This window comes from Girardinichthys multiradiatus, chromosome 3, assembly GCF_021462225.1.
Source record: "Girardinichthys multiradiatus isolate DD_20200921_A chromosome 3, DD_fGirMul_XY1, whole genome shotgun sequence".
Lineage (NCBI taxonomy): Eukaryota > Metazoa > Chordata > Actinopteri > Cyprinodontiformes > Goodeidae > Girardinichthys > Girardinichthys multiradiatus.
The window spans coordinates 40966494-41110672 of NC_061796.1; the positions used below are offsets into that span (position 1 = coordinate 40966494).

The 144179-nt window shown below is 39.3% G+C and overlaps 2 protein-coding genes across 2 annotated transcripts; both read right to left on the reverse strand.

Annotated features, from left to right (window-relative positions):
* Positions 1-225: 225 nt before the first annotated feature.
* Positions 226-80297, reverse strand: agmo (alkylglycerol monooxygenase). The gene is made up of 13 exons (XM_047360043.1): positions 79881-80297; positions 68037-68167; positions 67129-67280; positions 44053-44156; positions 42243-42338; positions 35970-36036; positions 35803-35868; positions 35259-35338; positions 34737-34871; positions 32071-32187; positions 27635-27717; positions 25397-25502; positions 226-817 (listed from the first exon to the last, which is right to left on the reverse strand). The coding sequence occupies exons 1-13, from the start codon at positions 79998-80000 to the stop codon at positions 737-739; spliced, it is 1338 nt and encodes a 445-aa protein (XP_047215999.1). The 5' UTR covers positions 80001-80297; the 3' UTR covers positions 226-736.
* Positions 80298-91819: 11522 nt separating this feature from the next.
* On the reverse strand, positions 91820-103386 carry meox2a (mesenchyme homeobox 2a). The gene is made up of 3 exons (XM_047362081.1): positions 102433-103386; positions 98743-98915; positions 91820-93677 (listed from the first exon to the last, which is right to left on the reverse strand). The coding sequence occupies exons 1-3, from the start codon at positions 102977-102979 to the stop codon at positions 93459-93461; spliced, it is 939 nt and encodes a 312-aa protein (XP_047218037.1). The 5' UTR covers positions 102980-103386; the 3' UTR covers positions 91820-93458.
* Between the last annotated feature and the right edge of the window lie 40793 nt (positions 103387-144179).

The following is a 144179-nucleotide window of genomic DNA, read 5'->3' on the forward strand; positions in this document are numbered from 1 at the left end:
TAAGAGACTAATGATGGGTGATAACAGCACCATCTGCTGTGGACCATTTGTTACTCCCACACAAGATCTGAGGGCTGTGAGGAATAATTCATCTGCTGTTTTGAAAACTAAACAAAGTTGACGAGCTGTAGACATGAAAAAATATAAAACAAAATTAAGTGTTGCATCAGTGTTCATATAATCTTCTTTATATGTAATTTAAGGAAATAAAAACAGGCGCAAACAAAGAATTTAAGCTATTTATTGCAATGAGCAATGGAAAACAGACTGTACATTGTTAAGCAATAATTCTGTTATAGCTTTGAAATTAACAGGCTTCAGTATGAACAGCACTTGTTTTATAGGAGGTATGTGGTTGTGTAGTGGAAACACTGTGAAGGGTCCTTCACTTTGGACTGCAACACCTCTGATGGCAGTGACATTTTAAACATGATACTTTTAAAACGAAAAAAAAAAACAGCATAAAGTAATGGTTTGGAAAAATTGTCACATTAATACATTTTTGTTAATGGCTCATTTACATATTAAAGTTTTAGTTATAAACATGCTTGAAGCAGCTGCGCATTAAGGGTTAAAATCAAGCAGAAGCTGAACCCATTCCATTTCTCCTTTCTAATAATAAAAACTACAAATTCAAAGTTTTCTTTTATAGATAATTTTAAAGGAGATCCAAACATGTTAGCATGAAATTATTTAAATTCAAATGTCTTCATTCTCCACGGATCTCGGTGGTGTCTCAGTCAACTTTCTTCTTGATGCAGAGCAGCTGGGAGAAGCTCTGCAGAGCCCAGTACAGCAGCGAGAGGGAGACAAAGGCCTAGACAAGAACAACACACAGGGTTAGAACTGCAGGCTTAATGCTTGGGCTGTTTTAAATGAACACATGACTGCGAGGCACTGAAATGAGAAGAATATCAAACTGTGGGAGAGGATGACTCATAACGGGTTGGACATCTGCTCAAATCAGGGAGTCAATCTGTGGAGGCGTTAAGGTGGGGATTTAAATCAATGAAAAGTCACAAGTTAGGAGACAAATTACAAATGAGGAGAAAAAATACAGGAGGATCATGGGAAAAAGGAATAATGTTCAGTTATAGTAGTTCTTTGTTTTTTCTCATCTTGTTTAATTTTTAATTATAAGAGTCTTTTATTTTATTACTCATGATTTTACAAAAAAGTTAAAAATTAACGTTTCTGTAATTAAGGACAACTGCCTTTTTTATTATCACATAATTTTTTTTAAATCACAGTATTTTTTCTTTTGACAATATTACAAGGGTTGTATTCAACTGAAATTAATTTGGGTTTTAATTTATTATTGTTTAAATAAACAATATTTTTGAAAGGCATGTAATTAAATAACTATGTATGTATATTCCATAATAGCACTAATATAATCTATTTTTGTTAAAATGTAAAATAAATATGTGCTTTTAATAATACTGATATGTGTCCAGTTTTCAGACTTAACATGTTCAAACTAAATAATTTAGTTTGCTATTGCTTAAGAAAAACAAATGAAGACATCACATTTAATAAACATTACAATTTTTATTAAATGGTAAACGGTTTATCAATACAATGTTGAAAGTGTAGGAGGATGGAAACAAAAGTGCAGAATGAAAACTAGCTAAATTTATCTGTAGAAGTAAACTTACTCATTGTATATCAGTTGTTTTCAGTTGTTTTCCTTTTGTGTATGTACCTATTTAATTTGGGGAAGCTGGTAGGCTGATAGCCATATCATCTCCACATGCAGATAGCTAGCCTGTATTAGGTGGTTTATTTTGCTAGTACACACGGCCAGGCCCGCTGACAGGTTTGCCAGGGCCTGGGACGGCAAAGTCTTTCAGCTCAGGTGAGGGGAATGGGTGCTACCTTGTATTCCATATGACGAGAGAAAACTCCATTGACTTTCTCAGTTTGTCCAAAATTGAAATTTATTTCTGTTTCAGCAAAAATATGACGTAACATATTAAATACGTTTTTTCAAATTAAGTTGCCTTAATGGCTTCTAAAATGAAAATTGACTCAAAACTGATAAACGTCATTTGAAAACACATGCTCAGGTTATTGAACACCAGGAGGTGGTGCTTACTACGAGGCCACATCAGTTGTTAAGCAGAACCAAGTTGTAGAGTTGACAGAGTGAGAATGTTCTGAATGTGGTGTGATTGAAGATGAAGGCTGGACAGCCTGGGCTGATGTGCAGGAAACAACTACACCACTGTGTTTTTCAGAAAATGTAATCCGAATAACGGGCTGGATTATTTTCAACTGCAAGTACACCATAGGTAAGAGACTGCTGTGTTTTTGTTTTTGACCTGCTCCATAGAGATGCCTCTGAATCCAGCTGAATGTATAACCGGTCAGCGGTGGGTTTTTTCCTAAACTTATATCCTGATGTTGTGATAAAGATCTGAGCTAAAGCCTGGAGCAGTGATGGAAGTAGTGGAGACTATAGTCAACCATCAGTCAGTACAATTGTTGATTGATTGATTGATTGATTGATCGCTGAACAAAGAGTCACAGAGATTTCTTTAGCATGTCACCCTACTGCTTGTAGATGTCAAGGAATGTGACGAGTTCTGCTCTCCTCTAAGTGGTATTTGATCTCTTACATATATTGGAAGAAAAAGTTGAAAACAGTTTCAGTAGTTATATACACTATTTTGCCAAAAAGAAGCAGAACAAGCAGTACTAGGCATGCAGAGTGCTTCTGCAAACATTTGTGGATAAGTCGCTCTCAGGAGCTCGGTGACATCCAGCATGGAACCGCAATAGGATGTCTCCTGTGCAATAAGTCCAGTCGTAAAATTTCCTTGCTACTAAATATTTAACAGCAACAGGGTCTATTCCCAACTTTGTATAGAGTCGATAGATAAAGACCTTCACACTTCATGTCTTCAGATTAGTGTTGCGTTTTTAAAAAACTGTCGTCTGGCTCACATAAACAAATGCACAAACTACTGCTCTGCATTGAGGACTTAATGGAAGCTTAGGGTTTGCTAGCACAATCACCCTTCTTTGTTCAACCCACTGTACACGCTAGTGCATACGTGATATCCCAAAGAGATAGAGTTTACCTCCTAAACCAGTATACATCTTGCTGCAGGTATTTATACACCCTCTACAAGTTTTTCCAATTTAGCATTTTCTAAAGAACAGTGCACCGAGACCTACATGGAGTTAGTTTATCTCTGGTTCCTAGAGTTTCTAACAGCAGCAATAGAGGCAGATCTTGTTATACTGTGAGGCAGACACCCTGTCTACTGTTAGGACATAAAACTTTCCTTTTCATTAAGCTTATAATTAGCTCAGGAAGGCCTTAAGCCACTCTATCTTTGTAGTTATGCTGCATTATCTACAGTGATTGCATTACTTTATTCTCTGTTTTTTTCTCTTCATAGAAGTTGCATCTGGCCCTGAGTTCTGTTTAGCTGTGATACCTGCATGAAGGGAGCCATCAGCTGACCTAATCCTAAAAATAACTTCATTTTCTCTTCCTATAGATGATACACTTCACTCTCTCTTTCTGTATTTAACATTCTTTCTCTCCTAGACAAGCAACTGAAAGTTTTCCTGTGACTAACTCTGTTATGTACTCCATCTTTTATGGCATACTACTACTACTACAGCTACTGGCTTAGAGCTCATATGTTTAGCTGTGTTTCTTTCCTAAATGAAGCCACTAAAAGAGCTACTGCTGCCTTTGACTCTTCTGCCTTTGACTTTTTTGTAACACAAAGTGTATTTTTGTGTGCTCTGTCTTCTCAAACCACCAGATGATCAGATGATCGCTCACACTGAGCCATGATCTGCTGGAGGTTTCGTCCTGTTAAAGGGAGTTTAACTGCATTTGCCACATTCATGCTTAGTATGAGGAACTGCTGCAGAGTTAACAACACAATGCAATCAATTTGTAAGATGTCTTGTAATGACATCTGCTGTGATTTGGCACGTATACATAAAGTGAACTGAATTAGATTCAAATTTAGGTCTAAAAAACTTTATTACAAATGCTATAATCAATATTTTAGCATCATTAGAAATCACTGCTGCTGTTTATGGTTTAAATAAAAGCAATTAGATCATGTAGGTTAGGTCAATTAAATTTAAAAAGGAGCTAAATAAAAATGCTCAGGGTTTATCCAACATGTGTGACTGGGCATCTGTTACTTAAACAAAACAGTGAGACTTGTGATATGTTGCTGGTCTCAGGATAATGTTAAAAATGCAGCTCAGAGGTTAAGTAGCGGGTCCCGTCTCCTGACACTCTCACGACCGAGTCAAAGGGGTTGCAACCGTAGGGGACTATGCTATTCAAAGAAAACAGGGTGAGGGAGGGGGTCTCTTTGCCAGAAACAGCCCTCGTCTCCACATCTTGCTGAGTTCTGGCCCATAAACTGCATCCTACATCTCAACTCAAGCCAAAATCTGAACGCTGTCCATCACGGCACAAAAAATAAATAAATTAAAACTCCTGATGGGAGGGGGAAAAAAAGCTCTTTTTCCTCCTTTTCGGCACGGCAGCTGTTTTCTGTGAGAGCTTGACGTCCTTTCTCTATTTTCTGCCTCTCAATACCTGCTCTGAGATCAGCCTCCCTGCTGTAAGAAAACAGGAGCGAAGTGATCGATGAGCCAAAGAAGCAGAGGGGACTTACTCGACATGAAAACATGTCAAATTTCTCCTTTAAGTGACACTGATCCACATTCACAGAACAACTTGTAATTTTAGGATGTATATAAAACTGTTTTGCTAAGTATTTACAGATGACCTCAAGTGGACTTGCAAAAAACAAATTATTGTTTTGTTTTAATTAAAGGGATTTTTATGAAAAACAAATAGTTCTTTATTGAATCAAATTATCCTAAAAGATTTTAAAATGCTTCTTGAACATATAGAGAAAATGTTACACACATTATTATTATATTATTATTATTATTATTAGATAATGCAGAGAGGTCGAACTTTTTATTCCAGTTTCACTTTAAAATGTTGGAATGTATGTTATGTAACTTTTGCATTTTATTTTATTTGAAATGTACCAATAGATGTTTTTTAATTCTCAGAATATTTTTAAGATTTCCTTAAATAGTTTTAATTGTATTATAGTTATAATTAATTCTAATATTTTATGATACAGCTAAATTAAATAATTAAGAGAAGCACAATACAAAGAAAACTTCATTATCAGGAATTGTTCATTTTTTGTTTGACACAAAATAAATCTTTATTATTTGTATTAATATTATTAAGTGTTTAATGTATTATATTTAAATATAATATCAATTAATATTAGTATTTTGCAATACATCGAAACTAAATACATCAAAGATGACAATGAAAAACAATAAAAAAACAATGAGGAAATAGACGCACATTTTTATATTTGGTAGGTGTTTAGTATTTTATAAACATAAAAAATTATTATTAGAATAAACTTAGAAAATTATGATAGCAAGGAAAGGTGGTTTATTGACAAATTTATGAAGGTTGGGCACAAAACTAGTAAAGCAAGACCCCTATCCCATCTGGCTTCAATACAGTCATTTTTAAGCATTAAATAAATGAGCAAGAAATCAAACATAGAAATTACTAACTTCATTGAAATGTTCAACTCCTCATGTATTAATACGACGGCACTGCATGTTGGAAGAGCTTTCTTACACATGGTTTATTCTTTTGATCACACGTGTATTCAAATATGAAGGAGTAGTAAGATCTGTTGGGTAAGGTTATCAAAACAGAAACATAAAAGTATTACATTCCTGGTACAACAGAAATCAAATATGGAAAAAAACAGTTTTAAAAGACATGAAATGAAAACAAAAACTAACAAGGGATACCCTAACAGACGTTTTTTCCAGTTAAAATATTATTCATGATTAATGATTAATCCAGCAGCCATTAAGGTTCTTAGGAAGCTTTTCACTGCAATTCAGTATTTCGCTTGAGCTTGTGGTTTTGTGTGGTAGTTTACAATTGGACCAGAAAAAGCTTGAAGTTAAAGATCACTCTGCTATCATCAAAAATTAGATTTTATCCAATAAATCCAAATCAAACATGAGTGGCTAAAAGTCCAAATTCCCTGAAGTCAAAACAGATGGAAGATTTCCAGAATGACAAGCTGCACAATGGGTTTTTCTTTTTCTTGTGATTGACAACGATGGAGAGCAGAGCGAAAACTTGGCAAAACCTCACAAATAATTTTTCACTCAAACAGGAGACCAGAACATGACAGGGAGTTTCTATCAAAGCTGCATGTGGAGGGCACCTATTTTTCTTCTGTTCATCGCTCCTCATTTATCCTTCATCTGAGCTACATTTTAATACACTCTGAGGAAGTCCATGTGGGACAGATTACAAGTGAAAGGAAGCAGGTCTGATCGTCCACAAATAAGCACCATGATCTTTTCTGAAGAAAAGAGGTCAGTAGATCGACTCACACTCACTTGGTTTTGTGCAAAGGGAATTTACCAAAGAGTAGTAATGCAAAATGTCATAAGTATGTGGTTTTTGTGAGCAGCTTCTCCTAGTTTATTTAACTCGGGCTTTCTTTGCTGAAATGCAGCTCAGAGAAAAATCTAAAGAGTTTAAGGAAGGATTGATCAAGTTTTTTGAAATTCAAATCTGAGGAGCAGTTATAGAAATGTTACCTTGCGACAAGATGACCCCGGGTTCTAATAGCATGTTATCTAACATTCAAAATCTAAATACTCAAACACAAAACATAAAAAGGGGTGTTTCACTGCTGTTTTGGGTACTGGAGCACATTGGATGGGGTCTTGCTTGAAAACCGCAGTCACCTAAAAAGGGAAAGCTGGAATGGATGACACTGCACCGATAAAAAGTCTTGCTGCCTTAACCTTAAAAGACAGCTTGTGATTTGTGAAACCTTTACTGTATTGTTAAAAGCAGACAAAATATAAATTCTTGGATCCTTGTCAAACTACTGCATTTCCTTTCAATGACATAAGGAGACAATACCATAGGAAAATGTTTCAGCATCATCTTGTAAAATATTTGACACTGCAGCAATCAAAATCTGATCAGCAGACAAGTTAGGCTGCCATGGACTTTTCTTTTGTCATGACAAAAAGTTCTGCTTTAAGAGGTTCTACTCCTCTCACGTGTATACTGCCACTGCTACAAAATAAATATTGTAGCAATAACTCAATAACCCTACTTGATCTCAGGCTGTGCAGATACTTCACTAACCTCGGGATGCTGAATGCTTGAACCGTAAAGTGAAACTGATCACATGGCTTGCTTGGAAATGTTATTTCCACACTTTCAAGCTGATCGTTAACATAGCCATGACACAGCAAAACTGTGTTAATTCCACACCCTTGATCCCAATACTCATGCACTATTTTAACCAGGAGACAATCAAAGTGACAAGCATCCTTCAAAGATATGCTAGGACTTGGTAGTCCACAAAATTTGCTCAATTATCAAATTTTTAGACTCCGGTAACCAAGTGTTTTTCAATACAGGAATATGCATAAACAAGATAGGAAACAGTGTGACAGCATTTTAAGTTTTCTTTAAAACGTTGTTTAAATTTCTCTGTTTTGAACCACATGTACCATCTCTTCTCTTGAGAAAGTATCATTACACCCCTAACCTGGACATATTCCTGTCAAATTCATCAAAATAGTGAAAAGTACAAATTTATTTTTGAGTAAACATCTGTAGAATTTTTTTAAATGCATGTAAAGTAACATTTCTTGATGAAACTGTATAATTTCTCAAATATTAACCACTTATTTTGGACTGTAATATTAACAAATGTTTAGAAGCTCACTCTGGCAAAATCCCATCAATAAGGGACATTGGGTGCTGCTGATGAACACAAAGCATCACGGAGATCCAGTAAACATCCACTCCAGAATGGAAATAAACTTCCAGCCTTTAGAGAGTTAACGTTGAAGACCCTCACTTCTCTCCAACACAGCTGCACTCATGATTGAAATGAAAACAAGACAGAATGGCTGCTGTCAGACACGTGATATATGACCCGCAATGGGATGTTTCCAGAGCTCCCTCTCCATATGGCTGCATACAGTCCACCAGGCCTGAACTGTATTTGAAAATAATTCACAATGCACTGCAGAGGTGGGTGCACTGTGCTGAACTTGTGGAAATAAACCATGGAAGTATTTCTTAATAGTTCCTGACCATGCATTCTGAGACGTGATACACAAAGCTTACGAAACAGAAACTGTAAAACCACTGATGGTTTGCATTTTGTTTTGAGGATTTGGTAGAATGGGCTGAACAGCAGCTGTGTTCTTCACACAATAGGAATAGTCAACTGCAAAGAGGTGCAAGGAATAAATGTTTGAAACAACTGTTTCTTTACAATATATAAAACATTCACTAAGCTTTTCTAATTATTAACAGTTTGAATAATTGCTGGACTTATTAGTATTTTAAAAAAGGTAACAAAACATATAATTAGGGAGTTTAGGAACCTGCAACTCAAACAATGTATTTAAGTATAAGTGGGGACAAACCAAAGAGCTGTAAAAGTAAGCAAACCAAAGACGGAAAAAGAAACAGCATTTGTAACTGAAATACATAAATTCATGCTTTGATATTAGTCATTGTGTCTATGGTAATTGATATATATCTTTATATGTAGTTAATTGAGAGCTTTCATGGGTAATTCTTACTGAACAAATGATTAAAGAAAGGAGGGTATTGCTTGAAAACACGTATAAGATAATACTAATAAAATAACACTAGTATGATTCTGAGCTTTAGTGTTAGTTCAACATAACTATTCCTAACAAAATAATAAACCTACTATAAAAAGTTGCATACAAACAAATAAGCTGTATGCTCTTTCATAGCATCATTTTAAATCATCATAGACTGGACTGCCTGACCACACATTAATTTCTTGCACATTAATAAATAGATTTTCTTTTTAGTCTCCAAACAATTCTTTCCCATTGCTTCTTCCTAAAACTCCTATAGCACAGACAGATTAATCCACTGTGAAATACTGATTATGGTCAAATGTATTAATATGTGAAAGTCAGTCAGTCATTTTCTACCGCTTATTCCATAGTGGGTCGCGGGGGAGCTGGTGCCTATCTCCAGCAGTCTATGGGCGAGAGGCAGGGTACACCCTGGACACAATATGTGAAAGTAATTTTACAAATCTGTTTTCCTTTACAAATAAAGAGTTGTAAAAATATTAATAATATGTTATGTTAATGTTAACACTGAAATAATGGTGAAGGACAGAGGCTGAATTGTGTCTTCAGCTTCCTGTCTGTCTGGGTGATATGACCCACTCAGCTGAGGTCCTGTTTCCCTCACAGACAGCCATGTGTGGAAGGAAAAGCAAAGTTAAAACATTAGACCTTTAGTCCTTTTCTGCTTGATAGGCCTATTTGGTGAAAAATCCAAACGTTTTTCTGATCGGTGATTGCACAATAAATAAGGTTCCACTGACAACAGCACTCGTTAATGTGGATCCTATTTCTGAGTGAAAAGTGTTCTGGTACCATTAAAGTGTTTTTTTAAAGGAAATTCTACTTTCTTAAGTTATTGATACAGATTTATTTGGGTAGGGAGAAAGCGAGAGACTTTCAGCAAATAACAGGAAGGCTGAAGATTACTCTCATTACAGTTTTTAAAGAGTAATTAGAATCAGCCAAATTTATTTACAGGTCAATGCTTCACAAAAACCCGAAATCAGCCACAAGGCTATGATCTTCACTCAAAATGAAAGAAGTAGCAGCAGAAGACCTAAAACATGTTAAAAGAACATCAGGAAACACAAAATAATCTAAACTAAAAGATTACAGATTACAAGAAATCATGACTGCTTAGAAGCAAAATGTAAAGAAATTTGTGATGATTCAAGTGAAGTGCCATTTGAAAAAATAAGCAACTTTACTGAACTACACAGACATTAAATCAGTCATTTATTTAGGCCATTTATGTGGCCTAAAGCACAAAATCTCCACAATAGTGCAGAAGGGTTGTGATCATTAACAGTGCTATGATATCCAGCATCCCATCCAAAGTAAAGCAGACAACAAACTTTAAAATCATCTGCGAAGCTACACAGGTCATCCCCAACAGTATTTGAGGACAAAAGAGATTTAATGAAAGCTGACATAATATTTTTAAATCCAACCATAACCTGCTATAGATATTTAGTTACTTAATGTTACATTTACAAAAAGCTCAAAAAGGGAAAATGTGGAAAAATGTCTGTCAGCACTGTTCACACACGGAGTGCTTCCTGTGCGTTCATTATGAGCAGATCTATAGCCTCTGCAGAGCAGACTCAGGAAGGATATGCTGAGCAGGTTAATGTCCCACCAGAGGGTCCGTGCAGCTTTATCTGTAATGCTGCCATGAGAAATATCGCAGTTACACTCCCACGCACTCAACACAGAGAGACGGACACGAAGCAGCCAGACCAAACACATGTTAAACAGCAGTGGCTTCATGTGAAAGTGTAGCAAAACACAAAGCAGTCTGATGGCGTGCCAGTTTTTAAATGCTACAGTTGTTTAGATGTTTTTCCTTCTAACATCTGGTATTTGCAGGCATGTACTTTGTGTCTCTTAGAGGACGGCGTGCAGGGTCAACAAAAACTCATGCAGATTACTACGCCACATTGAAAACATAAGACTAAAACCCAGAGGATGTCCATTTTCATGTGTCTTGAATTCACTTTACATCTCATCATACACCAGAATGGCCAAAATAGAGGTAAAGAACATGATGGTCGGCAGAAATGCAGAAACCCACGTAGAGAGCAAAACAACAGCAGTGAAAAAGTAATTCACTCCTAATAAATGTCATCTCCTATTGCTTTAAACCACATTACATGTTTAGGATCAAACATATCTTAATATCAGACTAAGATAACCCGAGTAAATACAAAACTCTGTTTTCAAATGATGATTTCATTAAACTGAGAAAAGTTATCCAAACCAACCTGTCCCTATGTGAAAACTATTCAAGCCCCCTTGTTAAATTATGAATGAACTAGTATGATCTAGATATTTCTCATTCAGTTGCGCACACACACACAATCACGCCTAATTACTGCCAGACCTGAAGAATCAAGACATTACTTAAATAGTACCTGTCTGACAACACGAAGTAGGTTAAAACTACTCAAAAACAACACATCTACAGAAATTTGAGAATGGATGGAAAACGTATTAACATCAGTCTGAAAAGGGTTATACAGCCATTTCTATGGCTTTGGGACTGCAGTGAACCACACAGAGACCCATTGTCCACACATGAAGAAAACATGGAACAGTGAGGAACTTCTCCAGCAGGGACCCAACAAAATTGCTCCAAAAATAAATAAGTCGCTAATCCTGGCGGTCACAAAGGAACCCAGAACAACATCTAAAGCACTGAAGTCAGGCCTTCAGTGCAATAGCAAAGAGACTGGGCAAAATGTCATCAATGGGAGAACTCCAAGGCCAAAACCAATGCTCATTCAAAGAACACAAATACACAAACTCTTGTTCACAAAAACCAAACATCTTGAAGATCCCTTTGCAACCTTTGCAAAGATATTCTGTGGACTGACTAGACAAAAGTGAAAGTTCTGGGACGATGTGTATACCGTTAGATCTGACATAAAACTAGCACAGCAAAACAACAGTCAGTGATTGTGGATCTATGGTTTAGGTTCTGCTTTGCAGCTGCAGGACCTGGATGAATTTCATTTTTGATAGAACCACAAATTCTGTTCTCTAGCTGAAAATTCTGAAGGATTTAAAGATTTTCACCATCAACTTGTGAACTGAATGAAGTCCTAAACAGTGATGTAAAAGACTCATTGCCAGTTATCATAAACACTAGACCAGTAGTTATAGATGTATGTAATAAATATTTAGGTGCAACAAAAAAGCAAAGATGCAATACTTTTGAAAGGGGGCAAATACTTTTTTACAGCACTTACAATGTGTGGCGACGACATGAGGTTAAAAATCTGTTGCGAAATAAAGCTTTTTCGTATTTTAATGGACCAAAGAAAAGACTATCAAGCGCAACATGTCTCCAATGACCTGTTAGTGGCACATCTTTCCCAAACTCCTTCAGTCTGCTCGCTGATACTCAAAGAGACGCTAGCTGACTCTTTTGTAGAGTCTAGTTAAAAAGTTTGGAGCCAAATGTTCTTGAAGTCATTTTGTTTTCTTGCCACATGGGTGGGTTTCTGTGTAGTCCAATGAAGGACTAATCAACAACAATCAGCTCATCTGTCTCTGTCGGCAGGAGCCAAGGAACTGGCACAGCAACAAAATCGGTAAACAAAGATCAACTGCAAAGTTACAGTTTATTTGGATAAGATAATGACTAGAAGCCTGAAACAGGATAAGAGCTTCTATTTTAAAGCTGAAAATTAGAAAATAAAGAGATCATTCAGGAGGGCAGAGGGGGCTATCATGAAGCAGAAAATGAACAGCATGCACAAAGCAGATGAGCATCCTAACTCACTGTTTCAACAAAGGCAATAATGTCTGCTGAGAGACATGTCAGGGCATCTACGTGAACAAAATCTGTCTGGTTTTAGGATTATGTTCTGTGGGTGTGAAAATAGTCAATTCTGTTTCTGGGAAAGCATTTCTGTGCTGATTTGCCCATTTGCTTTAAGTCAATAAACAACGGAAATCCTTTCAGTTTTGTAGAAGACCCAAGATGCAAATGGCAGAAGATCTAATCAAATGTAAATTAATATTATTCAACAGAATAACATTTTTTTTAAAGTTTTAATTAAAGCTCTGCCTATAGAAATGGCCTTGTCTACACAACAAACTATGTTCTTGTTGCCATTGTCTGATTTATGAAGATCAACACATCTGCCTTTTACACATTTATCTGCTTTTCCCATTTTGAAGAGAGACCCTACGTGTCACATCACATTAATACACAAGAGAAACAAGGAGTAAATGTTAATTAATAGTTCACACTCTGATCAACTTAAAAAGTAACACAGATTAAAAGATGCTTTAGTTACATTAGTTTTTAAGCAACTGTACAAAGGTGTTGATAACTGTGGCACTGATGATTTTGTTAAAATAACTGTTTCATAACATTGGCTTTTCCCCCACTGAATAAATTGAGTTAAAATTTGGATATGTCTACATTTTTCAGTGTGAGACCAAAAGACACATTTATTTAAAAGCTTTTCAGACATTTGTACCAGGAGTGCCAAGAAGTGTTTCATGAAAGACTAAAGCAAACCCGTTCACATAATGGTTTTTCACGTTTCTCTTTAGGAAAATATATAAAGTATCTGAACTGAGAGCACTTATGATCTGTTACAACCTGGACCTCAAACTCCAGGGACAGTTTTTACACTTCTGCAGTAAAACTCATGAATAGTAGCTTTTAAGTCTATTTTCTATCTCTATTTTAATTTTGTGTTTGTCTTTATGCTCTAATTTTATTACAGGCAACTGTTTTAATTTGGATCTAATCTAATTGCATTTATTAATGCATTCAGTTTTTTTATGTTTTTAAATGTGATTACATAAATGATTTTATCTTATACAGGCTGACAGAGAGACTTGTTTTGTTTTAGTCTTCATCTAAAATGAATAACTTAAAAGTCTGCAACACAGGATCTGAAGTCCTTCAGAGTTTGAAGCCCCCACAGCCTTGCATATCCTGGCAGCAGGAAACTTTTTCCAGCTCACTTTGGGCAAGATGCCGCAGCTGGAAATACTGTGAAAAAAAGTGGCTAAAGCTGCTCTCAGCAGCGTTGTGATACATTTACAGCAAATAAATATTTGTAATATTCTTAACTGAATATTAAGAAGTCTTTTATCATTTGCTTTGTTTTTATAAGCAGCTTTTGTTTTATGTGCGTTTCAGATGAGTTTCTGTCAGGTTCAATCAGCCTGAAGCTGCAGCTCTAAAGCTGTATTGCAAACTGCATGAGTTTTGAGTGATATAAAGCACAAAAGAGGAAGACAAACTCAAATTCAAGTGTTGGCCACATTAAAACTATAAATCCACAGAAGCCAAACTAAATTAGGCTAGAAAACTCCAAATGGGCCACTTGCTGTTATATTTCCATGGCTTTACCTGGCAAACGGTGTGACAGCATAAACTCTTTGACGGGCAGGATCCCCTGCACATTGACTGATAATATTTCACACTGTGTGTATATGAAAACCACCCTGCTGTTTACTTCAACAGAACAGTCCGACCCAGCGTTCTTATTTCAAACCCCCCTCCACTCCCATTTTCTCCCTGGGAGGAGATTTCCTTTCCTTTCCATTCCTGTGAGCTCTCAAATGATGTCATGCTCACCGAGTTTCCACAGCTCCAAATAAGCCTGTTAACCTCAGCACTGCCTGTTGCTACTACTTTTTCCTGCTGGAAAATAAAAAAAAGGGATCCAGCTAACCTCTCACACCTGAGCTTTAGTGATTGAAAAAGATAGCATCAGATAACAGAAACCTCCTAATCTTTACAGTTTTATCTGCAGGGACGCTGGAAAAGAGAGGGTGGGATTTGGCATTTCTAGAGAATGATAAGGTTGAAGATAAAGTCTTTTGGTGCTGAAGGGCAGCCTTTGTTAGGTATGACTTTAATATTATTCTAACCTCTACTTTTGGCTGGGAAGCATTTATCTTTCCTTTTAAACTCTGTCAGAGATGGCTCTTGATTGGAAAAAAACATAAAGATAAAAATATGGAAAATCTAACTTGGTTTAAAAATGTTTCTATAGATAAAAACTAACATTATTTAAAAATTTCTTCTGAAGTGTTTAATTTGCATGAGCTACTATTCCACATCATACACTCTTTTATTGAAAGGAAAGATTTTAGTAAATCTCAAAACAACAAACCAGAGCCTTCATCAAGTATTCTGTTTGGGTAAATCTACAAAAGAAACACAACAAAGACAATTAAAGTAGCTCTAACTATTAAAGTTAATTTATTCATCTATTGTTGGCATAATTATGTAAGAAACACGGTCTGCCTCTCTCAACCAGAGACAGGTGTATTTTTTATGAACTCTCCTTGTAAATTGCTGTGGCTTCACTAACAGCTAGTGGTCATTTAAGAGAAAAGCTCCAGAATTACGGTTGAATACAGTGTCTGCACTCCACTCTGGAGCTCGTTTTCAAGTGCCTTCAGGCAAAACCAGGAGCCCACATGGTTCCATTATTACAACCTCCATGCCACCACATTTACAGACTATTCTCACACACACCCACTGAGAGAAAATAAAGCAACAGATTACCATCCAATAAACTACTACAGCTCTGCAAACAAATTATCATCCTGCTTACAACTGGGGTAAAAAGAAAGTACACCCTGTTTCAGTTCTACAGTTGTCCATATCAGGTCAATTTTAAAATGATCCGAGTTTTACCCGGGTTTAAAATTATTTAACTCTAACCTCAAGTGAACAACACCACACCACAGTTTCTATTATTTATTAAACAAAGAAAAACTAAAAATCTAAGTACACCCTATGGTTCTGTGGCTTGTAGGACCATCTTCAGCAGCAATAACGTTCAGGACTCACTCTGTATAGCTGTCAGTCTTTAATATAGTTTTGGACACATTTTTGCCTCTATCTTCTTTACAAGGCTGATTTATTGCTTGCATGACCCAGTTTTGGTGGATCTTTGGTGACCTCGGACAGATAGCCTCATATTTTACATTTTAAAATGTTTTAGGATTCAGGGTGATGTGAAGTGTTAGTTTTTTCACACAATATTTTTTATTTAGGCAAAAGTTTAATCTTGGTCTTATCTGACCAGAGTACCTTCATCCACACGTTTGATTTGTCTCCTACAAGACTTACGGTAAACTCCAAACAGGACCTCTTCTTCTTCCAACAATAGATTTATTCTTGCAACTCTTCCATACATGCAAGAGTTGTGCTGTGCATGAAAAATTGTTGTCCTATGGACTGATTCTCCCACCTGAGTTGTGGTTTTTTCCATATCTTATATACAGGGGTTGGACAATGAAACTGAAACACCTGTCATTTTAGTGTGGGAGGTTTCATGGCTAAATTGGACCAGCCTGGTAGCCAGTCTTCATTGATTGCACATTGCACCAGTAAGAGCAGAGTGTGAAGGTTCAATTAGCAGGGTAAGAGCACAGTTTTGCTCAAAATATTGAAATGCACACAACATTATGGGTGACATACCAGAGTTCAAAAGAGGACAAATTGTTGGTGCACGTCTTGCTGGTGCATCTGTGACCAAGACAGCAAGTCTTTGTGATGTATCAAGAGTCACGGTATCCAGGGTAATGTCAGCACACCACCAAGAAGGACGAACCACATCCAATAGGATTAACTGTGGATGCAAGAGGAAGCTGTCTGAAAGGGATGTTCAGGTGCTAACCCGGATTGTATCCAAAAAACATAAAACCACGGCTGCCCAAATCACGGCATAATTAAATTAACTCTCCTGTTTCCACCAGAACTGTCCGTCGGGAGCTCTACAGGGTCAATATACACGGCCTGGCTGCTATAGCCAAACCTTTGGTCACTCATGCCAATGCCAAACGTTGCTTTCAATGGTGCAAGGAGCGCAAATCTTGGGCTGTGGACAATGTGGAACATGTATTGTTCTCTGATGAGTCCACCTTTACTGTTTTCCCCACATCCGGGAGAGTTACGGTGTGGAGAAGCCCCAAAGAAGCGTACCACCCAGACTGTTGCATGCCCAGAGTGAAGCATGGGGGTGGATCAGTGATGGTTTGGGCTGCCATATCATGGCATTCCCTTGGCCCAATACTTGTGCTAGATGGGCGCGTCACTGCCAAGGACTACCGAACCATTCGTGAGGACCATGTGTATCCAATGGTTCAAACATTGTATCCTGAAGGCGGTGCCGTGTATCACGATGACAATGCACCAATACACACAGCAAGACTGGTGAAAGATTGGTTTGATGAACATGAAAGTGAAGTTGAACATCTCCCATGGCCTGCACAGTCACCAGATCTAAATATTATTGAGCCACTTTGGGGTGATTTGGAGGAGCGAGTCAGGAAACGTTTTCCTCCACCAGTATCAAGTAGTGACCTGGCCACTATCCTGCAAGAAGAATGGCTTAAAATCATTCTGACCACTGTGCAGGACTTGTATATGTCATTCCCAAGACGAATTGACGCTGTATTGACCGCAAAAGGAGGTCCTACACCATACTAATATATTATTGTGGTCTAAAACCAGGTGTTTCAGTTTCATTGTCCAACCCCTGTGTGTATGTATGTATATATATATATATATATATATATATATATATATATATATATATATATATATATATATATACCAGAGATGCCAATGAGTATGGAGTGCATTGTGTAAGGCATCAAGCACAGTCAGCTTACAACCTAACACACTCCAACTCTTTCACACACTCGGTCATATGAGTCGCGCAGACGGTTTTTTGGAGTGGCAAGTGGGCGGCTGGGAGCAAGAGGCAGCCTTGGTTTACAGGTCAAGCCTGCAGCTTTACAAGGGAAATCTCCAGAGCCACTATAAATACCGCTGTGAGCTTTAAGAGTGCAGTATATCACATCACTAGTTTTGAAGAACCACAAACCAACCAAGTTTTTGTAGTTTTTTTTTCCTTCCTTTCAAATGTACAGTGAGTCTGAACACAATTAAATGTGCCCCTCTCTATTTCTACAGACTTTTAATTGACTGGCCAAACATCAAAACCCTCCTCGCAACAAAGAGCTTCGGAATCATACATCTTTAGGAGCCTAAAGTTTGCGGGCGGGTTAAATACAATTTTCTTTGCTGTACTTCTAAATAAGGGGGAGGAAAGATGTCAAAAACTATTCTGAATAAATTGTGAGCATTTTCTCTGAGTTCCCACCTGCAGCCAAGACAGTTATCCAGCTAAACCTGATGTACTGCGACTTAGAATGAGCCCTAATGAATCGCTTAAAGAAACATCTGCACAGTGACACAGCCGAGCAGCATGTACAGCATAAATCAAAAGGCTTTTTTGCTCTCCATCTGGCTGATTATGCATTTCGTTTCAGCCGTCGCTTTCTAAAAAGAATCAATTCAGTTTTATTAGATTTTATGGTGAGAAAAAGAAAAGGTGGGAAAACCTCGGGTTGTCATTTGAACACCTTTGCGGCACAGATGTGAAGTCAAAGGAAATAAAAGAGGCAATGGCAAATCTCATCGGCCTGAGCTAGTTAGTGGCAGACGACACTAATTGTTTCCAGAAGTGTTGCTCTGATTCACGCCGGCCGGGACATCAAGCAGTCAGGGCTGCGCAGGGTGAAAAAGAGGCAGTTGGAGTGGGGCAAATAATGAGAGATCAGCCTCCATCTACATTCGAGCTACCAGAGCCAGAAAGGCACGCCAATTTTATGGTCAATTGGGCGACACATCTGGACCCATAGATCACAGGGTTGTGGGGCAGGACTTAGCACCCGGCTCAAACACGTTTCACTCACACAAAACAGACCACACAGCTGACACAATCAGAGACAAACAGGCTGGGGAAACACGACACCGGCCAGGAACTGTTTGAAGATGCTTGTGTTTGAAATACTAAAACATTTAGTAATCATATACAGTACAGACCAAAGGTTTGGACACAACTTCTCATTCAAAGAGTTTTCTTTATTTTTATGACTATGAATATTGTAGCTTCACACTGAAGGCATTAAAACTATGAATTAACACATGTGGAATTATATACTGAACAAAAAAGTGTGAAACAAATGAAGATACGTCTTATATTCTAGGTTCTTCAAAGTAGCCACCTTTTGCTTTGATTACTGATCCGCACACTCTTGGCATTCTGTTGATGAGCTTCAAGAGGTAGTCACCTGAAATGGTTTTCCAACACTCTTGAAGGAGTTCCCAGAGATGCTTAGCACTTGTTGGCCCTTTTGCCTTCACTCTGCAGTCCAGCTCACCCCAAACCATCTTGGTTGGGTTCAGGTCCGGTGATCGTGGAGGCCAGGTCATCTGGCGCAGCACCCCATCACTCTCCTTCTTGGTCAAATAGCCCTTACACAGCCTGGAGGTGTATTTGAGTGTGTATAAGAGTGTGCGTAGCAGTAATCAAAGCAAAGGGTGGTTACTTTGAAGAACCTAGAATATAAGACATATTTTCAGTTGTTTCCCACTTTTTTATTCAGTATATAATTCCACATGTGTTAATTCATAGTTTTGATGCCTTCAGTGTGAAGCTTCACTGTGGAGCCAAGTCGGGGCTCCACGAAGAGCTTGACCTGAGAAACATGGAACGTGGGGTGAATCCTCATAGAGTTGGGTAATCTCAGCCGTACAGCGACAGAGTTGAAGATCTTGGAAATTGGGAAAGGTCTAACAAATCGGGGTGCCAACTTCCGGGATTCTACCCTCAATGGTAGGTTCTTGGCGGAGAGCCAAACTTTCTGCCCCACCTGGTACTTAGGGGCAGGGGTCCGTCTCTGGTTGGCCGTTCTTGACTGAATCAGTGACATTCTGATCATCGACCTCCTGGCCTTTCTCCATATTCTTTGGCACCTTAGGGCATCGTTCCTGCTCCTGACCTCATTCTCTGCAGTTTTCTTACCCTTCTCCAGTTCATGAATTGTCTTTCCTGTTTCACTAATATGCTCAGTCAAATCACTTATTTCCTGTTACAGGTTCTTGTTCTCCCTCTTCAGGGTCTCCAAGTGGTCCAGAGCTTCTTCATAGGAGTTTTTCATTTTGAACATCTCTGTGTTCAAAGCACGCGCCTCCTTCAGAGCTCCTTCCAGCTCGACCTGACTCTCTTCATACTTCTGCTTCCACTCTGCAAGAACCTTGTCAAAGTTCCTCTGCTTCTTGTCCAGGTTTGCAGCCAGAGCATTAGCTCTCTCCACGTCAATCATCAAGACCTCCACTTCACCCTGTAGCCTCTGTGTGGTCTTCTCCAGAGAGGCACATTTCACATTCACGGCCTCGATGGACTCTTCAGCATCTTGAAGACGCTGGGCAAGCTTTTTCTTGGCCTCCTCGAGCTCCTCAGTGCGCTGAATGGCATCAGTTTCATACATGGTTCTCCACTGAGCCACCTCGCTGTTAGCCTTGGACAAAGCACGCTGCAGCTCAGCTTTGACCTCCTGCTCCTCCTAATACTGCTCTCTGAGCAGATCACAGTCATGACGAGCCGAATGAACAGCATGAGCCAGAGCGTTCTTGGCCTTAATCTTATTAAATACTTCCTTTAGATCATGGTATTCTTGAGGTACCTTGGATAAATCCGGATAGGTCTCCTCAACCTCATTCTCCACAATGACCTCTGTAGCAGCAGACAAAAGGCAGTCAGCGGAACATGACTCAGACCAACCCAGAACATTTTTCTCTTCCAGTCAATGTGAGGGTTGTGTTTCTGCAACCAGGAGGCCCCTAGGACAACAGGAAGTTCAGGTGAATTTATGATCATGAAGGTTACATTCTCTTGATGATTACCTCCAACTGTTAAGGTAATCTCCTCCGTCCTGAGGTGTGAATTGTTCATGCTGTGACCATCCAATGCTAGCACTTTACGTGTGTCAACTGACGGAATGAGTTTTATGCCGTTCTTATTGGCGAATGCTTCATCCATGAATTCGGTGTCTGCTCCTGAATCAATAAACATGGCCCCCTGGAGAGACATGGAAGAGGTTCGAAAATGAGCAGGAAACAAGAAGGAGGAGGCAGTTAGCTGACTTCGGCTCAGTAGAGACCTCCCTTCCCCTGCTGAGCCTGTCCTTTTTAATAGACACCTGAGTGCTAAATGTCCCTTCTCTCCACAATAAAAACAGAGCTTGAATCTTCTCCGATGATCCTTCTCTTCAGGGGTAATCTTGGTTCTGCCCAACTGCATGGGCTCACAATCCTCATTTTCCTCAATGAGAGATGACCGACTCCTTCTCTTATGCCAGAGTGCAGGACCTTGAGTTAATGAGGAGCGACCCTCCTCGTGTCGCTTCCCCCTCCCTCTCTCTGCCAGCCGAATATCAATGCGAGCAGCCAGGTCCTCGAGTTGTTTCAGGGAAGAGGGGTAGTCACGGGTTGCTAACTCATCCTTGATGTCTGCGTTTAGTCCTTGCATAAATGCATCCATCTGTGCTGCCTCATTCCAACGGCTATCTGCGGCCAACAAATGAAAGTCAATTATATAAGACGAGACAGACTTACCACCCTGTTTGAGGGACAGTAAGCCTCTTGCGGCTTCACGACTTGGAAGAACAGGGTTAAAAACTCGAATGAGTTCCTTGGAAAAAGTTTCATAGAAGTTACATTATCCAGACCTGTTCTGCCATTCAGCAGTCCCCCACTGCTTCGCCCTTCCTGCCAGCAGAGATATAACAAAAGCCACCTTAGATAGTTCAGTGGGAAAGGATGACGGCTGAAGCTCAAAATGAATTTCACACTGAGTTAGGAAAGCTCTACACTAGTCTGGGTCTCCCCTGAACATCTCAGATGGAGATAGGCGTGGCTCCTTTTGTGACAGTGGCGGCTCGGAGACAAGATTGCCAGAACGTAATGTGGAAATTATTTCCTCCAAGCCGGAACCCAACCAGGAAAGGGCCTCATCAACGTGGGTGCGCCACTGTTATGCTTTTTGGCCAGATTTTTCTGCTATGAATCAGAAAAAGGCGGACCCAAGATTCAGCCAGACACAGTACTGAAAGTATAAAAGGTTTATTCAGCCACAGGAAAACGTCACACAAGTAACACTCCTCACAGCTTCCAGGAATCACTGCTTTTGTCTTGAGTGGAACTTGAAACCCAGAGGAGAAACCTCAGTGGGCGGCAGGCAGTGATCTCCAAAGCACAGGTAAGAAGTGACTCCAGGCTGAATAATCCGAGGGCTAGGCTGGCTCAATAATCCAAGGACAGAAACAGGGTCAACGATCGGAACAAGAGGCGTCAGGCAAGGGGCAGGCAGAGGCATAAACCAGATGCAGGAAACAAGGTCGACAACCAAAATCCAAATAGTCCGACAGGGAGCAGGCAGAGGCATAAATCCAAAAGGCAAGGCAAGGTCAAGAACAATGATCAGACATGAAGGAACGCTGGATATCTACTCACACAATGGCTTTCAAAAATCTGGCAACGTCTGCTTGTCAAAGTCAGTATACATCAGGGAAGACACAGGTGCTTGGCATGCCACAGATTGCACTACACCGCAGCAGCCACCAGGTGCATCTAATCTGCTGATTGCAGCCAGGGAGACAGGGTAGAGCAGACTGCCAGAATCATAACATTAACACAATCCAACCTGATTTGCTTTGTCAGAAACTCCAGAAGACTCAGGTGGAGGCCTCGACAATCTCCTGGATCAAAGACCACCTGACAAACAGACCACAGTTTGTGAGACTGAAGGGTTGTGAGTCTAACCAGGTAGTCAGCAGCACAGGAGCACCACAGGAGACTGTACCATTCCTTTTCACTCTGTACACCTCAGACTTCCAGTAGATGGACAAGACGCTGAGTACAGGAAGGTGGTGGACCGCTTTGTGGCATGGTGTGGAAACGATCATCTAATTTTGAACGTGACTAAAACAAAGGAGATGATTGTAGATTTTAAGAGAAACAGGAATAAGTCAAAAACTATTTCCATCATGGGAGAAGAAGTGGAGGTGGTGGAGGAGTATAAATACCTCAGTGTTCACCTGGACAACAGACTGGAGTGGAGATGCAACTGTGAAGCTATCTACAAGAAGGGACAGAGCAGACTGTACTTCTTGAAGAAGCTTAGGTCCTTTGGTGTTTGCAGCAAGATGCTGCATATCTTCTATAAGTCTGTTGTGGAGGGTGTGATCTCTGGGGAAGCAGCATCAGAGCCAGGGACTAAAAAAAACTCAACAAGCTGATAAAAAAGGCTGGTTCTGTTCTGGGGACTCCTCTGGAACCTCTGGAGATCATTGTGCAAAGAAGGATTCTTCATAAAATGAAGAACATTATGGAGAACCCTGAGCATCCTCTTCATGAGATTGTCCTACAACAACAGAGTGTCTTCAGTCAGAGGCTTCTTCAGATCTGCTGTAAGACGGAGCGCTACAGGAGATCCTTCCTACCCACAGCCATAAGCATCTACAACGGCTCTTTGAGGAAACCTTCATAATGAACTACAACAACATTTCATTTCCCTTTGGGATTAATAAAGTAATTTTGAATTTGAATTGAATTTGAATCGAACTGAATACGTGGCAGCAGTTTAAGAGTAAAATGGGCCACACATAGGAATGGCATTGTGAAAAAACCTATTCTTACATGTGCTGGTGGGTGGAAACCAGGAGAGGAAAGTGAAAGAAGCGCTAAAAAAACATAAAACAAATGTAGACAGTTCCACTTTTCAAAAATATAGTGGTAAATTAACTATTCTATGTTGGCAGATACATAAATATTCAATTCCGAGTAAGAGTTTAGGACATGCTGTAAGCAGTGGACAAAAGCTTTGTATTCTTAATGTTATTACTTTATCCACTACCTCTTTACACACAGGACTCTGAAACCAGACAAGCCGTTAAACAAAAAATAAATTTCTCTCATGCACAGGAGGCGTAATATTCTGAGGGGTCAGAGGACTGAACTGTTTGACATTTAGCCAGCCTCATGAACCGTAGATGTACTTTGCTAGCATGGGTGGATGTGTTTACAGAGCAGACTGCAGCTGTACAGCTGAGGTACAATGGGAGTGCAGATATTTGAATCATAGTTTTGTTATGCATTTTATGACAGATGGAGCTTCAAGTATTGCCTAACCCCAATAATCTGTAAAGCTATGGCTTCACATGGCTAAAGGTATATAAACTATTCACAACTGTAGTTCATGGGACTAATAGTTATCAATCACATCATCGGGAAGCATTGGAAATTGGCGAATTTAAAGATTCAATGAGAAGATATTTTATAACCTGTTTAACCAGTTTCCTTTGCCCAATCAACTCAACCTACTCTGATCAGAGGGCTGTTTCACTAAGCAGCTGAGATGGGTGGACAGGAGGTGGCTACGAGCCACAGATTGTGGATGTTACATAGTGGGCATTATTGGTGTTGCGCATCCATGAAGTCATGAAAAAGAGACAGCACATGCAACCATGATCTGGAGGACCACGGTGTTAGTAGTCATTGATGTCAATATCTTTCTACCAATAGTTTTTAAACTATGTTGACAACTTGTTAAATTTGTAATACTGTAAAGAGAAAACAAAACTGCTACTGACCCATGTGTTTATTTCATCAGTCTGCCTAATTCTATCCGTAAAAATTCTAAAAACAAAATATATAGTATAATTGTTAAAATAAATAAATATATTATTTTAGCAGCAGTAAAAGCAACTGTTGCTTTTCTGTTTTAAATAAAATAAATTTGTAATTAAGATGGCCCTGTATCATAGTTTTCTGATCTGATGAAGAGCTATAGCTTGAAACTTTAATGCCACAGCATAGTGAAATAAATGAGCCAGCTTTTAGAGCCCAGCAGTGTGCGAACGGCTTCGTTCGTCTAGTTTTCTCTTCCACGGCTTTCTGGGTTTGATTTCCATTTTAAAGCATTTGAGATTATTTCAGCTGAGCAGGCTGTACATTTCTGCACTTCTTTATATGTTTTCCATTCTCCAATTACGTTTTCCATTCCATATATGTCTTAATAACATATATAAGAAGGTATATAAATAAAGTATAACGTTATTCTGAATGAAGTATGAAAAACTAATTTCAGAGATAATGTACATTTACTGTGCCATTTGGACCACATCTCCAACAATGATCTCACTAAATAAACGCCACACTGCTATTATTTTGAACATACCCCAGCCAATGAAATAACTTATGTATACATAATCAGCAGCACGCATGTCATTAATTTCGGATCTGCTAGTTTTGTGTAATCCTACTGTACCTTCTAGCAAATGATTTGCCACATGCAAATAATTTCCATATAAAGCACTGACTGATCTAGCTAGAGATGTTGGACTAAGAATACATAGGTTAGTAGTAGCTGCTAGACTATGCCACAGTCAACACTTAAAGGGAGATTTCTTAAAAATATTTCATCATAATAACTTGACAGATTTAGAGGAAAACAGCTCCACACAGAAAAAAAGCTATAATAAGAAGTATTAAGCAGGATAAATTAGGTACCTAAGTTAGAAGACAAAGAAAAACACAATGAGTTTGCTAGACCTCTGCAGCTTGAAACTTTCCGTTGCCTGAAATCAGTAAATCAAGAAAACATTTGCGGCCAGTAGCCTGACATATCAAAACCTTCAGCCAAAACAACTACGGTTGAGTTGCATTGGAGGGATTAGAGATGCCAAGCTTTGTCAAAGAAAAACATTATGTGGAATAGAAAATGCAACATGTTTAGTTATGCCTCCGTTATTTTAATCTGTAGCACCCGACAGTTTAGCTTACCTCTGTGGGGACAGAGAGTAAAGGCACGGGGGATCTCAAGTAGTTGTACCGCAGCAGTGTTACCATGATAACACAGCGAACTGTCTCCAAGAAAGCTGATGATGGCCTGAAAATAAGGACACATGAAAAAACACAACAGTAACTGAGCATGTTTTAAATGTTTGTTGTTTTTTCTTCATTTCTTTTTGTATCCAGAGCTGATTGATTTCCAACTGCATGACCAATGGTGTCAAAATCAAAACATTTTATCAAATTCCACTTGTATGCATAAATCTTCATTTCCAACCTGTTTTTTCTTGATTGTTTCAAATAATAACAGATTTTAATATCAGACAGAGATAACCTAATGATTTAATTTATTGAGGGAAAACACAAATTTGGCAAAATCAACCTGTTTCTATTTGAAAAAGTAATGTCCCCAGAAAATGAGTTACTTGCAAATGCTTGATGACAACAGCTGCTTATAAATATTTGTAATAACTGATTAACTTTGACAGGAATCTGGAGCAATCTAGGCCCACTATTCTTTGCAGAATTGTTGTAATTCAGCTACATTGCAGAGTTTTCAAACATGAACAGCATGCATATGCTCTTACCAAAGTACCTCAATTAGAAGTAAGTCCAGACTTTAACTAGGCCACTCCAAGACCTTCATTTTTTCACCATTCTATGTAGACTTGCAGGTGCGCTTTGGATAATTCTCCTGCTTGAGCTTTAGGTCACGAATAGAGCGCTCGAAGTTCAGGATTTCTGCCAGAGAGCAGAATTCATGGTTCGATAAATTAGGGTAAGTCTTCAAGGTCCTGAAGAAGCAAAGCAGCCCTTGACCACCGCAGTACCACCACCATACTTGACAGGGCTCAATTTTAGGGTCACTGTTGTTTTCGTTGTATCTATACCCTCTAGGTTCCATACTATGAAGATGTGATATTGCCGTCCATTTCTATGACAGTGATTGCTAGATCTATCTGCCCTGAAAGCAAAAGGACGGCTTTTCAATGAATGGCCCATCAGATTGCCTGGAGCATATTAAAGTTTGACTGGCCAACAATTTCCTACATTTTAATGAAAAGAAAACAGAGGTGATAGTGTTTTGACCCAGTCGATCCTGTGAGTCCAACACTGTCGATTTAGGACCCCTGATAGCATATTTTAAACCAACTATCACCAATTTGGGTTTTAGGTTAGACAGTGATTTTAAATTGACTTTTATTACTTACGGCGGTTTGCAAAAGTGAAATCTTACCTGTCCAGGCAACCTTTTGAAACAATAATCCATGTTTTTATTTTGTCCCATTTAGATTATTATAATGGTCTTTAAGTTGGAATGGATGTACTATTAACTGGTATTCCAAAAACTTACACATGACCCCTGTTCTGGTGTTACTCCACTGGTTGCCTGTGCAGTTAATTTTAAACTTATTTTGGTTTTAAAATGTTTGAATTATCTTACACAGCTGTACCTCTCTGAGCTTCTTCATATCTATTTACCTTCTGTTAGCCAAACAGCAGCTCCTTCAGGTATCAAGGTCTCTGAGAAGGCTCAGAGGGGGGCTCTACCCCTGCACATAAGAGAGGCTCTTTCACTACCTACTACTACTTTTAAAACCTGTTTTTATTCTTTGGCTTTCAACATTATCAAGACTTAGTTTTGACCTTGTTTGTTTTAATTGGTTTTCTTGTGTTTAATCTTCTACTGTTTTTATGCCATATTTATGTACGCCTTTTCTTTAATGTGTGTTAATTTAACAGTGTGTTAATAGTTTGCAGTTATGTGCTGCACTTTGTTTCAGCTGGGGCTGTTTTAAAGCGTTTTAGAAATAAAGTTGGTATGGTATGGTATACTGGGGCGTGTTGTGTTTGAGATCTTTTAGCCTACTTCATGTTGTCAGATAAGTTCTGTTTAAGTGGTTTCTCAATTCTAAAGGTCAGGCAGTATTCTGGTCTGCGTGTGGCAAGGGAAATTGAACAAAAAATGTGGTTTATTATAGTCAATGCATAAATTAATACGTAGGGCAATTACTTTCACATAGTGACAGGTTGGTTTGAGATCATTTGAAAACAGTTTTTTTTTCCCGAGCTTATCTCCATTTGATAATAAAATTAGTTTGGTAATCTGAAACAAATTAGGTTTGACAAAAAAGAAAAAAAGTATGTTGAAATACATTTACAGCACTGTAGTAAATCTCTTTCACAATGTTAGAAACTGTTATACTGAAAGCAATGAACAAACTGTACCTTTGTTCGATGATGAAGCCCAGGGAGGTGAGGGTGAGCAAAACATAGCTGGTCATCCCGAGAATAGCTAACTGGGACAGTACCTAGGACAGACATAAGATTTCCATGTGAAATATTGTGAGGACAAAACATAATAAAAATAAAAACCTTAAATCAATATCATGATTGGTGAGGTCACACAGGAGACCTTAATGGGAGAGCAGCCATCAAACACATGGCTGTTTAACTTTTTATTTGGCAATGCCAACCATAACATGTCTGACCTTCAGAGTGAGTGCACTGGCACCCATTCAACACTGTAGTTATTGGACTCAGACATGCCCAGTTTACATAGATGGTCTGGTCATCTTGGATGGGTCTTAACAGGGGACTTGACCATAGATGAAGAGACTACAGTACAAATCCCGTAAATGGAGCCAAAACAACCAACGCTGGAGCAAAGATCCCATCCAGACTCCCACTGAACATTTCCCAGCTATTTAGGACATTCACACAAACACATAAAGTCATGGAGCTAATATGTTTTCTCTAACCTAAGGCCTTGGCTGCGGGCAGCAGCTGGAAGCCGAGTGTCCCTGAGGATGCCGCGGGCTATAAGCCTGGGTTTATGTTTCTCTGACGCTCAACACAGAGACTAAAAGCCAAATCTCACTGCTCCCGTACCCAGGAGGAGACACTGTATACAGTCAGGATTAAATAAACCCATCCACCGGACGCAACCATAGAGTGTATCTTTACGCTTAGCCTAGCATGATGATTCATAAATGTATATCACCTAAGCCTTCATAAGGGAGTACATGAGAATACAATTATAGTGTCCAACAAATCAGTTGGTGGGTGTTTTGAGCTTCTGCCTAAATAAATGATTAATAGCCACCCAAAAAATGTTGCTCCAAACCCCAATAATGGAAGGACACATGGAAGGAAGGCAGAAAGGACAGAAAGAGCTGAGTTAAGACAAGAAAGGAAGGGCACAAGGAAGGGAACAAGGATACCGGGAAGGAAAAAAATGGAAAAGTAAGGAAGGACACAAAATTTAGATAATGGAATAAAGAACAAAGCCTGTAAATACAAATATTGTTCCATACACTTAATTGGTAATTTCATGTATATCCAAACCGGGGAAATACTAACATATCAAATTTCATAGTTTTACCAGCATGAACAAAAACCCTGATATCAGAGCAGGATAATGTCAGCTCAAAAGTTCAGACTCTAGTAAACATTTACCTTCAGAAACTTTACAGAAAAAAATGTAATTTTTAAATTAGGTGGTCCAGCATCCTGCTTCTGTACCAGCTGTGGTCCCCCAAAATGTTAACTCTACATCTGGTGGCAGAACTGTAAGAACTGAAATTGCTGTTATTACTCTGTCTCCTGACAAAAAGCAGATTAGCTCATTAATGAGGCTATTATTTCTTCCATTATTATAAATGTTGGAAAACGTGGTCTGTTGATCAGCTGAAACAAAAAAATACTACGGTACTTTGTTCTGAAATGTTATTTCAGTAAGTTGCACTGAAAACATGTTCTTAGTTGGCTGTTTAAGTGGCAGCAATGTCAGCTCAGATGCTGTTGCTTTGATGTAGAAAATTATTACACAGAACTGAATTTGTCATTCATTGTGTCCTAACTGTTTCAAAATAGGATAGACAAAAGAAAACAACTTATCCATACAGTCCCAGGACACAGACGTTAACTAAGAAATCTTTTGCAACTTCATATAGTTCAGTTTTATGCAACATTATTGCAGTTAAAGCACAACCCTGGTGTATAGCCCCCCAAACACTGGATGTCTAGGGATGTTACAGGGATAATCATGGCTGGAGAGTCCTTTTACCCATAAGCAAACCAGTTATGTTATAACCATAACACAATGTTTTTGCTAAGTCAGCCAATTTAATTAACCCCTAACACCGTTCAACCACAGTTAGATATCCTTCCATCCATTGTTGATTCCAGCAATGATACCAGACCCTGGACTGGTCGTCAGTCTCTATGAGCAAGAGTTTTGCCGCTCTGGAGCATAGAGTCGTATGTAAACACAATGCTAAGCTGGAAATACATCAGAGATTAGAGAAGCAATTATTTCTGCTACTAAATTCGGGAAGGGTTATAAAGCAGTTTCAAACTAATTTCAAGTCAGTCACTCTAGAGTATGAAATGCTGCTCACAAGTGGATACATTAAAGGGTAACTACAGCCTAAATCAAGTGGGCCTTAAAGGTGCTATCTTTATGTTACTGTGCATTTGTTTTTTACATTTTCAAGAAAGATTTTTTAATTCTCCTATATTTGTCCTAAAACCGTCTTAGTACTGCCCTTTTTGGGTTGCCTACTGCAATTCAGTTTTCCTATTGGTTTAAACAATACAGCTTGGTACATGTCTATGACAGCCCCCACATTCGGGTATAAAACCATCTTGCTCACACACACGACCCTGTTCTGTCCTCCACTGCCGTGGCAATGCCGGCTTTCAGGCATCACTGGGTCAGAGCCTTGAGTGAGCGGCTCAGCCAGCTGGACTCCATTAAGCCTCCCTCAACCTCCAGTGACAAGAGGGGTGAAAAATCCTCCACCTCAAAAGATCGATCTGTGCCCCTGAGTGTCTCTTGGCACTACCCACTTTGGTGGCATTTTACAAAATTTGTGTGGGGGTGGGGTTATACTTTTACATCGGGTTTAGTTCAACTTTTAACAAATGCAATACTGGATTTAAACACAGTGACTTTTCTTTAATCATTGTGGCAAACATACAGACAGACAGATAGGCCTCAAATTATTAAAGTAATCTCCAACACGTTTCTTTTGACTGCAAACAATATCAGTGTGTTTGAGTAGCCTTGAATTTAGAGAATCTGTGGAGGAAGCTAAACATTAGATTGGTGGCAATGAGGCCTTCCACATTCAAACACTTGGAGCTCATCACCAAAGATAAATAATCGAAATACCAGTGGAAAACTGCAAAAAGCTGGTCAGATATCATTAACAGGACTTGACAGTTGTAATGCCAATAAAATTTGTCCAGCTGATTATTGTGATGGGTATACATGATTTTAAACATTTGTATAACCCCAACCCCACCCTATCCCTATCCCTAACCCTTTTATTATTCTGTAATAGAAAAAAGATACTTTTTTACAAACATTTTATTCCCTTTACATCATTTTATTATCATGTGAAAGAGATGCATGTCTCTTCTTAAGAAAGAAACAAACTCTACATGCAGTTTGGACCTCAAAAACCATGAAATGGATATAAGACTTCTGCTCATTTCTCTTGCCTGCAAGACTTAATATAAACAACAAAAAATTAGTTTACAGTAAGTGTATCAGCCTTGTATTAATTTAAATATATTAACTTCATAGTACTTTTGTTTTTTACCGAACAGAGGACTCAAATTTCCTGATTTGTCAGAAATAAGAACTAACGTCACCGTCAGTTAAATCTTAGCCTGTAATAGCATCTCTTTATCAAATCTATAATAAAGCATGCATGTTGACCTAATGATGATGTAATTGAAGAGTGGCTTCACTTGTTTTTATTCTTTTATAGCTTTGAATTAACGCAGAGGCCATATACTGTCCAACAGCGTATCATCAATTGTCAGACTAAATAACCGGCCAGGAACATGTGGGTATAAATACATAACAGTGACATGATTTATTGTTCAGCCAAGGAGCTCACTTTGTTATTTTCCCCTCCAAGTCCTGATTGCTGCATCCTGAAGGCTATTTGGGTTGGGAAATGGTTGACTCGACAATTAAAGCGTTTGTGTTCACTGCTGGACCACCAGCTGGTGTTTCATTCGCCAAGAGGGAGGGGAACCCTCAAGTCAGAAGAGAAGACATGCGTGTGTGTGTGGGTGTGCATGTGTGTGTTTGTGTGTGTTTTGAAAGGGGACCACAAGTGTAAGAGCCCTGTAGAGGTAGCGATCAGAAAAGGAAAAGACAGGACCCTTTATTTTGGAGTTGTAAAGAGGATGGGTGTGACAGCACTTTTGGGCTAACCAGAACTATGCCTGTAGGGAAGGAAAAGCTTCCAAAGATAACTCCTGAGGAGACCTGTTTCCCTCTTTTTACCCCAGGCTGGATGAAGGGGGTCTCTTGGCTTGTCGAGTGGAAAATAATAGACAAAGGTTGTTTAAAAAGGGAATGCCGATCCGTCATCCTGTCATGATGTTAGGCTGAGTTAGTCTTTTACTGCCAGATAAGTACAAGATTCGACTCCACCATAAAGAAGCCACAACAAACTGCTTAATTAGCTTAAATAATGTCGGCAAACAAACACACAGAGCTCAGGCAAAATAAAGCTGAGTGTTCTAAACCACCTTTACTGGCCATCCTATTCTTTATGAGTAACATCAAAATCTAGTTTACACTAGCTAATATTTCTAACTAATGTTTTAAATGATATATCAGTGTGAGAGATACATACCATTTTGCTTTCAAACAACTCGTGGTAGGTCCAGAGCACCAGCAGAAAATGTACGCCCACGTACACTTGAAAAGACAGCGACCAGTTGGGATCATGAGGTACTTCATTTCCAGTTACCTGACCCAAAAAAATAAACAGGTTTAATTAAAGCACTAAACATTTATCATTTTAAAATGTCATGCTTTTCCAGGGTCAAATATCCAGTTTGTATTCTTTTTGAAATATAAGAACAGAATAAGAATAAGAAGGTTCAATATTATGTTACCGCATACATTTCTGCGGAGGTCAGAATTTTAATATGCAACCTGAAGAAATGACTGACTCACTGACTAATGGACCAAGAATCTCATTTGGTTCTGCACGTGTTCCTCACGTACCTTTAATGCAAAGTTGGATTAAGTCATATATGCCTGGTGTTCCTCATCTAGACTTTTGAAATCATCAACTTCAGGTTACTTTAACTTTTAGAAAATGGGAATGGGGCATAAAGTATTATTTTAATATAGATTTATTAAAAAAATTATTCCATTCTTGACCGTCATATCCATACTTATCCGTACCTGGAAAATACTTAGATCATATTCCATACTTTCCCCTGCTTAATGTAATTTCAACGTGTTACACTATATTTATTTATGTCTGCTTTTAAAGATATTTACACTGTATACTCAATTATAAGGAAGGTCACATAGGTTGAAACGTCAAGGAAGGGGCAAGAAATATCTGAAGCATGATTTTTAAAACTTTTAAGACTGATGAGATGACAGGGACTCTCAATGTACTGTAGGGAAGTGGGCTACTGTTATAAGCTATTTAGACCTTTGTGGGTTAAAGATGGAAATTAAATGAGCCCCTTTTCCACAGGTAACTACTCGACTCTACACTGTTTTTAGGGTTTTCTATTAGTTACTGGTACTTGGTCCTTCTTTTTGAATATCTGCAAGAACCACAGCGGACAGAGTGGTTCGAACTGAACGAACTGGAAGTGGTAATACCAAATGGAAGCCATTTACGGGCACCGACGGTAATAGTATATAACTTAAATCAAAACACACGGAGGCCTGTTCTGATTAACCTCTGTGTTTTTCTTTATTTCTTCTCCTCCTAACACTCTGCAGGAGCACAACAACCTAGGTGCCAGGCTGCACCTAGTGTTCGGAGTCATGGGCACAACATACATCACACCGACCGGTGAGCAGTGGGAGAGAGCTAGCCTTGACTCAGTCACTGTGTTAATGGATTCTGTTAAATCCCAAACCTGCTGTCAGTTTTAAGAAGACATTTTCTTCAAGCAGTGCTTCAGGACAACATTTGCATCTTCCATGAGTTTTATGCAGGACAATGGTCCATCACATGCATCAAAATACTCCATTTCAGGGCTAGTCATGTAAAGGCCTTAAAGATGAAAGAATGATGACATGGGCCCGTTCCTCCCCTGACCTAAACCCGTTTGAGAACTGCTGAAGAAACATACTGTTTGAGAGGCTGTGGTTGGTGCTACACAGAAAGATGGTCAACAGATGACAGATTATAAATGGAGGCTTTGTGACTGTTAATAAACAGAATGGTGGCTATAATGGTCACTGGATTTTGTGAAAAATGTTTGTCTGTAAATTTTAGGTTAATTGTTTATTGTTTTCACTTTAACAAAAGTTTAATTTAGCATTTTGTTGCATTATAATTCTGCAAACTAATATTTGCCCAATAATTTCACACAGGAGTACGAGTACGATTGAGTTAAAAACAGGCTAACAATTTTAGATGTGACCTTAAATTTTCGGCACAATCAGCTTCTTGTGTTCCATTATAAAGATTGGATTTATCATCCGCAGTTGCTTCTGCCAAACAGTGAGGAACACTCAGTCTTTCCCCTATCTGAACATTTTTCTTTTTGTTTTCTAACTCGGTCGTGTCTGAAATGATAAGTAATGAATCCGCAAGGTTTTATGATGAAACTGAAATCTTTTCAATGTAAAACATTTCGAAATGTCCTGTAATTCCAGGATTTCCCTATGATCTTGAAGAACCGAACCATCACATGTGGGTTCTCCAACATCCCAACCCAACCATGTAGGTATTCCAGCCTTCTGCTCTGCTTATTCTCAACAGCAAAACAGGCAGGCAACACTTCATCTTAAGTCAGTCTCCTCTCTGTTCTTTCTTGCACCATCAGCAAAAATCACCTTCATAAAGCCAAGATATTTCACTGAAAGTTACACTTTTCCCAAATGTAAAATCTCTTTAATGGCCTTAAAGGGATGCAAAGTCAGAGAAGGTTTTTTTTCTTGTTCGTTTGTGGGACTAAATGTGTGACACCAAAGGCGTTATTTCAAAGCAAACCACTGAACCTTTATTTTTCTCTGCTCCAACACACACACACATACACATACACACACACACAGTCACAGTTTACTACATGCGGTTTTAGTCCTGCAAACTCTGTTTAAAGACGATGAAACTGAAGTTATTGTGACGCCTTTACAGAGGCTGTGCAGCTTTTATTTTCATGTGGCCGTTTCTTGTAAAACTTGTAAAATATATGAATCCTTCAAGAAAGAATGCTCTGAGTCATTCAGGCCTGTGTTTTGTGTGTGATAAAATGATTGGTAATGAAGCCTGAGGGCTTTTTTAAATTATTTTTGTTGTTGGTCAAGATTGTTACAAACCTTGGGATTGTCGACGTGGTCACCAAGACGAGGTTTACCAGGCTTCCAGCTCGGGCCTTTGATGAAAGTTGACACTTTGTTACTGATTGTTTCGTAAGCTCTGGATTTCTTCCACAAATATACATAATAGTGCAACTGAAAGAAAATGAAACACAAGTCAGATATGAGATATAACAAAACATTTACCTGAAATGCAACCAAACAAAGAGCTGCAATAAATAATCTAGAGCTGCAGGGTTTCTGCTGTCATTAGGCAGAACATTGCTCATGCTGTGCTCTTCCAACAGTACAGGCAACAACACTAATTATAACATCCACCTGGTATTTTATTTTTTTGGCCTTTTTGACCTCAGCTGGGCAGTTTGTTTGGAATATAGTAATAATGTTATGGTCGCAAAAAGGACCCAGAGTCAGCAAAGGGAACATGACCTCAAACGTCATCTATAGAAGGTGCTCATTATCAGATTGGCTGATTGACAGACGCATGACTTACAGCAGGAACAGAAAAGATGGAGGACTAACCTGAACGTAGATGATTTCAAACTTCCTGATGGGGAACACCAGGCCATATATGACTTTATCTGACTCGGCAGCAAAGGTACCTGAGGACCCCAGGCAGAAAAAAATATGAGATTCTTGGTCCGTCCATCCATCCATCCATCCATCCATCCATCCATGATGGATGACATTTTAGAGTGAAGCACACTAGAAATCTTTCTCGTAACCCATTTTCTGCAAATCTGCAGCCAACCCTTCGTCTTATATATAGCTTCCTCTCATCAATCAAGTAATGAGTAATACATAAACTTATAGTTTCCATTAAGGATCATGTGGCAGACCGAGACTGAAGCCAGTACTACAGATACACACATCAGAACTGATTCTGAAGACAAAGACAGACAATCAATAAGCTGTAGCAAAGCTTTAAATTTGTGTTTGAAGTATTACTTTGAGCTAAAACTGTTATAAAAACTAAAATGACAAAACAACAATTTGCCTATATTCCCATTCAGAGTCTCATAGTAGGATGTAAGAGGCAGTGAAATAAAAAAACGAATTGTCTTACCAAACAATCTGTCCCAAATAATAAGAATTCCTCCATAGTTCTTATCAATGCAATATAGGTTCCTTCCTGTTGGAGACAAATTATACAACAATTATCAAGCTTTTAAAGTTTATAACATGTTTGATGTAGTTAATAAAGAATTATGCCATTACATTTGATTGACTAACCATGATGAACTCTGTGATGTTTAGGGGTGTTGAAAACCCATTCTAGAGGTCCAAGGTCTCTGATTAACTGCAAAATATCAAATATATTTCATACTGGTGACCTTTCCATACTTCAAAAATACATTTTTAGACTTTTTGAGTATAAATGTATTAGTTATTACATTTTTATAAGAGTCAAAGAACAGATCTCTTTTTAACGCATTTTTTTCTTTAAAAACAGTCAATTAAAATAAGCTGAACTGAGCTCTGCCCTCACACCCAATCATTTCTTGTCTCTATGCATGGTTGCTATGGTTTCAGCTTGTAGCTTCATTTCTGCAGCCAGATGTATAGTTGCTTTAGTTAAGTTTTCTTTAATTTTTACACTTGGATGACTTCTAACGTTTCATAGAAACAGCTAATTTAGGTTATTAAAAAAATAAAAATAAATTGCACAAAAAGCATCAGATATGACAGAAGCTATGTTTTCGTTTTCTTTTTGAAACTATTGACAACTCTCAAATTTAAAATTATCTTATGCAAACATTTATTTGTATAAAATGACAAATGGTCTAAAAGGACATAAATGTAACTTTTCCATACCTTAAATAATGGAAAGAAAACAAGTTTTTATCCATTTTAAAAAAAACAACACTAATATATTTAATTAATTAATATTTAATTTAGAAACCATTCAGAAAGCCATATCTGGTGCATTGATATTAAATCACAGCACTTATGCCTCTTGGCATACTCATATCTAGCCTTTCATGTTGCTGTTGGGTTGCTGTCATACATGCAGATGCCAATTACAGATTTAAAAATGGGCATTGCTCTATTATTTTTCCATATTCCAAACAGTCGAATTTTCCTTAATCTAAGCAGGATTTCAAGAATCTCTACAGGAAATCTTATTAAACAGATATTTTATATTAAAACTCTTAACTAGTTAAGAAACATACAACATTACATTCAGAAAAATCTAAACAGATCAACCTAATTGTCCCACAATATTCCACGATACTATGACATATTTTACCCTCATATCTAACAAGCCAAAAGGAATTACAAGGACCAAAACACTGGGTGGTAAATTATGGTTTAAGATGAATTGGAATAATGGTTTTTTTAATGGCAGATTGGACATGTTTTTACAACATGACCTCACCGGCTATGTTTGGATTGCTTTAACTAGTCAAGGTGACAATAGAGAATAAAAAGTTTAATTTCCTTGAGAATGAGAAGCAAATAAAAAACGTTATTGTAATTTGAGAAAGAATGTTAAAGGGTATTGTTTCAGTAAATATTGCCAAGAAAATCCACTGGGAAGACCAATAATTTAGGCCTCATTGATTTCCAAGATTGGATTCAACAAAAATGCATATTAGTTAATTCTTCAGTAAAGTACATTATGATTCTGGAAGCTAGAAACAGCTAGAAAAAAAGCAATACGGTGTTGATATTCGTTAGTGATAAACAGATCCATGTAAAAACATCCAAACAAGGGCCACTGCAAAAAAGGGTCTGAAACCTTGTTAAACATTAATGGTTTTTGTTCCACAACGTTAACTTCAATAATTCTCTTTAGTTCACAGCAGTAACACAGGGCATATATAGCCGAGGTCATATTTCTTGCTTGGTCTGAATTTACATGATCTGATCTCTTGGTCTGAATACATGGGCAGGTTGGACAGAATGTCTCAGCGATTCATTATTTCCATGTAACGACTGACATCTGGCAGCAGAGCGTGAGAGTTTTATCTTGAATGAAAGAGGGTCACCTCACTTCAGCTCTGAAGCTGCGGCCAATAGTGTGCCAGTAAATTTACATGACATCAAAAAAAAAAAAATCCATAAAGGAGGTATAAATTACATCCTCTGAGAAGATTGTGACTATTACGACTGTTTTAACTAATAGTGCACTAAAAGACAGCAGGCGTTCCAAATCCTCTCATTCCCAGTAATGATCTTGGGATATTCCCAGTCATTTTAAAGGCAGACAGAGTGGTTGTGCTTCTGTTTGGAATCTTTCATAAAATCTCATTATTTTTTATTGAATACAGGTTCCAGGCTGCACTGCCGAGACAAGAAAGCCTGACTTAACTGGTGAATTAGAACTGGCACAAGAAGAGAGATAACTTAAAAAACTTTTCAGTTAAATATTAACTCTGCATAGCAACAGGAATTAAGACGCTAGCACTGAGCAGCATTGAACAGCAGGTAAATATAATTTTTTTCAAAATATTTATACTACCACGTTTAAAATCATACTGTGCATACAAGACCGCTCTAATAAACATAATAAAAATGTGTTATTTAATTCTATTGCAAAAATTACTTCAATTTAAGACTTGTTCGATGATCTGCAGACTTCAGCTCATCATGGGATAATCTGAGGTGTTTCCGGGATAGCCCTGAGATATAATTCCTTCATCAAAACCTTGCTGCACCTTCATGTCCCCAAACAGCTCCTAAAGAGCCAAGTCCCCATTAACATGAGACAAGGTAGCCCTACAGCCTCCATAACCTCAGCAATGGCTCAAAATCAGCTGGATAACAGAAAATATGGAAAGCCAAATTTTAGTGCGAAGGCAATAGTGATGTTACTGTGCCTTTTGCATTTGCCAAATAGGTTTTCCCCCTCTGTTACCCTCCAGCCATCCTATAACAATGTATTGTATCTCACAGAATCACATCTGTCACAGGATGTTTCATAAAGCTCTGGAAAATTTCCCTATATATTTGAAGGTTTCTGCACCTCCACCATCACTTTCAACCTTGCAATAGAGGAGGAAATTCCACCAGTAGGTTCATCAGGATGTCAGCAGCATGTGAGGATGGAGGTGAAATGGTTTTAAACAACTGGACTGTTTTGATCCTGTGAAGCTTCCTGAGTTATCAGAAATATTAGCTTCATCTAAACCTTCAACTTGTATGTTAGACCCAATCCCAACCAAATTATTTAAGGAAGTGTTCCCTCTGATTACCAGCCCCATTTTAGATATGATTAATCTATCTTTAGTAAATGGATATGTACCACAGGCTTTTAAGTTAGCTGTAATTAAACCTTTACTTTTAATTACAGAAACCTTAGCTTGATCGAGATTACTTGAAAAATTACAGACCTATATCCAATCTTCCATTCTTATCTAAAATTCTTGAGAAAATTGTTGCTAATCAAATGTGTGAGCATTTACACAGCAATGACCTGTTTGAAGAGTTTCAGTCAGGTTTCAGAGCCCATCATAGCACTGAAACAGCTCTGCTGAAAGTCACTAATGATATTCTTATGGCCTCAGATAATGGACTTGTGTCTGTTCTGGTTCTGTTAGATCTCAGTGCTGCATTTGATACAGTCGATCACAATATTCTCTTAGAAAGGCTGGAATATGCTGTAGGGATCAGGGGAACAGCGCTAGGCTGGTTTAAATCTTATCTGTCTGACAGATTCCAGTTTGTTCATGTAAATGATAAATCATCTTTAAACTCCAGGGTTAATTGTGGAGTACCACAGGGTTCAGTACTTGGGCCAATTTTCTGTACTATATATATGCTTCCAATAGGTCAAATTATCAGGCAGCATGGGATAAATTTTCACTGATACGCTGATGATACTCAGCTTTACTTATCCATAAATCCTGATGAGCCCAACCAGTTAGATAGACTACAAGCAGGTCTTGAAGACATAAAAACTTGGATGACGTTAAATGTTTTGCTTCTAAATTCAGACAAGACAGAAGTTGTCGTCTTTGGACCGGAGTCTTTAAAAAAGAAACTGCTTAGTCAATCACTTAACCTGGACGGCATTAAATTGACCTCTGATAATAAAGTAAAAAACCTTGGTGTTATTTTTGACCAGGACATGTCATTTAAATTCCATATTAAATAGGTTTCTAGGATTTCCTTCTTTCATCTCCGGAACATTGCCAAAATTAGAAATATCCTATCCAGGAGTGACGCTGAAAAACTAGTCCATGCATTTGTTACTTCAAGGCTGGACTATTGTAATTCGTTACTATCAGGATGTCCGCAAAATGCAGTTAAAAGCCTTTAGCTGATTCAAAATGCTGCAGCAAGAGTTCTGATGACAATTAAAAAGAGAGATCAAATTTCTCCTATTTTAGCTTCCCTTCATTGGCTCCCTGTTAAATCCAGAATAGAACTTAAAATTATCCTCCTCACATATAAAGCCCTTAATGATTTAGCTCCATCATACATCAGAGATCTGATGGTTCCATATGTTCCTAACAGAACACTTCGTTCTCAGACTGCAGGTTTACTGGTGGTTCCTAGAGTCTCTAGAAGAAGAATGGGAGGCAGATCTTTTAGTTATCAGGCTCCTCTCCTGTGGAACCAGCTCCCAGTTTTAGTCCGTGAGGCAGACACCCTGTCTACTTTTAAGGCTAGGCTTACAATTTTCCTTTTTGATAAAGCTCATAGTTAAAGTGGCTTAGGTTATCAGGGAGGGAGCCTTCCTCCCTCCCTGTTGGTTGGAGTAAGGGGGAGTCAGGTTTTGCCTAAACCGGCTCAGTAATGGTTGAGGTGCAAACACAACCGCCATTTCTGCTACCTGTGTGACCCCTTCTCTTTTCCGATGGTTGTGATCAGTCTGACAGAGAGAGGTATCCCAATCCTTGTGGTTTTTAGTATAGCAATGACCATCAGTGGGACCCTTTGTGGGGTCCCTTGAAACGACATTGTTGTAAATAAGCGCCGTTTAACTAAATAATTTGAACTGAAACTATCTGTGTAGTTATGCTGCTATAGGCTTAGGCTGCTGGAGGACATAACAACCACTTTCACCCTCTTCGCTACATTCTCACACTACTCTCCAATTTTGCATTATTTGCTGTTATTTCAGCTTTTAACCTTGTTCTCTCTATTCTCTTCCTAGAAGCTACACCTGGACTGGCTCTGTGTCTGTCTGTGACACCTTTCTGGAGAGGGGAATCGTCCGAGCTTCTGCTGGCAACAACTTAATGCTCACCCTCTACTGATGATCCACATAGCCCTGTCTTTCAGTGTTTAACACTTTCTCTCTCCTAGACATGGCGATTGACTGAGATTTTACTGTAACTAATTATATGTGCTTTCTTTCAGACTCTAACCTTGAAAACTGGCTCAGAGTTTATCTGTTCTTTCTTTCGAGGTGAAACGACTAAAGGAGCTACATCCATTAACATTTACTTTTCCTTCCCATAGAAAGTACTTCTGGATCAGTGCTTCTGTGTTCTTTTTGTGTCTCTGCTCTGTTCTCTCAAACCCCCAGTCGGTCGTGGCAGATGGCCGCTCATACTGAGCCCGGTTCTGCTGGAGGTTTCTTCCTGTTAAAGGGGAGTTTTTCCTCTCCGCTGTCGCTACATGCATGCTCAGTATGAGGGATTGCAGCAAAGTCAACGCCAGTGACTGTCCACTGTCTCTACATGCTCATCCGGGAGGAGTGAATTCTGCAAGTCACTGACTGGATGCAATCTGCTTGGTTTCCTTAGATAGAAAAAGCTTTTATCCAATTTGAATAAAAAGCTAACTCCGACTGCACTGTTCAATTGTTAGGATTAATAGGAATGTATGTACCTGACTGTTGTGAAGTGCCTTGAGACAACATGTGTTGTGAATTGGCGCTATATAAATAAAACTGAATTGAATTGAACTCTGAATGTACAGTTAGAAGGAAGCCTAATGAACCCTGGCTTATGCTTTTCCATCTCCTCATCCTCCATCCTCCTTATTGCTAAAGTTGGTACCAGAAATTGTCTTTGACAGCATTTATAATAGAATAAAAAGCAAAAAGCATTCAGGTAGATTTTAAGTGTTGTGTTGTTGTCTCAATACGGTGTAACGGGGCTAAGGGTCAGGTGAGGCGACCTGTAACGGAAGCTCATATCAACTACCTTGGAGTTATATTAGTGGACTGAAAAATCTCAGGTGATCAGGTAGTCTGATGCAATCAGCAGCTTTAGCACATGGACTTTTACGCAGTAACAGATGAAAAAACTAAACAGCAAAGTCTAAAGTCTGAATATGTTTACACAAACAGACATAGCTTTGGATTGCACTGGTATGAAAGTTTAAAGTTTGGGTAGTTTTTTGTTTTTTTTATTATTCTCAGAAAGTTTGCTGCATCGGGGGAAATCTGACTGGTTGTAAGCCTATATTTGGTATGAGAACTTCTGTCTTTCTCAGCAAACTTAAATTAAAATTCATTCTACTACAGGATGAGGTACTGAGTTTCTCACATTTAAAAAATGTCTCAGGTTTATTTACTGTATTTATACCACATGCCACAAAAATTACCTCAGTGTGGATCCAGAACTGGTAAAGAAGGTTTAACTGTATGTGAACGGCAAAGATGGATGGAGGAACAGCTAGAGCCATTGGAAGGTAGAAGATCTAAAGAGGACAAAAGAGACAAACAGGATAGTCTGCATCTAACTCCATATTAAACAATCAATAGCACATTTGTTTCATATCATTCTTCAGCTATGACAGAATGTTTCATTTAAATAAAATACCTCCTTCACGAAGTGAGTCCTTTCTTACAGAAGCAAAAGCTCATTATTTTATGGTATAACTTTCTACAGTATGTATGAATGTATGCCTGTTTGTGGGCATGTCTGTTTGCATGCAGTATAGGTGTTTTTGAGGCACTAAAATCTTCATTTTATTGATTCTGTTTTACTTATGGCTTGGTACAATTTCCTTGAGTTTTAATGAAAAGAAACAAAAACGCACGTTTTTCCAAGTTATTTTTTTTACATCATGTGAAGAACAATTTGATTTTATCAATATGTTGTAGTCGTTTTAAAAAGTGGCCGGTATAGAACTGACTAGATATTTGATTTTGTAAATTAATAAAATCCTGCATAAGCAGGTATAGACAATAGATTAATTTTTAGTGCTATAGTGCTTTTCTAGTCTTACTGACCACTTGAAATGCTTTAGACTAGAGCCACATGCAGTCATTCACACTTAAACACACATTTATACACTGCCTACCCCAGGGACAGACATGTGGCAGAAGGATGCTGGAATTCAACCTACAACTTTCCAGTTGTAAGATGACAACTCTATCCACTGAGCCACACTTTACATTCAAAATCAGAATCAAAATTGGTCTATAGATAGATTATACACCAATAAAATCACTTGAAAATGGTCACTGTTGTTCAGGAATGAATTCTGAAGTAAAACTGTCGACAAATGATAAGAAAGAAATCTTTAATTACTTTGTAGTTGTTTTGGTATCTAGACAATTTAGTGTACGAGTTGTACTTGAATGCACCGTAGAAGTGCAGCTGGTAGGAAAACGCCTCCCACTGGACATAGTCCCCTCAACACAATACTAGTGTGTGATCTCATATCTTAAGTTATAAAGACGGCTTGTTATAATCTCAGGTGAGTAATGTGTAAATGTCGAGCAAACTCAATTACAAACACTGACAAAGTTTGGTTTATCTAACTTTCTTTTCCATTCTCACTGTAAGAAAAAAAAAAAAAAAAAAAAAACTAATATTCAGAAATAGACTTTACTGGTAGCTGGAAGTCCTCAAACTCTGCTTTGTTTTGGTGTCACTTTTTAAAGTTGCCTGGCGGAACACATAATTTTGAATTTTAGTTCCAGACTTAAACCTTCTGCTTGCGATAAGGTTTAAAACTACACTATAATCTTTCAGTACATGTACATGCCAAACCAGAAGGGCTGTACTGAAACGTTACAATAAGAGTACATGTACTGTTATAGCCGTAGCAGGCAGGTAGGTCTCGCTCAGTAAGGATCCAGAACTAGTATAGAGGTTGTCTTGGCATTACTCAAACAGTAGCCTTTGTTTGAGTCTTTCATTGTTAACAGCTTTAATGAGCTTTAATGAGTATTTATGGCAGCACATAAATAAACTACAGCACGTCATTACAATAATTGAGGAACATGTCATCTAGTGCAACAAAGTGATTCACTGATTTGTTTCTGGACAACATTGAACATCTGTCGGAGGGAAGGAGGGAATAAAGTTCTGGCCAAACGGACAACGCTTTTTAACCTGTTAATAATTCCCAGATAATAATTGGATTTGCTGAATTGTACTTGAAGAATATATAAATGTCTTACCCAAGAAGTGAACTGTTGGGTGAGTGACTGTCTGAGTGCGGTGGTCAGGTTGTAGTACTCTGAACTGTGGTGAACCTGGTGAGCAGCCCAAAGGATGGCCACCTCTAACAAAACAAAATTACACACAGAAAACATCAAGAGGTGTTATAAATGTGTTAATCAGTTCATTCACACTTATACGTGTTTTAAAGAGCAGAGAGTAGCAGAGTTACCTTTCATATGAGATTCATGGGTGGACCTCAAACCCCTACAAGTGATTTATCCCAACACAGCCCTACACCTTCCCTAGATGAGTAACTATACACCTCCACCTTCAGAAGGAGTCATTCTAAAAACACTCCTGGCCAGCTGTGCGGAAAACCTAGTGCTCGAGACTAGCTAGCCATTGTGGGGCTGGTGGGGGGGGTCTGAGCTATTATGACTACACTGGTATTTGGCTGCAGTTGGTTAACCTCCAGCTTGATGTCCCAGTGCTCCAGTTTGCATTCCTCTGCTGTGTTGTGATATTTGCTACATTAATATCTGTGTTACAATTCATTTTAACATCCAACAGGAACATGCTTGTTAAGTTTCACTAGATCCCCAAGTTGTTTCCGGACCACCCTGTCTTGCTGTGCTTTCTGGCACCATCCATCCTATTGCTGCTTCTGCTGTCGTCCAGGAGTGAACCATAACCTTCAAATACTGCAGAATCACAATACCCAATATATAGAAATTACTAATACTAATGAATTACAAAAGAAGGCACTTTATGAGCGTTAAGCTTTGAATAGCAATTCTGAGGAGCAATTCCCATTAAGGTCTAGATTACCCAAAAAAATTACACTTTGTTGAGTTAATGATGTTATTTGTATTGAAATTGCAAAAATACCCAGAGTGGAATCAATCATTACAAACAGTACCAGTTGGGGTTTCTGCAAGCTGCACTAAGTTAAATTTCAAACTCTTTAAAAACTGTTATGACCTAACTTCAAGGCTATGTATCAAGAATATATATAGTATATTTTTTAACAGGTCATGCTCTATTGATGTGTTTTGAATGTTATGCAGCATAAAGTTTTTGCAAGGTATTAAAGCCAAAACCTGGCACTTTTACCACCTGTCTGGTAAATAAATAAATAAATAAATAAATAAATAAATAGACATTTAATAAGCCAAGAAGCCATAAAAGTGGCAGTTGGAATGAAACTCACAGTGTTTTATCCAGTCATTGAACACAGTTTTTTTTATTTATATTGCAGCAGTTTAGTGACCACCACTGGATGAGCAGTGAGACCTCATTCCCTCAGACAGAGCTGCCTGCTGCTCTACATCAGCCAGAAATACATAATTCTCTTGCTTGGGTTCTCCAAAAATGAGGTCCTTTAAAAAGCCCTATAATTAAATGAAGATGGCGTCAGTTAGTTGTATAGCCCAGATTAAGAAAGACAAAGTGGCCACTAAGTCAAAATTAGCTTGTTTGCATCCAGCCATCAATTTACAAAGACCAGCACAACAGAATAAAACTGATATTTAGAACAAGAAGTATTTATACTGTAGAACTGTTTTTACATAAGTATTTTAGTTTAATATTTCTATTTGTGATTATTTTTTTTGTCTTTACATTTAGTTTTATACTGCAAAACTATAAAATCTTAAGTGTTCTTGCTCAACATCCCCATATCGTATTGTGGTTGACTCCTAGAAACCCCATTTATAATGTTAATACCATGAAAAAAGTAGTGCACAACACATGCAACACCACACAGAAAACAGAAACTGTCCCAACCATGGATTACTCTGAAACTAACATTTAAAAGCCACATCCTGAACACCTACTTTCTCTCTGTTTCATAAAAAAACCCAGCAGTCATAAAACCCTATGTGATGGGGTATGCAACACCTGAACAAACACACAGCTGAGAACTGAAGGTAAGTGTTTGGAAAGCGGAGACGTGCCACCATCTGTCTGCTCATGGTTTAATAAGTGAAGCTGAGTTTTAATTCCTCGAGTGTTTGGGACACCCCAAGTGAAAGCTACTGCTCCTGAACATTACTTCACACCTTTCTTATTTAAGTGTTATGATTGGATTTTAGCAGGTGTGACTGGATAAAAGTCACACATATTGTTATTAGAGGTATAAGATATATAAATGATGTTTTCTTTTTGGGATGATTAAAAATGGAAAGTTAGAAATGTTTTTCAAACTTTACTGGACATTTCAATACAAATTACATTTCTTCAGAGAAAGCATGAGGGTGGTAGAGCAAGAGGGAAGAAAACTGACTGGATCAGCAGCAGCCAAGAACAAAAATTATGATATTTCTTGAATTATGGGGGATTCGGAGATGAATAGTCCCACTACGGGACATACTGCAAGGATAGCCTTTGTTTAATTCCAGCAGCCTACGGCATTTGTAATTTTTCACCTCATTGGAGTCACGCTTGGCAGGGTTTAGGACTATGGGTGGCTAAGATTGATGCTTGTTGTCACTGACAGGAAGTTGGAACTGCTAACCTTCACTGCAGGCCCATGTCCTCGTCTGAGGACGCGGCGGGACACTGCATACTTTGGCTGGGCTTATTCAGGAGGGAAGCGCTGTTAATGATGAGAACCAATGCCACACAACCCAGATTTCCAGCAAGAACACAGATCTACAAGAAGACAGGTCTCCTGTAATCTTTAACTTATTCTCAAGAATAACTATGAGTGGATGCTAATCAGGTAAAGGACATTTATGGTAGCATACACGACATATAAACAAAATACATAGGGGATAGTTTGTAATATTCAGCAAACCTCACCCTTAAAGGGAGTATAAGCAGGAACTGGGTGTCCCTAAGTGATACCAACTGACATTTCGGCTGATTCATGCTGACAAAACAAGGTTAATTGTGGTTTTAAATATCATAAAATTAGTTAAAAGGCGTGCCAAAAGCTGTTTCCACGTATCTTACATGATAAAATTCAAATTTCAAACATTATTTAAGTTACACAAGTATCCAGTGTCTCTTCAAAGCATTCGCCATACTAACAGTTCTAGGTGGTGTTATGCTCTCTGGTGCATGGAGCAATTTTAAAAAGCAATTCATTACCCCCCATTGGACAAGCAAAGTCCCATGATATACTTAATTTTATTTGTTTTACTGAACTTTGTAAGACAGGCAGAAGTATAACTGTAGTAAATATACACAATACTACTACAGAAAATATTTTCTCATCCATGCAAATTATTGAATTCAGATGTTCCAAACACTTCCATGGCTACAGGTGTATGCAACAAAGGACATAGGCATGCAAGAAGCTTCAAACCTTTGTGAAAAATGAAAAGTAAGAGTGAAGGTATTAAGACTTTTACTAACAGACCAAATTTGACAAGCTTAGAAATGAGTTATCAGAAGGTCAGCTCAAGCTGAGCAGTTTGGAGACAAAGTTAGAGGGCTAAGGCTGAGACGGTTTGGACACGCAGAGGAGGAAATGAATATGAAGAGGAAAACAGGAAGAGACTTCAGAGAAGCTTCATGGATCTGCAGATGGGTGCTGTGACAGAAGAAGCTGTTAGGAACAGACTTAGATGGAGGCAGATGTTTTTCTGTAAGGACCCCAAATAGAGCAATATGAAAAGAATACTACAAAAACAGTAGATTTGAACTGTGGCAAAATAAAAGGAAGCACTGGACAATTTAAATACACGATACATAGCAGGTGGTTTCTCATAAGTAAAGGGAAATGCACATTAACAGCATATGATGAGAATCTAAGCAATACACCCCTATTCTCTCTTCAGCAGTACTTCCTGCTTCCCTGCTTGCTGCTGCTCTGCTTTGGAGCTACTTGGTCCTCTACGTACCCTGCCCAGTTTCTGCATTCTACTTATTCCTAATTTTCACATTTTTCTTTTGTATAATTGGCTTATTTTTCTTTACATTGTTCTACCTCTTCAAATTATTTTAACAGATAAATCTGTTCTCTCAGCCAGAGTTCGACATCCAGAACCAACTAGTACCATGATTATTCCTGCAAAATATATTGCAGATTTATCGCAATATCACTGTACACAATATCAAAATTGCAAAGAACTGCTTGGAGTGTAATACATATGAGCTAATTACAGCACCATGCATTTGAGTTCCAGTACTAAATTTGGTTTTACTCATACATCCATTTTTTATACCCACTTGTCCTTGGAGGGTTGCAGGGGTGCTGGTGCCCATCTCTATTCGGCAGGAGGTGCCTTATACAGGTCACCAGTCCATCACAGGGCAACGCAGGGAAACACAAAACAAACAACTATGCACACAAGCCGTCATACCTAAGGACAATGTAGAGTGACCAATTAACTTAATGCCTGGTTTACACGGCAGAATTTTTATGCCGATTTTTGACCTGAACTTCTCCTTATAACATGCCCCAATTATCACGATGGCTCCCCAGATAATCTTATGAGATATCCCTGCTGTGGGTGGTGTGTTAAAAGTGATCTAGTCTGCTCAAAAGGACGTCACGACCGCTCTGACCTCATATCAGGGAAATTCAACACGTTGGATTGTCTTGGCCTGATATCCTCCCGTGTGGGGTGTTCCCCGAGGACAAACGAGCAGCCTGTTGAATGACATGTCTAAGCATTCAAAAAGCGAGGTGACAGAAACACTGAGGGGAATTACTCTGAACTCACGTTTGATCGTGAGTTTGCGAGATTTCCCGTCTGACATCTGAATGTTCCTGAGTGAAATCTGTTCATGTGTGGTGTGTTGTGCTTGCCGTGCGGCTGGACACCACACGATTGAGGACCAAACCTGTTATACCTACGTTTTTTTTATTGCCACGTGTGGGGTCTCTCAGGTTGTGAAGTTCAACCGAAAATTTTAAAATCTTGCCATGTGAACCAGGCTTTACAGTCATGTTTTTGGACTGTAGGAGTAAGGAGTACCCGGAGAGAACCCAATCTTGCGCGGGGATACATGCAAACTCAGTGCACAAATCCCCTAAGACCTTCTTGCTGCAAGGCAACAGTGCTACCAACTGCACCACCATGAACCATTCTTGTTTAATGAAGCAGAAAATGTTTTAGGAAGGTATTAAAAACTTGACAAAATCATTTACACATTACAGCTCAGTTGTTTCCTTCCCAGAACAGCAGATGGAGAAGTTTAAAAGAAAAATAATACTAGGTACTATCTGGTGTCTATATTAGTAATGAACCCAAAGCAGAATGGTGTTAACCCTGTTTAATGTTTTTCAGTTTGGTTTATTTGTTTAGAGCCAATTCACAACAAAAAATTACTTTACAATACAAACACATTTAAATGATATAAAGAAATCTGTAGACAGTTTAATAATATACAGGTCCTTCTCAAAATATTAGCATATTGTGATAAAGTTCATTATTTTCCATAATGTCATGATGAAAATTTAACATTCATATATTTTAGATTCATTGCACACTAACTGAAATATTTCAGGTCTTTTATTGTCTTAATACAGATGATTTTGGCATACAGCTCATGAAAACCCAAAATTCCTATCTCACAAAATTAGCATATAATTAAAAGGGTCTCTAAACGAGCTATGAACCTAATCATCTGAATCAACGAGTTAACTCTAAACACCTGCAAAAGATTCCCGAGGCCTTTAAAACTCCCAGCCTGGTTCATCACTCAAAACCCCAATCATGCGTAAGACTGCCGACCTGACTGCTGTCCAGAAGGCCACTATTGACACCCTCAAGCAAGAGGGTAAGACACAGAAAGAAATTTCTGAACGAATAGGCTGTTCCCAGAGTGCTGTATCAAGGCACCTCAGTGGGAAGTCTGTGGGAAGGAAAAAGTGTGGCAGAAAACGCTGCACAACGAGAAGAGGTGACCGGACCCTGAGGAAGATTGTGGAGAAGGGCCGATTCTAGACCTTGGGGGACCTGCGGAAGCAGTGGACTGAGTCTGGAGTAGAAACATCCAGAGCCACCGTGCACAGGCGTGTGCAGGAAATGGGCTACAGGTGCCGCATTCCCCAGGTCAAGCCACTTTTGAACCAGAAACAGCGGCAGAAGCGCCTGACCTGGGCTATAGAGAAGCAGCACTGGACTGTTGCTCAGTGGTCCAAAGTACTTTTTTCGGATGAAAGCAAATTCTGCATGTCATTCGGAAATCAAGGTGCCAGAGTCTGGAGGAAGACTGGGGAGAAGGAAATGCCAAAATGCCAGAAGTCCAGTGTCAAGTACCCACAGTCAGTGATGGTCTGGGGTGCCGTGTCAGCTGCTGGTGTTGGTCCACTGTGTTTCATCAAGGGCAGGGTCAATGCAGCTAGCTATCAGGAGATTTTGGAGCACTTCATGCTTCCATCTGCTGAAAAGCTTTATGGAGATGAAGATTTCATTTTTCAGCACGACCTGGCACCTGCTCACAGTGCCAAAACCACTGGTAAATGGTTTACTGACCATGGTATCACTGTGCTCAATTGGCCTGCCAACTCCCCTGACCTGAACCCCATAGAGAATCTGTGGGATATTGTGAAGAGAACGTTGAGAGACTCAAGACCCAACACTCTGGATGAGCTAAAGGTCGCTATCGAAGCATCCTGGGCCTCCATAAAACCTCAGCAGTGCCACAGGCTGATTGCCTCCATGCCACGCCGCATTGAAGCAGTCATTTCTGCCAAAGGATTCCCGACCAAGTATTGAGTGCATAACTGTACATGATTATTTGAAGGTTGACGTTTTTTGTATTAAAAACACTTTTCTTTTTTTGGTCGGATGAAATATGCTAATTTTGTGAGATAGGAATTTTGGGTTTTCATGAGCTGTATGCCAAAATCATCTGTATTAAGACAATAAAAGACCTGAAATATTTCAGTTAGTGTGCAATGAATCTAAAATATATGAATGTTAAATTTTCATCATGACATTATGGAAAATAATGAACTTTATCACAATATGCTAATATTTTGAGAAGGACCTGTATACAATTAAGTATTCATTTATCGCAAGTCATATCGTCATCTAAACAAACATTCATCAACTTTATAGCATATTGCTCTTTTTTCTAATCGCAACCATTGACATTGAGAATTTCCACAACCTTCTGTAGAAGATTACTTTATTGGAAACCATAAAGTTTGACATAGTTTAGCATTAGGTTCTCACTGATAGACTGGGAAGGTGGTAGGATTGTTTGGTACTGAGCTGCATTGGTTGAGATATTACTACTACCACTTTCTATCATTTAGTAAATAGAAATCTAAGAAAGCAAAAATCACACGTGGAATTCCTCAAGGCGTTATGCCCGAAACAATTTTATTCAATATCTTACCATACGTATTCTAATAATACACCTTTATGTGGCTTTGTCACTGTATGACCACAGTTCCTTGCACATACTAAGTGTGTCCATATCAATGATTGGATGGGTCAGAATTTCCTTAAGCTTAATGGAGAACCAGTTTAAGGTTGGAGACCAGTTCAACTAGAACCAACGAGGCTAAAAACTACAGCGCATGCAAGCCAACCAGCTGTAGTTATGAACCTAAATTTGAACAACTAGATAAAGCCATTTAATTTGGCCTACTACAATTTTAATAACTGTCAAAACAGGACATAGAATAACTGGCACATGCTTTTATGCACATGCTAAATTTATGTAATGGTGCTTTATTGGTCTCTAAAAAAGAAAAAAAAAAATGTTTCTGCCAGATTTCTGTCCAACACCACGAAAATGAACCGTACAGTGCCTTGCGAAAGTATTCGGCCCCCTTGAACTTTTCAACCTTTTTCCACATTTCAGACTTCAAACATAAAGATATAAAATTAAATTTTTTGTGAAGAATCAACAACAAGCGGGACACAATCGTGAAGTGGAATGAAATTTATTGGATGTGTCAAACGTTTTTAACAAATAAAAAACTGAAAAGTGGGGCGTGCAATATTATTCAGCCCCTTTACTTTCAGTGAAGCAAATTCACTCCAGAAGTTCAGTGAGGATCTCTGAATGATCCAATGTTGTCCCAAATGACTGATGATGATAAATAGAATCCGCCTGTGTGTAATCAAGTCTCCGTATAAATGCACCTGCTCTGTGATAGTCTCAGGGTTCTGTTCAAAGCGCAGAGAGCATCATGAAGACCAAGGAACACACCAGGCAGGTCCGAGATACTGTTGTGGAGAAGTTTAAAGCCGGATTTGGATACAAAAAGATTTCCCAAGCTTTAAACATCCCAAGGAGCACTGTGCAAGCAATCATATTGAAATGGAAGGAGTATCAGACCACTGCAAATCTACCAAGACCCGGCCGTCCCTCTAAACTTTCATTTCGAACAAGGAGAAGACTGATCAGAGATGCAGCCAAGAGGCCCATGATCACTCTGGATGAACTGCAGAGATCTACAGCTGAGGTGGGAGAGTCTGTCCATAGGACAACAATCAGTCGTACACTGCACAAATCTGACCTTTATGGAAGAGTGGCAAGAAGAAAGCCATTTCTCAAAGATATCCATAAAATGTCTTGTTTAAAGTTTGCCACAAACCACCTGGGAGACACACCAAACATGTGAAAGAAGGTGCTCTGGTCAGATGAAACCAAAATCAAACTGTTTGGCCACAATGCAAAACAATATGTTTGGCGTAAAAGCAACACAGCTCATCACACTGAACACACCATCCCCACTGTCAAACATGGTGGTGGCAGCATCATGGTTTGGGCCTGCTTTTCGTCAGCAGGGGCAGGGAAGATGTTCAAAATTGATGGGAAGATGGAAGGTGCCAAATACAGGACCATTCTGGAAGACAACCTGTTGGAGTCTGCAAGAGACCTGAGACTGGGACGGAGATTTATCTTCCAACAAGACAATGATCCAAAACATAAAGCCAAATCTACAATGGAATGGTTCACAAATAGACGTATCCAGGTGTTGGAATGGCCAAGTCAAAGTCCAGACCTGAATCCAATCGAGAATCTGTGGAAAGAGCTGAAGACTACTGTTTACGTACGCTCTCCATTCAACCTCACTGAGCTCGAGCTGTTTTGCAAGGAAGAATGGGCAAGAATTTCAGTCTCTCGATGTGCAAAACTGATAGAGACAAACCCCAAGCAACTTGCAGCTGTAATTGCAGCAAAGGGTGGCGCTACAAAGTATTAACGCAAGGGGGCCGAATAATATTGCATGCCCCACTTTTCAGTTTATTTGTTAAAAAAGTTTGACACATCCAATAAATTTCATTCCACTTCATGATTGTGTCCCACTTGTTGATTCTTCACAAAAAATTTGGATTTTATATCTTTATGTTTGAAGCCTGAAATGTGGCAAGAGATTGAAAAGTTCAAGGGGGCCGAATACTTTCGCAAGGCACTGTATTGCACCAGTTTCTTTTATCACTGCTCTGACTCCGTGTTTGTAAAAGGATGGGATTAAAAATCTTGTTCCTGATCTACAGGCCAATGGTCTTCAACCTTAGTACATTTTAAAGCTGCTTATGAGGTCATCATAAACCTGTCTACTCAAAACCTCCCCAGAAACCTTAGATATACCGTTGCTTTTGGCTGAACTAAATCAAGACTGAAAACATTATTATTTAAAGCAGCTTTCCAATAGGGGTAATATATTATTTTTATCAGATGGTAATCAATGTGCTTCAATTAACCCAATGCATTTCTGATGTGCATTCCTTATAAAGGTTTATTACAGTGAACATTTTTTGTTACCTTTGCTAATTGTCCGATCTAAAAATTTATAATTTTACCTTTTTCAGTCTAAGCAAATATTTGTGGCTATATTTATTTAATTAACTATCAATTACCTTATTAATTAACATGACAAGTTTGCAATTTAGCAAATGCAACTACTCAAACTTTTAAAGAAGTTGTGGGCTGACGGCACAGGAAATTTGATGTTAGAATGATGTGATGTTTTACCTTTTTACTCAGAGCTATTGAACGGTAGTATGACACATAATCAAGGAGCTGCAAGTTCTACTCAGTCATGTAATGTTGCAGTTAGACTTTGACAGAGACTGTTTACATCACACTCAACTTTGTTAGCAGTAATGCTTACATAACCAGAGTCATATAAATCTAGGAACCAAAGTCCTGCTAAGCTAGATAAAGTCAACTCTACTAAAGCGCTGCACTGAGTGGACATGGCTGCCAATCTGGGCTTAAACAATGCTGCTTTAAAGAAAAAATTGACAAGACAAAAAATACATATATTGTTGAAGTATATCCAAAATGACATCCTTTAAAAAATGCTTTTACAGTAACATCAATCAGATGCCTAAATCATCACCCCAGGCGACAAACTCCTGGAACTTATAAGCAACACCCTACATTGTGCATTCCCTTGAGTGGTGGACTGCGCTGTCAATCAGAGAAGTAATGGGCTGTGAACAGGCCTCCAGTGTTTGGACTGGAGGGCTTGTTGGACAGGGTGCCAACCCAAACAGGCAGCGCAGGACTCCTCTGGATGGTCGACCAAACTCCCCTCAGCCGTTGCCATACTTCATGCTGTCCGCACAGCTCAGTCACACACTCTAATCAAAACACACTAACGCCGGTCAGGCCCACTTACACCCCTGACAAACATGGCATGGAAATGGGGGGGGCGACAGAGACAGGTGAGGTAAAAACATATTTTATCAACATTAATATTCCTTTTCAAAATGAAAAGATTTACAGATACATCTATTGAAACACAGAAAAATCTTCAATTTGCTCTCGTTTTTATAAGTCTCTGTTGCAAACAGATGTTCATACAGCAGTTTATTTGTTAAATAAGTATGTCATACATTGGAGTTCAATAGTTTACCATTCAAACTGTTGCTTTTCCTTACTTTCATTCAACTCTGGGGTCTATTATAGAATTGTGTGAATTCAAGGCCTTTTTGGTATACATTTGGTTTCTTTGTGACAACATTTTTTTAGAGATCGAAAGATATGTCCAGCTCCCAAAATAAGACCATACAATAAATTGGGTTAACAAGGACGAGACAAAATTTGAACAGTATTTCTTGCTGAAGATTTCACTGATTAAAGTGTGGTTTGAAGAATCTAATCTGTGTGGAATAATATAGTCCAGGTGTGACTAGTCCATATACTGCACTTACTGTCTAATTCTAAGGAAGTTCTAAGAAATAAATGGAAAATGCTCCATTTTTGTGTTAGACTGTTAAACAGTTTAAAAGATCCCTGTTCAGTGTAGAGCCATCAAGTTTGGGTTTAACTACTAATGTTTGGCACCAATAGGAAGCTCTGAAGCAGAAGTTACATTTAGCATCATTATCAGCTAACAGTTAGCCACTCGCAGGATTCTTACAGTGCTTATAAACCATTTTTAACTTAAGTCATTTCCTCATTGTTTATGTTTTTCTACAGAGTACCCAAAATGGCGCCAAACAAATAATTTAAAACAGTTTGAAGAGAGTTGCCTGACAATATTAGACAACCAAGCAACAACTACTTCCTATCTTACTTCATATTAAGACTATCAAACAGATACATCATATCAAACCTAAAGTGTTTATCTTAATTTCCAATGAAATTGGAGAAAAACAGTTTAAAGTCACAATCTTGCTATATTATATAATCTTGTTATTCACACCATCAAAAATAATTCTGGTTGATGCTATAGGTGGTTGCCAGTAGGGCTGCACAATATATCATAGATTTAGCTATTGCAGTATTATCTTATACAATATGCGTATCGTGAGGAAAAGCTTGGACTGCAACACATTTAATCTTAATATTTAAGTAGCGTGCATTCAGGCTCTCCATTGCTGAAACACATTTGACAGCACTTATTGTTAAATGCAGCAACATAATTTCTTAGACAATAAAAAGGTGGTACGGTCATGTGGTCATTAACCTGTGAAGCCCTAATATACGTAAAAGAATTCAAATATTTTGAGCCTCGCAAAAAGATTTTCCGAAATGAACATAGAAAAACACCATGTAACTACTTGTGAAATACTAGTAAAAGCCTTGGGTTGTATATATCAACATCTTCACTATCACTGCAGCAGATTTGGAGTGAATAAGTTGAAGCATATTTGTTCCACAAAAGTTTTAGTGAGCAATGTGCCAGGTGGAGCTGGCATTTTGGCACAATTAAGCCAAATGTTCCAAAATTGTGCCATAAGTGTTTTTAACCTCATGAAAGGGAGTCTTGTCAAATAAAATTGCCAATTTCCATTGTAGGACCCCTTCCACATATCAGATAGCCTTTGGTCATGACATTCACCCTGTTTATCATCAGAATGTGCTGTTGTGCACAGCATAAAATCAATATAATGAAGATAAATCAAACTAAATTGTGTCCTTTTGTCCCCAACTGTAGAAATTTCAATGAACAAAAGAATAACTGATGACAAACTATGTAACACAATGTGCAAAAAGAATATTCTATGAAAAACTATGCATAGAAAAAAGAATTATCAATGAAAAATTGTTCTTTGATGAATACAATGAACACCTCAGCCAGGGTAGTCAGCTACTCTGCTGGAAACAAATAAGCTCATTGCACATCCCTACCTCCCCTCCTCTTGAGTCACACAAACAGTCATGTAGCCTCTTTGTTCTGGAGAAGGAGTGGGTGGTTGTTGTTTACACATGTCCTACTAATTAAAAGCGTAAAAAAAAAACCTTTAACATTATTGAAATAGCCGACATGTAATGTAAATCTGCTGGAAATAAGAAGTAACGCCGTTACTCATGAACTAGCCCCCTCCTCTGAAGCTCATCTTCCTCTTTCTCTTCCTCATTCTACTCGACGCAGCTGTCTAAAGAATATTCCATTTCCATGTCACTGGTCATCCAAATCTTCCAAACTGGTAATTTTCCCCTTCTGTGCCATTATAAATGACCGATTATCTAAAAATAATACACTAATGGAAGCTAACAGAGCAAAGCGCAAGCTAGCAGCAGGGCCTCCACAAATTAGCAGACCTAGTGCATCTGATATGCACGCAAATATCGTCGTCTGAGAAGGTTCTACAAAGACAAGCTATACCTTGTTGGAAAGGGAGGTTATCTAGTTTCTAAAGATACAGGGCATTGGGGATTGCTTCAAAAAGAACTGTGTTTTCTGTAGTGTTTTCTTCACAGAGTCAGGCATGTCTGAAGGGCCTTTCAATGTCATTGAGTGTTTAATCTGCTGCAAAATTATAGCAAAGTATTTGTGCAAAATTCATTTGAAAAAAAAAAATCTAGTTTTAGAGACGGCAAAAAATGGGCCCCTTCCCTGCCCAACCAGCCGCCGGGTTGATCGGGCTTGACAGGTAAAGAAACTAAAACTTACTTATTTCATTGCCAAAACATCAGATGTCGGCCAAAAGCAGCTTTTTCAATAAAACCTTACCAACGAGATGAAAATAATTATTTTTTTTACAGTAGCTGGATTAACTATTCATTATCTGGGGCCTCAATTATAAATGGTGCACACACAGCAAAGCCTCGTGAGGCAATGTTTTACTCACAACGCGGGATGTATAAAAATTAACGTTGTTTGAAAGTGCCTGGCATGGAGGCCATTCTGAGTGTTATTGTGCAGCCATCAATCTTAAATATAAATGAAATTGAAAATGTAGGCAAAACATTTAAGCATAAACGCAGATAAAAAATACCATCACCAAAATAAAGTGTTTGAGTAAAAGCATAGAAGCAACTGAAATACTGTAATCTCATGCCGGTCCATAGTTAGGAACAACAGCTTGTAGCACGTTGCAGATCCCTATGAGCTGATTCTTAGCTCGCACACTTTGAGAAAATCACCATGTTTTGGCAGACAATTTATACAAATGACTTTCAAGATGGCTTTGTCAGAGAAAACCTGGCAAATTACAGCTAGATTATTTTGGCTGTTATGTTTGTATGACAACCAAAAATGTGCTTTGCAAATTCCCAGTGACCTCTGACGAAAATCTAATCATTTGCGCAGTCCAAGATAATTTTTGTGCTAAATAGAAGGAAATATCCTCAAGGCACTCGTGGGATAAAGCGTTTGAAAGTATGGGTCAAATATGTACACAAAGACTGCGGTCAGTCCAGAAACAAAACAATCCCTAAATGCACAGATTTTCTTTAACTTTTGTTTCTACTAGGCTAACATCACTGCATACAAAGGTAAAGAAATGGTTTGTGTTTATAGTTCTAACAACCATCCACCACATTCACACTTAACCTCTGGGACAAGCAGAGGTGTCCCCTCAGCCATGTCTACAGTCAATATCAGCTCGTCCATCAGCACTGCTGACACAGGGATGTCTGTTCGTGCAGCACATGAGGGCAGCAGACAGTTGGGCCTTGCCCTTTGCTTAGCTCAGCAGCCTCCTCACTGTTCATAACAAGCCTTCCTTTCAACACTTTGTTAAAACAGTCAGCCTTAAGGCCTGGCGGATATCATCTCTCTGTGATGTCTGGGGTAAATTGAAACAGCTTCATTCTCAATGAAGGGAAATGCTTTTACCTTCTTTCAACAGGCAAGTAGGCCTACACAGAGACCTGTATATCACTGTTAATGTTATCTTTACTTCCCATGAGGCTTTTCACTTCATCTCCTGTGCTGCCGTGAGCCAGAGTCCCACATCCTGACCAAATCAGGCCAACAGGACCAGCAAACCAGCCAGGGGCCTGAATCAGTTGTCGGACCATACAACCTGTCCAGAGCCAGGAACTAGCCGTCAAAGCAAAGATTTATGGAGACCTGGTTGTCGGGGGGCATTCTAAACCCCACCTCCCCATTCCACAGACAGGAGGAGCTCCTTTTTTAAACAATAACATCCACATCGCCTGCGTCTCAGGGGGATTGCAGGATAACGAAGGAGTGCTGAGCACATCTGTTTGTCTTAATGGCTGCTGCTGTCTGCAGGCCTGTAGAGATGGACGGGTGTGAGCACATCAGTAAATGGAGATAGAGGATTGAATACAGTACAACTGAGGCACAAACGCTAATGAGGGCTGCTTGTTCAACAGGGAAAATTTGCTAACATGTTGACTGAATAATTCTTATTGACAGATTTTGCTTTTACAAGCAATAATCTGCAAAAATTCCCAAAAAGTGACATAATAAATGCATTTAAAAGAAAAACAAGAAATGTTCAGGCATGCTTTACATGCCACCGCAACACCGATCAGTCTACGACATAACTGAACTCTTCAAAACAAAACAAAAAAGTTTTTTAGTATTTCTGACAAGGTGAGCGAAGTTCAGACGTTTCTGGCACAACTTTATTAACTTCCAAAGTGCAAGGATCTGCAAAGAAAAATGCTCTTCCTTGCTGTAGTACATAAATGTTTCAGATCATCAACCACATTTTAATGAGTTTGAATGGATTTGAGTTTTAAAATGATGATTCAACTTAATGGAGGCTATCCAAACCAACCTGGACTTTGCAAAAACGTAATTGTCCTAATTGTTAAATCATTAATTATCTGTAATTCATTGTGACAGCAGTGCTCATCTGGGTCCTTTAAGTCAGTATGTGACACATACAGCTGATGACCTTAGCGTAAGCCTGGACAGTAATCTTAACTTTGATAATCAGATGCAATTAGTGATCAGGTCCAGATTTTTCCAATTCAGACAGTGAGCTAAAGTTAAGCCATTTCAGTCTGGGAATCATTTTGAGATTTTAATTCATGCTTTTATGACAACTCATTTAGATTACTGCAATGCACTTTACGCTGGGCTTAACAACACTTTAATGGCTCGTCCAAAACGCTGCTGCTCAACCTTTAATGTGCAATAGAAATAAAGGTAAGTTGTGTTTTAGTTACATTTCACAAGCCACAGCCAGGTGTGATAACCTTAAGAATCAAGAAACCACTTGAATAGACCATTTCTGACGGCATGAAGTAGGATAAAAGCAACACATATGGCCCCAATTTAAAAACAAATCAAGAACACATGAGAAACACACACAGTAACAACTGTCGGTTTGGAAAGGGTTATACAGTCCTTTCTAAGGCTTTCAGACCTCAGAAATCCAGAAATGGAGAAAACATAGGGTGGTAATTAGGTAAGAAAGTATAATCGGTTATCTCAAAAAAACTATTGAGCTGCTTTAAACACTGAAATGTCACACTCTAAGTGAATACAAACAGTAGTTTCATATAATGACCTCATTTATTGAAAGGAAAAGCTATCCAAACCAACTTGGCCCTATATGAATTCCCTTCCCATGTCAAAGCAGAGTTCAACTCACCAGCTACAACCAGGACTGATTACTGTCAGAACGATGGAATCACAAATCACCTAAATACAGGTCCTTCTCAAAATATTAGCATATTGTGATAAAGTTCATTATTTTCCATAGTGTCATGATGAAAATTTAACAATCATATATTTTAGACTCATTGCACACTAACTGAAATATTTCAGGTCTTTCATTGTCTTAATACAGATGATTTTGGCATACAGCTCATGAAAACCCAAAATTCCTATCTCAAACAATTAGCATATTTCATCCGACCAATAAAAGAAAAGTGTTTTTAATACAAAAAATGTCAACCTTCAAATAATCATGTACATTTATGCACTCAATACTTGGTCGGGAATCCTTTTGCAGAAATGACTGCTTCAATGCGGCGTGGCATGGAGGCAATCAGCCTGTGGCACTGCTGAGGTCTTATGGAGGCCCAGGATGCTTCGATAGCGGCCTTTAGCTCATCCAGAGTGTTGGGTCTTGTGTCTCTCAACGTTCTCTTCACAATATCCCACAGATTCTCTATGGGGTTCAGGTCAGGAGAGTTGGCAGGCCAATTGAGCACAGTGATACCATGGTCAGTAAACCATTTACCAGTGGTTTTGGCACTGTGAGCAGGTGCCAGGTTGTGCTGAAAAATTAAATCTTCATCTCCAAAAAGCTTTTCAGCAGATGGAAGCATGAAGTGCTCCAAAATCTCCTGATAGCTAGCTGCATTGACCCTGCCCTTGATGAAACACAGTGGACCAACACCAGCAGCTGACACGGCACCCCAGACCATCACTGACTGTGGGTACTTGACACTGGACTTCTGGCATTTTGGCATTTCCTTCTCCCCAGTCTTCCTCCAGACTCTGGCACCTTGATTTCCGAATGACATGCAGAATTTGCTTTCATCCGAAAAAAGTACTTTGGACCACTGAGCAACAGTCCAGTGCTGCTTCTCTGTAGCCCAGGTCGGGCGCTTCTGCCGCTGTTTCTGGTTCAAAAGTGGCTTGACCTGGGGAATGCAGCACCTGTAGCCCATTTCCTGCACACGCCTGTGCACGGTGGCTCTGGATGTTTCTACTCCAGACTCAGTCCACTGCTTCCGCAGGTCCCCCATGGTCTGGAATCGGCCCTTCTCCACAATCTTCCTCAGGGTCCGGTCACCTCTTCTCGTTGTGCAGCGTTTTCTGCCACACCTTTTCCTTCCCACAGACTTCCCACTGAGGTGCCTTGATACAGCACTCTGGGAACAGCCTATTCGTTCAGAAATTTCTTTCTGTGTCTTACCCTCTTGCTTGAGGGTGTCAATAGTGGCCTTCTGGACAGCAGTCAGGTCGGCAGTCTTACCCATGATTGGGGTTTTGAGTGATGAACCAGGCTGGGAGTTTTAAAGGCCTCAGGAATCTTTTGCAGGTGTTTAGAGTTAACTCGTTGATTCAGATGATTAGGTTCATAGCTCGTTTAGAGACCCTTTTAATGATATGCTAATTTTGTGAGATAGGAATTTTGGGTTTTCATGAGCTGTATGCCAAAATCATCCGTATTAAGACAATAAAAGACCTGAAATATTTCAGTTAGTGTGCAATGAATCTAAAATATATGAATGTTAAATTTTCATCATGACATTATGGAAAATAATGAACTTTATCACAATATGCTAATATTTTGAGAAGGACCTGTAGAACCTGTCTGACAACATGAAGTAGGCTGAAAGATCTCTAACAACAACACATTATACTCTTAAGAAATTCAAGAACAGATGAGAAACAAAGTCACTGAAATCTAAAAATATGCAAAGGGTATCGAATCATATCCAAGGTTTTGGAATTAAGAAGAAATTAAGTAAGAAAACATCAAACAGTGATGAACCTTCCCAGGAGTTGCCAACCGACCAAAATTACTCCAAGAGCACATTACTGATTCACCCAGGAGGTAACAAAAGAACCTCGAACAGCATTTAAAGCTCAGTTATCTTCATGATTCAATAACAGGAAAGGAAATAGGCAAAAATTGTATCTATGAGTGGGTTCCAAGATGAAAACCACCAAAGAACACAAGGCCTGCCTCATGTTTGTCAAAGAAAATACAACTATGAAGTACAATTATAAGGTACGAGTGAATCATCTGGTGTAAAATAACACAGCATATCAGAAAAAGAACATCATACGAACAGTAAAACATGGTTGTATTAGTATGATGGTCTTGGACTGCTCTGCTTCTTGGGCAGATGTTGCCAACAAGGGTGGAACAACCAAGCAGTAGGTGTGGGGAGCAATTACCTTATTCACATAGTGCCGTGTTGGTGCTGATTGCTTTATTTCCCTTTAAATATGCATGTTGTATTCATTCAGGTTATGTCCATATTCAAATGTATTTGATCATCTGAAATATGGATGTATGACAAAAAAGGCAATATTAGAATAAATAATGGGGAAATCGTTTCACAACCCTGTATATCTGTCAGGGTTAACGTTGTGTTTTGATCCTTATGGCAAAACAACTTTTAAATATCCATAATCTAGAAGGTTTCCATATTTCATCTCACATTTTAGTGTAACCCAACTTTAGGCTTGCACATTTCTAACAAAATTATTGTCTGTTACTTTATTCTGCACCGCCCCTGAAAAACAACCAAATATTTTACCTCGCCTGTAACAACTGGCTTTAATCAAATGATCGTTCAGAGGTAAGAAAAGAAAAACAAACGTTTTTCTTCTTTTAACCAATTCAAGCCTTTTCCTTTTCTCTAAAATTACGTCATTTTGAGTAAGTAATGATACCATTTCATGTCTTTAAGTGATACTCTGATGTTCCTGTGCTAAAAGTGTAACAGCGGCGGCCGTTAGTGCGGCGAGACGTCTGCAGCGCAACTCCATTACCTCATGTATAATCAGAGCGCAGACAGCTGAGAGGCTGATTAATGGTTTCAACCTGGTCGGCCTGCCAGCACGAAGATGCTGCCTGAGTCCAGAGCTGCCATTAGTGCCACTCACGATATGAGTTTAGAATAAACAGATTCAACAGGCCTGTCAACAATATAGCCGCATCCAAAACAAGCCGGCCTCCTGGGGCACGCAAAACTAGCCGGGGCCCAAGACGTTAAAGGAAAGACTTTTTCCTTTGGGGTAAATAAACAGAAAAAACATTTTAGGTAAACTGGATTGTATAAAATAAGGTCTTGGACCAATATGTTTATTTAAGTTGGATTTAAAGGGGGTTAAAGCATAAAAGAGCATGAAAAGGTTTCCCAAGCCTTATATTATTTCAGATTGCAGGAAAATTAATGTATAAACACAAAACAAACATCTTTCTTTTCTTAAAAGTAATATAAGTAAGTATTTGATTCCAGGACATGCACTGGTAATAAGGGCTCATGTAAATATTGATATTAGGAGCGAAAATAAAAAGGCACTTTACTTGAGTCACTGTGTGAACAAAGGTCATGTAAATGTTTGAAGTTCCAGATTTGCTTCAGCTTCAACCACAACCGCTGTTTGTCTACGCTAATTCCAGCCAAATGCGAAGCAAGGCCCATAGAAAACGTCTGGTTACAGGCTTTTACAATTATTATTGTTATTGTTTTTTGTGTGTGGGTTCATAAATGGAGAAACCTGAATTTCATTAAGTTCTAAATCTGAAAAAGGTTTGCTGATTAGGTGGTTTCAGTTTTCTTTTTCATTATGCTGCTATCTCCAGAATCAGTGTCTGGCAGGAAAAATCACCACCAGTAATGTCTCCTCGGTATAGATGGCATCAGCGCACATGACTGCCAAACTCCTTCCACTTAATTATCTCTGAGCGATCCTTTCATGTTGAGGTCACGAGAGGGAAACTATGAAATCAAGCATAAAACTGCTCAAACTCAAACTCACAATTATATATTACACTGAGAAGATGACCTCCCCCCCCCCCCCCGGTACAGGACTTCGTCTCATTTTGAGTTTATGTATTGTAATCTTTTCGTCATTATTCAAATTAAAGATTTATTGCTCTTGTGCTTTGACAAAATAGGATTAAAGATGCAAATTTTATTCTGTTTTGAACTATATTAAAGTTCTTCCAAGAAAGCAGTAAAGCAACACACAGCTCGTAAAGTATTATTGTCCAGCAGTTAGAAGCTAGGTCAGAGCATTATTGGGGAAAAACGCATCACCAGCATTCTGGTTGAAACTTTATCATAAAAAAAAGGTTTTTATGTTTATTTTCCTTCTTATAAATTTATATTTAAAACGTCTTCATTGGGAGCAAAGTGGAACGGAAGTCAAATTCCTTGCTTGTGTGCACAAACTTGGCAAATAAAGCCGATTCTGATTCTGTTTTGAGCGGAGCCGGAGGTCAGGTATTTGGTTGTCTGAGACAACCTCAGCTGACCGGAGTAAGGCACGCGGATAGCGGCGGCCTGGTCCTGCGGTCTGACAAAGCAGCTTCCTTCTGGTAACAAGAGGAAAAAGCTTTTATATCCCCAAGGAAGACTGCAGCTGCTCAGCACCGTATGACCATCTGTGACCTCAAAAAAACAGCCCGAACAGGCTGGAAAAAAGGACAAAGAACAGTGCAATTCTTTTAAAGTTTTAAGACAAGTAGGAAAACTGATTTTACAATTCAAAATGAAAATTGTAACAACAAAAACATTTTTAGCATTTGTGATGGTACAAGATACCTCTGTAGTATCACAGCATGTTGTCCTGTGTTTTCAGAGTGTCAAAAATAGGTATCCTTTGTTTTTAAATTATTTGTGAGCAAAACAACTTCACATATAAACAAGCAGGGCTCAAAAATGTGCACCCTAACAAATGGAAAGGTTAAAACACATATGCTCTAATAGCTAATCTTTTGGTTGAAATAACTTTAGTGGTTCCTGCAGACATCTACCATCTCTGACATTTGTCTGAGGAAAGTCTACCCACTCCTCACTTTCAGCTGTGAGATGTTTAAGGGGGTTTCCTACACATTTATCCAATTCCAGTCACTCCACAGCATCTCAGGCTCACCATGTTATTCATACTCACTTTAACAGTCAGTAACTTCAGTCAGGAGCACCACAAACAAAATGTCTGAGGTCTGACGAGGGCAGGTCTCCTTCAAAACGCTGAGTAACAACTATATTTTTCTTACATTTTACAGATAATTTTTAAGCTCTTTTCGGATGCTTTCGTTGTTTACTTCTATTACCTGAATTTATCAGTATTGTTAAAATTGGTAATGGATATCTGTATGTCCAGCTATGTTAGAAAAGCATATTCTACCCATGCTAATAATGCTAATGGTTAATTTAAAATGCTAAAGAAAGAGTAAACAGTTAACTCCACAAACATTTTGCATTTGTTATAAAACATTTGGTAAAACTCCATTGTACCACAAATGATGGCTCACACACAAAGTGTGACGTTTCCTCTTCTCAAAATTAATAATGACTGTTCATAGCAGGAGGGCTAGAAATTAATATGTTGAATGCAGTTCGTCAGCAGGTCACAGCCTTGCAATAAAACTAATCTTGGAAACAATTTATGAATATAAAATAATATGACAGGCATTAAAATAATCAATTAAACTTCCTGGCTGCTTCATTTTTCATCATCACTGTAAACTGGACATTTTGGGATTTAATCTGTTGATACGTCTTTTGAAGACGATACATTCTCTGGAGTCTGAAAACTACAGTGGATAAATGTGCATCTTAGAGAGAAAATAATCAACATATATTTATCATAAAAAGTGCAGTTGATTGTCTTTAGATTCATTGGAGTATCATCACATCCATTGCTCATATTACTGGCCTTGTAGTATAACTTGTGTTTTTTTATATGAGCACTGCATTTCTAAAACCTTGCATCTACATAAATAACTGATAGAATAGAGCTCGCCAATATCCAAAAAGATCATGCTTCCTGAAAGATGGCCTTTAGGTTTAGGGATTTTAAACGCATTCAGGTGTGCTATTTTCAAAATGTTGAGCCCGGACTGAAACCCACACGCAGAGAGATACCAGCATGACAATATTAATGCCAAACATGCTTTATATACATATAATATCAAAGTAAAATAAAAATGACCACCATAACTCCAATGAGATGTTCTCACTTCTCAAAAAACACACAATGGTCAGGTCTTGGCGAGCGGTGGCACACATTTTGAAAGCTTCTGTTTAGCCAGAGTCTAATATCAACACAGCGGCGACGGACTTTAATCCAAAACTATGAAAGCTGGACGGCAGCAGGCAGCTTGATATGTCCCTGACACAAATAAACATCATTACAGGCCACAAATACCTACCTCCAATCCAGTCGGCTGAGTGGCAGCTCATCCTCTGGCATATATATCACTAAGAAAACATGGAGAAAGTCTTTTCTAAAAAAAAAAGAAAAATCAAGATCCATGACCATATTTTCTGTTTATGTTCTTTCTAAAAAGATGCTGCAGGACGTCGCAGATTCAGACATTACTCTATGCAGCCTGTTGCTGTGGCAGCCTTGGGTTAAGACCACAGCCCTCAGGAGGCCGAGGCCTCTCACATCTGGACAGCTCTAAAGCAGCTGGATGTAACTCAAAAATAATTGCTCCCTCTACAGTGTCCAGGAAAACACCAAGTGACTGCCATGTTCACCGCTCCTCTGCAGGGAGGCAACTAAATAAACATTTTAAGGCCATTTATCATCTACTGACTTTGTAGCCTTTGTTAGGAGTTGGTGAAAGCAATGAGAAAGGTCAAAGGGAGCCAGTTTGATGCTGGCAGGCCATGGCCAAATTACAGTCTGTGAATGCAGACATGACATGCAGTAGAAATCAATGAAGAAGCACATAGAAGCAACTTATGGACATAGGCTATATTGTCATAAAGCCTGTTTGAAAGTGAAAAATTAGGTCACACCCATCAATGCTCAATCAACCTATCAGCTGTGGACGTTATTGTGATGCTCTCATTGATACCGTGAGCGAAGCGATGAACCCAGTAGTAGCAGAAGTCCACTCCGAGGAAGGTGAGCCACCAAGTCCATGCAGAGTCCCAGGGCAGCTCCCATAGACGGAAATGGTCCCACACATACACGTAAGCCGACAGCTCACAGCCTCTCATCACCAATCTGAGGGAGGAAGACAGTTAAAGCTCTTTATCAGTTAATCCTGTGCTCATGGACACAGCTTTTTTTTCCAGGGGAACTGGAAGTGTGACAAAAACATTGTGGCATGTATACTGGTACCTTTTGGTATGTACAGGTGGATGGAGCTAAATACAGAGCAATTCAGTAGGAAAACCATAGAGGCATCAAAACACTTTAGGATGAGGCAGAGGTTCACCTTCCAGCAGGACAACAAATCTAAACGAACAGCAAAAGCTGCAATCTAATGATTTAGATCAAAGCATATTTATGTGGTAAAATGGCCCTGTCAAAGTTCAGACCTAAATATAGTTGAGAACCTGTGGAAAGACTTAAAAATGATAGTAGACATACACACTTGACCTAATCTGTGAAAGCTTGAGAAAGAGTTACGGGCTAAAACTTTTAGTCTCTAGATGTGCAAGCTGTCGAACCCTAAAAGACTTGCAGCTGTAATTGCTGGCCCGAGTATTACAAAGGCATTGTAAGTATTGATTCAGATGAGCTAAAGCCAAATGCCTGACACTTCTGATACTTTTGTATTTGTTTATATTCTACCAGATGTTCCAAAGTACATGACTATGTGACCCAATGACTTGCCATACAACTATTGGCATTCACTTCTTTTAAAATACTTTTTCAGATCTTTTTACGTTTGCATAAACTTAAAGTAAATTCCTGTTTCTTAACCATATTAGCATTTAACATTTTGCTGTTACCCACATTGTCCAGCACACTTACAGCGGGAGTCTGGAGATCATTCCAGCAGAAAGGGAGGTGAAGCCATCACTCAGCGTAACTACAGGGCTTCTTGTCATCAGTGCACCCACCACCAGCTCGAGCAGCATCAGTCCCACAAAGAACGGAGTGGCCTGCACACACAAAGTGAACAGCATACATACACAGTCAGGACACAGCACTACAAGAATCACACCAAGTCTACTGTTTCTTTCAGTACAACTAGTAAAAGCGAGTACTTGTTTTGGCAGATGAACTTAGACCTTTTAGGACTTTCATGTCTAGTGGTCCATGATGTTTGTTTCACTGAATGAGACCAGAGCGGCGGGTCTAAAGCCACTGTGATTTGGCAGATGTAAAAATGCAAACATTTATGTGAACAAAGGAGTAGTGGAGGAAGAAATGGTCTCAGTGGATGAATTACGCATCGATGCGAACAAATGGCAAAAACCTTTTTCTTTTTAGTAACGTCGGATGGCAGCCAAGTACAATAAATCAAGGAGTAACAGACGTTATGTCAGGAGACCATACTTGTCTTGATGGTCAGTGATAAAAAGCAGCCAAACAAAGTAATCTGTCAAACACTCAGTTACTTCCGGAATAGGTTGCAACAGAATAAAAAGAATTGCTGAAAGATTCCCACAAAGTTTTGTTTAATTGCACACAAAGATTCAACTTGTTTGAACTCAGAAAGCAGAGTTTCATAACTTTGCATAGAAGCTGATCTCCATTGATCACAAGCTATGTAAAAGGCTGCAGGGAACGTTTAGAGACCTTCAACCATCAGATGGAGAAGTACCATCTCAATGAGTTCACATGTTAGGACATGTAAGGTAAAAGTTAAAAAGTAAAAATCAGCAAGCACTCCATCAGGAACTACTACTGCAAGTTTAAAAAAAGCAAAGCAAATGCCTACGTGTTTATTTTTTGTTAATTGTGTGACTTAATCAAATGCAACTGTAAAAGCAGAATTTTCCAGCACGGGGGCCTTGACTAGACCTCTTGATGTTCTTAGTTCTTGGTCTGTGGCCCAATGAGAAGATTAGTTGTCATGCAATCAGAAAGATGTTCAACTTCAAATTCAACCTGCCACATGTCCATGTTCCCCTGGGCAAGGCATTTAACTCCAAGTTGCCAACCCATGTACATATGGTGTATGAATGTGTGCATGTTTGTGAGAGCAGGCACATAAAACTGCTGTAACAGTTAGTAACATGTAAATGCTTAAGGAATGTCTAATAAAAAGGTTTTTACTACACACACTTGTACATATGGAACAAAAAAGATTTTCACTTGAAAGAAACAAATCAATGCAATGGATTTATATGTGTCTGCAGAAAGAGGTTGAAATTTAAACATAACCCCCAAGTTATGAGTACTTGACTTGGATACAAAGAAGCCATTGCTTGGCTATTGCTGTAATATAATTCAGATGGGGCTATATTAATAGTTTGTTTTACAAAAGGTGCAAATGGTTGTGTGCATGGTTGTTTGTCTCTGTGTTGCCCTGCGATGGACTGGCGACCTGTCCAGGGTGTACCCTGCCTCTCGGCCGTGGACTGCTGGAGATAGGCACCAGCTCCCCCGTGACTCACTATGGAATAAGCGGTATAGAAGATGAATGGATTAATAAATGTTTTACAACAAACTAAAAACGCTCTTATGAGCCAACCAGTCCCTACCTTGAGACCTTTGTCTCATGTCTTCCACCCTTCTTTCTCTGCTCATTTCTGGCCTGTTTTATTACTGTCAATAAATGCCACTAAGGCGACAAAACGAAAGAAGCTCTCCCAGAAGATTGCTTCCTGATTACTAAAGAAACTCTTATGCTTTAAATGTGAGCAAAATCAATCCAATGCAGTGCCAGAAATACCAGCCAGGTATCAAAGTCTGAAGAGTAAAATCAACAGTATCAATCACTGCACTTTTTCAAAGTGGCAGGTGTTAGTTGCTGGGAACTTAAACATCATTTAATGGTTGAAAATATACGTGACAGAATAAACAGCACTACAATATAATAAAATAAACAAGAAAATAGCAGGAAATTGTTTAAAAATAATCTTTAACGTAGAGATCATAACCCTGTGACACAAAAACATGGAAATATAATACAAAAGGACCCAAGGACACATCCCTGAGGTTCACCACGCCTCAGTGAGATATTGATATCTGTTTCAAGTGACTGCAAAAGTAAATGTATAAAAGGAAAACAAAATATAACTTTTAGATGTGGTATTTACTGTTAAATAACGATAGTGGCATAGGTCAGGTGTGTTGATCTATTTCTAAATGAATAAACAGGAGTCAAATCTCAAAACAGCCTTTTAATAATATCTAAATATAACATTTTGTTTTGATGTAAATCTTTTTGTACATTTGCAAATAACCAAGCTGCTATTGATTTAAATCTTTTTAAAGCAGGAAATGTTTTTTTTCAAACATAAGGTCATAAAAATAGTATAGCAAAATAAAACAAGCTTGATTTTTATGATCACATGCAAACTACAAAAACTGATGGTCAAATTGTAAGGGTTTGTGAATCACCAGACACATCTATGGATGCCATATTCGTTTAGTCTCTTATTGCTGAATCATGAAGGGTTAAAACTTTCCCTCAACATTCTTTGTTTTGTTAAACTTGGTGTTTAGACTCTGATATCTTGCAATTCAATTTCACAATAGACCAACCTGCTTTGAATTATTGCAACTTTCAAACGATGCAAAAGGATGCATCTGCCAGCAATGAGGTTGTCCCCTCTGAGCTGATGTAGTTACACCAGCAAGCCATTCCAGAGGAATAAGAAACTTCAGAAATGTTTCAATCATATACATTACAAATAAAACATAACAAAAAACAGGAGCAAATAAAATCAAAACAGAAAAAATAAAAAGATTTAATTATTGGATTTCTTGTTCAAACTGATGAACACTAAAGCAGCCTGTGACATGTCTTCATTTCCAAGGGTTCTGGAAACATGGTATAACCTCTTAATGGGTCTGTCAAACATGGAACAAATTAGTGAGGGAGGGGGTCAAAAAACAGGTCAAAACTGTGACTTCAGCAGCATGCCTGCTCTGCTGGTTAGCCTCACACTGAAGGATGTCATTGACTGAGCAAATTTCAGGTTAGAAGTATGGACACTTGGCCCCTGCTGCAGGGAAGTAGGGAGACACAGACCACAGAGGAGCACATGTCCAGATGGAGCTGGAGGAAGTAAGAGCAAGCATGTAGGTGTGTATGTGTGAGTGTAGGTGTGTGTGTAATGCGTGTGCACAGGCAGAGGCGTGAGCACCGCCAGGGACCTGCGATTACACGCATTGTTCCAACATCTGGCAGCGGACTGCAAAGCTGCAGCTAACAACTGGGCTCGCAACACAGTCAGACCTCCTTCAATCTCAGTAAAAGAGAAAGAGATCATCATTCAGATGCTGGCCTAAAGCCTTTCCTTCCTTCTTTTCCACTACTTCTATCCTGCAGATAGTTTACCTTTGTGGTTAAGAGTTCTTGACCACTAAGAAATATTATCCAGGCTGAATCTCATGTAGAGTGACAAGTTTGTTTTTGGTTTTTTTCTTTAAAAATATGCACATCTCAAACCTTCCATGCAATGTTTCCTGATTTTTCCTCCCTTTTATATAAATGTTGTTTTTCCTTTAGTGTAATCATTTGAGGTTGATTCTTTCTGATCTTGAGTGCAATCAAAATGTCCTTTCCTGTGTTTCTTTGTCTTCCTAACACTAAAAATCACAGTAAAGACTATTTAATACGGCAGCAGATTTAGTGTGAGCGTTTGTTGTGGTGTCTAATAAGTGTATTTTATTTCCTCCTGAATTCAACCTTACATGCAACGGAACATTTGTGGACCAGATGTCTGCTTTTTCTCCCAAAAAGCCCCTTTTCTTGAGTGTGTAAGGTCACGGATGAATGGTGTTGGCAAAAAACACGTAGGCTGACACTGCACTTTTATCAGCGCTTTATGAGAAATACAGTGTTTGCTTTCAAATTACTGAGCAGCCGGGAGATCTGGCAGGGCCTAACAAACCCATAATTCTAAACAAGTCCCAAATTAGAAGATTGTGTTTTGTTTTGTTTCTAATTAATTTGGCGTGCTGGGATCATAGACCAACAGCCAAGAAAAATTTATGGCAGATCTGAAACTGTAAACAGTCTCTGAACTAGTCAGGGAAACTTTTAGCATCATCAAACCCTGCAACAACAAGTTTACCTAATCATGCTCGCTAGAGGATAATAAGGACTCCTGCTGTGGGGGTAATTGTTCCGCTCCCCCAATGCGTCCATAAAAACCTTACAACACAATTATTTTTTTTTTTTTTTATCTGCTGCAGACATTTGCCAATAAAAAGTAATTGAAACCCTAGAAAATAAGTATTTTTAAATTGCATTGCATTATTTTTACATAAACTGTATTAAGAATACAGGACATGTCATTTAAATCCCATATTAAACAGGTTTCTAGGGTTTCCTTCTTTCATCTCCGGAACATTGCCAAAATTAGAAATATCCTATCCAGAAGTGACGATGAAAAACTAGTCCATGCATTTGTTACTTCAAGGCTGGAATATTGTAATTCTTTACTATCAGGATGTCCACAAAATGCAGTTAAAAGCTTTCAGCTGATTCAAAATGCTGCAGCAAGGGTTCTGATGAAAATTTAAAAAAGAGATCATATTTCTCCTACTTTATTGGCTCCCTGTTAAATCCAGAATAGAATTTAAAATTATCCTCCTCACATATAAAGCCCTTAATGATTTAGCTCCATCATACATCAGAGATCTGATTGTTCCATATGTTCCTAACAGGGCACTTCATTCTCAGACTGCAGGTTTACTGGTGGTTCCTAGAGTCTCTAGAAGTAGAATGGGAGGCAGATCCTTTAGTTATCAGGCTCCTCTCCTGTGGAACCAGCTCCCAGCTTTAGTCCGTGAGGCAGACACCCTGTCTACTTTTAAGGCTAGGCTTAAAACGTTCCTTTTTGATAAAGCTTATAGTCAGAGTGGCTTAGGTTATCCTGAGCTATCTTCCTTATTTTTCACCTCCACCTTCCTCTCTCCCTGTTGGATGGACTAAAGGGGAGTCAGGTTTAGCCTAAACCGGCTCAGTTATGGTTGAGGTGCAAACACACCCTCCATTTCTGCTACATGTGTGACCCCTTCTCTTTTCCAATGGTTATAATCAGTCTGACAGAGAGAGGTATCCCGATCCTTGTGGTTTTTAGTATAACAATGGCCATCAATGGGCTCTAGATGGACAAACTTTATCAGTTTATTATTTTACTTAGTGCCCCTACACGTGGCCCGTTCTGGGGTGGCCGGGCTCTGGCACTCGGTGGTTTGGTCTGGCCTCTCCGGCAGCCCCGCTCCATTCCGGACCCTTTGTGGGGTGCCTTGAGATGACATTGTTGTAAATAAGCGCTCTATAAATAAATAAAATGAAACTATCTGTGTAGTTATGCTGCTATAGACTTAGACTGCTGGAGGACATAATGACCACTTTCACCCTCTTCGCTACATTCTCACACTACTCTCCAATTTTGCGTTATTTGCTGTTATTTCAGTTTTTAACTTTATGTTCTCTCTCTTTTCTCTTCCTAGAAGCTACACCTGGCCTGACTCTGTGTCTACCTGTGACACCTTTCTGGAGAGGGGCATTGTCCAAGCTTCTGCTGGCAACAACTTAATGCTCACCTTCTACAGATGATTCACATGGACCTGTTTTTCAGTGTTTAACCCTTTCTCTTTCCTAGACATGGCTACTGACTGAGCTTCTACTGTGACTAACTCTATGTGCTTTCTTTCAGACTCTAACCTTGAAAACTGGCTCAAAGTTTATCTGTTCTTTCTTTCTAGATGAAACGACTAAAGGAGCTACATCCCATAGAAAGTACTCCTGGATCAGTGGTTCTGTGTCCTTTTTGTGTCTCTGCTCTGTTCTCTCAAACCCCCAGTCGGTCGTGGCAGATGGCCGCTCACACTGAGCCTGGTTCTGCTGGAGGTTTCTTCCTGTTAAAAGGGAGTTTTTCCTGTCCACTGTCTCTACATGCTCATGCAGGAGGAATGACAGCTACAAATCTCTGACTCGATGCAATCTGCTGGGTTTCCTTAGATAGAAACTTTTTATCCAATTTGAATAAATAACTGAATCTGACTGCACTGTTCAATGATTAGGATTAATTGGAATGTATGTATCTGACTTTTGTGAAGTGCCTTGAGACAACATGTGTTGTGAATTGGCGCTATATAAATAAACTGAATTGAATTGAATTAAGAATACCATAATTCAACCAGTCATTCTTAAGCTTTGGGTGTTTCCCTTTGTAGACCAAAATGCCACCTTGTCAAAACTTCACCTCAACAATGGTATTGCTCAAGAATGTGTTCTCAGCCACCTGCTGTAAGCCCCGTTTACCTATTTTAGCACAAGCATAAATGAAACTCTATCAATGAATTAGACAACAATACCACCATCATCTGCTGCACATGAGATGTTAATGAGTACTCCTGAATAGTGGATTAACAATCTCTATTGTAGTGGTGCTGGGAAATATGGTAAAAAATAAGCTACATCTTCTCTTGGTTCTAGAGTTTATGTATCAAAACAAAAACAAAAAAATATTTCAGCACAACCCAGATTAACTCCTAAAGATTTCACAATGTCATTATTTATTAGACAAGTGTCAGCAATACCCAACAGATAAAATATCTTGTCATTGAGGAATTTTGGCCCACTTTTCGGTGCTTCAGTTAATTAAGGTTTGGAGAGATTTGTTTTCACTCAGCTCCTTTAAAAGGTCCCACCACAGCTCTGCAATTCGGTTGAGGTCTGGAATTGAACTGGACCATTGCAACACCTTGTTTTTTTCCCTTAACAGTCATTCTAATCTTGATTTTCTGAAGAGTTTGGAAGCATTGTCTTGTAGGTGACCCAACTGGGGCCAAGCTTGCGCCGTCAGACAGATTAATTCACTAAGTGACATAGCCACAGCTCGGTAAAAGGTCAACTAATTTAAAAGTTAACCAGCTTTCAGTCTCAAGTATTTGATGTAACAATGATAGACGGTCTGTGGAAGGCAAAAACCCCACAGGACCCGTGTGGTGAATTATTTCCTTACATCTGCACACAGTGTGCCCAGTCAAAGCACATACTAACTGGATTCTATCAGAGGAATTTCTTGCATAGCTGTGGTGATCGAACATTTTACAAAACTGATAAAGCATCACATGTAGCTGATGTGTTTTTCGTTTTAAAATAGAAGATGTCACACAAATTCCATGTGTTTGCAGGTATTAAAATATACCAACCATGCCTTCTTTGGTTCCATGATGTCGCCTTAATTTTTGAAACCTCTTATGTGTGCAGGTGTTGCTACTCTGATTGGAGATTTATAACCAAAAGTCAGTTCAGAGGGGCTGTTGTTTTGGCAGCTATTTGACAAAATTGTTTTGTAAAAAGTCTATTGAGCATAACTCTGGCAAGCTGTATCACCACCTGGTCTGGCTGTTGGAATGCTCTGGATGAGAAACCTTAACAAACCGGCACAAAGCATTAGCAGCCCAGAACCGTGGCCCATCCAGAACTTTCGAAAGATTAAATGAAGGACATCCTTAACTCCTGCCAGATACAAACACTTTTGTATTTGTTTAGGCTACTTCAACCAGGAAGGAGACACACAAACATTTGAACATGTATTAGCAGATTTAGAAATAGTTTATATCTGCAAGGCATCAGGATGCTGAACTGCTAAAACCTAAACACCTGCTTTCATGCTGAATCTCTGCACTCACTCAGTTCCTTGTATTCTCACTAGATGACCTTTAAATTTAGGCAGGCAGGCACTTCAGTGATATATTGAGATTAACTGTTTTAAATATGAGTTTTTCTTTTACTTTCTAATATTATTCTTATTTACTGATTTTTACTTTTTTTGAAAATTAAAACTGACTAATTTCTTTGTGGTAATCATGTTCCTATATTACTTCTATATGGTACTAAATTTTGAATTTAAATTCAGTAGAAGCAGTAAGTAGTTTGTGTTAGGAGATTTTACAGTCACTGTGGAAATAGACTGGAGTTTAAGGTCATTCCACAGTGAAAAGTTAAAGTTTTACCATTTTCCATTTAATTTATGTTTGCTCTTTCTGTTTAGAAATTGACCCACTTTTAAAGCTGAAAAACATGATCATTGAGTCATTGAGTTTCAAAGATCTTAACCTAATCTTAATGCAACAACTAATGCAACAACTAATGCAACAACCTTTATGGCTTTGGAATATTACCCTCAAACATCAAGTTTTTAAAAAGGCCAACCTTATTGTGACATTCACAAAGTTTTCACAGAGGGTGGAGAGCAGATTTTAGCATAGCCTTCTTGTTATGTAGCTAAGGAATAAAAGCCTTAAACTCAGTAGAGAAATGAGTCATACAGAAAGCTGTAGGAGATCAAGAATATTAATATTCTTGTAATACTTTATTTGTATAGCACATGTAAAAACTACGAAGGTTGTAAATAAAAACAAGGCCCAAAATTATTCAATAACCTGGCAGACTTAGAATTAAAATTTGTTTTATTCAACCAAGAATTTTATTTCAGTGACGATATGAGAAAGACATTTCTGAAAAGATGATAAAAGAATGCAAAATTAGTATTCAATTTGAAAAAAAATCTGTTTTTATTTACTTTTTATAATAAACAAAACGGCATTTAAATCATTTATATCCTTCTCAATAAATAAATGGAAAACCTTTACTACCATTACTGCAAATGCCCTTCATACATTTGCTGACCAGCCTTTTGTATGTTTCCACTTATATTTTAATGTATCTTAGGTGATGAACTCTAAGACTTGGAGGTTAAAAGGCCTCCTTGCCATCACCCTAATCTTTGGCTCCCTCCATAGATTCTCAGTCAAAATAAAGTTCTTTGGCTGAGCTTCTCCAAAATGTTAAAATAACTTCCAGTCAGAAGACACATGTTGGTAAAAGTATGTAAACTTATATCTAGCAGGGTTGTAAATATTAATACAAAGGGTAAAATACGTATTAAATGTGCAACGTTTCTCTCAGTAAGTACATATTTAATATTACCATTGACATGGAATTCACACCAGATGTCAGGAACAAACTAAGTAATCAACACAAAGAAAGAAAGAAAAATATAAGACCATAAATTATGTTTATCAAGGTGGAATCACAAACAATCGCAAAAACAAAGAGACTTTCACAAAAAGGTCTTACTGTTATAAAAATACTAATGGTGATGGTTACAGCTGAATTTCGTGAACTTCTGAATGTTCCAGTGAGCACCGTTGGAGCCATAATCCAGAAGTGGAAAGAAAATAATTTCACCATAAACCAAACATGATGATGTGCCCTTTGTGAAATTGTCACACCGCGGTGAAAACAATTATCACACTGCACAAGATTTCACTGCTGAAGACAAAGCAGAAGATTTGGTAAAATACTAAGAGAATATAGTATGGTCAGATGATGCCAAACTGGAACTAACTGGGTGTCATTGTACCCACCAAAAATACCATCCCAAAAAAGAAATTTACAGGTGGGAACATTATGGTGTGGGCTGTTTTATAGCTTATGGCTCTGGCAGACGTCATATATTTCAAGAAAGAAGGAATGGAGAAATGCAACAGGACCTTCTGGAAGATAAGAGTGGAGCTCCAAGAAAGATGGTAGTCCCAAGTGCAGACAAGAAAACTCTTAACTGGTTTCAGAGAAAGAAAGTAAAATTGTTAGAATGACCCAGTCAATCACCAGACTTGTATCGTAGAAGATGAGTGTGCATAGAAAGGAACCCCAGAACTTTCATGATTTAAAGACAGTTTGTGTGAAATAACGGGTCAAAATTACACTCTAGCAATGCGTGTGACTAGTTTCTCCATTCACAAGATTGCTTGAAATCGTCATTAAAGAAAGGCTTTTCCATAAAATATTCAGTCTGTTCAATGCTAACTCGCAGGGTAATTCCAGTTTTTCACCCATTACTCCATTTGTGAACTAATTTGCTTTAAATTGTTTGTATGTGTGGATTGCTGGGGATGTTGCCAGCATCGGGTGTAAATAGAAATATATTTACTGAGAAATATTTTATATTGACCCATGTCTGAAAAACCCAGAACTTCCCTCGGTCTCAAACAATCAGGCTATAAGTCCAATTTGGTGGTTTGGTTGATTTTCTTACCTGGGAGCACTATTCCACATGGGGTCCAGCAAATTTGGATCTTTACATGCAAGGGTTTTGGTTTCAACCAGTGAAGGAATGAGGTGTACACAGCTGATCTGCTGTGGATATGATGAGGTAGGAGCATCAGCACGAGACCAGTTTAGCCAGTCCAGTTTTGAATTTTTGCCAGTGTGCATGACTCCTACTCCTCTACACAACTACAACCCAGATATGCTTTTAACATGATCACTACAGTTTCTCCACGGCTTTAGAGAAGTTTTGTGGTCTTCCGAGGCAGCCTGTGGGCTCTAATCCTCCACCATACATGATGCGAGGCCTCTTGCATTTTTCATTAACCTCAGATGACCACTGCATGGATGATCCATCCTCTGACTGATTTTTAATTTCATGGTATGGTCTTAATATCACATGAGGACATAAGCTCTATGTCAAGATCTTTAACAGTTCATTTGTCAGTTCAGCACCATATTATCCAAGACGAAATACAACAGGTGTGAAGCAGTTAGTTATGTTTGATAACTTTATTCTGGTATCAGAAACATTAAGAAAAACTTTCCAGTGTTTTGGAATCTAAAAGTTGCCCAGAAGCAAAAAATAATAAAAAATGAATCAAAAAGTTGATTTTAATGATTAAAAATTATATAATTTAAACAGAAAACTAAGTGAACAGCAATTTAACTATATAAATATAGATTCTTGTCTCTAAGAAAATGCAGTGCAATAATTTTCCATTTTTGTTCCCTATTTTTTCCCAACCCTAATCAGACCTGGAAGGTAATAAAATAAAATTAAATTCTATTTCTCATACTTTTGAAGATTTGACAATTTAAGAGCTGTCAACACTTAGAGATTCTTTATTTATTTTATTTATTTATTTTATTCCACTTGCATGTTTCTTCTGTTTTTGATTTTGCACCACATTTGAATGTGGTGCAAACAAATTGTCATTGCACCAAAAGATACCCTGAGTAAACGCAAAGAGTGGTTTTAAAAACATGATTTCATTTACTGAAAGACAAAACTATCCAAACCAACCTGGCCCTGAGTCAAAACGTAATACTACCACTAGTAACTGAGACTGAGCAGATCATTTTGGAAAGCTGAGTTAAATTTCACCAGACACACCCAGGTCTGATTACTGCCAGATCTGCAGAATCAAAAACTTTAAATCAGAAATAAAACCTGTCTTACAGGTGAATGTAAGTTAAGCAAACCCAGCATATCACATGTTGTTGACACAACTTACGGCTAAAGTTGGTCGACCAAAACTGTGTTTGATTTAACTGAAGACAAACAGGATTTTATTTACCAAACCCTCAAGGGCTGTTAATACAGTTTTCAAAGAAAAAAAATTATTAACCAAAAGATCTGATATCTAAGTAGAAGCTTGCATATGAATAAAATCCTTTCGCAGATAAATAGATCTTATCAATTAATTATTTAAAAATGTATTATAAAATGTTTATACCAAATTTCAAAGAAATATCAGTCAGTCAGTCAGTAATATTTTGTATTAATATCGTACTACTATTTGAACTTGATAACAAACCTTCTGTAAGATTGTGATGCCAATAAACTTCACCAAATTTGATTGTGCTGGTTACTTTAAATAGAAAGAGGCTTCACCCACCTGCTGAACATACTGAGGCACTTCCTCAACTTTCTGAAAGGAGGACTCATTTGGAGTGAGCATGAAAAACATGGCCCGGAGACCACTGGAAACCGAACCGGACCCCACCGCTGCAGCCATGGTCGGTACCCTGCAGAGACCTTGTTACCTGTGCAGGTGTTACAGCAAACTCTCAATGCTGCGCAAAGCGCGCTGATTCTCAGACTTTTAAGTCCCTCCTTTTTGTTTTCATTAACTTCTTCAGGAAAAAAAGTAGGCTAGCTTTGAGACGGATCCGGAACCAGCTGCTGAACAAAGTTTGGTGAAATAGAAAAAGGCAGACACCGTTTAAAGCAGCCGCTAGCGCCTGCCTCTCCCTATGCCCACTTATTAACCCAGCGTTCTCAGGACACCGCTTCACCTTTGGACGTGGGCTTTCTTCCCTGAATCACACGTCTTATCTCGCGAGAATCCGCGATACAAACAGCCTCCTGTTTGGAGTTTATCTGTGAAAAGTGCAGGAAATTATTTAGTTGCCAGAACGGAAAGATTTGGCCCTCTAAGTTGTGACATTATAACTGTTTGTCACGGTGGTGGTTTATTTTCATGGCTTCAGTATATGCTGGAAATGTTAAACTCGTGAGAGTCACAGTCAAAATTCAGAAAAACATTTTAAATTCTAATGCTTCTGTTAACTGATTTGTAAGATAAACTATATAATATAGATATGGACGTTGTAAGGGTTAATTATTGCTCTAGACATGTTTAGACATAAATAACATTTAAAGCTGACCCACTTATAGAACTATGAATGTGTTTGTAACAGTGAAAGAAACTGTTTAACAAAAACATTCTAGTGATGCAACCATGACTCAGATCTTCTCTGAACTATCATTAATTAGTTTCAGGAGATAAACTTGTCCACATTCAGCTTTAATTGCATTAAATGTTGCAAGGTCAATTAACAAAGCAGTTATGTAAGTGTAACCAATCAACTAATGCAACACAAATCAATACACATCTTTTTTCTCTATTAAAGCTTACCAATAATCCTTGTATATCCTAAAACCTTCCATGTTATCTAGGCTAGAATAGGTACGGGATTATCTATATAAAGCGGCTAGCATGTCTCTTAATTGAGCTATTCACATTTTATCATATTACAGCCAAAACATTCAATTTATTTTATTGGGTTCTCATGTGGTAGACCAACAAAAGTTGCACATAATTGTGATACAAATGTTACATGGTTTCATATCTTTTGTAATTAAAGCTGAAATTTTGGCTAATTGCCTACTAAATTAGTAAATAATTGTGCCTCAGTATCAGAACAGCGGCCCTGTGAAGGCCTCAGAGGTTGATTAGAGAACGTTATTGAACAAACATGATCGCGAAGGGACACAGCAGACAGATCAGGATAAACAGTGCATAAAGGTTCATTTGAAGGTTATGTTAAAGGGAGGTCTTTGGACATGACCTAAACTTTGAAAATCTCTTGGAGGATCATTCAATATATCACCCGAAAATAAAAAGAAATTAAAGCTGCAAGCAACATTGAAGGCGACCGTGGGAGCCTGGCATTGCCGCCTACACGCCACCGACGAGGCCATTGTTCAATTCCATACATCACCACTAGGTGGCACTGTGAGCGACATGTCATACCATCTCCAGTCATGTAGAATTCTGGTCTGGCGAGAAGCATTTAAAATTTGGGGGAAATCGGACCTTCCAGATGGAAGCTGCACTCACTTGTTTATTAGTTGGCGGGGCTAAAGTGATGTCATCAATTGACTGTGGCAACATGTTCAGCATTGATCCCTGATGACGTGTACTACATTTGAGGTGGATCCGATGATGTATGAGGGAGATAGAGCACTTGAAACATCCTAGGGGACGCTGTTGATCCACATTCTATTGTAGTCCAATAGAGCTGTTTGGGGGTTGACAAATATCAATCATATTCAGTTTGGAGCAAATCAGACCATCCAGATGGAAGCTACACTCACTTGTTTATTAGTGGGCGGGGCTAAAATGATGTCATCAATTGACTGTGTCAACATGTTCAGCATTAATCAGTGATGATGTATATTACATTTGAACTGGATCCGATGATGTATGAGGGAGATAGAGCACTTGAAATGTCCTAGGGGGCGTCGTTGATCCAAATTCTAATGTAATCCAATAGTGTCATAGTGTTAATGACCAACTTGACCCACATGCAGAAAAACACAACTAAACAGAGAAGCGTTTAGTAAGAAGTTTTATTTGCAGAACCAGGTACTGGAAACCGAGGATGCTGAGCGACTGCAAGAGAAAAGCGAACGCAGGTAAGACACCACCAAAGAAACCTTAACAATGTGTTCTATGTGAGAGCTTACGTCCGGTTGAGTTAGGTCCGCCAGGGAGAGAGGTTATGATCCTGGAGGGGCTGTGAGCAACACTGCAACGTTGGAGCAAGGTAGTCCTGAGAGGTTCGGAGGAGGGTGGACAGGGTTCGTCTGGAGCTATGAAGCAAACGTCTGATCCGGCAGCCAGCGGGTAGAAGAGCGAGAATCCAGAATCCATAAACTGTTAGAAGTCTTCCAGATATCTCTTAGGAACTAGGTTTTGGTATCCTGAGACAGATAAGACCATTAGTCAAGGGAATAAACAGAGTCTTCACAGAAGATCAAAAACTTCACAAAATCATGAAATTGGCCAGGCTGAATACCACGAGGAGGCAAAACACTCAGGCGTCGAAGTACTGGCTCGCCTCCTTCTTATAGTCCTCCAGCTGATGACACTCATGCGATACACCTGACCACCCAGAACTCAGCTCCTAATGCCCCTACTTGTGGAAAAGAGTTAGTAGCAGGCAGAAATAACCAGGATCTGACACCACCTCCCCCTCAACGACCGCCTCCGGGCGGTCTATACGAACTGGCCTGGGACGACCAGAAGTCCTGAATTAGTCTAGAGTCCAGGATGAAAGACCGGGGAACCCAGACGCAATCCTCAGGACCGTAACCCTCCCAATCCACTAAGAACTGCCACCCCCTTCCTCGTCTACAGGAGGCCACAATCTGGCGGACCGAGTAGGCCGGGTGGCCTTGGAACTCCTAGGTGGGTGGAGGGGGCACGGCCGGAGGGCAGAGCATGCTGGAATGGACAGACTTAATCTGAGATACATGGAAAAACAGGATGGACCCGGAAACTAGGGGTCAAACGTAGACGTACCGATGAAGGGTTAACCACAGAATCTATAACATATGGACCGATGAACCTGGGAGATAGCTTCCGGGACAGAGACTTGAGCGGAACAGTCCGTGTAGACAGCCACACCTGCTGACCCGGGCGATAGGTAGGAGCGGGGATCCGTCGCCTGTCGGCGTAGCGTTTGTTGGCTGCAGCGGACCGCTGAAGGGACTTGGTGGTAGACGTCCAGATCCGTCTGCATCGCCGGACGTGCTGTCGTACGGAGGTAACAGCGATCTCCTTCTCATCAGCAGGAAACAGGGGTGGTTGATACCCCAGCGAAACTTCAAACGGGGATAAACTGGTGGCAGTGGAGACATGTGAATTGTGTGAGTACTCAATCCAGGGCAGGTAGTCGCTCCAATCAGTAGGGCTGGAGGATGCTATGCAGCGTAGCGCTTCTTCCATCTCCTGATTAAGTCTCTCCACTTGGCCATTGGTCTGCGGGTGATGACCGGAAGTTAGAGAGACAGTGGCCCCCAGCGCTGCACAAAACTCCTTCCACACCTGGGCGGTGAACTGGGGCCCACGGTCCGACAGCACGTCCTGGGGGATACCATGCAAACGGAATACGTGCTTGACCATAAGCTTGGCAGTCTGGAAAGTGGAAGGCAGTCTCCTGGGAGGTACAAGATGGCAGGCTTTAGAAAATCTGTCCACAATAGTCATGATAGTAGTCATACCGTGAGAGTTTGGAAGGCCAGTGACAAAATCCACGGTGATGTGGGACCAAGGTCGAGGAGGAACGTCCAACGGTTGCAGGAGGCCAAGGGGTGGCCGATTAGATGTCTTGTTACGAGCACAGGTTCTACAGGCTGAGACATAATCCCTAATGTCTCGGTGTAAAGTGGGCCACCAAAAGCGTCTAGACAGGGCAGCGATGGTCCGATTAGCTCCTGGGTGGACGGCGAACCTTGAAGCGTGGAACCAGGTAATGAGCCGGGACCGAACAGCGCTGGGAACATACATCCGGTTAGGTGGTCCAGTTCCTGGCCCCGGGTCAGCGAGGAAGGCCTGCCGCACGCTGTCCTCAATCTCCCAGGTAACGGCTCCAATAGGGCAGCAAGGAGGCAGGATAGGCGCAGCTAGCTTCTCAGTTTCATTAGTGGAGAACTGTCTTGACAGGGCATCTGGCCTGGTGTTTCTGGTACCGGGTCTGTAAGAGATCAACAAATTAAAGCGAGAAAAGAACAATGACCAACGTGATTGTCTAGGGTTTAACCGTTTTGCTGATTGGATGTAAGACAAATTTGTATGGTCAGTCCAGACCAGCACTGGATGTTCAGCGCCCTCCAACCAGTGCCGCCACTCCTCCAGAGCGAGCTTAATAGCTAGGAGCTCTCTGTCACCCACATCATAGTTCCTTCCTGCCGCAGATAAGCGGCGAGAGAAAAAGGCACACGGATGAAGCCTTGAGTCAAGGTCCTGGCGTTGGGAGAGCACCGCTCCCACCCCGGTGTCCGAAGCATCTACCTTCAGAATGAACTGTTTCGCTGAATCAGGGTGAACGAGCACTGGAGCATGGGTGAACTTGTATTTTAAGGTGCTGAATGCGTTGTCTGCCTCCGGAGTCCAAACGAACGGCACCTTAGAGGAAGTCAGGGCTGTGAGGAGGCTGGCCGTCTGGCTGTAGTTCATAATAAATTTTCTATAAAAATTGGCAAAGCCCAGAAACCATTGTAATTCCTTCCGAGTGGTAGGGATAGGCCAGTCCTCCACCGCCTTAATCTTGCTGGGGTCAGCGCAAACCTGCCCACCCTCGAGGACGAAACCCAGAAAACTGATGGATGACTGGTGGAATTCGCACTTCTCGGCCTTCACAAACAGCTGATTTTCCAGGAGGCGCTGAAGGACTAGACGAACATGCCGGCGATGCTCTGTAGGAGTCTTTGAATAAACCAAAATGTCATCAAGATAAACAAAAACGAATAGTTTCAGGAAGTCCCTTAATATATCGTTTACAAGAGCCTGGAACACGGCGGGTGCATTACATAGTCCAAACGGCATCACCAGGTACTCATAGTGTCCGAGTGGAGTCTTAAGAGCCGTCTTCCACTCATCTCCCTGGCGGATTCGGACCAAGTGGTCGAGTTTAGTAAAGATTGTGGCGCCATAAACTGGTTCGAAGGCCGATGAAAGAAGGGGTAAAGGGTACTTGTTCTTAATCGTGATGGCGTTTAATCCCCTATAATCTATACACGGGCGGAGAGACCCATCTTTCTTGCCGACAAAGAAAAATCCAGCTCCCAATGGGGATGAAGACGGTCGGATTATTCCTGAGGCTAATGATTAATTTATATAATTCTCCATTACCAACCTCTCCGGTCCAGAGATTTTATATAACCGGCTGGATGGTAATGGAGCTCCTGCCAGAAGGTCGATAGCGCAGTCATAAGGACGGTGCGCCGGGAGGGACAGAGCCCGAGACTTGCTAAACACTGATTTTATATCATGATACTCACTTGGTACTCGAGTAAGATCGGGAGGTTCAACCTCCCTCTCCTTCTCAGGAGTACTAGGGGGAACAGCTGAGTGGAGACAGGATGACAAACACTGGATGGACCATGATTCTACCCGTAACTCCGCCCAGTTCAGATGCGGGTTGTGAAGCTACAGCCAAGGAAATCCAAGCACAAGAGAGCTCTGTACTATGGGAAACACAAACAGGGTAATAAGCTCCCTATGGTTACCAGATAAGACTAATTCCAGGGGTAGAGTTCTACGGGTAATACTGTGGAGCGTCCGGCCATCTAAGGCCAAGACTTGACGTGGCACGGTTAATGGTTCAATCTTAATCTGGTGGAGTTTTACCAGATCCTGATCGATAAGGCTCAGTTCACAACCCGAATCTAGTAGGGCGGAGAGAGTGAGGCTCTGTTGATTCAATACTAATGTGGCAGGTAATGTGAAACGTGAGGGCATGCTAAAGGGCCTTTGGTCCACCGGTCGCCCTGCTAGAACCGGCGGACCCAACTGTTTGGCCGAATAGTACAAGCCCAAACCAAATGCTCGCGGGATCCGCAGTAAAAACACTGCCCGGCCTCCCGCCGGCGAGTCCGCTCATCATCAGACAACCGCGCCCATCCGAGCTGCATGGGCTCGGACTCTACCTGGCCTGGAGTTTGTACCAGTCGGGTCGGTGTCTGGTGAGTGGCGGAAGACTGTGCTCTAGGCAAAAACCGCTCAGCGTGGGACCACCTCCTTTCCCTTATACAGTTATCCAAATGGAGGGCTAAATCAATATATTCATCTAGGTCCTCTGGTTCCTCCAATAGAACTAGTTCATCCTTTAAATTTTCATCCAGAGCCTGAAAAAACATTGATCTCAATGCACCGGAATTCCAGCCAGATGCAACCGCCAAAGTTCGAAAATCTATGGAAAAATCAGTAAGTGGTCGGTTGCGCTGCTTAAGCGTGCATAACCTATGAGCCACCTCAGTCTGACCCATCTCTAAATCGAATATGGATCTGAAGTCCTTTAAGAATTCACCATAAGTTTTGATCCTCATTGCCTTAAGAGTATACTGAGTGATTTTCAAGTCTCTAAGTCAAAAGCTGTAGGGGGAGTTTGCTCAGATATGAGGTCTAGAAATGGCAAAAGTGGGGTCAAAATGGCAAATTCCATCCAAAATGGCCGACTTCCTGTGGGGTTTCGACCAATGCTCCAACAGACGTTTTTGTAGGTCCTGAGAAGTTACATATGTGTACCAAATTTCACAATCCTCGGTCAAAGCATGGCTTGGGCCTGATTTTTATTTTTTATTTTCTAGGGGGCACTGTGGAAGAATTAGGCCACGCCCACCAAATATATCATCAGATCTCAGTTGGGGACTGGACTAGGATCAGTCGTATTGAATTTGGTGCAGATGATCTAGGTGGAAATTAGAGCCAAATATATGGCCATGGCGGCGCGGTAAAGTTTGACGTCACGCCATGGCCACACCCTTTTATGAAAAGTCCCTGTGCTTCAAACGAAGTTAGACCCATTAGTTATCAGTCATCTGACACAGTTTGAAGCAGATTGAGTGTAGACAGCCAGATAGACAACCTTTCCCAGTAAAAAAGTGACTTCCTGTTCTCAGGGGGCGTGGCTTTGATAATGTCAGCATATGACCCCATAGGATCGTTGGTAACCCAAAGGTCCACCTTCATGCCAACTTTGGTGTTATTTGGCATTTCTTTGGGAATGTTATTGCATTTTTTCATTTCGGCACGAACGCCAAGTTTGTACCCCAGCCTTGCCCCCTAAACATGGCTGAAAACTCACGATTTTGATAATTTTTAATCACCCATGCCTTAACTGCATATTGACCAAATATGAAGCCAATAGCTCAAAATCCCTAGGAGGAATTTGTTAAAGTTGAGGTGAGTAAAGGTGAAAAACGGCCAAAAAATTTGCCTTTAATCCAAAATGGCCAATTTCCTGTACATTTTAGGATATACCCCAATATACTTTATTTCTTGGTTTGAGGAGCTCTACCAGTGTGCCAAAATTTCAGATCTCTACGACTCACGGTTTGGCCTATCTCACGTTTGGGGGCGTGGCTAAGTGGTTTGGCCACGCCCACTGACAACGACATTACAGAACAAAAATTTTGGGTAAGCCCCCAAATTGCCCTGCAAAGACACAACGGAAAAAAGAAAGAATAAGAAACCTTACGATTACAATGGGCCCTTGCAGGCTTCCTGCTCGGGTCTAATAAAAAGTGTGGACCAATTGCAACCCCACCAAGACATGGCCATCCACCCTAAACTGACAAGCCATATGTCCAAAATGGTAGAATAATCAGAGAAGCAGCCAGTATGGTCCATGGTATCTCTAGAAGAGCTGCAGAGATCCACTGCTAAGGTGGGGGATTGTTGACAGTATAACACTTGTTTAAGCTGTTGCTGAAACAAAGCCTGTTTACAGTTTTCAACAAGCAATGTACAGGACAGCAAAGATGCAGGAGGGAATCTGATCAAATGAGACCAAACCTAAACTTTTTGCCCTATATGCAACACAATTTGTTGCAAAAAACGTATACTGCAAATCACCCTCAGCATATAATCCCCACGGTAAAACATGGTGGTGGGAGCATCATGCTGTAGGGATCCTTTTCTTCAGCAGGGACAGGGAAGCTGGTCAGTCTATGAGAAGATGGGTGGAGCTAAATACAAACCTTGGTATACAAACCAAGGTGGCAAATGAATCAGCCAATCGCACCAGGGTGTGGACCAAAACAACCAACACAGCTAGCAGGTGTGCGCTACAAGCTTGAGCCAAACGGCTTCCTTAGCCAGTTATTCGTTGCTTTGTGGTATGCAATCAAACTTATTAACTGATTGAGAACAAAGTAAACAAACTAAAGGTTTGAAAATGCCATTAATCACATATAAGTTCAGACTTTGGCTTGGCCACTTAAAAATCTTTTTTTTTGCTTTGAACTATTGACTATAAACTGGCAAAGAGCAGAATTAATGATTCCATTATTTATGCCAACTCTTCCAGAAGCATTAAAGCAAACCCAGACCAACACACTTCCACCACCATGTTTGACTGTCAGTGTGATCTTTTCCTGAAATGCTGGGTTAGTTTTTTTTTTTTGGCTAATGTGAGATAGATTGTTTTGTTCTTTATGGTCAACAGAGGTTTTCACCTGGTCTCTTTCTTATTCTAAAATCTTAACTGAGACTGGTGGGCTCTGCAATGTTTTAGCTGTCATTCTGGGTTCTTTTGTGATCTCCTGGATGAGCCGTTGATGCACTCTTGGAGTAATTTTGGTAAGCTGGCCAATCCTGGGAAGGTTCCCTACCCTTCCACAATCATTATCCATAATGTTTCTCATTGTGGTTTATGGAGGCCCAAAGACTTAGAAATAGTTTTGTAACACTTTTTAGACTGATAGATATTAATAACTTTGTTTTTCATCTGTTCTTGAATTTCTTTAGATTAAATCATGGTGTGTTACTTTTTGAGATCTTTCCACCTACTTCATGTTGTCAAACAGGTTTATTTAAACTATTCATTGACTGTACAGATCTGGCAAAATTTGGGCGTGGGTGTAGCGAGTGAAATTAAACCCAAAACAGTGGTAAGTTTATGATTATACAACAGGGGTCGATTACTTTTTTCACACAAGGCCAGGTTGGTCTTGATAGCTATTTAATAAAAAAAAATTAAATCCTTTATTTACTCAGATTATTTTTGTGTGATATTAAAATTTATATAATGATCTAAACCACTGAAGTTTGACAAATAGCAAAAATAGATTAAAAAAAAAGTAAGTGGAAACTATTTGACATGCTGTCATTAAGTCTCTCAATAAAACAAGACAATAACTTCCCTAAAATAGAGACCCTAATAAAAAGACCATAAAAGCCTGAAGTTGTCAATTTGTTTTCTGCTTTTTTATCAGACAAATAATTATCTAAAGCCAGATGGTTCAAATTCATCGTAAAGGCCACCCTGTGCATTTTGCTTTAGAAGTCACCTAGTTTTGTAACCAATGAACAGAATGTATATTTCATGAAAACCAAGAAACACAATCAGCAGGTCAGGGATACAGCTGAGGAGAGGTTTAAAGCAAGGTTAGGTTTTAAAACAATATCCCAAGCTTCCAACATATCAAAATGTACTGTCCAATTAATCATGCATGCATCGATAGAGGAGCAGCAGAAATCCACATCTCAAGTGGGATAGTTTTTAGACAAAACACCTCTCAGTTACATACTCCACAAATCCTGCCCGAATGTAAGAGCTTGCGTACACTGGCGCCATCTTGTATATTTCCTTTTCCCAGGGTACGAAAGGCAAGAAGAAAGCTATTGGCAAGAAAGGCCTAAAAAAGTCCAGTTTAAAGTTTCACAAGGCATATAGGAAGAGACATTACATGTGAAAGTAGGTGCTCAGTCAGACGGGATCAAAAAGAAACTTTTACCTACAGACAAAAGTGTGGCTAAAAAGTGGTTGTGCATTATGCTATGGGCATGCATTTGTTCACCAAGGGGGAAGGAAGCTGGTCAAAGTTGATCAGAAGATGGACGGTTCATTTCCTGGTTAACTTTCCAGCAGGATAACAATCCTAAACACACAGAATGTTTAAGAATGGCCTAGTCAAAGTCCAGCTGAGAATCTGTATCAAGACTGACAAAATCATGCTCACAGGTGCTCTGATTATGAGCTTGAACTATTTTAAAACAAGAAATGGCAAAAAGTTCTGTCTCCAGATGCGGAAATCTGGTACAGACTCAAAAAGACGTGCAGCTGGAACTAAAGGCTTGTTTTAAGAAGTCCTGGCTCAGGCACACTGAACACAAATGCTTGCAGTTTTGCCATACTCTTTACATTTTCAGATGGTAGACTGAACTTGGCTCTGAGTATGTTAATGTTTGAAACTTACAACTTTACCCTTAAACCCGTGTAAAATGTCTCCACAACTTTCTCCCTGTCTGCGATGTTTGTGGGTGTTCATGATGCTGTTTGTTCCTTAATGTTTTCTAACAAATATCTGGTGCCTTCAAGAAGAGCTGAATTATACTGAGATTAAGCTACACACAGATGGACCACGTTTGCTAATGATTACTAAGGGCTGCATTGAACTAATAAGATTTAAGATTAAATTACGCTGAATACGTGAAACCATGCATCAGTCTCCTTCCACTTCACAATTATGCACTACTTTTTGTTGGTTTATCTCATAAATCTTCATAAAATTCTTAATATTTTCCAAGGCACTGTAACTCCACTGATGATCAGGTTAATTTGAACACATCTGTGCACAATACTGTAAACTTAAATTAGAAGTGGTTATATTTTGAAGAATCCACACAGAATACATCACAACACCACAGATACAAGGTACTTAAGAAAAGTTCAAGTCTTATAACATTTAAAAACAGTAAATTACTGTTGTTTTTTTTTCTGCCATGATATAAGCTTTTCTTTAATCTATTTATTTTGTATTCTCATTATACTTGCCTATATTGTGCTATATCATTCGGTTTTAAACCTAACACAAACATAAAAAGAGCTGAAAAAGCAAAACTAAAAATATTAAACAAATTCTCAAACAAGTCTATAGAACATGAAATAATTTAGAAAACTTATTTGGTCTTAATGTATTTGTTGTTCATAAGCATGAGGGAGCCAGTTAAAGCAGGACAGCTTGCCCTTTAAATGATTTGAAATGTACACACTAATTACTTTCAGGATAGATATGTTTAAATTTTTGCTGAAAAGACAGCAGCTGACAGTCAGGAGATGGGGGCATCAGTAAAACTAACAAGAGCACATTTGTGTGCGGTTACAAATACTGTTTGTTCAAATTTAAAGCCGAATGGAAAAACAGGGGAGCCCTCGACACTTGTGAATAATCTGCAGTGGTAATGTAAAAAAAATAAAGTAAAAAAGCTGGATCACATTCAGGATCAGCGGGTTATGTCTGCAGGCGCTGGAAGAAAAAAATTATAAACCTCAAATACTGTGTGAGGTGCCTCTAAGACAGATTAGCATGCACAATCACAACGTGGTGAAAGATGAGATCAAGATACTAAATTATTTTTGGATTCGGTAACTGGATCCCATCCTTTGTGGGTTCTGTCGACTCTTGGCAGGAGTCCCGGCCCAGCCCTCAGGCGAAGGTGAATTTAACATGCGCCCACATTGCCAGCTTTCTGCACCCTCTGCAATGTTTCATTTATTTTAACCTCACGTGGGGGACTATGCATTCATCACACTGGATAAATCCACAAGAACAAAAAGCAAAGTTTTATTAAATTTGAAACTGTCCCCTGCTTCAGGTTTCAAATCATTTGCAAAAATGTCATCTCCAGGCAGAAAAACGGCATCTAACAGTGTATATTACTGCATGAGCTGAACAGTCCAGGTATAAGCTTATTGTTATGATGAGACAATATTTACAGATCGTTCATATTTTCAAGGCAGATCAGATTTCCTTGCACCTGGTAGAGTCAAACACTTAATTACAGCGTAATTTACATTTTAAACAGTGGAAAGCAATTGAGGTGCAGGCTTTAGGTTCAACAGTGCAAATCAAAGCTTCAGGCTGCTCCTGCAAAGAGACGAAACATGGAATGTTAACAGTTAACTGATTTGCCCTTAGTCAATTTCCATAATCAAGATGCAGTGAAAAACTACTTGCCTTATCAAAGATTTATTCTGCTTTTGCTTTTTTCACACCTAAATGTTTTAGAACAAACTAATGTTTATATTAGACAAAGAGAAACTGAGTAAATACAGAAAGCATGAATGCAAATTATTTATGTTTTGAAGAGAAAAAAAGTTCCTGAGCCTTCATGACCCTACGTCAAACATAAAATGCCCTGGGTATTGATTGATCAAACTTTTTGGATAGCTGAGTTCAGTTTCACTATCCAGACCCAGGTCTGATTACTGCCGGGCCTGTGGAATCAAGAAATCACTTAAATAGAAACTGTCAGACAACATGAAGTAGGCTAAAATATCTCTGAAAGGAAAACATCATGCCCCGATCGAAGGAAATTCAAGAACAGATGAAAACAAAGTCACTGACATCTAGCAGTTGGGAAAGGCTTACAACGCCTATTCAAACGTGGTGGTGGTCATGCGGTTATCTGGGGCTATGCAGCAGGATGAATATCTGAAACATCTCAGTTCTAAAAACATATGCTAAGATAAAAAAGGTTCATCAATATAAAGACAAAAACAGTAGAATCTTTCCTCAGAATGGCTAAAAAACAAAATGAAGGCTGTGAAGTGCCCTGGTCAAATTCTGTACTGATTCAGATGCTGAGGCTTAAACAGACTGGTCATGCTTGAAGACCCTCCAATGTGACTGAATTAAAACGATTCTGGAAGAAAGAGTGAGCCACATTTCCTTCCAAACAATAAAAAAGGCTCATTGCCAGTTCCTGCAACTGAGTGATGGCAGATGTTGCCACCAAGGATGGGACAAATAGTTATTTTAGGGGAAATCACATTTTCAAGTAGGGCTAGGTTGGTTTGGATAGCTTTTTTCCCTTAAGTGGAAAACTGCTTTTTTTATTTACTCAGGTTACCTTGTCTGGCATAAATACAATTGTTGGACATTCTGAAACATTTAGGTGATAAAAATGAAAAACGTAAGAAATCTGTAAAGGGGCAAATATTTATTCAAAGCATTGTTTTTTGTTCTTTTTTGGCATTAATTGATAGAACTTTCAACAAACATCTTCAGTTCTTAAAATTTACATCATGCTTTGCAGCAACTTTTTAAACAAACGTCACTCCTCTGTGTTTGTCCACTCGTTTAGCGTTGTTGTGTGACAATGGCGAATCATCCAACAGCAGTTCCTTCTGAGGAAGGTCCTGAGGCGGAGGAGGGGGCAGATGTGTGTGCCTGTCCATCATAAGTGAGCGTGCTCAGAGCTCTGATCGCTGTCATGACTGTCCTCATTGGCTAAGGAGTCCGTCGAATGATGGAGTGCTGCGATGCCGGAGAATTCGGACGGCAGAAGTGTTCCTTTTTTCACATTCACCAGTTCTTTCTCACGAGCCGCAGCCCCTTGCTGGCCGCCTTTCACTCTTTTCCACTTCATCCTCCTGTTCTGGAACCACACCTTCACCTGTGGAGTTAAACAGGGGTGCAATGTTAACAAAGTCCATGCCTTCAATGAGAAATCTTTCAAAACTAGCTTCATGATCTTCTCTTAAAGCCATTTTTCCAGCTGCAATGACAGCTTTGGTAAAAGAAAATAGTTATTTTTTTTTTTTTTCCATATCATATCAGATAAAAATTATCTGGCCTTTACCAGGTTCTAAAAGGATTAAAATCTAACTTCAAGTGTAAGATAAAACTAAAATTGAACAGGCTTGCATGAAAAATTTAGTACCTTATTTAATAGCGTGTGGAACCACCTTTAGTAGCAATTACAGTTGTTTTCTGTTTGACCATATCAGTCTGATTTCAGTGAGAGGAAATTTTGGCTCACACTTTTTTACAGCGAGTTCAAATCACTGAGATTTGCAGATACTCGTTTCTGCACGGCTGCTTTAACATTTCAATCAGCTTTAGGTTTGAACGTTGCTTGGGCCACTGAACAAATTGAGGGTCAACCCAGTGCCAGCAACATCTCCTGGTATTTAACTACAAAACAAATCCAGGTAATCATCCCTCCATCTACATGCTGGACAGGTGGTGTCCGGTGTTTGTGCATCAATATGGACAAACTGGTCTCATCTGTTCAGAGGATATTCTTCTGGAGGTCTAATGATTCATTAAGATGCAACTGCATTACCTCATGCTACTGTCTCCTACAACCCACAAGTCACTCATGTTCATCCTTTTTCATGCAAACTGAGGCATGTAAAGTATTACAGCATTGCAGCCAATCTGACAACTGTCTGAAATTTTTTGTTCTTCTGAAGAATCTTTCACAATGCAGAATTATATATTTAAATTTCTTGGGGATGACTTTATAACCCTTCCCAGATTAATGGGCATGCAACATATTTCATTTTGAAATCTCCTCATCTTCAAAAATATTCCAATTTTCACAACCTCCAAACTCATTAAACATTCATCCGATTTTTCCAGACAGCTAACCCGGGATAATCTAGGCTGTTGGGTCAACCAGTTTTTTTTTGTTGCCATAATTAAATGATGGCTCTACAGTCTGAGGTGGAGCTCTTGGGTTTTTTGTAATTTCTCTGAGCACTGAATGGTCTGAGCTTGGGATGGATTTGTTGGAACATCCACTCTTGGGAAGATAGGCAGCTGTCTTAATTTTTTTTCATTTTCGAGGAATCATTTCTTCTGCGGAATAATAGATTGGAAATGGTTTAGAAATAACCAAATAATTCTTATAAGATTGATTTAATATTGATGATTTCTCTCCCTCCTTGGCATGGTGACCACAGCAGCAAACTGCTTTTATAAACGTGGTCACATGTCTGATGATCAATTGATCAACTACATTTTTGGTAGCAAACATGTTTTTAAATTTTTGCACCAACTTTTCCCCATTTTTTGTTATCAGTTTATTAAATAAGAATGAATGGTTTGTGCCTCTTTGCACAATTCAAGTTTGATTTAAACATGCAAGACGATATAATTGAATAAGGGGTGTACTTTCTTTCCAGGATGACTTTATATGTGGACATGCAGCTCCACCTACCACTTGCTGTCTACCTGTTTTTCCCTGACTCAACAGTCTCTACCTTATTTGAGTCACTCAGAGTGATGATTAAGCTGTTGCTTAAAACGATTTATACATCAAGCAGCTTCCAGAGGGTCGACACATGGATCCTGAAGGGAGGGGAGTCAGTGTGGTTGGAGGCCAAGTGTGCCCCTTTGAAACAGGGGGCTGGTGGGTTTATTTTTGGGGGACGGTCATTCCTAGGGGACGGAGCCATCACATAGTCAGAAAGTTAGTTGACAACGCAAACGTTTGTCTTGAACTTGCAGGGTGCGGAGTATCAGTGTGGATTCTTTACAAGCCTCGGGCAGTTTCTGAAAGCAGGAGATGAGAGGCTGCTGCAGCATGTTTATGGCTCTGACATCACACAAGCCAGTCATTTTCAAAGCATACTGGGGCAATTCAGACTCTCTAAAAGTGAGCCTGTACTACCTAACTTTAACTATATGGAGATGAAAATCTTTGCATCAAAAATCCAGAGATGTGTGAACCATAAATGAGCCACTAAATACATTTTAACAGTATAAAATCTACCAGTAAAAGCCATGCACAACATGAGATGTTATGACAGAAGTTAAACAAGTTGCTCTCAATTTAATTAACAATAGTAGTAAGTTTTAGTTTTAAATACTGAAGTAGTCATATTACCTATTAATAACTCAGGGTTAGAGTAATGTTTCTGGATTGAAAATGATTAAATTTCCATCATGTGAGATGTTTTATTCTGACGCCTCCCTACAGCCATCTTTTAAAATAATCCAGTTTTCACAGCCCCTCAACACATTAAAGATCCTTTGGATTTCTCCAAACAGCTCACGCAGCATAAATCAAGCCGCTGGGCCAACCAGTGTAATTGCCAGTATTTACCTCAGAATCCCTTAGTGCATATGCTCCCAGACAAAACTGCGCTCACAGGCAACGCATGTTGCAATAACTGAAGAAGCCCAAAAAAAAGCACATTTTGACACCACAGAAAGATTAATTGCAACAATGTTGGAGCGCGCTGCAGGATGGCAAACTCTGTGCCCTCAGTTACCATGCATACTGAAAACTGAGTTTTCTTCCTTCTGAATTTACGACTTTGTAATTTGAACCGAAAGGGGAGGTCTACTTCGAGTTTTTATGATGCATTTGACGTTTTCCAAGCGGCGCTTTGCAGGTGTCTTTGCATTACTTTGAAAATCCCTTAAAACCTGCCTGAAAAGACAGATTTTTCTGAGTTACGTTATGAAAGTTGTGAATCTGCACAGTGAGTATTGTCTTCTTCTAGTATGCATACCACAGGATATGAATGAAGACAAGGTAAAAAGAAGCTTTTGTTGCTAATTCCAACTAAAGCTTCTTTGAATCAGTTTTGTCCTGTTTGAAATTTTATAAAATAAACATTTGGAAATTTATATCCATATTCACTATCATTTTGTCTTTATTTTCTCTCATCTTTTTCTAATTTTTCTTTTGGAGGCCTTTTCATGTGAACAGCAGGAAACGGAGAAATAACTGAAATTAATCGTGGCGATTTTCCTGCAGGTACTGGTTTGCAGGTTAATGGGCGACAAATCTAGCAAAATTTGGCAAAAACACCAATTTCGTGCAGAGACAAACAGATTCAGCATCTAAAAGCTTTATGCCTTTTCAAACCATTCTAATTCTCGCACACTCACTCTTAGTTATGAGCTCAGTGCATTAGTGTCAACATCAAAAATATATATATTTCAGTCTGACTTTTTGAAGACAAATACTTTTCATTCTTGTTCTTTTTGGCCTGCTAGCTCGAGAAGTGTTATTTGCGCCACTCTGAAGCCGTCAAAGCTCCAGGTTGAGCTGCTGCCATTTTTGTTCTGTCGGCTACTGCTGTTCTTCACTTTTACTTCCTCGTTGATGTGAAACAGCTTCTGTCATTGGCCGCTCTCAGCTAACTTTTCAAGAAATCTAATGTGCAGAATCATGATGCCTCTGTGTTGAAACCTTTTTGAAGGCCTACATGCAGATGCAGAAAAAATGTTGACAGAAGAATGACTGAATAAACAAATGTACAAATTAAGACAAAAATAAATGTAATTTAAGACCTATTTTAGACCTTTTTTTATGTGTAAAATGTAAAATGTTAAGATGCTGCAAGAAACCCTAAAGGAGGATTATGTTCTGGTAAATTCACCTTACAATAAAAATCATTAAAAATAATATCCTGTTTGAATTAAACAGACCCATACAGACCAAGTATCAAAGGAACAGTTTTATTATCGCAGAAAGTTAAATTTGTTTGTATGAAAACATAAGAAAATTGTTTGTTTCAATGAATTTCAGCTTAACTTTGTACAAAATAAAAGCCTATGGAGCCTATGATTACATATACCGAATAAATGGGCTACAATTATTTTTACACTCGCTCACTTGGTACGACGCTGTTTGACCACTTTCTAGAAACACAGTAAAATGTATTCAGTATCCGGTGGTAGCTGGTGGGATATTTACTGGTGTTTATTATTAAACTTATCAGGGAGTGCAAAGCATGTATGGCAAGCCATGAACTAGTAGGCAAAAGTCATGACAATTAATGATAACGTTTTGACATGGACTAATTCAAGCACTTTTTAAGAAGGTTTCGAATATTATTTACTTCAAACTGAAATTTTTTTTACCTTTTAAAGTTACATAATTTCTGCTTATATACTGAATAAAATCTGGTTTAAGACGTGACTCCAACCACCACCCCTAGCCCTCAAATATATTCGAAAGGTCAAGTCTGCCATAGCTATACTATTAAATGACCAGTGGGTGTGCCAGTCATCCCAATTCTGTCTAGTCACTCAAAATCCAAAACACCTCTGTGCGCTTCTGATCACAAACAAGGAGGTCAGTCTACAGGCTACTGCTTGCCATTATTACCCTTCATTGTTGCATTAGTTTGGTGTGGAATGCTCCAGATAGTAGCTTTATCTACCATTTTCTATCAAGGCACTTCATGAATGTATGGCGTGATGAATGTAAGGAGCTTGTTGTAGTAGTTGGATCTATAGTCCATCTAACTAGCAAAACCACTGGCAATATGTCAACTAGGTGTGAGTTACAGCTTCCAAAACGTTGTCGTGGAACAACAAGCTCTGCTCCGCTTCCTTCCTCCAACAATTTGTCTCTTGTTATTTATTTCATGTGCCTACATTTTACAATGATCGGCCCACGCTCAGAGACCAGTTTGTAACTGCAGAGGTAGTAGGAGAGGGGAAGCAACTTGCTAGACAGCATTTCCTTCAACCTCGTCTGCTGCCTGCCTGAAAGAATGGAGAAGAACATCTGGAAAATGATCTTCCAATGACGCAGCCACATATGGAGCACAATAAGCCCCCGCAATGAAGTTACCAAAACACAGTAGCGAGTGAGAAGTCTTCTTCAAGTCCTGAAGGCGCCTCTATTTCACAACATGGCATTAATGTGCTAATGGAGGGTTCAGTAATGTCTGAACCCAGGAGGAAACAAGCAGATCAGAGGGACATACTTGTCTTTCAGTGAGGTCAAGGTTCACAGCGATCTCGTAGCGCCTTAGTCGGGTCAGGTAGTTGTGGTGGGCGAACTCTGCCTCCAGCTCTCGAATTTGCTCCTTGGTGAACGCTGTCCTCTCCTTCCTTGGCTTGCTGCTCACGTCTGGCTTGTAATTTCCATCCTGGGACTCTGAAATCAAACACCACACAGGGTTTTTCTTATGCTCAGGGCAGATTTCTATGTTAGAAAAATAAAAAATAAGGCAGGTGCAAGAACAAAGTTAAGGTAAGAGGAACTGAGAACTGCCTGTCAAACTTAACTGTCCAGTTGTTTTTTAAAGAGTTGAAGTGGATGGAAGAACTTGTTATACTGCCAACATGAAATGAATTGTATCAGGGAAACTAAACAGAAAATAAAAAACTTTACTTGCAGATTCTTAGTTTGCTTTCTCTTCAGATTTCTCTAGAAAAAATAAGTCCTTTAAAAAAAAAAAAGCCATTGGACACATGTCATTAGGCACTTGGAACTCTGAAGTTAGAACAGAATTTACGGCAAGAAAAATGTTATTCATTATCTTGGGACATAAAGAAAAACATCTAATGGAAGCAACAATTGCAATGAAACTTCATCCGTGGTTCGTTTCTGCAGCATGAATTAATGCAGCAGGTCTGCGTCAAGCAAAACTGTAAATAGTCCTGCGGACTCATATAAGGTTTCCTCTTCTCAGATGAAGCCCTGTTGGTGTTGTCTTTCTGTTTTGAAGAGAGTCATACTTCTAATTAGAAGTACGTTTTTTAATAACCACCTAAAGGGTTAGAAGAGAAGATGTTAAAAAACCAGCGGGTGCAGATATAGATGCCAAAACAAACAAACTGAGATGTAAACTGCAAGAATTCCCACATAAATTTTGTAAAATTAAACATGTTATTGCTTCTCCCCGCAGCTCGTGCCTGGCTCCCCTTTGACCCGGCCTTCCCCTCCCTGTAATTTTAAACTGAGCAGCAAGTGGCCGATCCTAAAGACAAACTGACCTGGTCCCTTTCCTTTAATCAGACATTGTGTAAAAAAAAAAATCAAATGAAAGCAGAAGACAGACAGCCGCTCTAGAGCAGGCGAGCCTGCAGTTAAAAAGAGCGGCTGAGCTTTTATGGCACCGCTGCTGCACCACACCAATTAGGTCCCCGCTGTAACTTTCATCTGTCCACAAGAAAGGAGGAATAATATGAGCAAAACACACACACCCAGACAGGGCATGCCGTTTGAGGCTGCCAAATGAACTTGGCAAAGTTCAACAGGGATCCTACTGAAAAATTATACAAGAAAAGATGCTCGAGAGTATGATCTCCTGTTGTAAAATTTGTTTTTAATCTATTTTGTTCTCAAAGGGGAATCTTATTCAAAGTGACTTTAACTCGTCATTACTGTTTTTTTACAACAATTCCTCGACAAATTAAACTCCTTTTATTGTCCAACTCTGAAAATCTGGTATGTTTTTTAAAGGACGACCACTCCCTTGACAGCCCTATAAATTCGACACAGACACCCAAAGCCCAAACCCAGCATGCACACAAAGAAATTAGCAGGTTACCCTGAAACCAGACACCCTGACTCATCTCATTAGCTCAGCCTGCAGCCTAGCCTCAAGGAAACAGCCACAACTGGGTACCTGGAGCAGACAATTGATTCAAATTTAAGGGTTAAAAATACATGGAAATGAAATCTTGGGTTTTGTTTTCATTTCTGCATCTGAATTCAGGTTTCCCCTCAAGCTTCTGGTCCATATGCTGAAACTCAATCAGAGCTGCATCTCATGCAAAAGGCAACGGTCTGATATTTAGACAGCTGACAGTTTAGACAGTTGGCCTTCATAATCAGTGTGATTTGTTGCACTTCGGCGAAGACGCACAGCTCTCGCCGGGGAAGCAGGATTTAAATGCAGAAGCTTGGGTTTAAACATTCCGGGTAGTTTGTTGAATTAGTGGATTAAATATCAGCTTGCAACATTTTCCATGAGAATAACTGGTCATTCAGCAAAAGACAAAGAAAACTATGATGTAGGCTTTGCAGGGTTACATGATTGTGCCATTTTCCTTATACTGCAGTAAATTGTTGGGTGAATAATAAATCTAATTGTTCCCATTTATGTTTTTAGGATTTTTCAAACACAGTCAGTCAAGAAGTGCAATTAGATTTTGAAAAACCCAAGTTTATAAACTCTAATTGATGATGTTTCCAACCCATGGTTTCACAAGTTCAATAAAAAAATATAAATATTTTTTAAAATATCATTAAATGCAATTATGTGTGCTGTTTGGCTGCACCGCGTTTTCAAGTATCCTACCTGATAATAAACATCTATGTGGAGTGGTAAATTTATTGTTTAAAAATGTCACAAATTTTAAAATTTATTTTAAATTACGCATCACCGTTATCACAATAAATGCCACAAAAAGTCATGATAAAACTTTAAGTCCATATCACCCGGCCTTACGTGGCAAGACCCTGTCAGTCTGCATTTGAGCAGAAATGATCAATCCCATGAGGTAAAATCAATGGCATTTGACATGAAAAACATCTTCAGGATCAGTTCTGAGGGTCGCAGTCTTTAAAAGGGCAGAAGGAACAGGGAGGACTCGTTTCCTTGAAACTCTGACTAATATCATGTTCCCGCCAAGAGGCTCGGTGACCCAAACCTGACCGTTTGTCATGCCATGATTAATTATCACGGTTACTGCAGGTTGGAAATATTCTGCAGGTCATCAAGGTGAAATTTATCTAAAATTTTACTTTTTTCTAAAAGTCTATTTAGATTGTATATTTGGACAACAAACACTGGACTTACAGATATTAATAAATTGCAATATGTTTTTAATAATTAGCTTTAATAAGCTTGTACAACATTAAGCTTCAAGTCCCACATTTTACACCACAAAATCTTGCAAAACACTATTTCAAAAATTATTTTAATTACAATTTCCCTGAAATCTAAAAGTAATTTACCATAAATTTCGAATATGTATCAAAAACGGCATTAATAGGAAATTTATTTTCATGAAATTTTTAAACAATTTGGCACCTTGACTATTTTCATTTCATAGACTACAATTTTTCTACAACACACCCCAGGCTGTGATTTATATTAACCACAAAATTTAAAAAGGAAAAGAATGAAAAATCTGCGTCTGCCAGGCGTTTAGTGCGGCACGAGGCGCCGCTGCAGCCCTGTTACAATCCGTGACATCAATTCTTTACTGTGCACCTCATTTTCTGCCCTCTGAAGAGTGTCGCAACAAACCAGATGTGATATTTTTTTAAGCCAAACACGGCAGTAGTAAGAAGTGCCTTGGCGGTTATGATATGGCCTTTTGCCCCAAGCTTTGGTGCGCCTGCAGCCTGTATCAGCCAACACCTACAAACTGCTTCTCAGACACTCTTTTTGTTTTTCTATCGGAGCTGCAGAACACCCAACAGCTGAGCTGTTGAATGATACAGACTGATACATAGAGATGTTTGTGGTATTCTGGAGCTCTGGTTTTGAAATTTTTGGAAAAAGATATTTATGTAAAAGTGTTTACCTTTCAAAACGACCTCCAAAGAATTTCACCTTTAGTCCTTTATTTTTCAATGTGTCAAAACTGATTATTTTTCAAACCAGCCTCTATAATTATTCCAGTTGTTCTTCTTCTTATCCCAGAATTCCTCTTACCTGAGCTGTCACATTTCCTCTTGCCATTCCTCTTTTCCGCTTCAGCGGGTGACAGAGTCTGCCTGCCGAAGTCTGCGGGCACGCAGGAAGCCCCTGTTGGGGTGCTGCCATTACCCAGAGTTGGGGTGCTGGCACATAGGCTAGGTGCACCAGGGTGGCCCAGGTCTGGAGGCGGGGGCCCGTTCTCATGGGAAGAGAGCGAATGCGGATGGCAAAGGCCGTGGCGTGTGCCACCGCCAGGTGACGGCAACTGTGGGATGTGCCAGGATCCGTGGTGCTGAGGCTGGTGGTGATGCTGCTGGGAGGACAGGTGGCTCCGGTGGTGGTGGTGCTGCCCGGGAAATAGGCCGTCGTCGCCTGAGTAGCTGGAGATGATGCATGGGGAAGGTGAGGATGTAGAGGAGGAGGACGACGAAGAGGCCAGGTCGGGGTAGGAGATGTGATCTGTGCGTCCGTGGAGAGTCAAGGGAGACTGGGTGAAGGCAGGATGCAAGGCCTGCGCCGGGGCGTGGGGGCTCCGCAGGCAGCCAAACAGCGTGTGATCCATGGAGTGCAATAAACAAGGCCCTCCAGTGAGGGTGGGATGGGTGAGTTAAAGTAGTGATGTCAGAAAATAAACCAAAAACAGCCAAAGAAAGATCACAGGCACATATCCAGGTTACTTGTCCAAAACTTTTCCTTTCAACTGAAAAAAATCAAATAGTCAGAGCAGAAAGGCAAATGAACTCGGAAATGGGCGTCCTGTGGTAATCCAGAGCATGCGGCTGGTTGGCAGGCTGTGCAGGATAAACAGTTAGCCCAGGACAAGCTGCAGCAGAGCTTCTCAGATGTCAGGAGGAACAGAGGACTGGAGCTCAAAGTTGGACGCACAGGAGGTTCCTAGGAGCTGCAAAACGAGGGGAGCCAGGGAAGGGGATGTTATAAATAGGGTGTAACGTGAGACGGAGGCTGGGTCAAAAACTTCATAGGCACTAGTGACCACATATATATGATCATCTCCCAAAAAGCACAGCACAATAAATCGCCACTATTAAAAAGGCTGAGCTTTAGGAAAGAAATGCGATTTATTCTGGACTTGGATTTGACCTCTTGTGCCCATCTTTATTTCCTCTTAAGAAAAACAGTGTTAATGCTTCATGGGTGGAGCTGAGGGAAAGGGAGGTTGTATGAGGGGAAGTGAGAGATGGAAGGGAGAGGTGACAAAGGTTAACCCAGCATGTTTCCTTGTGTTTGTTAGTATTGTAGTTGTTACTGGTTTCTGTAAAATTGGTTTTTTTTTTGAGTCTGGTGTCTGCGCTGTCCTGATATCACTTCACATCATAGCTGCAGGTAATCCCTTAGATCATGATGCCCTTGTCCACCTTATCCATCATGTGTTTATTAGAGGCACTGCTTTAAATCTGTTTACCTGCTATACAACGAACGGATCATTTTCTCTACTTATTATTGTAGAGAAAATCAATGCATGGACCAAAGGAAGAGCGTTTAAAAGTGAACACACAGCTTCAGTTAATACAGAAGTCAATCAGACAGCTGCAGTTGATCCAGAACGCTGCTGCCCGCGTCCTCACTAGAACTAAAAAAGTGGAGCACATCAGCCCAGTTCTAAAGTCTCTACACTGGCTCCCTGTAGCTCAAATAATACACTTTAAAATACTTCTGTTAGTCTATAAATCACTGAATAACTTAGCACCAAAATACATTACAGACTTGTTGTCAGTGTATCAACCATCCAGACCTCTCAGGTCTTCTTGCTCAAATCTACTCTGCATACCCAGAACCAGAACCAAACATGGAGAAGCAGCTTTTAGTTCTTATGCTCCACTAATCTGGAATAAACTCCCAGAAAACTGTAAAAGCGCCGAAACCCTAAGTTGCTTCAAATCAAGATTACAAACCTATTTGTTTAGAGTGGCCTTTGAATGTGCCATCTAAACAGTATTAGTTATGTTTTCAGTCCAATTTTCCTTTCATTTTCTTTTCCATCATTCTATTCTCTTTATTTTTTTAATTACCTCTGTTGTTTGATTTTCTGTATCAGTGTAATGTTTTTCCTTATATACAGCGCCTTGAGTGCTTTGTTGCTGAAAAGCGCTATAAAAATAAACTTGACTTATTGATTACTGTTCCATATCACCTCAGATGACCTGAGGCTCACCCCAAGGTTCGATATCAGGCCAGGAGAATATCTCCTTATGCCGATGACACTGAGATTTATTTACTGCATGTAGCTAAGAAATCCTTATCTTTCATCTCAAATGCAAATGTTTTTAGCTTGTGTGAAACTTTGATGGCACCACCTTAAAACTAAGTGCAAGATTTTGGGAAACAGCTCATGTTGTTGTAAATATGCGGTGTTTCCCAACTAAAAAGCACCTGTAAAACTTTCATTTTTTAGCCCCTTCTCAGATGTCCAAAGTTTGCTTCCTACTTGCCATTTATTCTTACTGTCTGTTGCTTTCCAGCAGTCAGTGAGCAAAAGGCAGAGTCCACTATGGACAAATTGGTAGTATTTAATTTAACATTCATGCTTTTGGGCTGTTTTATTTATGTACATTTCTAAAAGCCGCAGCCTTTTGTGTGTGTATATATATATATATATATATCCATATGTATATACGTATACACAGTGTATTAGACATTTAGCAGCTCAGTCAGATTTTACTGGGGAACAATCCGCACCGCACTCTGGGGATCCAGCTGGACGTTGCAGGCAGTGCCACAGACTCTGTGGGCCGCCTAAGAAAGGAAATTAATTCCTCTTTGAGAGAAAATGACTTTAACAGATAGCATGGAGGAGGCAGGCAGTAACTTTACCTCCCACCACCACCACCCCTCCACCCCCCCCCCCCTTCCAGTCCCTCCAAGGCTTCAGGAGGCAGCAGAGGTAGTGCAACAGAGGAAAGCACCTTATGGTGAGTGAGTGTCAAACTCTTCTACTGTTTTTCTTGCAAATTAAGGCTATTAGCAGGTTAGTCCAGGCTATATATTTGAGCAGGTATTAATGCACATATGTTTTCAATCTTGTTGCTGGTCTCGATGCACTGATGGCCTGTGGCGTGGGTGTTTTCCCTCAGTCTTTGCCATGTCGTGGGCTTCATGAGTGTTTTGGGGTTTAAATTAGATATACACTCTATGATTTCAACCAGCTCTAAAATTATTTGTGAAAAAACACCCATCAGTAGAATTTGATTTGTGTCTTTATTCATTTTGAGATGTTTACAGCACTGTTAAACATCTCCTAACTCGGAAGTCAAATGGTGTTTTTTTTATGAGCTGTAAACTAATAAATTAATATCCATTAATTCAGATTCAGTTATAATTTTATTTTCTTCTATTGATCCAAATGTACATTTTAGGCAATTTCAGATTTGTAAGTACTGGCACAAATAATCACTGACATCTGTCCTTTAAAAACACAAATGTAAGCCTCCAGAAACTTCCTTTCTGCAGAAGGTGAAGAGGTCAAAACACCTTGGATAAACAAGAGATTGCAAAGGGTCCGTGTTTGTGGAGAGCTCAACGTTGTGATGGGCCATGGTGGTTAGGGTGGTGAGTTTTCTTCCACAGTCAACAGAATCCTGAAGGTAGGTCTGTTGCAGAAACCTGTGGCTGTCAGTCATACCGGCAGGGAGGATTACAGCGAACACAGCTCAATGTCGGTGTCACCGACAGCAAACATGCCACCACCATCTCAATGCTTTCCTTACAGCCAGTTATGATCATTAGCTCTTGTTAAATAAGCAAACTTGACTTTCCAGAAAGGAAAAACCCATCAGTGAAAAGTTGTAAAGTTTTCCACATAACATATTTTATATATTTAAATAAAAACATGAAGGATAAAAAGGTTTAATTTTAATCCCTTAACTATGCATTTTTAGGCTACATATACGAGTTTATTAAATGGTTAATATCTGCTCATGGTATAAATCAGAATTAGCAATGTTTTCTTTAGGATTTCAGTAACTGTTTATGTTAGAAATGTACCGATCAATCAGCCTGGGATCAAAATTGGACGATTGTCCCATGATCAGCTCTGATCAGTAATCAGCAGGTAAAATATACAAATATCTTTTTTTCCTATTTATTCAATGCATCAAAACAAACTCTTACTATTTTCATTCAATAAATGTATGAACCAACACTATGTACTTGTTTAAGTTTTATTAAAAGAGAAAAATCAGATAAAGGCTCGATTAGACTCTGTATTGGTTAGGAACAGTCTGATCCGTGCATCTCTCTTTTTGTTTTTCCATGTTGTAGATGGGTGAAAATAAAATGTCCTTTCAGATTTCAGACCGAGAAGAGGTGGGAAATATTTTGGTTATATTTCGCCTAAAATGTAATCCGGTTTCCGTTTCCTTTCATGTTCCCATATTCAGCAGCTTTTTTATTTGTGTTTGCCGTGTAATTTGCTTCATGGCAGAAAAGCTTTGATGCTACTCCTGACTTCACACTGTATTAAATTAACATTTGCAAGGACACGTAGCGTGCATGTGTACGGAGACATTATGAAACGCTTTCTTTTATATTTTAGCCTGCAGCTACTATGAAAACATTTCAGTACTCAGGAAGCCTTACTTAATACATTAAGTAAGGCAAGAACTGATTTATACACACTGTGTATAAATAAGAACTGTTTTATACACAAGAAAGGTTGCTGTAAAAATCTTCACTAATTCTTAAAAGTTATTTTTAGTCATTTTATTGGTAAAACTTTTGAAAAGTTATTTATCACATTTTTAAACAGATTTTTTGAAAACCTAAACTTTTCCTAATCTTCAGGGATAGATTGCTTAATTCCCTGACAGAGCAGTGTTTGGGGTGTTGGGATGAACATCTGCAGGCGGCGTGGAATCTGAAATTACTGCTCATTTCCTTTCAAATTTCAGCCACGGATTTACAGCCATTGTACAGAACAGATTGCAGCATTGTGTCAGAGATAGACGGCGACGGCAGACAGTCAATGTTTATGGCTCAGTTACACGAAGAGACATGGAGAATACTTCAGGGAAAAAAGTTATCTCCATTGGCTTGAACTTTATAAAAGTGTTTTCATTCTTTATTAATTTCCTTTAAAATCGGCAAGGAAATTACATTTCAAAAATATATCACAAAATACTTTTTGATTTACAGTTTTTTAAGTTACTCTTAACTATTTGAATTAAAGTGTTTTCAGCCTTCTTGTCAGAACAGAAATACTCTTTTTATAATCAGCCAAAAATAAGAGATTTTTCTCCCTATGAAGTTGCCATGTCTGATATATCAGCTTTTAAGAGAAATCCTTTATAAAAGAAAATGTGTCCCCTGATTAATTTTGGCTGTTTTAATGCTCTCATCCAACACCTTTGCTCCTCTTAGGTGGTCATTTTCTAAGCCTATAATGGTCACAGACAGCGAGCGTGAGATCACCATCTATTATGGGGGGAGATGGAGTTGCCTGGTCCTCTCTGTCTCCAGCTTTAAAGTCTAAGTAGACGTGCGTGATGCTGTGCAGGGACCACTTCGCCAAGTCAGACCACACCTCAAACAGCTTTGGGTCAGTGCACTAAAACCTTCATTTAGATTTGGACCCGGTTCAGCGGCCAAAAAAACCAAAAGTGGCATCTACTTTGGTCTGTCACAGGGCTATAGGCTCCATTTCCCCCAAGTCTAAATCTGTGGACGCCTTCTTTGCACTCCTCAGGTGCCAGGCAGGGACCAGCTCCAGACGTCTACAAACTGGGCTATTAGTGATTCCTATTTGTTCCAACAGATCGCCTGCTCACCCAACCCACCAACCAAACCCAGCCTGCACACTAACGTTTCTACTCCGAACTACAACACTTACAGTAACTCTGTCAAAGAGCTCTGCCATATTGCATCAATCCAGTGTCCCTGTGAAGGTCCAGCTTCAACATGTTGTTCCAATAAGGCAAATCTCTCAGAAGAGTGAAGTCAACCTTTTATGATTTAACAGCTTCCTTCTCTCTCTTGGTTTCTGGGGATTTTTGGATGATTCCCAAGGAATTTGTTCCACTGAGCTAGTCTAAGGGTGACCGGCCTGTTTTCTAACGATAAGTCAATGTGGCAAGACTGGGGAATATCATTAACACTTAATTCCATCTCTAGTTTCATTTCTAGTTTACATTATTATCTGACTTATCCGCAGCAGTCATGTTTCCAAGAAAATACCATTTATATGTAATACATATAATTAATTTGATCTAGTTTGTTTAGCTTTCTAAAGGCACAAACAGTGTAAAGAACAAGCAGTGATTAATACAAGTATTATTAAAAGAAGATTGGAAATATTTAATACAGGAGAATAAATCAGAGGTGATTCTGACTGTGTGATAAGGAAAAACATCATTGCTTCACAGCAATATGGTAAAAATGCTTAATATATTTAAATTGCTTTTGTTTAAAAATGTAGAAGAGGTAGTGACTGGAGTTTCAGACTTGGAGTTGTGCTGCTCTTAAGTTGGCAAAACAAAGACTTTAAATCTCACTTAGGCTCTAGACGTGGCTCACAGCAACAGGTTAGGGAGGGTGTATGCTAGTTTGAGATACTTACAATCAAAGAAAATAGTGATCACTCTGATAATCTCTCTGTCATCCTATTAGAAGTAATTCAAACAGCAGGAATGGCATGATGGAACTTTTAGTTTTTATTGGCTTTAAAACTGATTTTTATTTCTATAAAGCCTCGAAACTGGAGAACAAATCAGGTTTTTTTACATTTCCCTGCTGTTCCCTATGTGACATAGACTCACTACTAGATAGATAGATAGATAGATAGATAGATAGATAGATAGATAAGATAGATAGATAGATATTTTGTAAACCAAAGGTGATTGTCTAGTTGGAGACGTTTTATGCTCTTAGGAACCATTCAGAAGTTTTACTTTAAAGAATCAAAAAGTTGCAAAATAAAAAACAAGTTAGCAGCTTTAAACTTCTCCGGGTCCACATCTCAGATGACTTCACCTAGAGCAAATGAAAGCACAGCAGAGACTGTTGTTTCTAAGAACCCTCCGACAATGTGGCCTTCCAAAGAAGCTGCTGACTAGATTCTGCTGGTGCACAATAGACTCCACACCTCCTTGCTGCTGCACAGTGTGGTATTCAAACTGCTCCGTGGCAGACAGGAAGAGCCTGCAGCGAGTGACTAAAACAGCCCAGAGGATCATCAGATGCCCAGTTCCCAAGATAGAGGACATCTACTCAGCCTGCATTAACAGGCAAAGAGCATCCTCAAGGACCGCACACAAAGAGGAAGCTCTCACCTTTCTACCCTCCTATCAGGTAGAATGGATCACAAGGCACATACAAACCAGCTGAGGAACACCTTGTTTCCTTGTGGTGTGGAGAGTAGTCACGTTGGTGCTCTCAGTACTGTATACTGTAAATACACGTTATTCATGTGTGTATGACTGTACATACTGTATTAAAATGTATATTCTATGCACACTTTAGATGTATAATGTATATAATGACATCTGTATAGAATTTTACATTTATTTTGATTTTTAAAGGTCTAAACATTGTTAGTAGTTGGATACTTTTCTGTTTCTCAGCTGTTGGACTGGCTATTGCCAACGTAATTTTATTGCTTCTTCTTACCAGCACAAAGACAAAAAACCTTCTGTTTATCTACACAGAGCCTGTAGTGGTGTTGCTGGTGCAACAACAGACATAACTACATAACAACAACAACCACACAGAAAATAGTAGAAAAAAGCTCAAATGTATTAGAAATAATGCAATAATAGGTTTAGTTTAAATAATAGGTGCAGATAGACTTTCTTTAATAAAATCTCCTGTACATTATTACATTATCGTCTAATTTTACCATCTGAAATTTGTTAACTTGATTGTTCAATCCTTTGATGTCTTCCCTTATGCTTCTTTCATTCTCAAAACAATATTTTACTAATTAGTTACTGGTTTGGTTGTTTGTTGTGATGGTTCCTGGGGAGGACTCTTTCAAATTAAATGTTTTTTCAACATCCCAACACAAAATGAACTCATACATCTTGAGTAATTCTTCCAGTCTAACCTAAATACTGTGTTACAGTAAACCCTGCATCAACTATTAATTTTATGTTTAATGCTTAAACATAAAATTTTTCAGTTCACCTCACTGATGTACAGATGTGATGCTGATGCTTAATATTTACACCTTTCAGTTACTCACCAGTTTAAGCAGCTGTGTATGTTGTGTTTTCTGGTGTTGCAGCAGTGACAGTTGCAAACCCCAGTGATCCTCAAAGTTGGGTCTGGATGTCTCAATGCCTTGACCTGAAGACCTAAATGTGCTGCAGCTAACCCGTTCTAAAGGTCAGTGTGCAGCAGAAGAACAGTGACCTCCAGTGGTCGCCAATGAAACTGATCTGACTGGACATCTAGGCGTTTTGTTAATTTCCTGGTAAAGTATGTTTAGTAATAAATCAAAGAGTTATTTGCTTAAACATCATTTAGTAAAATCTATACTGGGTATATATACATATATATATATATATATACATATGTGTGTGTGTTAATTGTTACTCTTATCTGTGGCCCCCTCGAGATCTCTCTCTCTCTCAGCACACTCAAACTAATTAAAATGTATCAATATTTTACTTTAATGTAGGCTGTTTGTATAGGCAGAAATTAGAATCACTTGACAATGTAAAATATATATATATATCAATTGTTAAAGAGATGCCATGTATGCAACAATGATAAACCATTTTCTAATTCATAACTTTTCACCTTCAGTTTCCGTCTTTTAAATAAAAAATTTGACAGTTCGGTTGTTTTCGAGATTTTTATTTAAAAGTCTGTAGATGGTGATTTATTGTTCGTCCTGTCCAAATGCAAGCTGCGGTTTTTTATGTCTGTGCACCGCCTGTGTAAAATCTCCCGGTCCATAAAATCGAACGCAACGATGTCCTTGGCAACCGCTCTGTTTTGGAGGTAAGCGCGCATGCGCTCTCGTGTAGCGTATGTGAAATCTCGGGTCATAAGCGGTGTTTTCGAGCTGTACTGTGTTGCTGTAATTCAGCAAAATGACACGAACCACAACTAGTAACTCTCCCTTTGCTTTTAACTGGAGTATTTAGCAGCGAGCAGACAGACATTAAACGTAGCGGTGCTCGTTTTAAACGCTGGCCGTTCGTAACAACCTCGAGCTCCGAGGAGAAGCAAAGCAGGAGCATTGAGGCTCCAGCGTAGCAGAACAGTTCAGAAACAATGTTGAATGAGCGGAAAAGAACTATATTTATAAACAGATTAAGTCGTGTTTTAGACTGCCTATTGGTAGCAGATCTGATCTTCTTTGTGTGCTCGGGAATTGTTGCAGCCGTAACTGGTTCTGGATGACGGCTTCATAGCAGACAGCCGTTCCCTCTTCAAGGTACTGCGTACCGGCGCAGGATCTTTTAGGTGGTACGCAGTACCGGATCGTACCGGCTCACTTTCATCCCTGGTCCTACAACATACAAAGCAAAGCATCGATTGTTTAACTTCTTTCACAGTAAAAATCTGTAAATAAACTAGTCAGTCATTTTCTACCACTTATTCCATAGTGGGTCGTGGGGAAGTTGGTGCCTATCTCCAGCAGTCTATGGGCGAGAGGCAGGGTACACCCTGGACAGGTCGCCAGTCCATCGCAGGGCAACACACAAACAACCAAGCACACACTCATTCATACACCTAAGGGCAATTTAGAGAGACCAATTAACCTAACAGGCATGTCTTTGGACTGTGGGAGGAAGCCAGAGTACCCGGTGAGAACCCACACATGCATGGGGAGAACATGCAAACTCCATGCAGAAAGACCCCTGGTCGGGAATTGAACCCAGGACCTTCTTGCTGCAAGGCAACAGTGCTACCAACTGCGCCACCGTGCAGCCCGTAAATAAACTACTTATATCTAAATGTATTAATTTCTGATGTCTTTACTTTCCAACATTTCCACATATGTTTATACTTTTGTCATTTAAATTTAATGTTGTACAGCACTTTGCGACTTTGTGTCTGTGAAAGGTGCATTACAAATGAACTTTAATTACACATTGTGAGACAGGTTTCATAGAGAATGAGCGAGAAGATTTATTTATCCTATTTTCTTCCATATTTGTTTAACAAAACATTTAAATATAAAACTATCAACACATGCTGTGCTAATTGAGTTTGGCAGGGCCACTAATTCTAAGAGGCATTAGGCTTATTTTATTTAATACTCCAATGCCATCTTTTTTATTCCTAGGAATAAGCAGGACTTATGTTTGATCTCTGTGAATGGGGGAAAATACTGTGAACAACAACTGTTTTTAACTCATTAACGACAGCTCTGAGTGAAAGATGAGGCCATTTATTTCAAGCATTTCAGTAATATTTAATGAATTCCATAAGGGCATCTAAAAAAAAAATCTAAAAGGAGAGTGTAAAACAATGTGTTTTGATAATAAAATATGGCATAACCAGTTTTCAGTCATTACTGTGATGTTTTTCTATTTTAAGTGAGTTCAGACAGCTAAAAGTAATTTTATGTCTAATTTTTACATTTAGAAAAAATTGTGTTCAAACATTCAAGATTTTTGTAAGTTTCATGATCCTCCAGTGAAGTACTGTTCAGAATAACAATGTATTTAAGCCAATAACCCAATTCAGTGCCTTTACTTATTCGATAAAACATACTTACTATAAGCCAGGGGAAACCTTGTGAGACATGCTTCCTTAAGAAGGACAAGCATCAGACTGAGCTGCCAGTCACATGCTATGATTTATTAGCCTTTACCTATTCAATAAAAATCGATTTGCTGTAAACCAATGCCTAGACCATTGGACAAATAGTCGCCTCTTAACATTTGCTTATAATATTCAGGTCTAAATAAAGATGCCGTGTTAGTGGTAACTTCTGTTGTTCTGCTAAGTCTGTGGTAGCGTATTCCGTACCTTTTTGTCCAACCCGACCAACCAAATCTGATTGTTTGTGTTTGGTCCTCATTTAAATGTCAAACATATGACTAAACACCACAGAAGGCATGGTGAGCAGTGAAGAGTGAGAGGTAGTTTAGTGCTAATTTGTGTTACTGACTTTATACATACCTTGTATATACCTTAAAATATGTGCCTTCGCTTAATTTAGTAGTATGATCTTATACTGAAAGAAATTTGAAAAATCTACCTTTTAATTTGAGTACTTTTATTGAAAAAAAAAATAATCAATAAATAAATCCTGTTATTAAGAAAATACTATTTATAACAAAATATCTGGTTGGCACTCAAATTACATGTCAATAAATAATTTTTTATAATTCCTTTTTTTTTTTTTAAGATTTTTTTTTTCGGCACTAGAGGCCTTTATTTTTGACAGTAGGTAGACAGGAAAGAAGGGCAAAGAGAGGGGAAGACATTCGGCAAAGGTCTCCGTGTCCGGGACTCGAATTCAAGACAGGCGCTTCGGGGACTGTAGCCTCTATATGTGGCCGCACACTTCACTTGATCAGAATAACTTGTAACTAGTAATCTATTACTTCCTATTTACCCTTCCAACATGCACAGTAAGGAGGATGGGAAACAAGGTTTAAAAAGCCCTGAAAGCAGAAAGAGAAATGCAGCAGAGTGGCATCTAGGGGTCACAAAGTCACCAATGCAATAACAACAATTAGACACTATTTCCACACCAACTGGTTGTTTTTGGAGCAATGCCAGTTAAAGGTGTTTTCTGTCCTACCATCAAACACATAAACACACTGAGTTTGCTAAATGTTATGGAGACTTTAACCTGAACCACGAGCTTTGGTCAGATGAGACTAAAATTCAGTGACAAATAGTTCAGGTGGTTCTGACAAAAGGCAAAAAAGAATATCTATGATGCTGTGGGCCTGTTTCTCTTCAAAAGGCCCTGGGAGCCCTGTTAGAGTGCAGGGCATCATGGACCATAGTAAACGATTAAAAGCTGTCTTGCTAGAAGTTTCTTTAAAACATTGGCAAACATTGGTGCCATTAGAATAACTTTACTAAAATAAATGGTTGGATTTTATAACATTATTCCACAATAAAAGATACATTTTTTTATGGTTGTGAAAAGCATCTCCACCAGGAGTGGTATTAAGTGCAGAGGACTGCAAATATTGTTTACAGGTGCTACATGTACTGCTCTTCTGATTATATATACAATATAATATATAAAATGCAATTTTAAGATGCTGCCGGTGGGGAAACAAAAAGGTTTTCGTCACTTTGAACATTTGTTGTATAACCATAAAAAGAAACATTTTTCCAGTGCCAGCTCCGTTCCCTGTTCTGATGGAGCTAAAATTCCTCACTCCCACTCGTTTACATCACCGATTGTTTTCCACAGAAGGCATGTTTGAAAACTCTGAATTGTGTGGTTGACATTTATCTGTCAGTAAATAAATAGCGTGTCTCAGCAGCAGTTATGAAGTCATGGGTTATTGCTGCTCAATGTCAGTCAGATTTAGCTCTTGCCTAACAGAAACCGGGTGACCTTTGCATATTTTGGACTTGAAGGGGTCATGGTTTGAGCCTCTGGGGAGCTGTTCTGCTCTCAATCTCCTCTCACACTGGGGAGTGGAGTTCCCAAGCATTTCCCCTGACTGTGGCTCTCAACCATCCTACGACAGCGCCCAATCAGAAGAGCGGAGCAGCTCGTTTCATCAATGAGGACATGACGCATGGCCAGAACAATGGGAGGATACGAAGGCATGCTGTAACGTGCAAACAAAGCCAGGGTTAGATGGGTTGTTTTACTGTGTAGTGGCAATTTCCTGAATTTTATGGTATAGCACTTTAAAACCTCTGAAGTCATCTACATGTTTGTCATATTAAGTGTGATGGCCCCCGGTTATAAAAAAAAGAGAGTGATAATAAAGCTGTACAACTGTGTTGCCTGTGGAATATTTCCATGTAGAGTCACGCTACAAATGGTCCAAAGTCAAGCCTTTCCGTCTGTGTCGTGACATCTGCTGAAACAATAGCCCTGTTTTCAGCAAGACCCCGTCCCGTCCTGTTTGCAGTTGCCGTAGCTACGGGGCAGCCCACAGGAGGCAGAGCAGGGTTTGGTACAATGCTTGCTGGGATCGGAGAGGAGGCGGCGGTTTGGATGGGATGGACTGTGTTTAGTTCCAGGGCTTTCCAGAACCTCCCTGGGGTTTCATTAAAACAAAAGAAGGCGGCAGAGGAGGAAGGTCTTCCTGCTGGAGTTAAAGGTCCAGATGCTGCAGTAACATGTGTTTAACAACATTTGATTAAATGAAGTTGTTCCTTTGCAAGCAGACAGTCAAAACTGTCAATAGATAATATATTAGGCCACTTATGAACTTGAGAAACTACAATGATATCTTTTTAAAAGTATTTGCAGTAAAATCAGACCTTTATTATCTGTAGGTCTGCACAAAACACCATCTAAACAATGTTAATTTAGCCTCCAAGCTTGCTCAGGCTTCAGATTTTTCCACTTTACGTACTTGGATACTTAGGAAAAAAGGATTTAGAACATAAATTATATATATATATATTTACTACCAGTACTTTAACAAGCTTAACTGATCCTGAAATTACAAATACAAGGCAAACATGACTTATTACCCATGCCTTTTTGTTTTAAAGAGGTTACTGGCAATAATTTGTTCTGTAACAATAATCCCTCTGTGATCTGTTTTCATTTGTAACTCTTAAGCCAGACTAATTTGGTCACGTTGTTTCTTTGAATTAACTTGACTCAATATTTGTAAGCATATACCTTGTAACTGGTTTTTCACTCAAAAGGGGTATAATTTGTAGATTGTGCTACAAAATATGCTTAAGTTGACAGTTAAATTTATGTCAAACTAAATGAAAGTGTAAATAAACTGAAGCTGTCCTGATCTCAATAAAGGAGACCAATAGAAGCATGACGGACTGGGTTGACGATAACAGTAAAACCCACAAGTTTTATATGTATAAATTGCTTAAAACTCTGCTTTGGGTCCAGATTCACTAGGTATCCTGTGCATACGAGCTGAAAATGACACGTGCAGTATGACTTCTCCACAACTCCGACTTTCTTGTTTTTACTGTGAAATAATTCAGCTGATTGCTTCCCCTTTATTTCCCTACAAGTGCTGCATCTTTTAACATCTTACAAAATCAATGCCAGAATAAAGGGTTTCCTGTCAAAAGAGGACGTCATTAGCAGGTTGCATTATTGTACAGAAAACAATCAGGAAGCTGCAGCTTATTCAAAATGTTGCAGAACCCTGACCAAGACCAGAAAAAATAATCATTACACCAGATCTTAAATCACTGAAATTCATCCCGGTTTGTCTGAGACACGAATTAAAATCTTGTTAATAGTCTATAAAGATATATTTAGCTAAATACCCTTCAGAGGTGCTGGTCCGGTATGAACTATGTAGATCTGACCTCAGGTCATCAGACACCTCATCAATCAGTGTTCCCATGTTAAGACCTAAACAAACGGAGGCAGCATTAGTTTTTATTCTCCCCAGCTCTTCAACCAACTGCCTGAAAAGCTGAGGTGTACAGAAACTGCTCGCCCCTTAAAATAGGGATTGAAAACATTACTTTTCACTGCAGCTGGACCTTAAAAATTATGTCAAAAATTATGTTATCATTTCTATATATCAGATCTTTTTTTGCTTTGCTTGCTTCTTTGCTACAATGGACGGATGTTTTTTTTCTGTTCCTTCTGGTCCAAAGTCATACAAAAAAATAGTATGCAGGAAAGACCAACATATTAAGAAAAAATAAGAAAGAATAGATAGAAGAGGCAAACAGTTGGGTTTGACAGCTGCATCAGAGAACTTTGTCATCCAGCAGGCAACAAAAGGAATGTAATCTCTGATCCAACCGTCTCATTCAGGAATCATTGCAGGAAATCCACCCTTTGGTCAGAAACAATTATTGATGCTGCATACATACTACTGAGAGAGTATGTGATGTGTGGTATTAATACATGAACTGTGGGCTAATGAACATGGTGTTGTGATTATGAATGAGAATATTATTTAATAATATTTTATCAAATAATATTTCGGTCTGTCAAGGATTGTCTTGTGAATACCAGCCTGGTAAGGCGATGGTATTAGGACAAAACAGAAAGGTGTGAGACGAGCTCTGACATTATTGAACAGCATAAACTCTGCACACACATGGAATGAATTCACACAATTTCTTAAAATACAAGAATTTATTAACAAAAATAAGTCAACTCAAAATCAAACATATTTCAATCAACAAACTCTTACTATGCTAAAACAATACAAGTAAACTACCAAGCAGAATGAAAGAATAATTAAGACTAATGGACTATGTACAATATAAACAAGTTGATTAAAGATGATTGAAATTCATGACCGAAAAGAGTGATGCAACATTACCATGCAATGTTCATGTTTGAGAACCAAGGATTATCTTGAAGAATCTGGAAATGAAGTTAAGTTAGTCTAGGAACTAACTTAGGCAATAATCAGCAAACGTTTAGACAACCATTCACAAAGCAAGATCAGATGAAAACTTATTTTAATAAAATAATGTTTTAAAGAATGATCTGCTGAATAAAACCAACCTTCTGGATGACTAATTCTCAACGGTGTCTAATTAGCTGCCTTTATTTATTGAAATAATATTTGAAGAAATATTATTAAGGGAGTATTTTGGAAAAGAGCCAAATCTTTCTGGAGAAATTTGGCTTAATGGTGTTTACTTAGTTATCAAATTTAGTAAATGATGTTTAGGAACTATTATTCACTAGCTTGAAAACTAACAACCTTTCTGTTAAATACTCTTTAGTAGCAAGCACGTGTTCTTACCGGTTAGCAGTTGAGCTAACAAAGAAGCTAATAGCTTAGCACCAGAATCAAACACATAACTTTAAAATACATCGGTTAATATAAGGGTTAAAAGTCATAAGCGCGGACGGCACATTATGAGCAATCTTCTGTGTTTAAAATCACCCTTCAAGTAAAGTTTGTCTTAACTTTAAAAACACAAACACAGAACACTGTGCTTGCAGATAGCCCGCTAGCACTAAGATAGCCGAGCTTCACAAAAACAAAACTTCATAAATGAAAACGTTCAGATTATTTTGTCCTAACTGTTAATCTGCCCAAACCTAACCTCTGACCATGGTGAGGAAATGTTGTCCAAGGGGCGATGAAGTTAGAAGAAGGTATCCACAGTGAACAAAGGGTTAGCTTCCCGCTAACCTCCTCAGCTTCTCCCGATCAGAGGGTGCGTTCGTTCTGTGAACAAAAGAGTTAGCTCCGGAGCTGTAGCTGGGCGTCTTTGCAGGGGCTTCTCTCGAACACCGTTTGCGTCTGCGGGGGCTCGGAGAGACAGTCAAGCAATGCTTGTACCTTTATTACCCCCGTTCATGAATGAAAATACCGGATACACAGACAGTATTTCATTCGTACTTATCTTTGCATATGATCGATGATCGCATGGCTTCCTTGGATCCAGTTTGAAGAGTTTATGTCTTTTTGCCACCAAAAGACTTTCCTCCTCTATTAGGTCCCTCTGGAAGGCCGTGTGGAAGAGAGCGGATGTAGCAACAGCTGTGCTTTTATTTGGGTAGTGACGTTACAGGAAGTCCGCAGTTATCCCGTTTCCTAGCTGTGCCGGAAGAAGGTTAATGTACTTTATTTTGAAAGTTCCAGAAAAGTCCGTACCGGAGTTTGATGTTGAAATCCATGGCTGTGGGTTCCTACAGTGGGGTAGAAAAGGGTTTTAAATTTTTTGACGCATGTTTTACAGCGATTTGCCAAGTGCACAAATAACATGTGTGTGTACTGAAATCCCTCTGCTGGGTGTTTATTTTTACTGACCATCCGTTGAAAACAGAAATCTCTGCAGTTTAAAGAAACTGTAAATTCCTGTAGAAACCACAGATACAAATTCTGTTTTAGATTGGGTTAATGCCTCGGAGTCTGGGAATTGGATCTGGTACTCTACGGCTCAGATTTCTGCATTAGAAAGCTTCAGTTTAACTGATTTACATCTAACATGTTTTTCCCTTTCATAGCAGACATGAACAGTGAGGATTAATGGTTGTCTGCCCTTTTATCACTTGAATGAATGTAGTTTGCTACAAATAGAAAATAATCCTCATCTAAGGGAATTTTTATGTGCAAAGGGATCCTTTCAGGTGAACAATATTCTTTGTGAGCACGCTGAATAAAGTGGTTAATAAATGTGTTCATTTTTGATTACTTTGAAAGCAATTAAAAAACCATAGAATTATTGGAATGGGGAATTCTGCCTTTTTAAGTTGGCACCACTGTTAAAGATGGGTATAACACTTTCGAGTAAATTAATCTTAAAATTGCAGAGGAGTAACCTCTGGATAGACAATTTAAAGGCCCATTTCTCCAAGCCACTCTTGAAAGTGGGAAAGACATGGGAAAATGCCATTCAAGTAAGACAAATGTGCATGGAATCCAATTATTCAGAAATTGGCTAAAGAAAATAGCCACTTGCTTAAACTTGAGGATATCTACAGTCAATGACTGAAACTTTTCATTCATTTAGTCATGTTCAGGATGTCATGGTTGTTGCCAAATACTAGTGTTGCTTTAGTGTTACAGTTCTATTCTCCACAGAGTTTAGTTTTTTAACAAATGTTAGAAAAACTATCCCTTTGAAAATGATCTGGATTAGTGTAGCTTGGGCCTCGAATGATAGCATTTGTAAACCAACAACCTTTCTCTCACACTGTCTCCTATCCTGGTATGTACTCCAGCATTTAAAAAAACACATCTGAACACAATCTGAAGAAGATTATCTTAAACATCAAGTCCTGTGATGTCTTTGATGTATTCGTGTCATTTTTGATGTACCCCCATTGTGAATAGATCCTGTATACTGAGATCAATGGTGTAGAATCAAGGTGTTTTACTGTCACATTAAAAAGTGTACATTACAACACCGCCTAATTTATGTTTCTGTCTTTTTATCTTAAAAGATCAGTTGACCATCTGGGAATCAAATTTCAATTATTAGCTGAATTAATTAGACAGATGTGGTGGTCAGTTTCAGGCATACGGGACTCCGAGGTGAGCAAACCATCTGCATAGCATAATGGAGGATCAAGTTTTATTAGTATTTGGTAATAACAGCAACGTTTGAATAACAGTTGTGTTTCTTCTTTCAGAGTGGCACAAAGGAGCGACATACACACAGTGAGTGCTGGAGCACTCGTGGCGGGATTTTTCAACATGTATTAAAGATTAATGGCAGCCTGGCCTAACTTGTAATGAAATTGTGTATGCTACAGTGTTAAATGTGTAAAATGGCAATGTGGGAGCGTTATTTTCCTTTGGCATCATGACTTTCGGTATTACAATAGGCTAATCAGCAATAGTCTGATTGAGGCATGAGTCTTAGGATAGCTAACAGATTTTCAGTGTAAGACAAATCTTATTAACTAAAGTGACGGTGATCCATATTGTTTAGTTCTTTGTGTGATCAGTTAGTTCTTTTAAGATTTGACAAAAACTTGGTCTAAGAAATGTTACTGAGATTAAAGCCAACCGAACTAGAAACAAAAGAAGTTAGATAATTAGACAAACCTCACTTTTGTCCACATATTTGACAGATGAAACAATGGATAAATTATGTCTGTTGTAAACATCTATCAGAGTTTACACATCAACTTCCTGCTTCAACCTCAAGGATTGCTCACGCTTAGAAGTAGGTTTGCCTATGTTTTACGCTTTTCAAATATAGTTATTTTGCCTCTTGTCAAAATTTGTTGTCCCAACTACAGAAATAAAGACAAAATAGGGAGGATTAAGGACACTGGGTAAGATTTGCATACCAGGATGCAGAAGAATTGTTTCAAATGATGAGATTAGTCGTGTTAAATTGTGCCGCAGTTTTGTAAATACTTTAATGATGTTCTGTGATCACACAGCACAATTTTCTCTCTTAATGAAGTGTGTCATACAACCAGACCATGTTTATCTTCCACCTGATTGATCCTTTATAAGGCGCTGATTGTAACCAACTAATTACACAACTCTGTGTGGGAGGCAAAATACACCCACACAAACTTTGTGGAACACACAAAAATGTGAAAAATACAAAAGCGAGGATGGGCTGGATGCATAATTGTGGGTACACATACAGAACAGATACTCTGCATAAATACACAAACACACTTGCAGGCATGGGTATATTTGCACAGACTGCAGGCCCTATTCTCACACCAACACAGGCGGTAACACACACATTCCTGGATTCAAGCTCTCTTTGGATGTGTTTACATGGCGCCATCACTTCGTGGTCTGGCGTGAGGCATCGAAAGTGATCAGAAAGGGGAGCAACAAAAAGACGGGCCAAGCCTGAGAGTAAATAAGCAATAAATCTATCCCACATCAGCGGAACGGTTCACTGTAAACACCCTTTTTAAAGTGAACATGTTTCGGCGTCCCGTGCTGATGGGAAGATGGCTGGCATTCCTGCTGTTTTCCACAAGAAAGAGTAACCCAAGAAAAAGAGCTGAGAGTTTACCGGGGTTTGGCCAGTTTCTCCAGGGCATCTGGAGGCTTTAATCTGCACAACGCACAATTAGTCAACGTCAGAGGGATGGAGTGAAGGCGAGATGGAGAGGTTTGTTTTGGATTTACAGCGTGTGAGAAGGACAGAGAGGAAAAAGAGTGGATGTTGAAACTGAATAACAAAACAATATGTTTCTCCAAGGTTTTCTCTATATTGAAATAATGGAAATTTTTTCTGTTAACGGAAAACATATTATCGTCCAACAAATTGTATATTGAGGGCTCATTTACTGTATCAACGGATGGATATGTGTGGGTTATAACAGTGCAGTCTGAAAAAACATGTTTGTCATTTTGTGTCACGAGTCCATTCATCACCTCAGTCACAGTTTGTGAAATTGTTTGAGATTTTAATTCTGTTTAAAAAGTAGTGTGTTGTTCTTTCCACGGGGACATCATGTTTCAGAGGAAACAATAACTGTACAAGAACAATGTAGTATTGTGAGACAGAAGTATTACAATTACAAGTACATCTGAAAAAAATGGGAATGTCCTGAAAAACATTGTTTATTGTTACAAATTTCAAAAAGTGAAATATAGATATAGATTCATTACAATATTTCTAGCCTAATTTTCTTGCTTTTGGATGATTATGGCTGACAGATAATGAAAACACAAAATTCAGTTTCCCAGCAAATTTGAATATTACATAAGATCAATGAAAAAAAGGATATTTTAAACAGAAATGTCAGGCTTCTGAAAAGTATGTTCATTTCTATGCACTCAATACTTAATGTGGCATGGAGGCAATCAGCCTGTGGTTCTGCTTAGGGGCAGTGGCGTGCACAGACATTTTGGGGGGCAGCTGCTCAAGTGGAAAAAAAGGGCACCTTGTGCGGCACATGGAGTTGCTGGTTGCGTTTGTAGTGTGAGATTTATTACAGGCACAGCATGAACATAATTTATATGTATTACTAAGCACCCAAAAAACAAACTGTCCTGTGGGTTGAAGGAAAATGACCACCCAGAAAGAAAAAAAAACTCAAAACAAGAATGCATTTGACAAAATTCTTAAGATTAATAAGGCAACAAAATGATCATAGGCTGATTTAAAGTTAGATTACTGATTCACAACCTGAAATTCTTGAGTCAATTTTGAAACTTACGTTATACTTCATTTTTTTTCTTTTTACACACTGAGCACAACGTGTTTGTCTTGACTATATCATTCTGTACTTTTATCACAAAATGTCTTCTGCACCAAATAATCTTATGTTGTAGCAAAGCAGGTTACACTACCAGGTAGGTCAAACTAAATGAGTTATATTCAGAAGTGTGAGTAACCAGTGACCATTCTACAGTGTAAATCAACTATACCCAGAAAAATTAGTTATAAAATCTTTATAGTCAAAATTAAACCAACATCAGAGAATATGATCATAAGAATCATCTATATACCTCTGCATGTAGCCAGTGTGATTTATGACAGAAATTATTCTTAGAGAATAAAAATTAATGAGATCACAAGTCCTGAGAACTGATAAGATGTCTGCTATTTAGAAAATAAAATATTCTGATCACATCATCATTTTTACACACACAGAAGTAGAAAATACAACTTAGCCTACATGCCCCACATTTAGCTCATTTGGCCATATTTGCAATAAAAAAAAAAACAAGAGTCAAACAAAAGTCATCATGGATCATAATAGCAAATTTAATACCGACATCTATGAGATAGATTTGAATTTATTTTTTTCTTCTAATTTAATCTAAGAGTTAAATCGTAGACATTCTCCTGGCGCCTGGCGGCGCCCATAGAAGACATAGCGGGTAAAGGTAGGCCATTGATTGGCCTGTTCGGTTTAGATAAAATGGTGGCAGGTGAAGTATTAACTTTTTCATCTGAAATTTAGGAAGCAAGTATATTCGTTTTGTTTGTTTCCTGGATGGTTAGCTGGCCTGGCGGCAGGGCAGGGCTCTATCTGACGGCGGAGGGGAGGAGAGAAGAGGTAAGCTGGACCAGCGCAGGTCCAACTCTCCGCTCTGCATGCAGCCCATCTCCACACACGAGGCGGGACATGTATGTGTGTTGGCGAAGGGGGGGGGGGGATTTCAAAACGTGGGGCACTGGTATTATAGGCCTTTAAATTCAGAAATTTTACCTTGGGCCGCACACTATACACTGTAAAGAAAATTTAAAAAAAGATAAAAGGGCAGGTGCCTTACTACCACCTAGTGTCTATCTGTGCACATCCCTGCTTAGGGGTAATGGAAGCCCAGATTGCATTGATAGCAGCCCTCAGGTGAGCTGCATTGCACAGCCTGCGTCTCTCATCTTCATCAAGACATAGATTCTCTGTGGGGTTCAGGTCAAGCCAGTTTGCTGGCCAATAAAGCACAGTAGCACCATGGTCATTGAAGCAGCTTTTGGTACCTTTGGCAGTATGGGCAGGTGCCAAGTCCTGCTGGAAAATAAAATGAGCATTTCCATGGTATATAATTCATGCTTATTTAGCACTGACCTTTTGTGGCTCAAACTCTTTGTGGAGAATGTCTCTGACTATCTACTGGACAACAGCAGTCTTCCATGATTGTGTAGACCTAAACAGAACATTTCTGTATTAAAAGTCCTTTTCTATTGTTTATGTAATATTTAACTTTTTGCAGAAAGAATTTTGGACTTTCATTTGGTGTCAACCATAATCATCAAAATCAACAGAAATGGTTTAATTGTATTACCCTGTAATATTTTTCAATAGAAATGCAGAAATAAATTCATTCTTCATTTAACAAGGCAGTAACAAGGACTTTTTTATGATTTCAAGCACAGGTACAGTCAAGTTGATCTGCCCAGCAGACTCCTGTATCAGCATGTGGCAGCAGGGGAGAGGAACTAGGAACTACTCCCTTTTAACAGGAAGAGACCTCCAGAAGAACCAGAACCAGGCTCTGGATAGTTGGCCATCTGCCGTGACTGCTGGTGGGCTTACAGGAAAGAAAGGAGGCAGAAGCGAATCCGGGAGTTGTTTCAACGCTTGACGTTTTGTTAAAAGTAAACACAATTTAAGCCTATTTTTGAATTATTACTCATGGTATAAGTTGCAGCTGTCTGTAATGGGAAACAACTAAACACAAGTGAAAAATCTTTGGAACTTTCCATATTTTAAATTAGACACGTAAATAATATTTTACATTAGCTGTGTTTCTAACACTCTAACAAAAATTTTCATTCTTTATTACCTGAAACATCATATTTTGTGTCCAGTCATGTGAACAGAGGTAATCAGATGAGAGACATGTTTGGTATCTGAGGAGTGATGGTCCCTGTTATTATAAGCCTATGTCTTTTTCACAGTTTATGTCCTCTGAGGTACATCAACTTTGTTTTAATAAACTAAAACCTGCTATCAACCTCGTCTGTGCGCTCCTTGCATTGTAAAAACAAAGTTTAAAATCTTTCTACTGAAAAAGATTAATTTTACACATAAAACCAAACAGCAGAATTCACAGGGAGATAGAAAAGGCTGTTTGTTTCAATTTATAGCTTCACACAGGATTTATGAAAGGTAAAGTACACAGTTAACAGTTAATGTAGTGCACAATCAATATCTATGGTTTCCACTCAATTTTAGTGGAAGTTTTAAAAATTATGTTTCCAGAGACTTTTAAATTGTAGCAGGACCAGGCATCATTGTTTCACTGTGCACCATATTGGGGTGAAAGGTTGTAGCTAAAGTACACAAATGTTTAATGTAAATCTCAACCTGTGATAATGTCGCAGCAAAAGCTTTTTGCTTTAACTTGTTGCAATCTTACAATTTATGAAAAATAGGCAGCAACTGAGTTACTGCTTAAAAAACTTTATTATGGTGGATATGGATCGCTAATAGTAAAACAATGTGTTGAAAACCAAACTCATAAACTCCTAGTCACACTCTTTACAACAATTTGTCTTACATAATAGTTGCGACATAGCAGAAACAATACCAGGATAAAAACTTATTCACAATTTTTAGGTAATGATTAATGAAAGTCTTACATAGCAATTTTTGGACCTTCTTGTGACTGCTAGCTATGCTGAAATGCTAATGCTAACTGTATCTGAAAGGGAACAAGTCAAGGTTCAAATTCAGCTGTATTATTTCTTAATTTTCTGTCCTTCTCAATAACAGAGCTACAACAATTGAAAAAATGAATATAAGGAAAATATGCAGGTTTGTTTGCTTCTTTTTTGTACGTCGCATTGCAGCTAGCTTTGTTTTAATGCTAATTACAGCTTGTACACACAATAACAACAATTCTTATTCAGCCGTGTTATTTCTTTAGTCTGGCCTTCTTTATAACACGTAGATAGTTTATTGCTCCAGGACTTTTGGATTCTGCTGATGCCGTTTTTCTTTTCTGATCTTGTCTATTGTTTGTGTTCTGCAGCTGTTCAAGTAAATTTACAAGATTAATAACTACAAGAGACTCTGAATAATCCTCTTATGCCGATTTTACACAATTTCCCTCTACTGTCGAGCTGTTAAAAGATCGGGTTGGGGGGTGTTACAATGGACTTCAAATGTAAGAGTACTCGTACTCGTCGTCTTCCGCTTCATCTGGGTCCAGGTTGCGGGGGCAGGAGATTCAGTAGAGACACCCAGACTTCCCTCTCCCAAGATCCCTCCTACAGCTCCTCCGGGGGGAGCCCAAGGTGTTCCAAGACCAGCTGAGAGACATAGTTCCTCCAGCGTGTCCTGGGACTTTCCCCTGGGCTTCCCCCCGGTGGGACATGCCTGGAATACCTCCCAACGGAGGCGTCCAGGAGGCATCCAGTATAGATGCCCGAGCCACCTCAACTGGCTCCTCTTGATGTGGAGGAGCAGCGGCTCTACTCTGAGCTCCTCCCGGATGGCCGCGCTCCTTACCCTATCTCTAAGGGTGTGCCTGGCCACCCTACGGAGGAAGCTCATTTCAGCTGCTTGTATCTGAGATCTCGTTCTTTCGGACAAGACCCAAAGTTCATGGCCATAGGTGAGGGTAGGAACGTAGACCGACCGGTAAATTGAGAGCTTTGCTTTTCGGCTCAGCTCTCTCTTCACCACAACGGACTGGCACAGTGCCCCCATTACTGTGGCAGCCGGACCATCCATCCGTCGACTTCCCGCTCCTGAACAAGACCCCAAGATCCTTGAGCTCCTCCACTTGAGGCAGGAATTCCCCTCCAAGCTGAAAAGGACAAGCCACCATTTTCTGAGCGAGAACCATGACCTCTGACGTGGAGGAGCTGGTTTTCATCCCAGCCGCTTCACACTTGGCTGCAAACCGCCCCAGTGCTGTAGGTCTTGGCTAGAGGGGGCCAGCAGGACCATGTCATCTGCAAAATAAAGGGACAAAATCCACTGGTCCCCAAACCGGACCCCCTCTAGCCCTTGGCTGCGCCTAGAAATCCATAAAAGTTATGAACAGGACCGGTAAAAAGGGTAGCCCTGGAGTCCAACATGCACCGGGAACAGGTCCGACTCAGTGCTGGCAATGCGGACCAAACTCCTGCTCTGCTTGTACAGAGACCGGATAGCTCCAATAAAGGGTCCCCGACTCCATACTCCTGGAGCACCCCCAACAGGGCACCACAAGGGACACAGTCAAATGCCGTCTCCAGGTCCACAAAAAACACGTGGACCGGTTGGGCAAACTCCCATGAACCTTCGAGTACCCCGCAGAGGGTATAGAGCTGGTCCAGTGTTTCACGGTCGGGACGAAAACCACACTGCTCCTCCTGAAACTGAGGTTCGACTATCGGCAGAACTCTCCTCTCCAATACCCCGGCGTAGGCCTTACCAGGGAGGCTGAGGAGTGTGATTCCCCTGTAGTTGGAACACACCCTCCGATCCCCCTTCTTATGGAGGGGGACCACCACCCCGGTCTGCCAGTCCACAGGCACTGTCCCCGATCGCCACACAATGTTGAAGAGGCGTGTCAACCATGACAGCCCCACAACATCTTGAGGTACTCAGGGCAGATCCCATCCACCCATGTATGAAAGTTTAAAAAATGGATAAGAGTTTAGAAAATCTTCTTTTGTCAACTCTGTGACTTTATTGGGGGTGTAATGTTGTAAAATGGTTAAAGAAAATCCCCACATCAACTAAAAACATCACACTGCGCCGGTGTAAATTAATGAGCCTTTCTGTGGTGAGCGATTATTAATTATTCATAAGTGAAGCCAACATCATGTCTGGGCCTGGGAGAAAAGGACATCACATCAAACAGGAGACTAAAATATAAGTTTACTTTTTGAAAAATCTTTTGAAAATTAGCAAATGGTACAAAATCAAGGCAAAACTAAAGTTTCAGTTATCTGCACAGACAGTCAGAGAAAGAAACTCACAACCTAAGTTCAAATTCTGACAATAGTCAGATTTGGTCAAAAACCTCAGTACCTTATTTGATTTAAATAACAACCCAGTTTCACAAAACATGTAAAAAAATTGACAAAAAATGCATTTTATCATCTGAAGGATGATGTTTCTCTCCTACACCGAGGCAGGGAATTCAGTTGATGCTTATATAACTCAGCTTTCTGGTCTTCCTTAAATAACTTCAGCTCCACTACTTCAGAACTCAGCTGCCAAAAGTCAGCTGATAAATCATGAGTGGAAGACATGATTTTAAGATTAGGGAAAAAGTATAAATGTGTTTTTGGAATCTTGTGCATGTTTAGTTAGGCTAAATCTTTTGAATAATTGTTAACCTGCTTTTTCCTGTTGGGTTGCCTTATTCCAGTACAGTTTTTAGCAGCCTTTGGGGAAAGATTGGGTATATTTTAAACTGATTGTTGAAGAAACAGAAACAAGGTCAGGCTCTTGGTTTTTGATGTCAGGATTACAAATGAATAGTTTGTTACTCTTTTCCCCAGAGTATCCAGACCACCCTAAACAGACCCACCCCCCAGCTGAGTTTACACGTTCTCCAGACATCGTTCTAGAAACATAAACTGTTCACAAAATCAATAAAATTTTGGGAACACAGTTTGAACCTTTGCACCTTGACATTTCACCTCCAAAAACCTTCTGCTCTTTTCCTCAATTTAGCTAGTCAATTTTTTTTTTTTTTTACAAAACAGCACTTAGTTGTTGGTGAAATATGGATAACATTTGTCAGATTCTCCCATGTCTGAGAGGAAGTACCTGATGATAGATCAGTTCTGTTCTCCCTTTAGCTCATTGGCTGTATGGCTTCACATAAGTCTTACATTACAAAAAAAAGTCTAGTCCTGATTGGCTGACCCCTCACATGGTTGCATTTCACATCAGAAAGTTTGTTTCTGCATTTAAGTCCAGATCTTCATAACAAAGTGTCATCCATGCATTAAACTGGACCTAAGTTACCAGAACCCGGCCTTTCTTTAGAGCTGAGGTTAGGCAGAGGTGTTTTTTGTTGCATAATATGCCACTCTAAGTTTTTCATTTTTGAGTAAGCTCCTTGCATATATTGTTGTCCATGCCTTCAACATCCTCAGCATCCCTCAGTGACAGCGCACCACCTGGTTCCAAATCCGAAGCACAGAGCCTCCAGATCCACAAACCTCATAAAAGGATTGGCCAGCCCTGCTTAGGAGTGCTGTTTACAAGTGACCTCTGGAGAGACAGAGCCACAGCTGGGACTGAGGCAACGATCCCTCTAGCTGAGAGAGGGACTGGGATGTGAGGTTCAGATAAGCAACCTGTTCTGACCCACATGAGACATTACTTTTAGTATTCTATCCTTGACGTTCTGGCTCAGTTTGAAGCAACTTCCTTTTTTCTTTCCCCAAAATTCTTTCCCTCAAACATATCACTAGGTATCAGAGCACAGAATTAGAGCATCAAAAAACGTTCCTCTTGAAAATTGAAAACTGCCAACATCTTACCTGTAGTTAATAATTGGTTTGTCTTTTTCACTGATTTACTTTGTTTATTGTATTTAAACATGATTTATTGGATCGTGTTTGTAATAGGTAAGAGTTAGAAATCAGTCCATTATGTTTAAACAGATTTGCCAATTTCAATAGATTTCAAGCATAAACTGTTCAAGAAATCCTGTCTTCTTTGCTATGAGTACAGATCTTGGCTTCATTTGCATTTAAGCATTCATCTTAATTAATTCATTTTAATAATAATCTATGAAACTGATAAGATTTTGATAACCAGTGAGACCGATTGGTTTATTGACATTAGGATCAACTAAAGTAGCTGATAGTTGGTACAGTAAATCACAAAGGAAGTGATGCGCAGTTGTCAAAAGACAATTTTATGCAATGAAAACGATAAATATATAGATTAAAAAATCCTGACTTCAAATGGCTACAAATGATTTCCTCGACATGAGTCTTTTAGTAAATGTTCTTGTCCACACTAGAGTTAATCTTTTTAAAATCTGTCTCTGAATGCACCTATAAGACAGTTATTGTAAACTATATAAGCAATGATTTAATTCGTTGCTTTGTATTTTAAGAAGAGGTTGCACTGTGCTACACTTTGAATATTTTGCCACAGTTAGTCCTCCCCAACAGATTCTCATGATCTCACAGATCAGAGTAACGATCATTTTACTGGTCATGATCAGGGCCATTTAATGGTGATGGAAAGGAGCTGGAAAACTGATCCCCCTCTACCTTGTAAAAGTTGCACATTTAACTAGACGCATACAAAGAGGTGAAATTGATCGTAGGAGAGTGGGTGTGAAGTATACGCACAGCTCTCGGCCACCTGGAGGTGCACGAGTCTGTTTGTGCATGAGAAAACATGACACCATGCCGGCCCCACTCACCACTCAGAGCTGGAGGCGAGGATAAGAGCAACAACCCCAATAACTTCTACGGCCCAATTTAGAGGTGCCCTCCCACGCAGCTATCACCATGTTCACTACTGAAGACTAATTATTAGCTCCATCAAACCAGAGCTAACCATGGAGACTGAAAATACCCCCTCTTAAGGGTGGGAATACTTTTATAAAAGGCCTGGGTGACATAAAACAAAGCGATTGGCTTTGACGTTTGGGAACAATTCAGCTCATTTGGGGTTTTTGAAAAAGGGAACAAGTTCTGAACCGATCCTGTGCTTTATGGCCTCCTTCCCTCTCTGCTCTAAGTTGCTAGATTTATTTCTGCGTCCACGCAGCAGGACATAAATCATCCTTGGACTCTTTTTTTCTGCGCCCTCTTTCTTTTCTTTCTCCCTCTGAAGCGAAGGATGTGGCTGTCTGCAGCACAGAGTCCAGCTCTCTCCCCTCCGGAAGAATTAGGCCTGCAGACATTACCACATTGAATTTTGCGGCGCATAGTTTTTCAAATTGGGGGAACCGGTCCTGGCTCCACCACAGTCCCAGTCCTGCGGGCCCCTGGGGCCTCTTTCCTTCACTCTCTAATTAGATTAGCCGGGTCCCCAATCTGGCAACCAAGGGCTCCAATCTGGCTATCCAGCTACCTTTGCGGCAGAGCAATATCTGGTCTTAAGAGGAGGAAATGACATAAATGTCGGTCAGTATGGTATTCTGTTACACCCAATGGTGTGCTGACAAAACAGCTTGGGTAATGAAGACGTTAGAGAGCAATGAGGGAGAAGGGGGAAGAAAAAGGATTTACAGCTGAGCTCTTTGAAATGTGCTGGGCCGACTAAAGGCTTGTGGTCAGGACAGCCATTTTGGGAGGAGAGCTGGCAGCTGAAGGGGCCATCACAACTCTGGCCAAAAGAGCCAATTAGGCACTCATGCCCTGTTGCGTATCAATAAATTTCGCCAGGGCATGTCACTACTTGGAGGTGGATGGTTAATTTGCTGCAAAATGAGGCAAAGAGGATCTTTTGGTCATTATAAACCCAAAATAATGATACTAGACACCCTCTTCTGTCTGCTGTTACACAAGTGTTTCAGGATCTTCAAGTGCCTGAGCAGAGGCCCGTTAAATATCACAGCAGCATCGGAAAGGAAGTCGTGAGGCCAATAGATGATGCCAAATTTAAAGCCATGCATTTGAGAAATTTAGGAGCCTGAGAGTCTTGCACGACACAGTATATCTGTCAGTACCAATGCTTAAGTCACTGCCAAAAAGATGATTAAGAAGTATAAAGAAAACACAAAGTGAGTCTGTGCGTAAAATGTATTTAAAAAGTTGTTAAAACTAGATGAGGACAGTCAAATAGTACCAGGCTTCCTGCAGAGAAACATGTGCGGACAAGGCGAGCACAGCCATGCACTAAATTCCACAAGCAGCCATCTTGATGGGACGTGACAGTATAAAACACGGGAGGACATCTGGAGATTTCACTGACAGGAAGTGAGCGCTGTGAATGATTTGGCCTCATAAATCATTTCTGGGGGAGCGATGCAGGGAGCTTCCAAAAACCCACAGTCCTTTTTTTGATGGAGTTGATTCCTCAAAGGGTGCCGCTGAGAGCGCATCGCAGCTCCCACGCTATGACACAAATCAAGATGTTATGGCAGCTCGTGATGACTAATTTGCTGTTGTTATGTTTGAGGTTTTTTTTTTCTTTGTGCAGAAAATATCTACAATCCTTCACTTTGGTCCAGAGGGAGCAAAAGCTCAGATATCAGGACCGCTGAAGGGTGGAGGTAGGGGGGAGTCAAGAGATGTGTTCATGGGAAAGATCGATTGGGAATTCGTCTCTGTGGAATATTTTGTGAATGTTTGTATGAGACAGGGAATGCATCCGACTTTAGTAGAATTGTTTCAGGAATTAAGTCAAGTTTTAAAAACAAAATAAACATTGAGATTATGTTTTTGAGTTACAGAAAATGATTGCATAACTGTTAACTAATCAAGCAAGCATTAAACCACCAAAGGTGTACAAAGAAAATCTGCCCACCAACAGATGAAACATCTGTGCATCTAACATACTATCGACTAGATGGATGCAGATGATCAGAGTGTAACAGAGTGGCACGTAGAGTACCAGGTGAGGATTATTTTGGTAATCGACTATTCTTTCAATATTTTTCCTGATTAGAGGACTAATCTACGTTTATTTTTAACCATCTCTGCTTTCAACTTTGCACCATTTTAAGTCTGCAAGGTCTCTACATCATTTCATACAGTCTGAAAATTAAAATAACTTGTAAAACAGACATTTTATTCCTATCTTCTAATTTAAAACCTAAAATACTTAAATCAAACCTTAAATGGAATATTGTTACCAATTAGTCTCATGACTTGAAGGATTTTCTGTGCTTTATTCAGCAGCTCAGTGGTTTATTTAATCACACTGCAATTCCAATTAGATTTCAACTGTTATTCACCTACTTATTGTTGCTTCTAACAGAATTATCACCATAAATGTAATTATATTTGCATGGCAGCCATCATTCATTAGACCCATTTAAAACTTAAACATTATGGTACGAACAATAACATTAAAGAGCTACACATGATGCATGACAAACAATTATAGAGTTATTATAGTTTAACAACCCAGACTGGAGGTCTCTAGCTGTCGACATCCACTCCAAAGCACAAATGCAAAATGATTCACCTCCCTTTTCTTTTTCAAAAAAAATCAGAGACGCTTGTTGTATTGTGCAAGAGTTGGACATGTGAGGCATGACGTTCAATAGAGGATGATACAACCTCACTGGGTACCCCACATGTCATGTTATCTCTCTTTAATACATCTATTAATCAAGCATCCTGTGCTTTTGCCAACTTTCAGATGCTTTGGAACCACATGGCTTGTCTGCTTATGCCTCCACATGCGTCCTGTGATCCCCATTCTGGACGGGCCAACTCCAGTCAAATCGGCCCATTCTTTAAAGGAGCTAAACTAGCTTCATTTGTTTTCATAAGTGGTTGTATCAAGGGGTGTTGGCCATTTGCCATTTCATACCTTTGCAGTTTTGGTCTTTTTGTACTTGACTTTTAAGTACAAATTGAATCATCTGCTGCATGAAACACATACTGAGTGTGCATTAATCCTTACACCCTTTTAAACAAATTGTGATTTAAAGTGATTTTGTCTATTCTACTCATAGTTTGGTAGGAAATTGGATTTTATGACCCAAATAATAATATGAACCAGCAAGAGCTCACTTAGACTGATTTTGGTTTGATCTGGGCTCATTGTCTGTCATATTTTATGGCCCCAAATTGGGATCACAACCAAAATAAATGAAAATAGGGTGTTAGTAAAAAGTTGGGTTTTTTTTTAAATGTAAAACTGAATGTAAATTATATGTGAGATTTTTTGGTACTTGGTTTAGGTACATGTGTATGAAATGATTTGTTTAACTGTGGGAAATGAGAGTTAAAGGGTTAAAAATCATTTGTTTTTAAAGGCTTCTGTAATCATTTTATTCCGAAGCTTTTTATTTGTTCCCTGCTTGCTAAATGCCAATGTGTAAGCATGAAATTGGGGTATAATTTATTAAAAGGACCTGAAGCTGTATTAAATTACCGAGGGAATAATGTCTCATAAAATCAATCTCTTGAAACGCCTGTTTGCTAAATTCTTTTCATTAACTGAATCATAGAGAATTCCTGCTTTTCAATATGTCCAATGATTACTCACCTACACAAAGTATTGGCAGACAGGCAAACAGTGATGATTCACATTCAGCTGCTCCAAACAAGAGCTTGATGTTCGTGAACAAACCAAATTTATTGTTAATCCCTTTAACGCAGAGGTGTTGAAGTCCAGTCCTTGAGGGAAGGTGTCCTACATCTTGTAGATATTTCTCTGCTTCAACTCACCTGAATCAAATAATTAGAGCATTAAGCCAGACTCTGTAGAACTTGACTGCATGCTTTGAGTCAATTCAACCATTTACCATTAGAGGAATACCTTGCTAGATAATGGTTCCCAAGGTCCACAGTTTGACACCCCTGCTTTAATGCAAATGATGGCAACCAGGTCGCAGTTTTGAGCCCTTTTGTTTTTAGTTTTGCTGTTTTACACAAATGCACTGACAAGCTCCGCCTTTGCTATTCCACTGAGGGAGATGGAAAACAGGCACAAGATGAGGAGTGAAGCAGAGTCCTGTGCTATTTAGATATGTACATTTAAATCCAGTGATCCAAACTACAAAACACATGCTAGTGGGATTTTCAAGTTGGAATGATTCTGAACCAAATCTTAGCCTCTCATTCCTCCAAATGCCTATTTCCCGGAATAAAAATTTAACCAATCTACCAATTAAATTGGACAGTTTGATTTCAAAGTCTAGGTTCTGGAGGAGCCATACTGGATCCCATTGATCACAAACACAAGTTTTAAAGGAGGGAAAAAAAATTTATATTTAAATCAAGAGCTAGACAATTAAATACAAACAGATCTGCATAAAGAAAAACTTTAGTTATAAGACCTTTCAGTCAGAGGTCAACAAAACAACAAAAATAAATATGCTCAAAAGTTGGAGGCCGTGACAGTTCAAAGTCCCCAGTTCCTACTGACTTAAAAAGGGATGTATGGGTAATTCTCCACAGAAAGGTTCTTGTATCAAGGGTAGCTCGACATCATAGATTCCATGGGAATGGAAATCTTCCCCAAAAGAAATCTGACCTACAGAGAGGTCAAAACACATTAAACATTTACTTGGTTGTACAAAGCTCCAAATTTAAATGACCAAAACAAAATGCTTTGGTTTACCTTTAGCTTCAATTTTTTCTTCAAAGGAAAACTCACAATGAATATAATGGAGCAATGATTTGTTTCCATCTTAGTACAAAACACAAAATCATTAAACTTACAAACCTTGGTTTTCAAAGTGTAAATGGGTCCAATGGTTGTTTTTCAGGATGGGCATCAGGTGTGGTTGGTAGCACTGAGCAATCACATTTAGCTGTATAACCAGCAGCGAAAAATAAGAAGTTGGAAAATTGACTTTGTAAAATAGGTTAGATCAATGGGAGGCTCATTCTGTAGTCATTTTGTTTGTGTAAAATAGGAAGTGCATTTTGCAGGTGTTTAGCAGAGAAATTATTTTCTGTGGTGTCTTTACATTTAGAGACTTCATTAATATTTTAATGGTCAGTTTTTTATCAATGCATGGTAATGTAAACAAGCAACAAAGGATCTTTCGGAGCAGCGTGGGTATTTACAGAAAACTTTGTCCTTTCTGACATCAAATCAGATAAGACTGAACAAGGTGATTGTCTACAAATTAACTGTATACCATTAGCCAGGCCCTTAGGTGTATGAATGAGTGTGTGCGTGGTTGTTTGTGTGTTGCCCTGCGATGGACTGGCGACCTGTCCAGGGTGTATCCCACCTCTCGCCCATAGACTGCTGGAGATAGGCACCAGCTCCCCCGCGACCCACTGTGGAATAAGCGGTAGAAAATGACTGACTGACTGACTGACTGACTGACTATTAGCCAGAGCAGTTTGGAACACAGCCCTGCTTTTCCTGCTCTGTATCAACTCTGCTGTTCTTCCCTTCCTGTTTAATGTTTATTCCGAGGATACAAGGACTGATTGTTTTTGCTGACAAGTATGCTTGCAGCATGGTGGTCTGCTTAACAAACATTTGTGGCACATATCAGGGCTAAAATCAGATTCAACGCCAGAAGTGTAGGGAGGGCTGCTTCGATATCAGGATGTGATTGTGATTCCTTCATTTTTATGCACACTATTGTTTAATTTTCCAGAGCACTAAAATTCGCCACCATAAGGTTTCTTCAACAAAACAAGCAAGCAAATAATAAACTTTTTGGTCAATGTTTATACAAAACAAAAACTACAACACCTCCATATATCACAATGTGCTAGCAAGGTAGGTTTTTACACCTTGCTATGTCAGTATATGGTAACACTGAAAATGTGTTTAAATATTTTTTTTGACATGCTTGTCCATTTGTATAGCATTTTTAGATGTTCCTCTTTATCTATATTTGTTTTGTGATGAAAGAAAAAACTGGGAGAAGACATTAAAATTAGAATTAAGGAAACATATCTAAATGAAGTAAAGTGTGAAATCTTGAAGCAAATACTCTATGAAAGGTCTTGTCAGACATCCTTCCAGCAGCATGTTCTATGTTTATGTGGGAGTGATCCCTCATGGATGAACGTCTTGTCTCACCCACTGGAGGTGGATGTGATTGAACGCTGTCTGAGGAGTTGAGGAGCGAGGGGCCAGGTGATGAAGACAGAGAAGAGAAGCTAAACCCTGCTGGTGTTTGTGGGCCTGAACAGTGAACCGAGCAGCAATATGGCTGTCAGCATGATGGAGACTCTGCAGATGCGGGGGTAAAGAGTCGAGCGCACAGCTGCTTCTAACTAACTTGCGTCTCTCTCAGTTTCAAACTCAATTCACTGAACTTTTACTGGCGCTGGAGCAAAAATGTTTTGTAATTCAACACAGAACATCTTGTTGTACTAAATCTTATTTAAGTCTTCTATCAGCAAGTGTTTCAGTAGCTGATCCTGTGAGCATCTGTTGCTTTCTGTTTTATTGCTGTGTTTTTCTTATTTGTCCTTTGTCTCATTTTCTATGATGTTATACAGCCTGTTGTTTCTCTTTCAGTCTCTCAGGATTATTTTTCTTGTTTTCTTTTCTTCTCTTAATCTTTCATTTCCTCTGTTCCCCTTCCTATATTATCTAATTTCTTCCCTATATGTAACCATTTTCTTCAGTTCTTTTTTGGTTTGTCTCATCTTTTTCCTTCTGAGATTCTTTCATTTTCCTAACTTCCCTTTTTCCCATTTCCTTTTGTATTCCCTCACTCTTTTCTACATTTGCATTTATTTATTTATTATACCGTGCTATCACATTGTTTCTGCACACTTAACTTCTTGTTTTATCTTCTTCCCTTTGAAAACGTCTTCTTATCTCTTTACTTTGCTTTCACCTTATAGGACTTTTTCCTTTAATTTATTTTTTGTCTGTTTCCTTTTTCAGGATTTAATTATTTCCTTTTGCTACAATATTCTCTGTGTTTATTTTACTGCTATATCAGTGTTTGGTTTCTATCTTGATCCAAGGTTTCCATCTCTAGTTCAGCCTACCTTCCTTCCTTTGTGTCTTTCTCTGATTTCCAGAGCAAATTTTTTTACCTATCATCTCTCTGTGATATTTCACATCTTCGCCTCTCTGGACGTTCTCTTTTATAAAAACAAATCAGGAAGAAAAATCCACAGAAACCCACTCTCATCCATGGGTGATGAGTCATTTGCTCCTTTCCTCCAACCTCTACCTTCAAACAACCTTCAAACACAAATAACCAACGCTGATGTGCGATCTCATCCTCCCTCTAAAGTAATTGTGGATAATTGTTGGACCTAATTTAGACCAATTACTAAACTCTGTCTGACACAAAATCAGCCCCATTGGCATTTATAACGTAGACAATGTTTAGATCTCAGTCCTGCTCAGAGACAACGAATATCTAAACATGAGCATCAGGTTACAGATGATAGATTTTGATATTGATGAGAATGTCATGTTGATTTGGTGACAGTTTACACAGTTTCAGATTAATATGGAGAGTAATAAGATTTTTATTAGGGGAAAAATTATACTTTGTAATAAAATCTACTTTCATTGACTTTTTGACTAACATAATTAGCCAATATAATCATAGGATAAGCTCAGGTGACCCTGGGAAAGAATTCCGCTAAAATCACTATATCAAGCTAATTAGTAAACTGATTTCTCTAAAACATGGACAAATGTGCTTGAAACCTTTATATTCCTATGTGAGCAAAGACAGCCTGCAAAGAAAGGCAAGCAGCTATCATTCTTTTGCATTAAAATATTCTCACACGCAGGAAACTACTGCTCAAGATTTTGCACCATAAACATATTTTTACATCATTAAGAATTTCAAGCTTACAAGCTTAGTTGCAGGGAAGAAGCTTCAGGACTGTCTCCTACTCAAGAGAAAGATGTAAAACCGTGTTACCACCAGTGCAGAGCTTGCATAAGTTTAGATTTGGTCCTATCTAAACCACACTGAGAATTTGTCGTCAGTTCTCATAAAGCAGTTGGAGAAACAGAAGCCAACAAAGCACAAAGTCCAAGTCTTAACGACAAAATGGATCACCATCAGTCAGGATTTACCAAAAAGTTGATTTCCAGCATTTCAAAGTGAAATACAGAAAGTATAAAAATAGGAATCAACCCTGTAAATATTGACTCTTCACATATGATGTATTTGCTGATAAAGGTCTTTAAAACAACTTAAATGTTTCATTGCTTCCCAGTATATTACAGCAACCTGTAAAAGAACATGAAGACGTGAAACGTTAACAAATGTTAAGCTGAGTGGGAATTAAGTCTGATAAAAAATGATTCCCCCAAGGATAAAACACCCAAACACAAGCTCAGCTGTTTAGTACATGCAGTCCGGTGCAACAAGAAATGTTGAGACCTCTACAACGGAGAGTCAGAACAGCAGCTATCAGAGGATGGCCCCAGACAGAAGAGCCACCTCTTCAGGTCAAGACCCTGTGGTTCATTTACATCTCAAGAACAAAGGACACATGTTTAAAGACAGCAAGGTGAGCCTTTTGGACAGGAAAGAAAGCTAGTTTGAGAGAGGACTGGAAGAAGCCATCAATGTTTAACATGAAAAACCAACAATAAACAGAGGATTTTTCATATTTCATATTTTATCTATCTAACACCTACTCTGCGGCCTTGACTTGTTTCCCCAGGTGGTTATACAGCAATTCACACCTTGAGACACATAACCAAATCAACTCGTGTGGCATTGTTAGGAACATGTTTGGATCGCCAAAGAGTCCGTGACTCAAGCATTGAGCTGAACAGAGCATAAGACTGGTGACTTGTGTCCTGATGGCCCCATTAGTGACCTTTATGGCCCTATTAGTGTGATGGTTCTGTATGAAGCAGTTTAAGGGTCACTCGGAGGAAACAGAAAATGGTGGATGTTTTTTGGGTGTGTTTTTTTCTTATTCATTACAGAATAAAGTTAAAATATCAACAATAAATTTCCAATTTGATTTTAAGAATAAAGTTGACGTTTTGAGAAAAAATTTGAAATTCTGTTTTAATAAAAGTTAAAATATCGAGAATAAAATGGCAATAAAATGTAAAGTACTTTAATTGTAAAGAAAATGCTGAATTCTGAAAATGCTGTGTGCTTTCGAGGCAGGTTCGGTATGCATTGGGATAGACCTGCATGCTGAGTCTTTTATACAATAAAAGAGAAAGATTTTCTTGTATTAATTCCTATTCCTAAGTATAAAGTTACTTGCTCATTAACACAAGCAACAAAAAATGTTTCCCCCTCATTTACTTTCACCAAGTGACCCCAATACTCATACGTCGTAGTTCTGACTCCAACTTATGAGTCTGTAACTTGCTATGAGTCTTTTTAACTATGCTCAGAACTGCAGAAGGCTTTAGGGTGAGAGGTGATATGTAATTACTCCTTTGTTATGTTAGCTGTGTGATGACTTCACTAGTCATCCAGTTCTTGCTGCAGAAAAACATCCCCAAAGCATGATGATGCCACCACCATGCTAAACAGTACAGAGAGTGTTAGCCAGGTGATGAGCACAGACTTTTTTATAGACATGAAGAATTGAGTTCAGTCTTTGGTTTGATTGGGTTAGAGTGCTTTGTTTCTCTTGGTCTCTTGAGTGTATTTTGGAAAGATTCAAGCAGGTTATCATGCCCATCTGCATGCTCCACCATAAAGACCTGATTCATGTGCATTAGCAGTGGGTTATATTCTGGCTCTCCTTCACATGGGAAAACTTTAGCTCTTCTTAAATGATTGTTGGCTTCTTAGTTCCCTCTCTGTTTATGGCTGCTTTTCAGGGTGTTCAGTGTTGATGAACATTTTTTATTTTTTATTCTTCCCTGGAACACAATCTGGTTTCTGAAATTACTTGGACTTCATTGCTTGGTTTCTGCTCTGATATACACTGTGAGCTGTGGAAACATACATTTTTGTTCAATTTGATGAAAGAGAAAATTGTTTTCCAGCTATTGTCTATATACAGCAGACTAATTGGACGTATTACAACACCTTTACTCAAAATGTAATCACCGTTAATGTGAACAGTTTGTTTTGTTATGGTTTAGATGTAGAGGTCTGTAGTTATTCATTAAGAAGATAATGTCTGTTGGGTAAAGATATCGACTGATAATAACCTACCAATAGAACAGCACTATGAAAAATCTGAACTGTCCCTTTAAGTTCTACCTTTGAATTTTTAGTGTGCTGATAATATGTCAGAACACACCTGGGTCTTAACCCTTAACCCTCAATTCCAGGCTGAACAACAGCTTTCTGCAAAGAGATGTGGCAGGTTACTACTCAACACCACACAACTGAGGTTCACCACAGTACCACTGTGGGCTCCGGGGCCTCTCTCCTTTAGCATACTGCAAGGAGCTCACAGAGCACCAACTTCAGACCAAACAAATCTCCACTTCCAACAGGTTGCTTCAGACGACGCTGTCAGCGTCGGATCCTGTATCCTGCTGGGCCTCATTTTTAGAGCGAGCTTCGTCTGTGTGCACAGCACTGACATCTCTGAAAGGGAGAAATGTGGACCACATTTAGACCCCAGGAGCATCAGCAACAGCTTGGACGGATGGGAAGAACATGTGGGGGTGGGAATGAGGCCGGAAAAGACATTGCAATAAAAAAAAGTACAATAGAATAAAATGTGCCAATTTCTGCTGTTTTAAAGTAATTCAGAACCAACAGGCAAGACTGGTTGTTCTCCCGCTATGTTGATTCCTGTCATCAGTTTTCAGTGGTGCAGCATTTGTTTTCCAGGAGCAGGATCAGAAACACTCACAGTGTGTTTTTGATGAAAGCTTAAAGGATGCATGTTGTAATTTGCTGCTAGAGAAATTGAATCCATTAAGTTTGGTAAAAAATCTGCAACTGCAAGAAAATTGAAACTTCTCCCATTTGACTACCCCCAACAGCAACCATTGGCTAAATTATTTGAAAGCTGCTTCCATCTACAGTGTCCAACACAAAGTGGTGCATTGTAGTGAAGTGTAAAAAAAACTAAATAGTGTCAATAAGTGGATGAGTGTTCGATCCATCATCTGAAAATGAGACAGTACAGCACAACTGCAAACTGACAAAGGTATGGCCGTCCACTTAAAGGTGTGCAAGGGAGCATTAATCAGAGAAGCAGCGAAGAGACGCTAAATCTGTTGACAGGACGATTATTTTTTGTGCCCTCCACAAATTTGGCGTTTTTAAGAAAGTGGCCAGTAGAAAGCCATAAACCATGCAGAGGACACAGAAAACGTGTGGGTGAAGGTAATCTGGTTGGGTGAGACCAAAGAAAACTTTCTGGCCTACATGCAAGTAGCTATGTGTGGCAGAAAACGAAGAATGTACATCACCCTGAACACACCACTGTGAAACATGGTGGTGGCAGCACCATGCTCTGGGGATCCCTTTCTTCAGAAGGGGAGGTGGTCAGAGTTTATGGAGAGGTGCATAAAGCAGGCCAATCCTGGATTAAAACCTGTTAGAGGCCACAGAAGACTTGAGGCTAGGGTGACGGGTGATCAACTGTTTTCCTTCCACATTATAAATGTGCACTACTTTGTGTTGGTCTATCACACAACATCCTAATAAAATACAATGTAGATTGGATTTGCAACGTGACAAAATGTGAAAAAGCTGAAGTGCATTTGCATTATAGATAGTGTCAGTTTGTCCATCCATCCATAGGATTCCACCTATCAAGATCAGGTCATGGAGTAAAGGTCCAGAAGAAAAAGTCAGACATCCATCTCTAAAGCGACATACTTCACATTATTCTTGGGAATTTGAAGGCATTCCCAAACCGGAGGGATATAATATCCCTCCAGCAAGTTCTCGGTTTGCATTAGGTTTTCTTCCTAGTGACAAATGCCTGAAAAACCACCAAAACAAGGGATTCTCATCAGATCTCAAACACACCTCAACCAACACCTTCTGACACCTTGAGCTCCCCACTGATGACCGAGCTCCTCACCCCATCTCCAAGGCCTAGCTCACCCACTAATTTCAGATAAATGTGCTTTCGTTCTTTTGCTCACGATCCATTGGTGAGGGTTGTAAAGTGGACATACCAGAAAATCAATAAACTGAATATTTCAGATTTAACAATTAATCTGTACGTTGATTTGTTTTTAAAAATTCAAACCCAAAGTCAATTGAATTCTTCAAATCTCAGAGGTTCTAAACTGATGATTTCCAGAATGTCTACATCCGACCACATCATGGTCCACCTGATTCCTGCATACAGGCAGAAACTAAAGCTCTGCAAATCTGTTGTGAGGACGACAAGGAAGTGGAGCAGTGAGGTTGTGGAGAATCTCCAGGCGTGTTTAGGCTGTACAGACTGGGATGTGTTCAGGACTACTACCAAGGTTAAGACTGGATAAGGAAGAGGCCTTCAGGAGTGGGGACAAAGACATACAGGTCCTTCTCAAAAAATTAGCATATTGTGATAAAGTTTATTATTTTCTATAATGTAATGATGAAAATTTAATATTCATATATTTTAGATTCATTGCACACTAACTGAAATATTTCAGGTCCTTTGTTGTCTTAATACGGATGATTTTGGCATACAGCTCATGAAAACCCAAAATTCCTATCTCACAAAATTAGCATATTTCATCCGACCAATAAAAGAAAAGTGTTTTTAATACAAAAACGTCAACCTTCAAATAATCATGTACAGTTATGCACTCAATACTTGGTCGGGAATCCTTTGGCAGAAATGACTGCTTCAATGCGGCGTGGCATGGAGGCAATCAGCCTGTGGCACTGCTGAGGTCTTATGGAGGCCCAGGATGCTTCGATAGCGGCCTTTAGCTCATCCAGAGTGTTGGGTCTTGTGTCTCTCAACGTTCTCTTCACAATATCCCACAGATTCTCTATGGGGTTCAGGTCAGGAGAGTTGGCAGGCCAATTGAGCACAGTGATACCATGGTCAGTAAACCATTTACCAGTGGTTTTGGCACTGTGAGCAGGTGCCAGGTCGTGCTGAAAAATGAAATCTTCATCTCCATAAAGCTTTTCAGCAGATGGAAGCATGAAGTGCTCCAAAATCTCCCGATAGCTAGCTGCATTGACCCTGCCCTTGATAAAACACAGTGGACCAACACCAGCAGCTGACACGGCACCCCAGACCATCACTGACTGTGGGTACTTGACACTGGACTTCTGGCATTTTGGCATTTCCTTCTCCCCAGTCTTCCTCCAGACTCTGGCACCTTGATTTCCGAATGACATGCAGAATTTGCTTTCATCCGAAAAAAGTACTTTGGACCACTG

Excerpts from the sequence above, each read along its gene's own strand:
- agmo (XM_047360043.1), bottom strand. The coding sequence starts at position 80,000 with ATGGCTGCAGCGGTGGGGTCCGGTTCGGTTTCCAGTGGTCTCCGGGCC. Across the intron at positions 68,168-79,880 it reads TGCCTCAGTATGTTCAGCAG|GCCACTCCGTTCTTTGTGGG; the intron begins GTGGGTGAAGCC and ends TTGTGTGTGCAG. Across the intron at positions 27,718-32,070 it reads AGTTGTTTGAAAGCAAAATG|GTACTGTCCCAGTTAGCTAT; the intron begins GTATGTATCTCT and ends TGTCTGTCCTAG.
- meox2a (XM_047362081.1), bottom strand. The coding sequence starts at position 102,979 with ATGGATCACACGCTGTTTGGCTGCCTGCGGAGCCCCCACGCCCCGGCG. Across the intron at positions 98,916-102,432 it reads GAGGAAATGTGACAGCTCAG|AGTCCCAGGATGGAAATTAC; the intron begins GTAAGAGGAATT and ends GTTTGATTTCAG. Across the intron at positions 93,678-98,742 it reads TTGACCTCACTGAAAGACAA|GTGAAGGTGTGGTTCCAGAA; the intron begins GTATGTCCCTCT and ends TTAACTCCACAG.